The 117386-nt window shown below is 40.0% G+C and overlaps 1 protein-coding gene across 12 annotated transcripts, besides 4 other annotated features; it reads left to right on the forward strand.

The window, feature by feature from the left end:
* Positions 833 to 1132: a silencer, noted in NCBI's record as "silent region_14573". NCBI's record gives its function as "represses an Ori minimal core promoter by ATAC-STARR-seq in GM12878 lymphoblastoid cells {active_cell/tissue: GM12878}" and the evidence as "EXISTENCE:reporter gene assay evidence [ECO:0000049][PMID:35858748]".
* Positions 1115 to 85940, forward strand: TMEM45A (transmembrane protein 45A). Of its 12 annotated transcripts, none has more exons than XM_047448425.1 (8): positions 1115 to 1424; positions 27573 to 27812; positions 27958 to 28104; positions 63705 to 63897; positions 65256 to 65468; positions 66901 to 67085; positions 77318 to 77463; positions 85421 to 85940. In XM_047448425.1, exons 3-8 carry the CDS (start codon positions 28060 to 28062, stop codon positions 85512 to 85514), a joined length of 876 nt encoding a protein of 291 aa, XP_047304381.1. In that variant the 5' UTR covers positions 1115 to 1424; positions 27573 to 27812; positions 27958 to 28059; the 3' UTR covers positions 85515 to 85940. The 12 variants fall into 12 exon arrangements, with proteins under 12 accessions (XP_047304381.1, XP_047304383.1, XP_047304374.1 ...); XM_047448427.1 differs by having other exon boundaries at positions 28029 to 28104; XM_047448418.1 differs by lacking the exon at positions 85421 to 85940 and adding an exon at positions 79105 to 79416.
* Positions 70122 to 70986: an enhancer, noted in NCBI's record as "OCT4-NANOG hESC enhancer chr3:100280470-100281334 (GRCh37/hg19 assembly coordinates)". NCBI's record gives its function as "activates a minimal SCP1, AML or CMV promoter by ChIP-STARR-seq in naive H9 embryonic stem cells {active_cell/tissue: H9 hESC(naive)}" and the evidence as "EXISTENCE:reporter gene assay evidence [ECO:0000049][PMID:30033119]".
* Positions 99170 to 99329: a silencer, noted in NCBI's record as "silent region_14574". NCBI's record gives its function as "represses an Ori minimal core promoter by ATAC-STARR-seq in GM12878 lymphoblastoid cells {active_cell/tissue: GM12878}" and the evidence as "EXISTENCE:reporter gene assay evidence [ECO:0000049][PMID:35858748]".
* Positions 111615 to 111884: an enhancer, noted in NCBI's record as "active region_20161". NCBI's record gives its function as "activates an Ori minimal core promoter by ATAC-STARR-seq in GM12878 lymphoblastoid cells {active_cell/tissue: GM12878}" and the evidence as "EXISTENCE:reporter gene assay evidence [ECO:0000049][PMID:35858748]".

Below are 117386 nucleotides of genomic sequence, written 5' to 3' on the forward strand. Positions count from 1 at the left end.
ATGAGTTTATGTATCTATGATGGAGTGCTGCAAACATATGTTTGGAGACATCTGTGGTAGGCTGGGATAGGTGCTGGGTCTTGGAGATTATTTTAATATCTATTTTATAAGGTAGTTGTAAGAATTAAATGTGATAATGCAGGTAAAAACTGTTTAATGCGGGGTCTGGTGCCTTCCCTGGCGTGCAGCCCAGTGAGTGTGGCTCTTGCCCACTTAATATTTCAATGAGGGAACGGTTCTGTCAATATGCACAAATTATAATGGCAATTGATTTGCAGATCTCTTCTTTCCTCCTCTCCTTCTAACTCACTAATCAAAAAACTGGTTAACCCTCCAACTGCTTTCCCAAGTTCAAAGCAACGTTTGGCGCAGTCCTTTCTCAATTCTCACACAACAAAGCAGTATTTCTCGGTTCCCTACAACGACCATCACTCAATACAAAAAACCAAGCAGGTCTGCCAAACCACTCTCATACCCAGTCCTGGTCATCTCCGCAGGAACAACTTCAATTCTGGTTAATAAGGACTTCAACGAAGGGTTCATTAAGGTTTTCCCTCCACCGAAAGAAAGAATACCGTCCCCAGGGAGCAGGCTCTTGGGCCCTATTATTTGCTCCCTGGAGAAAGTGAAGAGAGAGGAATCCCAAGGCGTGGCCTGAACGCCCTTTGGGGGCGTGGGCAGCCCGGAGCCCCAGCCTCTTCCACTCCAAGCACCAGGCGCGTCTTATTTTCAGCCCCCAAACGGCTACAAATCATCCGCCTTATTTTCAGCCTCCAAACGGCTACAAATCATCCTGTTTAAACAAAGCGGTCTGTCTAAAAGGAGGGGCATAACAGGGCCGGGGCAGGGGCAAGACCTGGGAGTAGGCAACCTCCCTCTCTGCCCCGAGCCGTCCCGGCCGCGCAGCCGCCGAGTGCCACATCAGCGACGGCGCTGCACTTCCACATTCCCTTAGGATGCAGCCAGCGGGCCTGAGAGAGGGGCGGGCCCGAGGCCCTCCGGAGTGGCGGGCCGCCCGGCCAATCGGCAGCAAGTGAAGAGCTGCGGCCACCAATGAGCTGGGGCTTGTGCCAGCCGCGGCCGCCGAGGCCCGTGCCCCGCGGGGGGAACAGATGAAGCACATCTGGACAGCTGTGCGGCCTCCTCGCGGGCCGACGTCAGCCGAGCACGTCCCCCACGTCCTCTCCTTCTCGCCACTTATTATTTATTCGTTTTCCCAAAGAAGCGACTAGGGACCCAAGTTTAAAAATTCCTCCCCCCACCCAATGCGAGACGTGGCCAGATCCCATCCAACACACGGTTTAATTTTCATGGGGCTCTGGGATCAAAAGAACAGAAACAGCAACAACAAAAGCCCAGCCGCTGTCTGATTTTAAGCTGGCAAAGTGGGAAAAATAAAGTGTTGAGTAAACAGACCAAGTTGGGTAAGTTTTGGATACGTGCTGGATATCATATTTCTCTTGCCGTGATCTCTATCCTGTGTCTTTTTACTGTTCTCACCAGCTTTCTCTTCATCAAGGGGAGAAAAGTAACACTTGCTGCGACAAACTGGACCCTTCGCTCCCTTCTCTTCCGTTTCACTAACATTTTAATTTAATTTTTTTGGTTTGCTATTCTTTTTTTTTTTTTTTTTTTTTTGGTGAGCTAGTTTTAAATATCCTGGGAGCAGCAATGTGACTGATATTCTGTTGTAAACCTCTAACTCCAAAATTGAATCTATTGATAAATTTATTTCTCTATTTTCTTTCTGTGAAAATACTGTGGGTATTTGTAAAGCCAAAATCGTTTTTTATCCCCAACTCTGGGACTGTTTTGATGGGAGATTGAGAAAATTATCTGATCTTTTCAGAATTAACACGTTTGCTTCTGTTAATAGGATGTCTAATATAAATTACGTAAAACCTGGGTTATGCAGGTAGTTGCTGGATTTTTCACTTAAATCTGGAGGTAGTTGCAAGCCAAATATATATCTTTTCGGTATTCTCCTATCCATAGTGGGAGACCTGAATTCCTTTATAATTGTTAAAAACAAACAAACATGTGACAGACCACTTGTGTGTTCATAAACTTATAATTGTATATATATACTATATAGTATATATGCACTATATAGTATGGTATATATACTATATACATGCTATGTATACACTATGCTATATGGTGTATATGCTCTATGTATGCTATATAGTATACTCTATATACGCTATATATTTTGTTGTTGTTGTAGTTTGTTTGTTTGTTTTTGAGACAGAGTCTCACTCTTGTCGCCAAGGCTGGAGTGCAATGGCACGATCTCGGCTTACTGGAACCTCTGCCTCCCGGGTTCAAGTGATTCTCCTGACTCAGCCTCCCAAGTAGCTGGGATTACAGATGGCTGCCACCGTGCCCAGCTAATTTTTGTATTTTTAGTAAAGACGGGGTTTCGCCATGTTGGCCAGGCTGGTCTTGAACTCCTGACCTCAGGTTATGTGCCTCCCTTGGCCTCGCAAAGTGCTGGGATTACAGATGTGAACCACTGCACCCGACCTTATAATTGTATATTAAAACAATAATTCTATCAAAATAATATAAAATTGTTATATGTACATGCTTGCAGATAGTTCCGGTATACATTACAGGATTTAGAAACAGAATGATGAAAAATATTCAGTTAAGTGAGTGGCCTGAGACCCACTCCATCTGAAACATGTATAATCCCCTCTGTTTAACCAATGTTTTGGATTTGAGACTTTTGTCATATGTTATTTACTATCATGGGAGAGCTGGATAGAATGGATCTTTAATTTCCGGCTCAGAAAGCAGTAGATGGGAATTTAGTACAATAATTAAAAGTTGCAGCCTGGGCGCGGTGGCTCACGCCTGTAATCCCAGCACTTTGGGAGGCCAAGGCAGGTTGACCATGAGGTCAGGAGATCGAAACCATCCTGGCCAACATGGTGAATCCCTGTCTCTGCTAAAAATACAAAAATTAGCTGGGTGTGGTGGTGCGCACCTGTAATCCCAGCTACTTGGGAGGCTGAGGCAAGAGAAACTCTTGAACCCAAGAGACAGAGATTGCAGTGAGCCAAGATCACGCCACTGCACTCCAGCCATCTCCAGCTCTGGTGACAGAGTGAGACTCCGTCTAAAAAAAAAAAAAATTCTAAGTGTGTTTTTGATTCAGAAAGGTAATGCATACAAAGTGGATGGAGCAGCTGAAGTGATTTGCAGGGAAGCAGGCTTAGAAGGAACAGTATTGCAGAGAAGCGATGTAAAGAGCCAGCTGGCCTGGTTCAATTTACAGCCCTACAACAGTAACTTACCTAGGGCAAGTTACTCAGCCCCCCTGTGCCTCAGCTTCCTCCTCTGTAACATGGAGAGTTTCCTCCTCTGTGGTGAGTTTCCTTCTCAGTTCCCTCATCTGTAATGTGCTAATAATAATGGCACCTACATCATGGGGTTGTCTCGAGTACTGAGTTAGCATACATTGAACACTTGGAATAGTTCTGGCCTGTAGTCCCATAGCATGTCTTTGCTGTTGTACTCACTCTTTGTTATCTTCCTTCCCAGCCTGCACTGTTGCACATCAGTTTCCCCAGCTGCCATTTTGACTTCTGCTCTAGCAACTGGTATTAACTGAGTGCTGACCACTTGCTAGCCAGCATTGTATGAGGCTATAAGGAGAGAGAGTCTTGAATGAGGAGTGAGGTAGAATTGATCTTCTTAGGAAGATCTAGAAGGTTCTGAAATGCAGGGAATAGAAAAAGGCTATCTTTTGTAGGATGGCTTCACAGAAGGGCTTGCGTTTCTGGGAATGGGTTTTGTCAAACAGTTCTGGTTTGGGAATGGGAGGAAGGGAAGGGATTATAGAGGAGCAGGAACATTTTAGGAGGAAGGAGACCTTTTGCAGGGGCAAAGGCACTATGGCTGGAAAGTGAGGAGCTATCCTGTGGATGTTGGGACATTGGGATAATCTGTGGGAGGTTAGTTGGAGGAAAGTTTGGAAAGGTGGGAGAGGTGGGAAGGGACAGCATAAATTACCTGATAAGGAAAGAGAGGCTTGGGAGGTAGATTGGTGGGGAGATGGCAAGCCGAACTGTCAGCAGTTACACAGAAGAGGTGTTTCTGGAATAATCCATCTCTGGGGTCCTGTCTTCTCTCTTGCCCAGCATTCCCTTCCCATCTGCTCCACTGCTTCTATAACCTCCATCCAGGTCCTGCAGGTTGGGTGGGTAGGGATGGGCAGTGAGTCTGTGTTTTGGAGTCATTCCATGGTGGCTGTCTTGGAGCTCTGTTTAAGTGGTCTGGTGCTCAGGGCAGTTACCCAGGCTACTTTTTGTTAACAGGCCATGCCCTAAAATCTTTGACATGGATGTGATTGTTACAACCCTCCCCATCCGCATACACGCCCATAGTGTATGCCGAGTAGCTCTTTCTCATCCTGCTGATAGAATCATCTACTCACATTTTAACACATATAACTTCATAACTTACAATTATTGAAGTAGATAAGAACTGTAATATGCACTTAAGTGGAGAGTCACTTTGGAGTTCCCTTGCTTTCTCTTCCCTGAGAGCATTGTTCTGTGGTAGAGAGGTGTGCCTGATGCTGCTGTTGACCACCTGTGTGACTTCAGGCAAGACATTGAACCCTTGTGGTCCTCCTTGCCATCATCTGTGAAATGATCTCTAGAGGCCCTTTTTCTCTCAGATAATCATTTATTCTTCTCCCCGGATCCCTGGAACAGTCCATTATTCACAGATGCCTATTTGATACATCTGCGACTAATATTTTCTGATCACTTAATACATGGAGAACGTTCTGATGATGGTCATGTCCTCCTCACATCCTCCTGTGAGGGTTGGTACCTATTTGTGTCCTGTTTTTCTAGTTGAGGAGACAAGGGCAAAGGCAGTTTAAGAAATTTGCCCAAGATTACACAGTGAACAAGTGGCAGGTGTAGAACCAGTCTAACTTTGTAGCCCGAGCCTTACCCAATAGGCTATGCTACCTTAGGTATAATACAGCTACAGCTGCTCTTCGTGTTTGTGGTGGTGATAGTTGAGAAGTACATGGAAGGAAGATCATTGGAGAAAGGGCATATTTGGAGATATTGATTTGGTAAAATTTGCCTGGCGGGGGCCAGAATATCAATGTGAATCTTGTCTATGAAATGTGCTCCATATGGAGACAGGAGACATGTGGATCTCATTGCAGGCATGCACTCTGTCTTTTCACCTTGTTTGAACAAAACCCACATAGCACCTGGTTGTCTAGCAGACACTCAATACATGTCAATTGAATGACTGTCCCCTTTGAAAAAGGAAGTTGTGACCACACTATTTTTATTTAAAAAAATAAATAGAGAGACTATGAAATGTCCCAAGACTTGTGGGAAAATGGGTCAGATGCCAGGTAAACATTCTACTTCTGCTTTTGGGGCATCTCAGTTTCTCTTTTTATTTCTGGACATGCTGTGGTTTTGGGCTAAGAACTTCTCATGGTGAATATCAATGAAGGTCTATTTTAGGTATATAGTTATTAATCATACCCATTCTGGATTTGGCATCTATCTTTTTGGGAATTCATTCCTTAAATATTTTGTGTATTGAATCAACTTTAAAATATTTGAAAAATGTTTTAGGTTGCTCTTTATCTAATGTAGTTGCTCTTTTCAGTATGGCATAGTGACTAAGCACACAGGCTTTGAAGTCAGACTGTGAGGGTTTGAATTCCAGATCTGATTCTTACCAATGTGGCCTTGAGCAAGTCACTTTCCTCTAGAAGCTTTTATTATCTGTAAAATGGGGGTACTCATATGCATTACATGAGAAAAGCCATGGAGAGCATTCAGTATATTGTCTGGCTCACAGTAAAGCCTGTACATGTAAGCAATTCCTTTTTTATTGTGGTAAAATATATAACATAAAATTTACCATCTTAACCATTTTTAAGTATACAGTTCAATGGCATTAAGTACATTCACATTGTGTGTAACCATCACCACCATCCATCTCCAGACATTTTTCATCTTCCCAAACTGAAACTTAATACTCATTAAACAATAAATCCCTGTACCCCTTACTTTGTCAGCTTCTGGAACCAATATTCTACTTGCTATTTTTATGAATTTGACTATTCTAGGTACCTCATATAAGTGGAAGTATATAATATTTATTCTTTTATGTTTAGCTTATTTCATTTAGCAAAATGTCTTCAAGTATCATCCATGTTGTGGTATGTGCCAGAATATCCTTCCTTTTTAAGGCTGAATAATATTTCATTGTATGTATATACCATCTTTTGTTTTTCCATTCATTCATTGGTAGAGGGACTTAGGTTGTTTTCACCTGTGATGATTAGTTATGTGTCAACTTGTCTAGGCCACAGTACTGAGCTATTTGGCCAAACATTATCCTAAATGTTTCTTTGAAGATATTTTTTAGTTGATGATATGGTTTGGCTTTGTGTCCCCACCCAAACCTCATCTTAAATTGTAATCCCCATAATCCACACGTGGAGAGGGAGGGACCTGGTGGGAGGTGATTGGATCATGGGGACGGTTTCCCCCATGCTGTTCTCATGATACTGAGTGAGTTCTCATGAGACCTGATGGTTTTATAAGGGACTCTTTTCCCACTTGCTTTCTCTGTTTCCTGCCACCATGTGAAGAAGGTCCTTGCTTACCCTTTGCCTTCTGCCATGATTGTAAGTTTCCTAAGCCTCCCCAGCCATGTGGAACTGTGAGTCAATTAAACCTCTTTCTTGTATGAATTACCCAGTCTTGGGTATTTCTTCATAGCAGTGTGAAAATGGAATAATACAGATGAGGTTAACATTTAAATCAGTAGACTTTGAGTATGGCCTCCATAATGTTGGTAGGCTTCATCTAATCAATTGAAGGCCTCAATAGAAAAAGATTGAATTCCACTCAAGAAGAGAGAATTCTGCCTCCAGCCTGCCTTTGAACTTGAGACTACAGCAAGTCTTCCTTGCACCTTCAGCCTGCTAGCCTACCCTGTAGGTTTTGGACTTGCTAGCCTTCACAATTGTGTGAACCAATTCTCAAAATCAATCTGTCCATGTATGTGTGTGTGTGTTTGTGTGTGTGTCCCCTGTTGGTTTTGTTTCTCTGGAGAACCCGGGCCTCTAATTAATACACCATCTTTTGGCTACTGGGAATAATGCTGCGATAAACATTGGTGTACAAATATCTATTTAAGTTTATGCTTTCAATTATTTTGGGTGTATAACCAGAAGTGGAATTATTGGATTACCCCTTATTTTTAATATTTTGAGGAACCATCCTACTGTTTTTTCACAGCAGCTGCACCATTTTATTTTACATCCCTACAGCAGTACACAAGGGTCTCAATTTCTCCACATTCTTACCAACACTTGTTATTTTCTGTTTTTAATGTAAAAAATAATAGACATCCTAATGTGTGGGAAGCATCTTGTTGTGGTTTTGATTTGCATTTCCCTAATGTTTAGTGATGTTGAACACCATTTCATGTGCTTATTGGCCATTTGTAAATCTTTTGCCCATTTTAAAATTAGGGTTTTTTTTTCGTGTGTTGTAGAAGTTCTTTACATATTCTGGATATTAATTCCCTATCAGATATATTATTTGCAGATATTTTCTTCCATTCTTCGGGTTACCTTTCCACTGAGTTGGTAGTGTCTTTTGATGCATAACAGTTTAAAATGTTGATGGTCTAATTTCTTTATTTTTTTCTTTTTTGCCTGCACTTTTGGTGTCATATCTAAGATATGATTGCCAAATTCAATGTCCTGAAGCTTTTTCCATATGCCTTCTTCTGAGAATTTTATAGTTTTAGCTCATATGTATAAGTCTTTGTTCCATTTTGAGTTAATTTTGTAAATGGCATAAGGTAATAGGTGTTCACCTTCATTCTTTTGCATGTGGATAGTTAAGCAATTCATTAATAATTTTTATCAACGATTATAATGTTTGTCTCTATGTAGATATCATAAGCATAGACATAGCCATAGTTTAAAAATATTAATTCATTCTTGACATCATTTTTCTAATTATATCTAAAGTACTGATTTTTTCTTATAGAATTACTAAAAAATTCTGTACTTGGATCAGGTGCAGTGGCTCACGCTTTTAATCCCAGCACTTTGGGAGGCTGAGGTGGGTGGATCACTTGAGGCCAGGAGTTCGAGACCAGCCTAAGCAACATAGCGAAACCCCATCTCTAGTAAAAACACAAAAATTAGCTGGGTGTGGTGGCATGTGCCTGTAATCCCAGCTACTTAGGGTCTGAGGCAGGAGAATCATTTGAGCCTGGGAGGTGGAGGCTACCGTGAGCCGAGATTGTGCCACTGCACTCCAGCCTGGGCAACAGAACAAGACAAACAAACCAACCAACCCCTACACTTTATAGCTTTTAGTATTTCCAAGAAAGAAAAACTATTCTTGTGGTCAAATGGCATTGGTGGCTGATAGCTATTTTTTTTAAAACTATTTTTACCTTTTTGTGGTGTTTAGAATTAAAAAAGCAACATCCCCATGTTGCAAAAAATTGAAATAGATTGTAGAGTCAAAAGTAATGGTTCCCCTTCTATTTACATGGTTTCTTCCCTTCCACTACTCTCCCCACAATTAAACTTTGTTAATAGTCTGCTCTATATTTTTCTAGACCTTCTCCAAGAGTCCATTCACAGGTATAGATTTAAACATAAATATTATTTTAAAATATACATGGGACCATATTTTATGCATTGTTCAGACCTTGTTTTTTTAAAAAGTCTCAGCGGTATCAAATACACACATCTCAGTCTGTCCACTGAGACCCAGAGATCTCGTGAACATACTGTGTCCTGGAGAACAGACACTAGCACTCAAGTGAAAGAATGTTCTTTTTCTATAACACGTAACAGTGGTATTGGGTTACATTTGTTGAATGAATGTTCTTTTTCTATAACACGTAACAGTGGTATTGGGTTACATTTGTTGAACGAGGCCTGTTTGCCCTGTTCCCTCTCTCTGGACTCTTGGCTCCTCTCTGTGAGCCATCAGATTGACTGTTTCCAGTCTCGTCTGACTTTCAATGTCCCTGCCAAGGACTCTCACATTCGTCTGTCTCAGAGAAAGCTCGGAAGACAACAAATCCTTTCCCGCATCCACCCATCACCGCTTCTGAGCAGCCTGGGCCCCTCTGGTGCCATCAACAATCTTGAAGTGGCAACAGGTCCAGAGGCAAATGACTCCTTCCTTCCTGCTGTTTTATGCAAAGATTGCTATCTTCTGTGGCTTAGTTTATTTCTCCTTCAAGAGAAATTTAAAAAAAATGACCAGCAAGGTGGTGCTTTCCACAGCAAGGAAGTGGGTGGTATGCCTGCACCTTTCTCCAGAATTCCTGGAATTCCAAAGGCTTAAAAACATACACAATATTTTATTAAATTCTTTTTAGTAGATGAGAAAATTGATTTTTAAAAATTATGCTTATGGAAATTGATGTTTAGAAAGGTAAACTGTACTACTTGTAAAATTCCACAGGCTTAAAAACACCTACACAATATTTTATTAAATTCTTTTTAGTAGATGAGAAAATTGATTTTTAAAAAATACGATATGCTTAAGGAAATTGATGTTTAGAAAGGTAAACTGTACTACTTGTATAGTAAGCAAAGAATATGAAAATTTGTCTGATTTTAGTTCTCTTTTCATTCAACATTCCCGTTGCCTCCGAAAGATAGCACATTGCCCTTGAGAATTCTACAGACTAGTCCTGTGGTACCTAACCAATGTACAGCTGAATTGCCTGTGGAATATTTAAAAAATACACCCATGCTTGTCCTGCCCCTGGAGATTCTAATTCAGAAGGTGTGGAGTGAGGCCAAGGCATCTGTGAAAAGCTCCCCAGAGAGCTGATGGTTGGCCTGGGTTGAGAACCATGGATCTAGTGGGAGGAGTTTCCCAGCTAAAGTTCCAAACCCTCACAGGTGAGCTGGTGTCCTTCATTGCTGATGATGCTTAGAACTGGCCTCAAGCAGTCACAGTTGGAGGAAAGCTCTACCTAAGGTCCTAATTAAAAACACATAAATTGGATGGAAACTCCTTCTTCTTGGGATGTTTACAGAGGTTACCTTTTTATCCTGTTGCCTTATTCCCATGAAAACTCACTTGTCTAACTAAGCTGAAAGGTGGAATCTTTCTCACCAATATTTGTAGAGCTCCTATTAACTTCACTTTTTTGGGAGCCAAACTTCCCTCAGTGCCGCAGTTATTTCGTGGTAGTAACATAGGTGTTTAGGAGACATCTGAATTCCCTCTCAATGACCTAAAAGTATAATTAGTCCATTTTCTGACATGAGTCAACAACTAGGGTTGCCACATAGACCCAATTCTTAGTAGAGACTGTGTCTATCTCGGACTCAGAGTTGACCACTAATTACATTTCAGTAAAAAAATATTACTTTTAATTTATCTTAAATTTCACAGAGGAAAAAGAAACCAAGGTGAAATTTAAGGAATTTCTGAACTTCAGACAAATATCTCTTGAAACAAGACACGTTAGTTCCTTAAAGATTCCTCTAAAAAATATCAAACTGTTGGGATTATTAACTACTCTCATAAAATTCAGAATACATTCTTCATATCCAAATAGACCTACATTTTATATAACTACCCTCACACTTTAAATTAAAAAAAGAAAAAGTTCCAGATCTGACTTTGATATGTCTAGGTATGGATCTTTTTTTTTTTTTTAAACACCTTTTCTCCTGATATGTCCTTTCAATTTGAGGATCCATGTCTTTCTTCATCTCAGGGAGTTTTTCACCAATTATCTAATTTTTTCTTTCTCTCTCCTTACAAACCAGGCATAATTCAGACTAATGATCATGGCAGAATGTTAAAGGCAGATTAAAAGAAACCAAAATTGAGAGCTACATCATAATAAGAAATGCATTTAGAAAAGATTTGGGGATTCTATCTGTGTATCTATCGATCTATCAATTTTTTTTTTGAGACAGGGTCCCACTCTGTTGCCCAGGCTGGGGTGCAGTGGCATGACCATAGCTCACTGCAGCTTCAACCTCTTGGGCTCAAGCCATCTTCCTGCCTCAACCTCTCATGTAACTGGGATTACAGGTGTGTGCCACTGTGCCCAGCTAACTTAATTTTGTTTTCTTTGTAAAGATGGGATCTCCCTATGTTGTCCAGGCTAGTCTTGAACTCCTGGCCTCAAGTGATCCTCCTGCTTTGGCCTCCCAAAGTGCTGGGAAAACACATGTGAGCCACTGGACCTGGTCTAAATACTTTATATTAATGAAAATTAAGTAATATTAAAAATGTTAGCAAGGAAGAAAAAAATTATAGAAAATGCTCACAGCAAAATCATGCCATGGCTAAACCTTGGGGATAAAGACCAGAGGAAGACAGAGTGAAAAGGGAGTAAAAAAGGTTGTGTAGAGGAAGAATGGGGAGTTCTCCTTCTCCTTCTTCTCCTCCTTCTCCTTCTCCTCTTCCTCCTTCTCCTCCTCCTCCTTCTCCTCCTTCTCCATCTCCTCCTCCTCCTTCTTCTTCTCCTTCTTCCTCTCTTTCTTCTCCTCCTCCTCCTCCTTCTTCCTCTTCTTCCTCTTCCTCTTCCTCTTCTTCTTTTATTGAGACACAGTTTCACTCTGTCATCCAGGCTGGAGTACAGTGGCACAATCTTGGCTCACTGCAGCCTCCGCCTACTGGGTTCAAGCGATTCTCCTGCCTCAGCCTCCCTAGTAGCTGGGACTATAGGCACACACCACCACACCCAGCTAATTTTTGTATTTTTAGTAAAGATGAGGTTCACTATGTTGGCCAGACTGGTCTTGAACTCCTGACCTCAAGTGATCCGCCCACCTCAGCCTCCCAAAGTGCTGGGATTACAGGCCTGAGCCACTGCACCTGGCCTCTCCTTGCTGCTTCTATGACTTCTTGGACAGTTTGTTTCCAGTGGGGGAGCAGACAGATGAATCAATACCTCATCCACTTGGGGCAAGTTTGGGAACTTCTCTATATAAATTAAGCCTCATTTTCCTCAACAGAAAATTGGGCCTGTTTCTCCTTCCTTCTAAATGTCATTGCAGAGGTTTCATGAAGCAATGTGTGTGATGGGACTTTGTCCAATGTAAGATACTTTGCAGAAGTGAGTGATTCTGTGACCACAATCTTGCTATGAAGCTTTTTCTTCACAGGAAGATACATGAACAACTAATGACTGAGTGACTGTTGGTTAGGTTTCAACCTCTTCTCAGGCTTCTTCTTGTTTTACCCTCATGGACAACTTGTCGGGAAGAGGCTATTATTATTCCCATTTTATTGATAAGCCCAGAGAGGTTAAGTAACTCATGCAAGGTCACACCGTGGTGAAATCAGTATTTAAATACAGGGTAGCTTCACTCCAGTGTCTGAACTGTTAACATTTATGCCATGTGTAACATTATTTTCAGGAATGAAACAATGTTATTGGTTGCCACTTTTCAGAGAATTGGCAAGTGCTCAGGTTTAATGCAGGTGGGCAGAGGCAGAGGTGTCACTGGGTGCTCTAGCCTCTGTATCCTGAACTTCCAGCTTCCTCTTACTGTCCATTTGTGATCCTGGGAGAGAGAAACACTGTCTCCTCTGTGCCTGATCCACTCTTGTTCAAGTGTCCAGCACCCTTTCCCTGAATTACTGCAAAGACCTCTCAAATTATCTGTGGTAAAGGACCATTTCCCACCCCACCCCCTGAGTCCATTGTAGCCTTATATTTTTATAAAAAAAAAAAAAAGTCTTGCTTGGATATCGCCACAATGTTAAACTACTTCAAGATATTTAAAAGCCTCTAAACACTTCATCTCAGTTCCTGTCCTTGTAGATGGTAACAGCTTGCAGACTAGGACTGGTCCACAGGGTGTGGTTGAAATAGCACTGCTGCAAGGGTCTCCTGACTTTGATTCTTTCCCCGTATAACCTATGCACCACAGAGTGGCCAGAGTGGTTCTTGAAAAATACAACTAAAAGTCACATTGTTTCCCTGGTTACACCCTCCAGTAGCTTCCTATTGCATTTAAAATAAAATCCAGATATTTACCAACGGCCCAAAAGTCCCTGGGTCATCTGGCCCTGCCTGTATCCACCCGCTTTCATCTCCTCCCTTGCCCGCTGGATATCTCCAATGCTAATGAAACATAGGTAGGCTTGGGTAAAAGTTGTTTCAAACAGGGAACACATAATAATCTGGGATGTGAGATACACTCTGTTTTGTCCTTTCCTCTACTGGATCAAGCATGGACAAGTGCTTCTATCACTTTCTTTCCAGCAGCGAGAGCCATGCCACTAATTTCTGAATGAGCAAGATGACCAAAACCAAGTCTCAGAAAAGATTTGTGCAAAACTGTGCTTATGTAGTGTAGCCTGTTGCCTCTCTGGTGAACTCAGCCTGAAGATGCCTGTATTCTGTTGAAGTCTCATACCTGCTTTTTAGACTCTTTGTTTCCTCCCCCAGAAAATGGGTCTGTCGTGGGTCGAGATGATGGAGGGGTCATTCCAAATGTTCCTGAGATTGGAGAACAAAAGGTTGACCGTGTGGTTGTTGTCACAGACTCATTGCTGGGGAGTGTGGCTACCATTGCTGCATTGGTTATTTAATGACTGAGGGGGAAACACAAATTTTGGTTAAACAATTTCCTGGTGGGTTTAGTGCTTGCTGCCCAGAGAGCCTCTTGTGTGGAGGCACCCGGGAGAGACACCCATCTCACCACGTGCTCTACCATGGCAATGAATGAGAAAGAAGCAGCTACATGGAAAATGGTTCATTTAGCAACAGACAGCCATAGTTTCTAGGAAACTGACTTCCCACTGTTCTCCCTAACATCCCCCCAACCCATGACTTTTTAATCCATTGCCTATTCCAATGATTTTTGGACTTTCAGAAGAAGATTTCATTGTCTTTTGCTAATTAATTGCCATGGCAATGGCAACAATTCTCACATTTTAGTGGCAGGAAATTTATGTTTAATAGAATGGAGAATGTGATGTAGCAAAGTGCGTCTTTGCCAAGCATCCCAGGTGATTCTGGCATAGGTGGTCCAAGGACCTTACTTTGAAAAACACTGGTTTTAAGATTGTCTGTTCTGTGTAATGATACTGGTATTGAGTGCAAAGAGTTTTAAAGAAGTTCTGTTTCTGCCCAAGATGGAGTAACAGGGCCAGATTTACCCTTTTGCCTGACACAACCAAAAATGTCAGATAAAATACATGAAATAATGATTTTTGAAACACCAGTCATCAGGTGATGAACAGCAGTAATCTCTAAGAAATAGGAGACAAAAAGGCGTACACTCGGACTGCTCCAGCTTACTGCATGGAGAGAATTTCCAGGCTGAGACTCAGGGAAAGGAACTCAAGTGCAATTCAGACTCCCAATTTGAGGAGAAGGTGTGAAGAGGCTGGGGAAACCAAGGTGGTTAGAGTTCATGGAACAGAGTACCAGGAATGAGAGAGCTGCATGGAGAGAGAGGACCCCGATAACTGCAGAGGGGGCCCTCAAGGATTCAGCATCGTACTGACCAGCACCTGTATGTGGGGAAACTACTGGAGACCTGGGGGCCAAGCTTGTGGGGGGAAGAGAACAGAGCCTGGCTCTCACCAAAGGCTGGGAATATTGCCTGTTCCTTCCAGCCAGACTGGGAAACCCATAATCCACAGGGTATTGGTAGAACAGTCAGGAGGGCCTTGCCTCAGTAGTGGGGAATAATTAGCAGTCTAGAGCACTGCTCCATATTTGCCTAATAAATCATAAAAAAGCAATTTGCAAAAGTATTAAACTGCATCTAAGTTACTTAAGCTCATCCCAGAACAGAGTTCAAGAATATTTATGGGAATAAAAAAAAAATCCGGTGCCAAACAAGGTAAAATTCACAGTATCTGACACCCCAAAATAGTAATGTAGTTTAAAGTGGAAACACACCACTCTCCCTGACTGTCCTGGAGGTGAACTTCCATGCACATTTTTGTACCCTTAAAGAGTCCAACAGTTTAAACCTTCAGTGTAACATTTTATACATAACAATCTAGAGACTGCCAAACCATGGTCTGTGTTGATATTTATCTTGGCTTCTGAGATAGCACTTCCTCTTTCATGTCTATGAGTGTTTCAGAAAATATTTTTTCTGTGTTTGACACCTTCAACCTTGCCATTGCATTATGGTAAGGTAGATTCAGCTAAGATATTGGCTAATTACATTGTGCATCCTAAGAGGTTGGAGCTAAGAGTCGTAGGTAATGGTGATGGTTGGGTGAGATGGGACAAGTTTTCTGAGGTCAATGTATGACTCAGATTCAAAGGCTTGGAGAGCAGTAAGGACCAAACCAGGCAGGCCAAGATCTTGGACAGGTCTGAGGGGGCTAGCTAAGCCAAGTTCTAGAACCAGAAGCCCTTTGGAACCCAACAGGAACATACAGAGAGTGAAGTGAGTAAAGTCTTGTTAGGACTTGGTCAAGACTAAAGAGTCAGGGTTTGTTCATTGGCAGAAGTTGGAGGCTGGGTCAGAGAGGAGTGTTCTGGGATCATGCATGGACTTACTGCTCTAGAGGTTCATAACTGAGCTCCACAATATGAGCCTGGGATGTACATTCTTCCTCTGAGATTTGGAAGGTTTTAAATTTGGTTTCCAGGCCTATTTGTCCGATTCTCTCCCATGCCCCAAATTCAACCTGACACTCTGTCATTAGGATGTCCCTAGTTAGACACTTGACTGCCAGAACAAACATGTTTTCTTCAGATTGTCTGGCACCTGGGCATTCTTTCCCACTCTGCCTATACAGAAATGTGGCTTTTCTGCATACAATTTACAAATCTTTTGGCTGCTGGAAAACACTAAGTTTCTTAAAATATTGTAGCCCAGATGAATTTGTGGGAAAGTTCCTACTTGAAGATGATCACAAGATATTACTGTTATTTGATAGAAATTTTACCTGCTCCGGGAGATGAGAATGGGACTCAAGGATTAGTCTTTGGGAAAAGTGGAAATGAGTTGATCTTTTAAAGGAGGGGGTCTTAAAATCACTTTTTCACCTAGAAAGGTTTTCAATAAATGTTCTTGGAGCTCTTTATTTTCATTCCCAATGGCTATTGTACCATGGATTGAGTAACTAGAGTTGGGATGCAGGGATGAAGAATGGATGCTAGTCAGTGTTGTCATGACCACCATGATGGTCTGGATGGCGAGAACAATTCACTTACAGTTTTTAATAATGACAAAGACAATAACACTAGAAAGTAGATAGAGTAAGTTTATACTTTAATTTCTTTCAGATCAGTATGGACTAGAGGAGCTTCTGCCCTCTCTATGTTTTCCAAAGAGAGAAAAATAGATACAGAAGAGATTAAGAGAGCATAGGAGGGGGCTTCAAGATATTTGACTAGAGACATCTGTTATTCACCTTCTCCACAAAAGAGGACCAAAACAGCAACTAGATAAGCACGATGTCAAATAGAGTATTTAAGAGAGAACACAGGAACTCAGCAGGAAAGTGACAGAAAACCTCTCAGGCATGGAAGGAGAGGAAAGCAAAGCAGCTGGCCCAGCTGAGATCGGAGCCAGGAGAGACTCCTCAGTGCAGGAAAAGGGAAGGGAGAGAGCCCCATGTTCCACATTTCCACCATGGACTACTGCAATCCTAGCTACAGAGTGCCCTTTGGCTCTCACAGACCCTGAGACTAGTATAGGAAACTTCCTGGAGCCCACACGATGGCATTGTCTCAGAGAGGGATTTCACCATGGGTCACACACATAGCCCAAGACTGAAGCAACTGCAGCGTGGTGCCCTTTCGAGAGCCCAGGCCCGACAAGACTGCATCTTGCCGTGGAGTCCAACAGCCCATGCATCTCCATATCCCTGGAGCCCCACTGACATCCCCTTACATCTACTCAGATGGTTGCAAAATACCAATGACATTCTTCACAGAAATAGAAAACACAATGCTAAAAATTGTATGGAACCAAAAAAGGACCTAAATAGCCAAATCAATAGTAAGCAAAAAGAACAAAGCTGGAGGCATCTACTACCTGGCTTCAAAATATACCACAGACCTATAGTAAGCAAAACAACATGGCATTGGTATAAAAACAGACACATAGAGAAGTGGAACAGAATAGAGAATTCAGAAATAAATCCACATATTTACAGTCAACTGATTTTCAACAAAGGCATCAAAAACATATATTGGGGAAAGGAAACCCTGTTCAATAAGTGGTGCTGGGAAAACTGGATATTCATGTGCAGAAGAATGAAACTGTCTGAATGAATAGACCCCTGTCTCTCACTATATAAAAAAAAAAAACTCAAAATGGATTAAAAACTTTAAGACCTGAAACTATAAAACTACTAGAAGACAACATAGGGGAAACACTTCAGGGCATTGGTCTAGGCAATGGTATTATGATTAAGACCTCAAAAGCACACATAACAAAAACAAAAATAGACAAGTGGGGTTATATTAAACTAGAAAGCTTCTGTATAGCAAGGGAATAAACAGAATGAAGAGACAAACTTCGAATGGAAGAAAGTATTTTTTAACTATTCATTTGACAAGGGACTAATATCCAGAATATACAACGAACTCCATCAACTTAACAGAAAAAAAATCCCATCAGATATTTCCCAAAAGAAGACATACGAATGACTAACAGGCATATGAAAAACTGCTGAATATCACTAATCATTAAAGAACTGCAAATCAAAACCACAATGAGATATTATCTCACCCCAGTTGGAATGGCTGTTATGAAAATGACCAAAAGTAATAAATGCTGGCAAGGACATGGAGAAAAGAGAACTCTTACACATTGTTGGTGAGAATGTAAATTAGTATAGCCATTATGGAAAACAATATGGGGGTTTCTCAAAAAAATAAATGCAGAACTACCATAGAGTCCAGCAATTTCGCTACTGGATATTTATCCAAAGGAAAAGAAATCAGTATATCAAGGGGATACCTGTACTCCCATGTTTATTGCAGCACTATTCACAATAGCCAAGGTATGGAATCAACCTAAGTGTCTATCAATGAATGAATGAATGGGTAAAGAAAATGTGGTATATAGATATACGATGAAATATTGAGGGATGGAGGAGCCAAGATGGCCAAATAGGAACAGCTCCAGTCTACAGCTCCCAGCGTGAGTGATGCAGAAGACAGGTGATTTCTGCATTTCCATCTGAGGTACCGGGTTCATCTCACTAGGGAGTGCCAGACAGTGGGTGCAGGTCAGTGGGTGCGCGCACCGTGCATGAGCTGAAGCAGGCTGAGGCATTGCCTCACTCGGGAAGTGCAAGGGGTCAGGGACTTCCCTTTCCTAGTCAAAGAAAGGGGCGACAGACGGCACCTGGAAAATCAGGTCACTCCCACCCGAATACTGCGCTTTTCCAACGGGCTTAAAAAACGGCGCACCAGGAGATTATATCCCACGCATGGCTCGGAGGGTCCTACGCCCACGGAGTCTTGCTGATTGCTAGCACAGCAGTCTGAGATCAAACTGCAAGGTGGCAGCGAGGTTGGGGGAGGAGCGCCCGCCATTGTCCAGGCTTGCTTAGGTAAACAAAGCAGCTGAGAAGCTCGAACTGGGTGGAGCCCACCACAGCTCAAGGAGGCCTGCCTGCCTCTGTAGGCTCCACCTCTGGGGGCAGGGCACAGACAAACAAAAAGACAGCAGTAACCTTTGCAGACTTAAATGTCCCTGTCTGACAGCTTTGAAGAGAGCAGTGGTTCTCCCAGCATGCAGCTGGAGATCTGAGAATGGGCAGACTGCCTCCTCAAGTGGGTCCCTGACCCCTGACCCCCGAGCAGCCTAACTGGGAGGCACCCCCCAGCAGGGGCAGACTGACACCTCACATGGCTGGGTACTCCAACAGACCTGCAGCTGAGGGTCCTGTCTGTTAGAAGGAAAACTAACAAACAGAAAAGACATCCACACCAAAAACCCATCTGTACATCACCATCATCAAAGACCAAAAGTAGATAAAACCACAAAGATGGGGAAAAAACAGAGCAGAAAAACTGGAAACTCTAAAAATCAGAGCGCCTCTCCTCCTCCAAAGGAACGCACGCAGTTCCTCACCAGCAATGGAACAAAGCTGGATGGAGAATGACTTTGACGAGCTGAGAGAAGAAGGCTTCAGATGATCAAATTACTCTGAGCTACGGGAGGACATTCAAACCAAAGTCAAAGAAGTTGAAAACTTTGAAAAAAATTTAGAAGAATGTATAACTAGAATAACCAATACAGAGAAGTGCTTAAAGGAGCTGATGGAGCTGAAAACCAAGGCTCGAGAACTACGTGAAGAATGCAGAAGCCTCAGGAGCTGATGCGATCAACTGGAAGAAAGGTTATCAGCAGTGGAAGATGAAATGAATGAAATGAAGTGAGAAGGGAAGTTTAGAGAAAAAAGAATAAAAAGAAACGAGCAAAGCCTCCAAGAAATATGGGACTATGTGAAAAGACCAAATCTACGTCTGATTGGTGTACCTGAAAGTGACAGGGAGAATGGAACCAAGTTGGAAAACACTCTTCAGGATATTATCCAGGAGAACTTCCCCAATCTAGCAAGGCAGGCCAACATTCAGATTCAGGAAATACAGAGAATGCCACAAAGATACTCCTCGAGAAGAGCAACTCCAAGACACATAATTGTCAGATTCACCAAAGTTGAAATGAAGGAAAAAATGTTAAGGGCAGCCAGAGAGAAAGGTTGGGTTACCCTCAAAGGGAAGCCCATCAGACTAACAGCGGATGTCTCGGCAGAAACTCTACGAGCCAGAAGAGAGTGGGGGCCAATATTCAACATTCTTAAAGACAAGAATTTTCAACCCAGAATTTCATATCCAGCCAAACTAAGCTTCATAAGTGAAGGAGAAATAAAATCCTTTACAGACAAGCAAATGCTGAGAGATTTTGTCACCACCAGGCCTGCCCTAAAAGAGCTCCTGAAGGAAGCGCTAAACATGGAAAGGAACAACTGGTACCAGCCGCTGCAAAATCATGCCAAAATGTAAAGACCAACGAGACTAGGAAGAAACTGCATGAACTAATGAGCAAAATAACCAGCTAACATCATAATGACAGGATCAAATTCACACATAACAATATTAACTTTAAATGTAAATGGACTAAATGCTCCAATTAAAAGACACAGACTGGCAAATTGGATAAAGAGTCAAGACCCATCAGTGTGCTGTATTCAGGAAACCCATCTCATGTGCAGAGACACACATAGGCTCAAAATAAAAGGATGGAGGAAGATCTACCGAGCAAATGGAAAACAAAAAAAGGCAGGGGTTGCAATTCTCCTCTCTGATAAAACAGACTTTAAACCAACAAAGATCAAAAAAGACAAAGAAGGCCATTACATAATGGTAAAGGGATCAATTCAACAAGAAGAGCTAACTATCCTAAATATATATGCACCCAATACAGGAGCACCCAGATTCATAAAGCAAATCCTGAGTGACCTACAAAGAGACTTAGACTCCCACACATTAATAATGGGAGACTTTAACACCCCACTGTCAACATTAGACAGATCAATGAGACAGAAAGTCAACAAGGATACCCAGGAATTGAACCCAGCTCTGCACCAAGTGGACCTAATAGACATCTGCAGAACTCTCCACCCCAAATCAACAGAATATACATTTTTTTCAGCACCACACCACACCTATTTCAAAATTGACCACATAGTTGGAAGTAAAGCACTCCTCAGCAAATGTAAAAGAACAGAAATTATAACAAACTATCTCTCAGACCACAGTGCAATCAAACTAGAACTCAGGATTAAGAATCTCACTCAAAAACACTCAACTACATGGAAACTGAACAACCTGCTCCTGAATGACTACTGGGTACATAACGAAATGAAGGCAGAAATAAAGATGTTCTTTGAAACCAACCAGAACAAAGACACAACATACCAGAATCTCTGGGGCACATTCAAAGCAGTGTGTAGAGGGAAATTTATAGCACTAAATGCCCACAAGAGAAAGGAGGAAAGATCCAAAATTGACACCCTAACATCACAATTAAAGGAACTAGAAAAGCAAGAGCAAACACATTCAAAAGCTAGCAGAAGGCAAGAAATAACTAAAATCAGAGCAGAACTGAAGGAAATAGAGACACAAAAAACCCTTCAAAAAATTAATGAATCCAGGAGCTGGTTTTTTGAAAGGATCAACAAAATTGATAGACCACTAGCAAGACTAATAAAGAAAAAAAGAGAGAAGAATCAAATAGATGCAATAAAAAATGATAAAGGGGATATCACCACTGATCCCACAGAAATACAAACTACCATCAGAGAATACTACAAACACCTCTACACAAATAAACTAGAAAATCTAGAAGAAATGGATAAATTCTTGGACACATACACTCTCCCAAGACTAAACCAGGAAGAAGTTGAATCTCTGAATAGACCAATAACAGGATCTGAAATTGTGGCAATAATCAATAGCTTACCAACCAAAAAGAGTCCAGGACCAGATGGATTCACAGCCGAATTCTACCAGAGGTACAAGGAGGAACTGGTACCATTCCTTCTGAAACTATTCCAATCAATAGAAAAAGAGGGAATCCTCCCTAACTCATTTTATGAGGCCAGTATCATCCTGATACCAAAGCCTGGCAGAGACACAACAAAAAAAGAGAATTTTAGACCAATATCCTTGATGAACATCGATGCAAAAATCCTCAATAAAATACTGGCAAACCGAATCCAGCAGCACATCTAAAAGCTTATCCACCATGATCAAGTGGGCTTCATCCCTGGGATGCAAGGCTGGTTTGATATATGCAAATCAATAAATGTAATCCAGCATATAAACAGAACCAAAGACAAAAACCACATGATTATCTCAATAGATGCAGAAAAGGCCTTTGACAAAATTCAACAACCCTTCATGCTAAAAACTCTCAATAAATTAGGTATTGATGGGACGTATCTCAAAATAATAAGAGCTATCTATGACAAACCCACAGCCAATATCATACTGAATGGGCAAAAACTGGAAGCATTCCCTTTGAAAACAGGCACAAGACAGTGATGCCCTCTCTCACCACTCCTATTCAACATAGTGTTGGAAGTTCTGGCCAGGGCAATTAGGCAGGAGAAGGAAATAAAGGGTATTCAATTAGGAAAAGAGGAAGTCAAATTGTCCCTGTTTGCAGATGACATGATTGTATATCTAGAAAACCCCATCATCTCAGCCCAAAATCTCCATAAGCTGATAAGCAACTTCAGCAAAGTCTCAGGATACAAAATCAATGTGCAAAAATCACAAGCATTCTTATACACCAATAACAGACAAACAGAGAGCCAAATCATGAATTAACTCCCATTCACAATTGCTTCAAAGAGAATAAAATACCTAGGAATCCAACTTACAAGGGATGTGAAGGACCTCTTCAAGGAGAACTACAAACCACTGCTCAAGGAAATAAAAGAGGATACAAACAAATGGAAGAACATTCCATGTTCATGGGTAGGAAGAATCAATATCGTGAAAATGGCCATACTGCCCAAGGTAATTTATAGATTCAATGCCATCCCTATCAAGCTACCAATGACTTTCTTCACAGAATTGAAAAAACTACTTTAAAGTTCATATGGAACCAAAAAAGAGCCCGCATTGCCAAGTCAATCCTAAGCCAAAAGAACAAAGCTGGAGGCATCATGCTACCTGACTTCAAACTATACTACAAGGCTACAGTCACCAAAACAGCATGGTACCGGTACCAAAACAGAGATATAGATGAATGGAACAGAACAGAGCCCTCAGAAATAACGCCACATATCTACAACTATCTGATCTTTGACAAACCTGAGAAAAACAAGCAATGGGGAAAGGATTCCCTATTTAATATATGGTGCTGGGAAAACTGGCTAGCCATATGTAGAAAGCTGAAACTGGATCCCTTCCTTACACCTTATACAAAAATTAATTCAAGATGGATTAAAGACTTAAACATTAGACCTAAAACCATAAAAACCCTAGAAGAAAACCTAGGCATTACCATTCAGGACATAGGCATGGGCAAGGACTTCATGTCTAAAACACCAAAAGCAATGGCAACAAAAGCCAAAATTGACAAGTGGGATCTAATTAAACTAAAGAGCTTGTGCACAGCAAAACAAACTACCATCAGAGTGAACAGGCAACCTACAAAATGGGAGAAAATGTTCGCAACCTACTCATCTGACAAAGGGCAAATATCCAGAATCTACAATGAACTCTAACAAATTTACAAGAAAAAAACAAACAACCCCATCAAAAAGTGGGCGAAGGACATGAACAGACACTTCTCAAAAGAAGACATTTATGCAGCCAAAAAACACATGAAAAAATGCTCACCATCACTGGCCATCAGAGAAATGCAAATCAAAACCACAATGAGATACCATCTCACACCAGTTAGAATGGCAATCATTAAAAAGTCAGGAAACAACAGGTGCTGGAGAGGACGTGGAGAAATAGGAACACTTTTACACTGTTGGTGGGACTGTAAACTAGTTCAACCATTGTGGAAGTCAGTGTGGCGATTCCTCAGGGATCTAGAACTAGAAATACCATTTGACCCAGCCATCCCATTACTGGGTATATACCCAAAGGACTATAAATCATGCTGCTATAAAGACACATGCACACGTATGTTTATTGTGTCATTATTCTCCAATAGCAAAGACTTGGAACCAACCCAAATGTCCAACAATGATAGACTGGATTAAGAAAATGTGGCACATATACACCATGGAATACTATGCAGCCATAAAAAATGATGAGTTCACGTGCTTTGTAGGGACATGGATGAAATTGGAAATCATCATTCTCAGTAAACTATCACAAGAACAAAAAACCAAACACCGCATATTCTCACTCATAGGTGGGAATTGAACAATGAGAACACATGGACAGAGGAAGGGGAACATCACACTCTGGGGACTGTTATGGGGTGGGGGGAGGGGGGAGGGATAGCATTGGGAGATATACCTAATGCTAGATGACGAGTTAGTGGGTGCAGCGCACCAGCATGGCACATGTATTCATATGTAACTAACCTGCACATTGTGCACATGTACCCTAAAACTTAAAGTATAATAATAAAAAAAAAAAAAGAAAAGAACTATTGAGCCACAAAAAGAATGAAATCCTGTCATTTGTAGCAACATTGATGGAACTGCAGGTCATTATGTTAAGTGAAACAAGCCAGGCACAGAAAGACAAATATTACATGTTCTTACTAATACATGAGAGCTAAAAAAGTTGATCTCAGGAAAGTAGAGAGTAGAATGGTGGTTACCAGAGGCTGGGAAGGGTGTGGGAGGAGGATGAAGAGAGGTTGGTTAATGGGTACAAATATACATTCATATAGAAAAATAAGTTCTAGTGTTTGATAGCACAGTGAGGTGACTATCATGAACAACAATATATTATATATTTCAAAATAGCTAGAAGAGAAGGTTTGAAATGCTCCCAATACAAAGAAATGATAAATGTTTCAGGGGTGATAGATATCCCAGATACTCTAACTTGATCATTACACATTTTATGCATGTAGCCAAATAGCACATGTACTCTGTAAATATGTACAATGATTATGTATCAGTAAAAAATGTTAAAAAGAGAGAGCATAGGTGAGAGCTCTCTGCTTTTATCTAATGAGCTCCGGACTGCCATACTCCTGGACATGATAGTAGGAAGTCTCAATCAAGGGCAAGATTATGCTTTCTGGAGAGAAATACACTGGAAACTTGATATAATCTAATTGATGTTAATTGTGATAAGTGTTGCTGGTTTTACTTTTGGCTTCATACATAGTGACTTATGTTTTGTGGTGGTAATGAGTAAAAGAGGTGGGGTGAATTGATGAAACTGCTTCTGTGCCCTGATAAGTGGCTGTGTTCTGATTGGTTCTCAGATGGGAGTTGATTTTTCTACAGGAAGAGAATTAGCTTACCATTGTGAAACCACTGAAGGCAATGTCAAGAGAAGTTTACTTTACCTCCATCGCAGTCTTATTCCCACGTCCTCACTTTTTTCTCTTCCCTTTATTTCCTTCCTTTTCTCCCCAGACTCATGATTGCCTTTCTGTCAGCAACTCTCTCCAGGTTCTCATTGACACAGAAATTGTAAAGACTCAGAAAAGGCTATGATGGGATATTTTTCCTCCTTGTTTCTGTGAATCTTATATTTGGATTGGAAATAGAATTTATATACCACCTTACGGGATCCTTCTTCAATTTTTCTGAAATTAAGAGAGCCCATTTTTTTTTTCATAATGTGTTGAAGGAAATAGTTTTTGAAAAGTTGGGAATGGAAAGAGGTCAACTGAGAGGAGATTTTTTACTTTGAGATATCCTCTCCCTGGCATGAGATGAGTCCTTGTGAAGTGAAAAGATGGGGGCTATCTTTGGAAAAACACCCATCCCTGCTCCCAGAGAGCTCTGGGCCCGCATTTTATGGAGAACAGCATCTGCTCTCACATTGAGCCTGGTTAAGCCTTTGAATTTTCCTTTGCATGTGTTCTCAATCACTGATGGTGCTGAATCATGAGGCATATTGCCAGACGTGGGAATGAAATTTTTCTTTTCTTTTCTTTTTTTTTAAGACAGAGTCTCTCTCTGTCACCCAGGCTGGAGTGCAGTGGCACAATCTGGGATTATTGCAACCTCCGCCTTCTGGGTTGAAGCGATTCTCCTGCCTTAGCCTCCTAAGTAGCTGGGATTACAGGCATGTGCCACCACGCCCGATTAATTTTTTGTATTTTTAGTAGAGACAGGGTTTCGCCATTTTGGCCAGGCTGGTCTTGAACTCCCAAAGTGCTGGGATTATAGGCATAAGCCACCGCACCCGGCTGGGAATGGAATATTCCTAATGAGGAACTTGATACTTTCTGAAAAAGTAAATTTTCAGGAAAAGCCACAGGCTTGAAGTGTATCATCTTTCCTTCATGGTTTGGCACATCCACGTAAGGGTGTAAGTTCTGTAAGTTCCTTTTCCATGTGTTAGTTAACAAATGACGTTTAGAAATATCCTCTTTCTCACTGTCCCCATGCCAAAGATCAGCCTTTCATATTTTTCCTTAATTGTCAAAGAAATATTTGAGCATCTAAGGTGATATTCTTTATTACTGTGGATGTGATTTGGGAAACAATTCTTGGAGGGCAACTCTGAGTCTGTGGTGAATAAAAAAGTGAGGATAAATGTGAATGAATATTGTTTCTGGGGTTCTCTGTGCAGCTGGAAAAATGATGAGCAAGTTAGCTTAATTAGCTGAGCATCTTCCTCTTCTTGAAAGGGCTGTGATGCTTGTGATTGGAAAAAGCCGTTCTTACGTGGCATCCTTTTAGGAAAGACTGTGGTTTAAATGGGCTTGTTTACAGGCCTCACTTTTGGGCTTACCTCCACCTCCAAGCCATCCACCATCATTAGCCACGTTTCTAAAATTAACTTATTAGAGGAACTGTTTGATTCATTAGATAAGTGGGTTTTGATTGGGCGTGGTTATGGGGTTTAGGAGGGTCTGCTGGTTAGTTCCACTGAGACCCTGAACAGTATGAAGGGGAAGGCTAGTTAAGAAGCAGAAAGAAAAAAGGAAGCCATTCTTCTCAAACATTTTGTTGGAAGTCTGCTGAAAGATTCATTTTGCTTCTGGGCCCCACAGATTGCATAGCTGGTTCTGCCTCTATGCTTTCAGGTCGCTCAAGTGTTAACAGGAGTGAGAAATTAGAATCAAGGGCCCATTTCCTCACTTTCTTCCAAGTTTCTGTATCCACATGTGCACTGTATGAAACTGCTGTCCATACTCTTGTCTTAATTGATTTAATGTTTAATCTCCTTTAACAGAAGGTTTGCAGAGGTCTCTTTTCTTCTTCTAGTACAACTTGCATACTTATTTAGAGTCTGTAGTTAAAAGGGTGATTCAGGTCTTGGCAATATGTGAAACTTCTGTCCTTTGAAAAGAAGTCATTTTTAAAATCTTGGTTTACTTTGTTTTATGGTAACAAGACAATACATCTTCTTATTTATTTCATATGTGCACTCCACACTCATTCCAGCAGGCCTTATTTCTTAAGCAAGAGACAAGAAATGGCCTTATTGACTGGCAGGTACAAGTGCTGAAACTAGCACTAATGACTGTGAATATTCATTCCTGAGTCGTATTTGTGTTCAGACTCAGGTGAGGGGTGCAGACTGGAGTGTTCGTCTATTCCCCTTGTGTGGGTTAAGATAAGCATGAGATGGTCGGCTTAGGTTGGCCCAGGTGAGAGAAGCAAAGTGATGGGTGGCCCTGTTCCCTGTGGGAGGCTTTACTTTTCCATGCTTACACACTGAACACCTAAGCTGGCTGGTCAAATAATCAAGAGGCAGACTTGGTAAAAATGTGAATAAATGAGTGTAGTTACTATATAGCCATTAAAGAAAAATCTGCTAATGGTGACTCAGTAGTGCCTCCCTGATTGTAAAGGACAATGTCTTCTGGTGAGCTGTGAGCATGTTCCATGGGTTGACAATCAGATTTACATGTCTGATGACATTAATTGCAGGGTGCTATGGGCCAGGTTTCTGAAGTTGGGTGGAGGTGGAGGCCACCGGCAGTGAGTACAACGCCCAGGGGAAGCATGTGAGTGGGAGGAAGAAAAGAGAGTTTTCTGGAGCTGTTGCAATGTGTATGCTGGTGAAATCTACTTGAGCATTAAGCAGTATCTCCCAGCATTGTTAGCTACTGAGTGGCACATCTTCAGTACGCATGATTCGTGGGGGACTCAGGCAGAGGTAAAAGTGTGGTAAGTTTTAATACTGTGTTTGCTTACTAGTTGCTTTTGACATGCATACAGGTTGTGTGTGTGTGTGTGCATGTGTGTGTGTGTGTGTGTGTGTAAAACTGACTGTAAGATGTCAAGTTTCAGCCTATTGATTTTTTTATTCCAGAAACTTTTCAGCATTACCTAAGAAGCAAAGGCTCAATTTTGGCTGCTTCATTCTTATCTCTTCTGCCACAGTTCTAACGTGCCTGATCTACTGAGACCAAGGATGACCAATGACTCAGAAGGGAAAATGGGATTTAAACACCCAAAGGTTAGTTTGGCGTTTCTGCAGTAACCTTTGGTGTGATAATGTGAAAAGAGCAAGAACTTTTGATTCATAAAGACCTAGTTTGAACCTGACTGTACCGTGTATTTATGACATTGTGCAAGTAACTTATTGTGGGTTGTGGCTGATCAAGGCAAAGTTAATACTAGCCTAATGCTGATGATTCTGTAGAAATTTTATTTCATTTTATGTTGGGATCTAGCATTGTGGGTGGATAGGAAGAGTTGATGTTGAAGATATGTGCCTTAAATGCTTCTCTTGATTTCTGTAGCATTTTCTTCCTCTGGGGCCTTCAGGAATCTGGCAGCTGAAGCGTTAGGTCTACCAGGCACTCTTTTTATCCATCCTTCCCATCCATCCATTTATCCACTCAACACTTAGGTACTGAACCACTTACTGTATGCCAGACACAGTTCTAACAGCTAAGGATTAAGCAGTGAAGAAAATAGAAAAAAAAATCCTGTATACATGGAGCTTTCATTCTAGTGAGGGAGGAATGCAATAAACAAAATAAGTCAGTAATTATGGGTATATTAAAAGGGAATGTGTTACAGGGTAAATAAAGCAGGAAAAGAGGGTAGGGTATTGAGGCAATTTTAAATAAGGTGATGAGAGCAGGTCTCATTGAGAAAGAGCTCCCCTGCAGAGCTCTGAAAACAATTTGCAGACAGTGCCTTCTTGTTATTACCAACCAGCAGTGCTCGTTGCCTTGTCTTCCTCTTGTTTATTCACTGAGGCCTCACCATTTTTGGTCCATGAAAAAAATAATTGTTTGAGAGCATAGAATATGACTTTTGGGTTTTCCCTTAGGGCTATGTTAAGATGCTAGTAGATGCTAGTTAAAGGATACCTTGGTGAGGCCCTCTTTTCCGCCCTTGCTGGGTTCTGGAAATGATACCTTCTGCTCTGTTATCCATGTGGCCTTATACATTGGGTACCTACCTGCAGAGCTTTTTGTGCATAACCTCTCTAGCCCCTCTTGTACGCCCCACACAAACCTCTGACTATGCAGCTAAGTATAGTCCCTTGTAGGGCTAGGCCTCTGCTTCTAGTCTTTTCCCTGCTTTCTTGGAGGAGCAGGCAGGCACGGGTTGCCAACCTAACTTCATGCTTTTGGATAACAGCAACCTCTGCCTTCACCATTTCCTGACCCAACATAGTGAAAGGAGAGTGTCTCATCACCAAGAAAAGCCTCTCACTTTCTCCGTCTTGGTCCAGGAGGTAGGAGAACAAAGAGGAGCAAATAAGTCAATCACATCATGGTGTCACAGCCAGGCTGGGACCTGGAAGCAACCTTTGCAGTACGAGGATGGGATCCACATCAAGAAGACACCCAGTCTTCTTTGGCCCATGATGGATCATGAGTCAGTGAATGTTTCATTAGCTTTCATGAAGGGGGATATCTGCTTTCTGGTAATTTTCAAAATGTTAAAGAACCCCTTTCGGAGCTAGGAGCAAAGTTTAGCGCGTGAAGCTCTGTGAAGGCAATGGATGCCTTTTAATTTGGGATTTAGTAGAGCTTAAATTCCCTCTGATACATCCTAAGTTCCCCAAAGGCAATGTGAATGGATGGGGTCTGGGCAATGTCTGCACCTCCAGCTGAGATGGGATACGGTAGGGTTTAGCTTTCATTTCCCCTTTCTTTTTTTTTTGAGACCGAGTTTCCAGTTGCCCAGGCTGGAGTGCAATGGTGCAATCTTGGCTCACCGCAACCTCTGCCTCCTGGGTTCAAGTGATTCTCCTGCCTCAGCTCCCAAGTAGCTGGGATTACAGGCATGCACCACCATGCCCGGCTAATTTTGTATTTTTAGTAGAGATGGGGTTTCTCCGTGTTGGTCAGGCTGGTCTCGAGTTCCCGACCTCAGGTGATCTGCCCGCCTGGGCCTTCCAACGTGCTGGGATTACAGTGTGAGCCACCACGCCCAGCCTCATTTCCTCTTTCTGATATGGATCTCAGAGGTGGCTTCTCCTTGGCTAGGAATATGACATTGCCACACCAGCTGCAGCACGTACGCACACACCCTGGGGCTTTCCACCCCACATCATTCTGTGCCAGTTGTGTTGGCCTTTTTCTGCCCACTGAGGATCTAGAGAGACAATGATGTCAGCCAGAGCTGCTGTGGCAGGTGGGGCTGTTCTGATGTCTGATCAAGTGGCCAGAGCCTCCTTGCCACATTCAGCTCCTGCCCACGTCCTCTAGGCTGGCCCCAGTACGGCTCTGGGCCACTTTCCATGACTGTGAAGTATATTTCTGCCCAGCTTAGTAGTAATGAGGAGTATTTATTTTTATACGTTTGCTTGTTGTTTCAGGTGGTAAGAGTTCTGTAGAAGCCAGGCTTTCCTAACATCCCAAGTCCTTCTTAGGCAGCATTTTGGTGCTCCAGTTATATACCTGCCCAGTTCTGTCCAATATTGAGTTCCAATCTATACTTGAAAAGACAAAGATGAACAGTAACAGGAGAGTAACTGTTGGGGGTGGGGGTAGTGGGCCCAGCTGCACTGACAATAACAATCCCTTCCCCACCCCTCCTTGGTTGTCTGTGAAGCTACTCTAAGGAGTAATTCTTCCCTGGACCATACCCTGTTGGGAAGCGAGGTGTGGAGGTGCCAGGCAGTGGTTTGGGGGGCTGACTCTGGCCCTTGACCTGTGAGTCACAGCTGTGTGGGAGATGCAGTATCAGTCCCTTGATTTGTTTGTTTTTCTGGATTGCACCTTTGTTGACAGTCTGGCACTTACTCTTGTGCATTTTGTTATTTATTTTCAATGGTGCAAGGCCCCAGTGTTCCATCCTCCTTCTGAATTCACAGAAACATCCACGCAAATAGACTGGCCTTGGCTCGGACTCACATTTGAGAGACTTCAATCTCCTTGGCCTGTCAAAATGAAGTTCTTCTTAAAAGTCCTAACTCTCTGGTGCTGGCCTATAGTCTAATCAATGCTTCCCAACCTTTTTCATGTCACAGTATACATGGACATGACATGATTTATGTAGGTGGGAGGGCTCATTCCTAGGCAGTAGGCCATCGGGGTCTGGCTACTATAGTCCTTGCCCCCTCACCCTCACCTGGCTGTTCCTGGGGCTTAGGGAAATTTGTGTTTCCCTCTGGCACACCTGTTCCCACTGGGGGCACACAGGTATGCTACAGCTAAGGTTAGAAGTTCTGGCCCAAGACCTAGCATAGACCACAATCTCAAGGTGCAACAAAGTGTCTCGTCCATAAACATCTTTGAAGATGATCCTAGAGGGTGGATGTACTTTCCCAGGATGTTGTAAGTTTGGGAGAACCAAGTTCCTGTGGTTGCGCCCATTGCTTGGTGCAGTCTGCCACCACCTGTCCTTCTAGAAGGAAGGGTAGAAGGATGCCAACACTGCATGTCCCCTGTCCCCTCCAGGCCAGCATGACCAGGATCCTTGGCTCTGTGGCCAAACTCTAATGCTTAGCACTGCTTCTTTCCATCCTACCATATTCTGGGGTTATTTCACATGACTTCCACAGGTTCCTGACCTCCCAGCTTTGCTACATCTTCTGCATCGCTTAGAACATCACTTCTTATGCAATGGTTGCAGGTGTCATAGACGTTCTGCTGATGTTGTCTGTTTGTGTTGCCGTGAACCACACCTGGATAACTGGTCTGGGTGGAATTCAGCTACTGCAAGAGTACATACTAGTCCTCTTTTAGCCCTTATGACTGTGTGGTACCAGGTGGTGGTTCTTACATTTAAACAGAGCTATGGGCTCATCCATCCATTCATTCATTTATTTACTCGTTTAACAACCCTATTCAATAAATGCTGGGTACTGGGAATATAAAGATTAAAGTCATAGTCTCTGCCTTTCAGGAGCTCACAGTGCAGTGAGGGAGATCCAAGAAGTAAACAATTATGATATGCATGAGAAATTCCATTGGGTTCTGTGGGAACACAGAAGAAGGGGAAGATTCTTGCACTTGGAGAGTGGTCAGAGGAGGTTCCCTGGCTGAGATGAGATAACTTTTAGCTTGAATCTTTTCTCCTCTTCCTCCTCCTCCTCCTTCTCTTCTTCCTCCTCCCCCTCCTTTCTCCTCCTTCTCCTTCTCCTCCTCCTCCTTTCTCCTCCTTCTCCTCCTCCTTTCTCCTCCTTCTCCTCCTCCTTCTCCTCCTCCTCCTTTCTCTTCCTTCTCCTCCTTCTTCTCCTTCTCCTCCTCCTCCTCCTTCTTCTTTTTCTTTCTTCTCTTTCTCCTTCTTATTCCTTTTTGAACAGAGTTATCTGGGATGTGTGCTAATTGAATGAAGGAAGGAAGGGAACTGCATAGAGCTAGAGAGCGGAACTTCAAGTGCCACCATTTTGTTTGGTCATAGTAGAATTCTAATGGGCAACAGTAGCTAATGAAATAAGGATCACTTAAGGAGGGAGAGGAGACCTCTACATTAGCCTGCAATAGTCAGATCATACTTTTGGAAGGAGAATGTCTGTGGGATTCACTCATAGAAACCCTGGAAAGTTTCCACTGGAGGAGAAAGAAATCTAGATGGCAAGCTGGCTTGAAGAGACTTGTTATGTGTGGCTTCTGTGAGTGCGGGAGGATGGTGGGGGAGACTGCCTTCTCTATCCTGCTTCTTTCATTCAAAAGACAGCATGATCTTGGGCAAGTGCCATGACATCTCCAAACCAGTGTCCTCATTTATAAACGTGGTTCTCATAATACCTCTCTTACCAGGGTTGATATGATAATTAAATGACATAATTTATTGTTGTATGAAAGAATCTAACATAGTAACTACTCAACAGATGTTAATTTCTTTTTCCTTCCCATGTATCTTTTTTCTCTTCCTCTTTTCCTTCTCTTTTCCCTTTCCCCTGCCTTCATACATCAGCTCTTTATTAGGTAAGTAATATTTGTCAGGCATCCTGCAAGTTTTACATTGTCCAATATGGTAGCCACGAGCCACATGTGGCTATTGAACAACTGAAATGTAGCTAGTCCCAATTGAGATGTGTTGTAAGTGTGAAATACACACAGAAGTTGGGGTAGTTAACACTCCACCTTGTCCCCACACCATTTCCAGGGCATGCTTTCCTATGCGCAGGAGACTAGAGGCATTTTGAGTCTGTGGAGGCTTTTCCTATAAAAAGCCAGTCTTTGATGGGTTTCTGAGGTGGTCTTCAATTGCTGACCAGTAAGCTCACCTTCCTTCCTGCAATGACATTTTTATAAATGACAGTCTTGCTTTTAAATTCCTAGTATGTGGTCTTAATTTCCACACAAGTCTGGAAATGTTGACTTAGTACAAAAAGAAAAAAAGGCCAGGCATGGTGGCTCACACCTGTAATCCCAGCACTTTGGGAGGCAGAAGCAGGAGGATCGCTGTGGCCAGGAGTTGGAGACAAGTCTGGGCAACATAGTGAGACCTTGTCTTTAAAAAAATAAAAAAATTAGCCGGGTGTGGCAATGTGTGCCTGTAGTCCTAGCTATTTGGGAGACTGAGGCAGGAGGATAACTTGAGTCCAGGAGTTTGAGACTGCAGTGAGCTATGACTGAGCCACTGCACTCCAACCTGGGCAACAAAGCAAGACCTTGTCTCTGAAAAAAAAAGAAAAAGAGAAAAAAATGGAATGCCAACTATCTCATTAATAATTTTTTTCTATTGAGCACATATTTAAATGACAACATTTTGGCTATATTTGGTTAAATAAAATATATTATTAAGCTTAATTTCACTGGTTTCTTTTTACTTTTAAAAATGTGGCTACTGAAAAATTAAAATTACATATGTGTCTTGCACTGTGTTTCTGTTGGGCAGCACTTTGTGGAGCTTATGTCTGATGGGGGGAAGGTAGAAAAGCAACAACAGCAACAGAAAGATATTTTAAAAATAAATGTAAAAAACAACAAATACAAAATTACACATTGTGATGCATACTGTGAAGACAAGTTTCTATGGAAAGGAAAATGAGAAGACCTAACTTCATTCAGCTGGCCCATGGAAGGCCTCGCTGAGGAAGACACATTTGTGCTGTGCCTTGAGGGAGGCTCTTCCCACAGAGTTTCCAGCCAAAAGTGGAGACAGAGCATTCCAGGTAGAGGAAACAGCCTTCCGGGGAGTATTTCTTGAGATTCCCAAACACTTGTGGTCAGCAATGGGGAGAAACAGACCCATGAAGGGTCCCCTGACTTTTCAGAGCTTGTGGTACGGGGAGACAGGCAGGACAGGCATGTGCTCTAGGCTACAGGGATGCGACAAGTAGTACTGGCTCTGGAAGCACTTTTCCTTCCTTTCTTCTCTCTGCCTCTGAAGCGTCACTGACCACAGTCCTGCCCTTGGAGGTCCCTGGGCTGGTCTGTTCTTCCTTCATGGTGGGTAGTGAATAACACTCGCATTTGTCCCTTGATTCCTTGTTCTCTCCCGCGGCTCTGACTCAGACTCACCATCTGGGAAATGAGCGTCTGCAGCAGCCACTTAACCAGTTTCCTTGCCTCCAGCGTCTTTCTCCCTTTCATATACTCTGTGTGACGCTGCCAAATTAATCTTCCTGAAATACCATTTAGCCCGTGTAACTTCCCTGATAGCACCCTGCTGCTGGCAGAGGAGCTGTGTGCTGGGAGCTTCTGGACGTCTCTCACTTTTCACCTTTACCTTTTCCTTCTATGGGCAATGACACCGTTTGCAGAGAAGCATGTTCTACTGCCAGCCTCTTTAGCTTGAGGAACTCTTAAAGTCTCATCTTCAGCCATCTTCCCATATTTCTACTCTTGCCTTGCATTTTCTTCTGGGCCAGGCATACTTGAGTCATCATTCTTTAAATGCTAAGGGCCACTACCTCCCAGGGAAGAAAGAATATTAACAACAGCTCAGGTTCTGGCATCCATCAAACTAGCTTCAAATCCCAGCTCTGCCATTAAACTAGCTGTGGGAACCTTTTCAAGAAGTCATTTATCTTTTCTAAGCCTTAGTTTTCTCATCAGTTGACACCATGAGGCTAAAAGTAATTTGTATCCCTTGGGGTTGGGTTCTTTAGATAGTACTGCAGATAGACTTAAGGCAAGTTAGCCATAAAGAACTTTGTTATTTTAGATGGAAAAAAATTATCTGCCAAAAAAATTCTAGATTTTCTTTTCTCTTTCGAAATCCATTAGTTTTAGATTGCAACAGACTGGTCACAACTCCAACAAATTAAGCTACAAAGAACAGACTGTCTTAGAGTCCCCTAAGTAATTAAGCAAGATCCTTTGCAAATTAGGAAGCTTTAAGTAGAAGGAAGAATCTAGTTCAAGGTTGGCTTTTATATTTGCAGTCACAGGCACAAAGTGAGTCCATGTGGCTATAATCATGTTTCTGAATTTTTTGGATGAAGACGTAAAAATCTCATATCCTCTATTTATGTCCGTATTTTAAAATAGGTATTTAAAATACATAAATGTAATTTAAAATTATAATATATATGCTTTTTGGGACACCACCTACATCAGGAATGACTGAGCAAGAGACCGCCTTTCTTTCTATTGATCTCTTTGGAAGATGTAGTGTGTAGCAGTTAGTCAACAAGAGAGGACTATGACACCTGGTCCAGAGTTAGTGCACAATAGATATTTGTAAAGTGAGAATAAATGAGGGTCAATAAAAAAGTATTTCAAAAACTCCCTTATGGTGACTGAAATGTCTATAGATTACTGCAGTATTTGATGACAAGACAAGAAACAAAACTCCAACAAGAGTTCAAATGTCTTGTATACTATATTTTAAAAATCTGTTCAAAGGAACAAGGTGAATATAGTGCCATCATTCTCAGCTACCCTCATGATAGTCCTTCTTACTTTGGGCCCAAGACTTTGGCCTTTTTTTTCTATTTGCTCAGAACCAGTAAAAATCTAATGATTCAGTGACTGTGGTTACAGAATGCTGGGAATTGTGATGAGGTTGGGAGAAACATTGGAAACTGTCCTTGACCAAGGGTTCCAACCTTATGAAATATGAAATAGACCTATTTTTAACATCTGAAGATTTCCAGATCTCTCTCCATCCTGTCCTGCAATTTTATTGTGGGTGTTTTAGTATCTGTTGATTGAGAAGAAAGATATACCAGTTCATGATGACCTCTTGCAATGCAACTTTGGCCGAGGAATCTTCAGTTCACCTGATGGAACCACTAACATTTTAGACCAAATTTCTAATTGTATTAATGAGGCACAGGACCACTTTTGGTTTAGGAATAGCCCGGGTATAATTCAGAAAAGCATAGGATGTTCAAATAGAGATTTGAAAATATCCAGAAGTCACAACCAAGACAACTCAGGACACCAGATAAGACTGGTGTTGCTTGAGAAATCTTCACCCTGAGCTGTTGCAGTGTTCATTACTCAATGGAAATCCCTTCACGGATCACCACATAAAATGCAGAATGCTTAGTGAAATTTGAATTTTGAATAAACAACACGTGCACTATATGGAACATACTTGTGCTCAAAAACTACCTGTTGTTTATGTGAAATTTAAATTTCACTGGGTGTTCTACACTTCTGTTGTTGCTAAGTATGGTCACTCTACCTTCAGGTGTCCACAGTGGTGCCAAGGGTTGAAGGACAGGAACTAAAAACATGGGTTGTATTCCAGCATGACTGTCAACATAGATTACTGATGCATTTTCTGGGAACCTTTCGCATCTCTAAGTCTGTAAGGCTCTATATTTGGTTTTCCCAGGGATCCTTGTTCTCCCTCAGGGGTGTGCAACCCAACCTGGGCAGTGGCAGCCCAGAAGGAAGTTGTTGATTTATTCTCTTGGTTCATTTTCATTTACTTTGAGGTTTTGTCATGAATTTGTATACCTGACCTTCTGTGAAGTGAGGGCAGAATCGAAGGTGGGGATTTCTTGGGGCTGAAGTAATGACTTTAAGGGTGAAATCAAGGGACAGAGGAGGAGGCAGGATGGAAGGAGACTTCAGCTCACTTGGACCCCTTGTTTTTTTCTGTACAGGAGTCAGAACATTTTCCGAGAAGCATGGCAGACTAGAAACTCTCCACCTTTTCTTGTCTAAATTTGAATTTAAAGGAGATTGGAATTTAGCTGCTCAGCTCTCTTTTTTTTAAACACAGTTTCCTTCTCCCTCTATAAGCTAAGTTTAAAAGAAAAGCTGGCATTGTACTGTTTTTTAAATCATTTATTTAATTTATAAATGAAATATCCTAGGATTTTAAATTCTGATTGTAGAATCAATGAATTTATTCCAAAAGCATGCAGAACACTATGACAGAGCCAAAGAAATAGCTTATTTTAATGAACATTCACATTAAAAATTCTGTTTCCATAAAGGCAGAGCAATGTAAAAAAATGACTTTCATATGAGGCCTTAAGGGTCAGATAGTTTCTGTTTTATAGGAGATTGGAAAGAAAGCACTGCAAATGAAGCTCCTATTTGTTGGATGGGCTTTTCTCTCCTACCAAGGACAAGAATTTTGAAGGTTCATTTTATAAAGTTGTATGGTGGTGAATGCCATTGTTTCCACACAAACACTCCTTTCCCCCATAAGACCTCAAATGTTTGGTTGTGCAGGGGGATTTAAAATCAGAGAACATGAAGAAATTAAAAATGAAGCAATTAGTTGTAGGCTTTAACAATTAACAGAAAAAAACCAGGGGCTAGAAGGCAGTAGCATATGAGTTTGAGAAACACTGCTTTACCTCATTCTTTCTTTCACTGGGCATTAGCTAGTCCCACACTCAGCATAGCCTTGATTCAGTCATTTAACATTTTAAAGTGCAAGCTTGGTGCTTGAATAAATAAGCAGCTCCTGGGTAGCGGGAAGAGATGGAGACTCAAAGAGGTCATCTCAGCATAGTGTGGGAGGCCATGCTGCAGCGAGGGGATGTGCAAGCGCTGTGGGGGCATAGTGGGAACAGCCTAAATCAGACTGGAAGTTCAAGATCAAGAGAAGAATCACCTCCAAGACTAGACCTTTGGGTTGTAACTGCTCCCTTGTGAGTCTTGGAGTCAAAACCTCAGATTTCTCAGGCCAGCCTTTATTTTTACTTTTATTTTTGTGATAGGGTCTCATTCTGTCACCCAGGATGGAGTGCAGTGGAGTGATCTAGCTCATTGCAACCTTTGCCTCCCAGGCTCAAGAGATTCTCCCACCTCAGCCTCCTGAGTAGTTGGGACTACAGGCACGTGCCATTATGCCTAACTTTTGTATTTTTTTGTACATATGGGGTTTCATTATGTTGCCCAGGCTGGTCTCAAACTCCTGAGCTCAAGTGATCCACATGCCTCGGTCTCCCAAAGTGCTGGGGGTTATGGGTGTGAGCCACCATGCTAGGCCAACCTTGATTTCTGATATTTTGTTCTATCAGAACAACATGTTTACGTGTACAGACCCTGTACAGAAAGACCGTGTCTCTGCTCCTTGGCTCTTCCATCTCTTTTTATCCTTCCCAACTTTTTAAATGGAAAATTTCAAGTATATATAAAAATAGAATAGTATAACATACTGATTACCCCGTTTCAACAACAATTACTAACTCATGCCAACTTTGTTTTATCTATTCTTCCATCCATTTCTCCTGTCCCCCAGATAATATTTGTATAAGTTAGGGTTCTCTAGAGAGACATAACCAAAAGGTTGTGTGTGGGATGTGGAGAGGGAGATTTAGGAATTGGCTCACACAATTTTCAGGGGCTGGCAAGTCTGAAATCTGCTGGCCTGGAGCTGGGGACCCAGAGGGTAGTTGATGTTGCAATCGCAAAACCAAAGGCAGTTTTGAGGGAGAATTCATTCATCCTAGAGAAGACCTCAGTCTTTTAAGACCTTCAACTGATTGAATGACTCCTGCCCCTCCAGCCTCCATTCACCAGTATAGAGGGTAATCTGCTTTACTCAAAGTCTACTGATTTAAATGTTAATAATATCTAAAAATATATTCACTGTAACATCTAGACTGGTCTTTGACCAAAAGCTGAGTTATGTTTTAACCAAATTGACACATAAAATTAACCATCACAATTTTGAAGCTAATCCAACTTATCACATTATTTGATCCATAATACTTTAGTATATATCTTTATAAAATAAAGATTCTTTAAAAAATGTATATGGAATACTATTAGGACCCATATGAAATTAAACATCCTGAATTATTTTTGTTTGAATTAGGATCCAGATAAAGCCCATACATTGCAATTACAGATATGACTCAGAAGTCTCTTTTGATCTGTGGATTTGTTCTTTATCTCTTTTTTGTTTTTCTTTGAGTTCATCTGTTGCAGAAACTATTTTGTCCTGTAGAATTTTGCATCATCTGGATTTTACTGATTGCATTCCCATGATATAATTTAAATGTTCCTTTGTCCCTGTGTGTCCCATAAATTAGTAATTATATAAATAGCTTGCATCACACCCAGGCTTTTTTTTTCCTGCAAAAATACATTGGGTGTATCTTGTTGAGTTGTCTCTCTTTCAGATGTCAGCAGCCTTTGATTAACATTGTTTGACTCTATTAATTTATTAGGGTATGTAAAATTCTAAATTCGATCATTTCTTCTTGCATTTATGCATTGAAATATTTCTGTAAAGAGTAATTTGCCCTCATTAATTATTTCATTATAGTTTTTCCTAATTATTTATCTCAGCGTTTCCCAAATTGGGACTGATAAACTCCTGGAAATGTGCTGACATGTTCTTTTGTGTGTGTCTGCGTGAGTGTATGTGTGTGTGTGTGTACATGGTCTGCAAGCTTTCTATTATAATAATATAACTCAGCATTTTTATCTCAATAATGATTGAGAAACATTATAAGTATATCTGGATCACCTAGATGATCATCTATTGAAGTTAAATCAATGAACTCAGAGCTGGAGTTTGCATTTGTATTTAGGATCATGAGGATAGCAAGCAGCACTGCTTTAATTATCAAGGGTTAAGGAAGAAAGAAGATGGGCTTAATATGCCAAGTCACTTTTCAGTGGCTATTAGCTTGAATAGAGAATCAACTAGAGCAATTGAATTGCTATCATGATGGTAGTAAGCAGCACTGCTTTAATTATCAAGGGTTAAGGAAGAGAGAAGATGGGCTTAATATGCCAAATAACTTTTCAGTAGTTATTGGCTTGAATAGAGAATTGAATAGAGATTTATGCCCCAATTTGGGGCATACAGTAATTACATATTCTGTACCAAAAAGATGATACTTTGTAGCTGTCAGTACCATAATGATGCTGGCGATTTATTTTAGCAAAAATCATTTTTTGTTATATTTGAGATGCATTCGTTTATTTGATTTTTGCTGGGTTTGTAGTTTTGCTGAATTTGTAAATTTGTTTCATTTTTACAGTTGTCCATGTAAATACTTCTACTATTTAAGAAAGTTTATAATAGAAGTGATTTGGGCCAACATACTGACTCTGAAAGAATAATTTTTTCCTTTTTTGAAGATCTTCACATTACTCAAGTTTGAGAAGTGCTGCTTTATCCCATTCTTGCTTTCATAGGACTATTAGCAAGTCTCACATTCAGCATAATTTGTCCTGTTAAGGAGTGATCTCTGCTCAGAGTACTTGGAGTCAAATGGTGTGTGCCTACAGATCAACACCCTGGAACACTCAGAGAAAAAGAGCTGTATTTATGAAAAGGTATTTTGGTGCCTCCTGCTCTCCCCGACATCATGTTAAACCAGAGAACAGAAGCACTTGGCTCCTTCTGCATCTTTGGCTGGTTCCTTGTAAGGCCTGATAACTGGAGAGTCTTAGGCTGTACCTACACATTACTGTAACAACTTTTTGGAAAGATAAAAACCAGAACAAAAGTCATCTACAGCAGGCTTTTCCGGCTTTAATGTACTTAACAGATCATTTAAAAATGCAGATTCTGAGCTCTGACTCTCTCAGGTGATGCGGCCGGCCCATATGCCATTCGTTGAGTAACCTGAGTCTAAACAACCAACTGCTTTGTCTTTATGCCATGATCGTTTTATTTTCCTAGGATAATACATAGAAAGCTGTCAGTACAGTATTTGATACAGAGCCAGCATTTGATAATTGTTCATTGTTCTTGTTATGGTTGTTATAGTTGTTACGGTGAGTTTTTGAGGCATGGAGATGAGTGGAAATGATGAAAGAGAAGATGGGAGTTTAGAGATTGACAGGCCTGAATTAAGATCCCAGCTTTGCCATTTGTAAGCTGTTTGACCTGGGCAAGTTTTTCAGCCTTTCTAAGTCTCTCTCTTGTCAAATGTTAAATGGGGAGAAAAATAGTACCTCAAGGAATCAAGAGGATGCTATGCAGCTCCTAGAGAGATGGGTATTTGATAAATGCCATTTTTCTTCCTTTGTTCCTTTTTGGACATAGACTTGGGGCTCAGTCTTGGTTCTGTGACAACACTATTGTGAGTTGCATTATAATCCCTATGAAATGCAGCTCTTTCTCATTATCTTTAAAGTGGGGATAATAATTATGATGATTAAATTAATGGGTGCATGTAAAATGTCTTGGTACATAATAGGAGCCCAGTCATTACTGGCCTCTCTCTCCCCTCCCTTCCTTCACTTAGCGATGCAGTTGGCGAGGTCAACCAAGCTTAGGCACAGCTTTAAGATAGGGGACCCATGGTTTCAATTTCAGTTGACTAGAATAATCTGGAGATCTTACAAAAGAAAAAAAAAAGATTCCCAGGCCTTACCCCAAGAGACTCTGATTTAATAGGTTCTGGGTTGGGATCAGATACCGTGCATATTTTTTATGGTTCTCCCAGATGTTTTGTATAGGCATCCAGGCTGAGAATCACGGCTCTAGTAGACAGCTAAGCCTTGATCACTATCAGATGGCTCTTAGCATTCCTCACGTCTGCACAGCACAGCACACCACACCTTTTCCACCCCCAGCTCCAGCCTTTCTGATTGTTTCTTCCTACACACTCCTGTTTTTGTGCACTCCCATGAGAATGCTGCAACTTTGCCCTTCCCTTGGCACACTGGGGTGAGCACTTCTGGAACCCATCACAACCAGGCAGGGCAGGGGAGCCTGAGCTCAGCATGCCTCCCAGCCCCACCCTTCACACTGAGACACACAGAAATCCCTTTGGGTTCCTGCCTGAGGAAGAAGACACCCCTCTGGAGAGCTTTGAGGCATTTGAAGGAGAAACAAACCTATGACATGAGGCAGTGCCTACTGTGTGGCAAGAACTTTACTTGTATTATGTCTGCTTATCCTTTATGAGGTAGTTTTATTGATATTGTCATTCTCATTTTATAGAAGAAATTGAGGCAAAGTTAAATAACATGCCCAATGTCAAGCGCACAGTGGTCTTTGTATTAGAGTAGTCTGATTCTAGAATCTGGGGTCTTAAAAAAATGACGCCTGGGTCCACTCAGACTAATTGAAGGAGAGTCTCTAGAGATTGGGCCCTATATACTGGTATTTTTTATGAGCTGTTCAAGCCAAATGTGAGACCTAGACAACACTTTGCTCTTCTGTCTCCCAGGCTGACTTGGAACCTGAGTCTATAGAGATTCCTTTTATTCCTGTTCTCTTCTTCCCCTCTTCTGTTGGCGATTTAAAAATTTTTTTGTTTTCATGCTTGTTAGAGATCCTCGGTCTGACTGTCATTCCTAAGAGGGTTGTGATAAGCTGAATAATGGCCTTCAGAGATGTCCATATTTTATTTTCTGGAAACAGATAATATGTTACCTGATGCAGCCAAAAGGATTTTGCAGACATGATTAAAGTTCAGGATTTGGGGCTGGAGAGATTATCCTGGATTATTCAGGTAGGCCCAGTGGTTCTCATAAGGAGGGAGGCAGGAGGATCGGACTCAGAAGAAGGAGATGTGGCAAAAGGAGAAGGGGTCAGAGTCAGTGAGAGAGATTTGAAGATGCCATGCTGCTGGCTTTGAAGATGGAGGAAGAGGCCTGGAACCCAGGAACACAGGAGGTATCTAGAAGCTGGAAAAGGCAAGGAAAGGGATTCTCCCCTGCAGCCCCGAGAGGGAACGTGGCCCTGCCAGCACCTTGATTCTCCATCTGTGAGACCCATTTCAGACTTCTGACCTCTAGAACTGTAAGATAATAAACTTGAGTTGTAATTAGTGGTAATTTGTTAGACCAGCAGTGGGAAATTAAACCAGGGGTATTTGGTGCTGTAGAAAGTGCACTGTCCTCCAGCACCCCAGAGAACTGGATTCCATTTCTGCACTCTACCATTCACTGGCTGTGAATAATTCTGGCAAGCCACCAGATGTCTTTAAGATAAGCTGTTTCTTCTGGGAATTAGAGCCAAGAAACCAGATGTCCTTGAGGGCAGGACTGGGCTGATGACCTCACACACCTCACAGATGCACTCCCTGCCATAGCCTTGATTCTTCTGCTCAGCTCAGCTCTGCACTTCCCAATAGGAACCACTGTTCTCGCTCCCTCAAACTGAGCCTGAGCTCTCTATCATGTTGTCCTGGGTTATTTTACCACTGGCTGAAATTATTTTGTGTGTTAACTTGTCACAGGCACTTGCTAAAATCAGGAGGCACTATTTCCTTGGCTGGGCCTTTTTTTTTTTGAGATGGAGTCTCACTCTGTCACCCAGGCTGGAGTACAGTGGTGCAATCTCGGTTCACTACAACGTCCGCTTCCCGGGTTCAAAGGATTCTCCTGCCTCAGCCTTCCGAGTAGCTGGGATTACAGGTACCATGCCTGGCTAATTTTTGTATTTTTAGTAGAGATGGGGTTTCACCATGTTGGCCAGGCTGGTTTTGAATGGCTGGGCCTATTTTTTTAAGAAATTAATTAAAAATTAACAATGAACTATAAATTTCCCAACACCAAGAGACCGAGAGACCAGAGTTATTCTGTTGGCTTTTCCCCTCCACTCCAGTCAAAATTGCACAATGTTTTGATATCACCTCATTGGCTTCAGACTCTGCTTTTGTGATTTATTTGTTTTTCACAAACTTCTCCCTGCCCTACTTCCAGTATTTGAGGGTGGACATGGGGCATTATGTCTAATTGGCCAGCTCTTTCAAAAAGGGGAGATATTCTAGACCTTTGTATGACTGTACCTAGTGCAAATATAATTGGTAGTGATGACATCCAATCATAAGTCCTTGGCCTCATATATGCATATTTAATACTAAGTCTCTTTATCCTTAGTAGTAATATTAAACCGCAAACTTGAGTGACTTTTGTGTGAAAGTTTTCTCATGGGAATTGTGCAAACTTCATTTTTTCCAAATGATGTTCTGTTTGTTCTATTAGTTGCTGTACCTTATCTTTTGAAAAAAGTGAACATGATCTTGGTTGTACTTAGTTGGATAAAATAGTTAACAGCTAAGTTTGTTACATTCTTTTTTCCTAAGAGAAAAGGGGAAAAAAAGTCTTGACGTTAAGGGGATTTCACCAAGGTTCTCCTAGAACAATGTTTCTTAACTAGTGACAAGAGTGAGAATTTGCCCCCCAGGTGACATTTATCAATATCCATAGATATTTTTGGTTGTCACATCTAGGGGGAAGGTACTGCCAGCATCTCGTAGTTAGAAGCCAAGGAGGCTACTAAACATCCTACAATGCACAGAACCCCTCACCCTGCCCCTGCACCAAGGAAGTAAAGAATTATCTGATCTTAGATGTCAATAGTGCCATTGTTGAGAAATTCCATCCTGGATCAGTGTTGCTCAAACTTTAATGTGCATATGAGTCACTTGGGGATCTGGTTAAAAAAGATTCTGATTTGATAGGTCTAGGTGGCCCATGAGAGTCTGTATTTCCAACCAGCTCCCACTTGGTGTAGCCACTGCTGGTGTGAGTGCCACAATTTGAGTTTAAATGTCCTAGAATTCTTGTTTCTTATCTGTCTTCCTACACTAAAAGATAAGTTCCATGAGAACAAAGACCTTGTCTATGTCCTGTCCGCAATGGCTAGAACTATAACTGGCATATCATAGTTGTTTAATAAATATTTGTTGAAAGCATGAATGGATCCATGGAGGAATTAAGAAATGAATAAATAAGCAGACAGGCAGGAGCACTGCTTATTCTCACACGTACCTCTGAAGAACCTTAGAGGCACTTATTCTTAAAAAAACTGAATTTCCTCTCAACAAAGCCAGAAATTCACCAACAGCTTTGCTCAGGGCATGACAGTCTTCCTCAGGTTAAAAATGGTCTCCTTTCTCTGATGTCTCACATTGTCCCTTTCGATGCAGTTCCACTGGATAGATGGTTGGGCTGATAATAGAGGGAAAAACCAGAGGCCCAAACCCTGGCCCCACACCCCAGCCTGTCCCAAGGTGAAAGGCCTAGATTCAATCATATTTGTTTGTATTTTGGCAGTAGGGGGAAGGAGGAAGTGGGGATTTTTTTTGAGATGGAGTTTTGCTGTTGTCGCCCAGGCCGGAGTGCAATGGCACGATCTCGGCTCACTACAACTTCCGCCTCCCAGGTTCAAGTGATTCTACTGCCTCAGCCTCCTGAGTAGCTGGGATTACGGGCACCCCACAACCATGCCTGGCTAATTTTTGTATTTTTAGTAGAGACGGGGTTTCACCATGTTGGCTAGGTTGGTCTCAAACTCCTGACCTCCGGTGATCCGTCCAGCTTGGCCTCCCAAAGTGCTGGGATTACAGGCATGAGCCACCATGCCTGGCCAGAATAGGTTTTTAAAGGAAAATGAGGTTAGATTGAATTTCATGGTGTAACCTCTGGGGGAAAGACGTCTTCTAGTGGGCAACAGGGAGCTGAGGGGTGGGGAGAACCGGATGCTGGTATAGTTTGTACACCTGTGAGCTTTGGGAACTCAGAGATCTATTAGCCTCAGTTGGCAAATCATTTCCTTGTTTTTGCTCTCTGGGCCTCCATTGATTGCCCTTGTCTTCCACCTTCCGCACACAAGGAAATCCAAACAAAGCCATTTTGGAATCCTATCTAGGAGTGGCTTTCCTTCCCAAGGTGGTCCCTGTGCTCTTGTAGAGAATTTGCTCAGAACCCAAAATACGCTCCAGTGTCCTCCTGAGAATTGGTTGTGTTGGGCAGAAGACAGAAAGGAGAGAGAAGAGCAGGATGACAGGAAGAGGAGTAAAGAAGAGGCAAAGAAGGCGAGGCCATAAGAACAGGGCCACAGGGCATTCTCTGTAGATTGGCCCAGGAGATAGCCAAACGTTCACACAGGTGTCATTGTCACAGAGCTCTTGACAATAGCAACTCTCTCCTTTAGAAGCTGTGATGCAAGTGAATGTGTCAGCCCTGCTGATTCAGGTGTGGTCACTGCATTTTGACTGTACATTGTTTTGTAAACTTGTCAGGCCCACTGGGTGCCTGTGACTGCGCTGAACCAAAGAGAAACTGAGAAACAGCTTTCTCGTCTGGGTTGGGAGCCAGTAGAGTAATACCGGGTTTGGGAGTCCTGCCTTTGAAGCAGTTCATCAACACTGAAGAATGTTCTGCATCTTTCCTGGGACCTATAAGGGATTCAAGATTGCTATAAGGAAAGGTCAATAGAGAGTGAGATTTGTTTGTCATCAGAATGGGTTATTAAAGCACTTGGAGGAATTTACCTTTCTGGATGTCTTCAAATAGAAACTAGATTCTTGTATTATGGGATGGTTTAAGGGCTCTCAGAGGCAGAGAGATGTATATCCCTATCATATCCCATCTTTGCTCAAAAATATTCTATTGCTTCTTATTGTTCATAGGATAAAGTTTAAATTTCTAAAACTGGCATTCAGGGTCTTCTATTATTTGGCTCTAAACCTTTCCTAGGTCTTTCTTTTTTAAAAGATAAGTTAAACACAAAACAAAACAAACAGAAAGCAGCAAACTAGGAATAGAGAACTTTCTCAACTTGATACAGAATATCTACACAAAACCTACAGCCAACATCATACTTTAGTGGTGAGAAACTAGGTGTTTTCCCCTTAAGACTGGGAACAACACAAAATGTCCCGTGTCATCACTCCTATGCCACATCCTACTGGATGTCTTAGCTAATGCAGTAATATGATAAAAGGGAATAAAAAGTATACAGACTGGGAAGGAAGAAAGAAAACTCTCTTTGTTCACAGATGGCATAATTGTTCATGTAGAAAATCCCAAACAATCAACAATAGCAGCAAAACCCTTCCTGGAACTAAGTGATTTTTAGCAATGTTTTAGGTGACAAGATTAATATATAAAAGTTAACAAAAAGATATAAAATTAAAAAAATATAAAAGTCAAATGCTTTCCTATATACCAACAATGAACAACTGGAATTCAAAATTAAAAATACAACATCATTTACATTAGCACCGAAAAGGAAAAGATTTAGATATAAATTTAATAAAATATATATAAGATCTATATGAGGAAAACCATAAACCTCTTATGCAAAAAATCAAAGATCTAAATAAATGGAGAAATATTCTATTCTGTTTATGAACAGGAAGGCTCAATATTGTTAAGATGTCATTTCTTCCCAACTGATCTATAGATTCAATGCAATCCCAGTCAAAATCCCAGCAAGTTACTTTGTGGATATTAAACTGATTCTAAAGTTTATATGGACAGACAAAGGACCCAGAATACGCCAACATGATATTGAAAGAGAAGAACAGAATCGTAGTACTGATACTACCTGACTTCAAAACTTATTTTAAAGCTTCAGTGATCAAGAAAGTATGGTGTTGGTGAAAGAACAGACACATAGGTGAATAGAAGAGAATAGATAGCCCAGAAATTTACCCACATAATACAGTCAGCTGATCTTTGACAAAGGGGCAAAGGCAATTCAGTAGTGAAAAAATAAGTCTTTTTAACAGATGGAGCTGAACAACTGTATGCCCACAGTATTAGGGTTCTCCAGAGAAACAGAACCCAATAGGATATGTATATGTATATGTATATGTATATGTATATGTATATGTATATGTATATGTATATGTATACGTATACGTATACGTATACGTATATGTGGGGAACCATTATGGGAATGGACTCACACAATTATGGAGGCCTAAGTCTGAAGGCCTGATAACTGGAAGGCCTGCTGGTATAAGCCTCAGTGTCCAAAGCCCTGAGGACCAGGAGCTCCTATGTCCAAGGGCAGGAGAAGACGGATGCCTCAGCTCAAGAAGAGACAGTGAATTCACCCTTATTCTACCTTTTTGTTCTATTCACGCCCTCCATGGATTGAATGATGCCCACCCAGGCAATCTTCTTTACTTAGTCTACCAATTCAAATGCCAATCTCTTCTGGAAATGCCCTCTCAGACACACTCAGAAATCATGTTTTACCTGCTGCCTGTGCATTTCTTAGCCCAGTCAAATTGACACATAAAATTAACCACCAAATCTACATGCAGAAAAATGAATCCAGACATAGACCTTACCTTTTTCATAAACATTAACTCAAAATGGATTATATACCTAAATGTAAAATGCAAAAGTGTAAAACTTCTAAAAGATAACAGAGGAAAATCTAGTTGCTCTTGGGTGTGGAAAAGGGTTTTAAAATAATATATCAAGAGGACAATCCATGAAAGAAAAAATATAAAAGTTAGATTTCATTAAAATTTAAAACTTCTGTTTTTTCATTCTCTTAATGGTGTCTTTCACCATTTTGAGTTAATTTTTATGGAAAAAGAAAGGTCTATGTCTAGATTCATTGTTTGAATATTAATGGTGAAAGACACCATCAAGAGAATGAAAAGACAAACCACAGACTGGGGAAAATGTTTGCAAAACATAAATCTGATAAAAGACACATATCTAAACAATATAAATGGCTCTTGAAACCCAATGACATGAAAACAACTCAATTAAAAAGTGATCTGAACAGACTTCTTATCAAAGAAGGCATACAGATAGCAAATGAGCATATTAAAAGATGCCCATCATCATATGTCATCAGGGAATTGCAAATTAAAACAACAGTGAGATACTACTATACACCTATCAGGAACGCTAAAATCCAAAATACTGACACCACAAAATGTTGATGAGAATGCGGAGAAACAAGAACTCTCATTCATTGCTAGTCGGAATGCAACATGGTACAGCTAGTTTGGAAGACAGTTTGGCAGTGTCTTACAAAGATAACATACAATTATCTAGGAGCACCATACAATTCAGAATTGTGCTCCTAGTATTTATTCAAATGAATTGATAACTAATGTCCATACAAAAACCTGCACATAAATATGAATAGCAGCTTTATTCACAATTGTCAACGATGCACAAATATATCCTTCCATATGTCTTTTTGGAGAACAATTTATTTTCTTTTGGGTATATACCCAGTAATGGAATTGCTGGGTCAAATGTTAGTTCTAAGTTCTTTGGGAAATCTCCAAATGCTTTCCACAGGAACTGAACTAATTTACATTCCCACCAGCAGTGTACAAGTGTTCCCTTTTCTACAAAGCCTTGCCAGCATCTGTTGTTTATTTGACTTTAATAATAGTCCCTCTGACTGGTATGAGATGGTATCTCATTATGGTTTTGATTTGGATATCTCTGATGATTAGTGATGTGGAACATTTTTTCATATGTCTGTTGGCCACTTGTATGTCTTCTTTTGAGAAGTGTCTGTTCATGTCTTTTGCCCACTTTTTAATGGGGTTATTTGTTTTTTGCTCATTCGATTGTTTAAGTTCCTTGTAGATTCTGGGTGTTAGACCTTTGTTGACTGAATAGTTTGTGAAAATTCGCTCCCATTCTATAGGTTGCCTGTTTACTCTGTTGGTGGTTTATTTTGCTCTGCAGAAGATCTTTAGTTTAATTAGGTCCCACTTGTTGATTTTTGTTTTTGTCGCAATTGTTTTTGGGGACTTAGTCAAAAATCCTTTATGAAGGCCAATGTCCAGAATGGTGCTTCATAGGCTTTCTTCTAGGATTCTTATAGTTTAAGGTCTTACATTTAAATCTTTAATCCATCTTGAGTCAATTGTTTTCTTTTTCTTTTCTTTTCTTTCCTTTTTTTTTTTTTTTTTTTTCTGAGACAGGGTCTCACTCCTGTCACCCAGGCTGGAGTTTGATGGCACGATCATGACTCACTGCCGCCTCACCTTCCTGGGATGAGGTGATCCTCCCACTTCAGCTTCCTGTGTAGCTGGTACTATAGGCAAGTGCCACCATGCCCAGCTAACTTTTTATATTTTTAGTAGAGACAGGGTTTTGCCATGTTGCCTAGGCTGGTCTTGAACTCCTGGGCTCGAGCAGTCTGCCCACCTAGGCCTCCCAAAGTGGAGTTAATTTTTGTATGTAGTGAAAGCTAGGGGTCAAGGTTCATTCTTCTGCATATGGCTAGCCAGCTATCCCAGCACCTTTGTTGAATTGGGAGTCCTTTCCCCTTTTAAGTCCTTTCCCCTTAGCTTATTTTTGTTGACTTTGTCAAAGATTAGATGACTGTACATGCATGTTTTATTTCTGTGTTCTCTATTTTGTTCCATCGGTCTATGTGTCTGTTTTTATACTAGCATATGCTGTTTTGGTTACTGTAGTCTTATAGTAAAGTTTGAAGTTGGTCAGATAATGTGATGTCTCTGGCTTTGTTCTTTTTGCTTAGGATTGCTTTGGCTATTTGGGTTCTTTTTTGATTCCATATGAATTTCAGAATATTATTTGCTAATTCTGTAAAAAATGACCTTGGTAGCTTGATAGGAATAGCATTGAATCTGTAGATTGCTTTGGGAAGTATGGCCATTTTAATGATATTGATTCTTCCAATCTATGAACGTGGAATGTTTTTCCATTTGTTTATGTCATCTATGATTTCATAGACATATGAATACTAGAAGGATCGTAGAAGAAAACCTAGGAAACACCATTCTGGATGTTGGCTTTGGGAAAGGATTTATGACTAAGTACCCAAAAGAAATTGCAACAAAAACAAAAATCAATAAGTGGAACCTAATTAAACTAAAGATCTTCTGCAGAGCAAAATAAACTATCAGCAGAGTAAACAGGCAACCCACAGAATGGGAGCAAATTTTCACGAACTATTCAGTCAACAAACATCTCCAAAAAGACACATGCACTCACACATTCATCACAGCACCATTCACAATAGCAAAAACATGGAACCAAGTGAGGTGCTCACTGGATTGGATAAAGAATTTGTGGTACATTTACATCATGGAATACTATGCAACCATAAAAAGGAATGAAAATCATGTTCTTTGCAGCAACATGGTTGCAGCTGGACCCATTATCCTAGGTGAATTAACATAGGTACAATAAATCAAATACCACATGTTGTCACTTATAAGTGGGAGCTAAACATTGGTAATACATGGGCATACAGATGACAATAATAGGCATTGGGGACCACTAGAGGAGGAAGGGAGGGAGGGGACAAGAGTTGAAAAACTTACTGTTGGGTACTATGCTTAGTACATGGGTGATGGAATCATTCATACCCCAAACCTCAGCATGATGCACTATACCCAGGTAACAAAGCTCCACATGTATCCACTGAATCATATATCCACTAAAATAAAAATGGAAAAATAAAAACAGTACATAAATTGCATCAAAGTTTACCACTGTTTTGCAATTTGCATTTCTCACTGAACCTAATGGTTTCAAAATTCATTCCTGTTTGTAAATATAGATATACTTCTTTTATTCAAAAATCTTTTACTGGTAGTATTATATTCTGTTGTATATATATTACATCATATTATTTATTCATTTCTCTATTGATGGATGTTCAGATTATTTCCAACTTTATGTTACTACAACCAGTTGCAGTAATGAACTTTTTTTGACATATACAAGAGAGCATGTATAGGAATTTTGGGAGAGTACACACTACACATCGAATTGCTGGATTGTGTCATATGTGCATTTTCAACTGTCCTAGCTACTGCCAAATTCTTGGCAAAGTGTAATAGTAATGCCATTTTGCACTTTTAGTAGTGTATGAGTGTTCTTGTTTCCTCATGCCCTCACCAACACTTGATATAATAGATTTTTTAAATTTTGCAATAAAATAGATGAAAAATACCTGTTTTTAATTTGGTTTTCTTTGCTTTTAGTGAATCAAGGATCTTTTCATGTGATTATTGGACAATTAGTGTTTTGCCTTGTGTTGAATTGTCTATTCTTATTTTTTACCCTTGGGGGAGCAGTTTTTCTTTTTCAAATTGATTCCTAATTAAAAAATTACATTCCCTAGTACTCATCCTTTGTCATTTATGTTTATTTCAAATATTTTTTTCTGTCTGTCATGTATTTGAAAACTTTATTTATGGTACCATTGTGGGAGAGGCATAGGGCCAAGGATGGGTATGAATCCCGGTTCCGTTACTTATCACCAGCACAACCTTGGATATTTTAGTTAATCTCTAACTGTATTTCAGTTTCTTCATCTGTAAAATGGGGGCGATAGCATTACCTATTTCAGAGGTTTGTTTTGAAGATTAAAGGAGTTAAGATGAAGAGCACTTACATAAATGAAAAGTGGTACACAGAAAGCAGTCAATAACTATTAGCTAATATTTGGACATATAGAAGTTTTAAGTGGTTTTTTTTTTTGCTATTATACAAGGTAGATTTATTTTTTTTGCTTTTGTACATGATAAAAGTTTGATTCCATCTCACATAAAATAAGATATGCAGGGATGGAGTGGTGGATCCACAGTCTTCAGGAATAAGCCTCTTTTAGGTGCACTGCTCCTATCCCCTAGATGTGAGTCTTATCTGCATAATCTGGGATAATTGCCAAAGCATTAACCATCATAACCATGTTCCAGCCTTCCAGAGAAGGAAGGGCAGAAGTGATATTTCTTCCCTTCTTTTCAATCAGCTTTACTGAAGTGTAATTTACATGCAATAAAGTTCACATCTTTTAAGAGTATAATTTGATGAGTTTGGGCAAATGTATATGGTTGTCTAATTATTGTCACGATCAATATATAGAATATTTCCATCACCTTGAAAAGTTCCCTAATGCCCTTTGCAGTCAATTCTATTCCCTTTACCTGGAGGCAACCACTGATCTGCTTTCTATCACTACAGTTTTCTCTATATTAGAATTTCATATAAATGGAACTATGCAGTAAGTACCCTTTAGTGTCTGTTTTGTTTCATGTAACATAATGCTTTTGAGATTAATTCAGGTTTTTGCATGTATCAGTAATTTGTCCCTTTTTATTGTGGAGATGTATCATAGTTTGTTCATCCATTCACATGTCAATGGGTTATTTCCAGGTTTGGGTTATTATAAATAAAGCTACTATGAGGATCCATGTACAAGTCTTTGTGTGGACATCGTTTTCATTTCTCTTGGGTAAATACCTAGTGAGGATTGCTGGGTCAAATGGTAAGTGTATGTTTAATGTTATAAAAAGTGACAAGCTGCTTTCCCATGGGGCTGTTCTATTTGTGTTTCCACCTGCAGTGTATAAGAGTTCTAGCTGGTCCACATCCATACCAACACTTGGAATTGTCAGTCTTTTAAAATTTAGCCATTCTAGTGAGTGTGTATTGGTTTTTATTATTTTAATTAGCATATCCCAAATGACTAATGATCTCGAACATCTTTTCATGTTTGCCATTTGTATACAGAAGTTTTAAGTTTTGATGTGGTCAACTTCCTCAGTCTTTTTCTTCATTGTTTTGCTTTTTGTATCTTGTTAAAAATTTTTTTCTTATCCCAAGGACATAAGGATGTCTTCAAATATTTTCTTCTAAAAAGTTTTAAAGTTGGAATTTCATAACTAGGTCTTTAATACACTTAGAATTTATTTTTGAATCTGATGTGAGTAGGGAATCTAGTTAAATTTTTATCCATGAATAGAAACTCAGTTCTAAAAACATTAATAATTTTTCCATGGATTGGTAATTTATATTGTCATTTGTATCACTCACCAGCTTCTCATATGTGTATAGTTTCTAGCTGTATTTTTCATTATCTCCTACCCCAGTGACTACAATGTCTCCTGCATGTTCCTTCCAATGTGAGTTTATTTATGCTCTTCCTTATGTCTAGGGTGACTCCTTTTTGTTCTACCTTTCGAAATCCACTCATTGCTCAAGGTCTAGCTCAGATGACCTTTAAAGTTCTTCCCAAATCCAGTCATATGCCTCTGTCCCTCCCTTGAATTAAATGAAGGGGCTCAGCACACGTATAGCATTTTATTCCTCTACTATAAATCTTAGCCTATCTTTTTGGAATCACAGTCACTTCTGTGTCTGTCTTCTTTGTTCTGCCAGACTGTAAGCCCTTTCATGTTTTTGTGGTAACTGCCAGACTGTAAGCCCTTTAGTGTTTTTGTGGTAGGCAGAACAGTGTTCCTACCTGCCTATGTCCTAATTCCTGGAACTTGTGAATATATTACCTTACTTGGCAAAAGGGACTTTGCATATGTGATTAAATTAATGACATACAGTGAAGAGATTATCCTGGATTATTCTGGTGGACTCAGTCTAATCACATGAGTTCTCAAAATTAGAACCTTTACCAGATAAATTCAGAGTCACAGGAATCCATGGTTAGGAAGTGGTCAGAGATGGAACATTACTGGTTTTGAAAATGGAAGGAGGGGGGCTATGAGCCAAGGAATGGAGGTGGCTTCTAAGAGCTGGAAAAGGGAAAGACATGTATTCTCCCTTACAGCCTCTTCAATGGGACATAGCAGCAGCCTAGGTGGCACCTTGGTTTTAGGGATAGGCATGTAGGGGCAGCTTTGCTGACACCTTGATAGCCCAGTGAGATCTGTGTTGAATATCTGACCCATAGAACGGTAATATAATAAATGTGTGTTGTTTCAATGTACTAATTTTGTAGTAGTTTGTTACAGCAGCAATAGAAAACTGATATATTTGCTCACCATAGAGTCCCCTGTAACTTGAAGCAGATCCTTAGATACAAAGTGATAAATCATTGCTCACTGAGTTGAATTGTGAAGCAACATGTACCTTGGAACTACAGAATGAAAACTTTACGTTCTTACTACATCATTAATGATCAGTGTGATGCTTATCACTAGCATCTAGACCTTTGTCAATCCATGACAAATGAATGACAAAGACCAGTTTTCCTTATCGTTAGCAGTCCTATGCCCTCTGACTTTGACTACAGTGGTGGTAAGTAAATACTGTTGGCTCTGTGCAAAGCTTTACCTCCTTAACATGTGCTGGCAGCTCAGTGGTAGAAAGGAACAGAAGGAGATGCCTTTTTCCCTATGTTATTTAACCTACTCAAGGTACTTGACTGAGACCCTTTGATGGGGCCATTGAAAAGTGTTTTCTAGTCTTTGTTCTTAGGTAAGGGATTTGGAGTCAGACATACAAGGACTTTGAAATCCTGGCTCTGGTCTTCGTTAACTCTGTGACATAGAGTAGGTCACTAAATACCTTGGAGCTTTGGTTTTCTTATATCTATGGCAGAGATAATAATACAGTTGACCCTTGAACAATGCAGGGGTTAGGGGTCTGGCCACCCCTTGCAGTAAAAAATCCAAGTATAGATTTTTACTTCCCCCAAACTTGACTGGAAGCCTTTTATAAACAGCCAATTAACACATGTTTCATATGTTATGAAATGTAGCTTCATTATATACTGTATTTTTTTTCTTTTTTTTGAGTCAGAGTCTTGCTCTGTTGCCCAGGCTGGAGTGCAGTGGTACGATCTTGGCTCACTGCAACCTCCGCCTTCCAGGTTCAAGGGATTTTCCTGCCTCAGCCTCCTGAGTAGCTGGGATTACAGGTGTGTGTCATCACGCTGGGCTAATTTTTGTATTTTTAGTAGAGATGGGGTTTCAACATGTTGGTCAGGCTGGTCTCAAACTCCTGACCTCATGTTCTGCGTGCCTCAGCCTCCCAAAGTGCTGGGATTACAGGTGTAAGCCACTGCACCTGGCCTATGTACTGTATTCTTACAATAAAGTAAGCTAGAGAAAAGAAAATGTTATGAAGAAAATCATAAGGAAGATAAAATATATTTACTATTCATTAAGTGGAAGTGGATCATCATAAAGGTCTTCATCCTTATCATCTTTATGTTGAATAGGCTGAGGAGGAGGAGGAGGAGGAGGAAAAGGAGGGGTTGATCTTTCTTGCTGACTTGGGGGTGGCAGAGGCAGAAGAAAACCCATGTATAAGTGAACCAACCCAGTTCAAGCCCATATTGTTCATGGGTCAACTGTATTTCCTTGAGTTGTTTTAATGATAAACAGATGTATGTATGTAAAGTTATTAGTATACAATAGGTGTTCAATGAGTGCCTTCCTTCCCATCACAGGTGCATCACTACTGACAAACAATCCAGACTTCTATTTACTTTGAAGAGTTAGTTACAAGCAGGTGATGCCATATGACATTTGTTCTTAGTTTTTGTTTTTGTGTTTTATTTTTAAAGACATAAGTTTTTGGATTGCCTCATCCTTTCTTATATTTCCAAGTTTAGGGTTCTTGTCATTTTAGATGTTTGGTTAAGAATAGCTGATGTTCCGTGGATGGTTTTAGTTATTTAAACATTGAGAGGGGTTGGTAGTGGGAACAATAGGCAGAGGTACAGGAGAGATCAAAATAAGATAAAATAAATAAGGTAATAGCACTCTAGAGTGGTTATTTTCTTCTGACAGAGCTTTATTATCATTCTGGCTTTGGGAGCAGCTGCTGAGACACTCATCTCTGGTCACATGCTAAGCCTAATATGAATGAACACATCCGGGCTTATGACACTGACAAGAGACAAATGGCCTCTGGAGTACAGAGATGGGGAAGTTGGATTTAAATCTCAGTATCTTGATGCTACTCTGTTTGTCTCCACATGCTCATTCAAATAGCATTCCTGTGTCTTGGCACTATCATCTGCAAAAAGAAGAGACACTCATCCTCTTATTTGGAAGGCTGGGCTTGCTAAGCTGAGAGTGAACGAGAAGCTCTCTTGCAGACCAGAGCTCTCACTTCTTTCTTGATTTCACCTAACTGCTTTCCACTGTTGAGAAGCTTCCTTTCCACTGTCCCCTGGTCACTGCGGGCTCCTCCTCTACAGCACTACTTTAGAACGATCTCCTCCATCAGGCACCTTCTTAGACAAAGTCCTCTCCCCGTCTTACACATGCCAGTCATCTTAACACCTCCATAGAACTTGTAATTAGTTTGTTCCTTAGGGACATATTTTAGCATTTCTGTTTTTTGTGGTTTGTTCAGTCTATCATAAGCTTTCTGTTGTGAGCAGGGGCTGTGTCTATTCTGCAGTGGGTGCCTCAAGCGCCTGAAGTGTCCCTGTACAATGCAAGTGATGATTAGAAGAGCATCCCAAATGCTTTGCGCTGCACTGTTGACCTACAGCAGTTTTCTTTCATCATTTTTCTTATTCCTATAACTTCGGTTTTGGCCATGACTTCAACCCTGTGGCGATCTCTTTCTTGAGGCACTGTGTGTTAGAAAATGGGTTATCTTTGGCCGGGCATGCTGGCTCATGCCTGTAATCCCAGCACTTTGGGAGGCCAAGGTGGGCGGATCACCTGAGGTCAGGAGTTCGAGACCAGCCTGGCCAACATGGTAAAACCCCATGTCTACTAAAAATACAAAAATTAGCTGGTATGGTGGCATGCGCCTGTAATACCAGCTACTCAGGAGGCTGAGGCAGGAGAATCACTTCAACCCGGGAGGTGGAGGTTGCAGTGAGCTGAGATTGCCCCACTGCACTCCAGCCTGGGCAACAGAGTGAGATCCTGTCTCAAAAAAAAACAAAAAAACAAAAAAACAAACAAAAAAACCACCAAAACCAAACAAACAAAAACAACCAAAACGAAAATGGATTATCTTCTTATGCCTTACAGAACACGATCTATTATGTTACTGCTGCTCTAACCATTCCCTTTGTCTTCTGTCTGTCTCCATGGCCTGCAAGAGTGGCAATATCCTTCACTGGCCTTGGTTCTCAGAGCAGGTGGCACATGACTGAGGCTAGTGGCCTGGTAGGTGGGATGGCAAGGTGAGTCACATCCAGAACTGCCCTCTGGCACAATGTTTGGACAGGGAGGCTGGAGGTTCCAAAGGGTGTGTTCTCTGGGTTTAAATGCATTGGAACCTAGTCTGAAGGTTTACCTGCTCATGCTAGAAAGATAGGAGCACATTGGTTTAATCTCAAAGGAGGAAGAGTGGGCAGTTTTAGATTTAGGGCCACTCAGCATCTGCTTTTCCCTCTTGAGTCTAGAGCCATTATAAATCCTTAAGAGTGTGATATTCCCCTTCCTGTGTCCATGTGATCTCATTGTTCAATTCCCACCTATGAGTGAGAATATGCGGTGTTTGGTTTTTTGTTCTTGCGATAGTTTACTGAGAATGATGGTTTCCAGTTTCATCCATGTCCCTACAAAGGACATGAACTCATCATTTTTTATGGCTGCATAGTATTCCATGGTGTATATGTGCCACATTTTCTTAATCCAGTCTATCGTTGTTGGACATTTGGGTTGGTTCCAAGTCTTTGCTATTGTGAATAATGCCACAATAAACACACTCTGGGGACTGTGGTGGGGTGGGGGGAGGGGGGAGGGATAGCATTGGGAGATATACCTAATGCTAGATGACGAGTTAGTGGGTGCAGCGCACCAGCATGGCACATGTATACATATGTAACTAACCTGCACAATGTGCACATGTACCCTAAAACTTAAAGCATAATAAAAAAAAAAAAGAAAAAAAAATAAATCCTTAATAGAAGAGAATTGAGTTGGACTTGACATTGAGGAAAGTGTGAAGGTAAGGATACTTTAAGAAGACTCATTCAAAACCAATGAAATTTGCAGGAGAAAGTGCTGGTACAGAATGATGGAGAATGAAATTTTAAAGCTACATATTTTTGTATCCACATAGTATGTGGATACAATTTGAGTATTAAGACAAACAGAGCAAAGCTGTTCAGATTTGTTTAGTGTATTGGAATTTACAAATGTATTTTGAAGTATGAGTCACTAATGAAGACTTAGGAATACTTCATTTTGGTGGTGGCGCAAGATGAAATTTTAAGTTTTTTCTCATAATGGTATTCATTTTATATTGAATTTAGCTATTCGATTAGAATTCCACCAAGCAAACCATTGCATCTCTTTTTCTGGGTTATTGTGAGTTGTTTTCCCTTTCTGTGTATAGACCTAGTCTGTGGTTTGTGTGGCTGTTAACATCTGGGAATTAACACCTAGCACCTGAGTTAGATCTTGGGCTCTGCCCAATATTATCTCTTAAGGGATAGAGTTTTAAAATGTTTCCCTTCTGCATGGTGAGTGAGTCTGTGTTTACGCCGGGGGGTGTTCAGCAAAAAGTAGGGTAATGGGGATACCAGGAGGGGTTTCTGGTTTTCAGGCCAGAGGGTAATGCTTGGTATCATTAGAAGTGGAGGGCTTCTTTGGATGGGGGAGGAGGAAGAATTTTTAGGATGAATCACACTGGAAACCAATGATGAAATCTTTCAGTCCGTCTTTTTAGGCCTGGGTGAACTGCTTTTTTTTTTTTTTTTTTTTTGAGACGGAGTCTCCCTCTGTCGCCCAGGCTGGAGTGCAGTGGCGGGATCTCGGCTGACTGCAAGCTCCGCCTCCCGGGTTCACGCCATTCTCCTGCCTCAGCCTCCCTAGTAGCTGGGACTACAGGTGCCCACCACCACACCCAGAGACTTTTCTGTATTTTTAGTGGAGACGGGGTTTCGCCGTGTCAGCCAGGATGGTCTCGATCTCCTGACCTCGTGATCCGCCTGTGTTGGCCTCCCAAAGTGCTGGGATTACAGGCTTGAGCCACTGCGCCCGGCCGAACTGCTTTTCTTAGGAGGTTGTAAGTGGTAGGATCAGGTAGGAGGGTACGGAGGAAGGACCTTCATGTTTCCTGCCCTGGCATTTTCCCTGGGGTTGCTGCTGGCTGCTTGCATGTTCTCTTTGGTGGGCGAGGAAAGCCCCGTGGTCTCCTTCAAACGAGAATGTCTGCTTTTGTGTTTAAATCTGATCAAACTCTGTGCTACTTTACTTGGCTTTTACAAGGAGTAAGTTGCACCTGAAGGCAACAGTAAAGCAGGGAACAAGAGATTTACAGATAATTGTTTCTAGGAGATGAGAGTGAAGTAACGTTTGAGGATATGGACAATGTTTTCTTTCACAATGAAAATGAAATAAGATGAATGATGTTTTTATTGCCAGGAGTAACTGTATCTGTTGGGTTCCTTAGCCAGACAAATGTTAACAACCCTTATACTTTGACTTCATTTTGTTTGGATCTTTAAACAGAAAGATTGGAACCATCAGATTGTTTCAGATTAAAAGGCTGAAGACACAGGAGTTGTATAACTGAAGTAGGAAGGAGGACTCCTTTCTTTCCCCACTTTGATCAGCTCATATTCTTCTTCACAAACCCTCCACTATTCCCCATTGCCTCCTTATTACATCCTGATGGATGTGCTGAGATATACTGATCCTCTCAGCTTTGGGGGCAGCAGGAGCCTCTTAGCTTGTCATAGGGGTGGGTCAGGAGGGCTATTTGGCCTAGAGCTGTACATTCAGGGAAGGCCTGGATTTTAAAATTTCATCATATCTATGACATAGGCAATATGTTTGCTTGTATGTTTAAAGTATTTATTAGGTAATTCTAAATATTTAAAAGCAACCAAAATTTTTGTGACTCTGTTTTGGCATTTTCTTTCTTTTTTAATATACTAACAGCCTTAAAAAAAAAGTGGAGAAGGCCCAGGCATTTAACCTCTGAGGTGCCCCCATAGTCAGTTGCACAGGCTTTCATAATATGGTAATGGTCATAGAGGCTATTGAGGAGGACAGACCTTCAATAACTAATCATGCAAAGAAGTCACTAATGTGAGGACTGGGTGCCTTGAAAGGGTGTAATAGGGACCCTCCCCTATTTGGGCCATCAGGAAGGATTTCTCCAAGCAGGTGATCTCCTACCCCTAGAGGGGATCAATGTTAGACAACAGAGGTGATAAATCTCAATTACCAATTGTTTTTTAAGGAAAGAGCCAAACTCTAGGATGATGTTCATATTTTGGGTTTGGGCAAAGGGGTGAATTGGCAGTGTTGTTAACCAAACTAGGTAACCAGGGATTCTTTTAGGATAACTAAAATTATTTTCTGGCAGTAGGTGGGTTGATAAGATGATTAGTTCAGTTTTGGGGTATTTTGAGTGTGAGTGGCCTTTGAGACATCAGAGTAGAGATGTTTTGCAAATATATGATCTTGTGTTATGAGAAGAGCTTAGTAACTCCTTGTAAATTTAGAACCTCATAGTATGTAAGGCAGTGGATAGCCAGTGGGGAATAGAAAGAAGAATGGATATATGGCCTCTGCTTTCAAGGAGTTTATTCTCTAATTGCAGTCAAGGAGTTCAATAACCACAGATTATCCCAGTAACCCTCTAAGACAACAGCAAGAGAAGTGTCTTGGGCACTACATCAATGATTGCCAAATGAATTGTATCAATGTTTCTTGATTTTCTATATCCATCTTAGTATCTAAGTAAAATTGTTCATTTGGTTTTACTTTTGTTTTACTCTGGTAGTTAGAGGTAGGTTGAAGATAGCATGAGCTTATTTAACAGTACTGTGGGTTATTTGCTTTGGAGTAATTCATTTTAAATTTATGATGTAGGTACTGTTATTTGTCCCATTTTACAGAAGAGAAAACTGCGGCACTGAGGGGTTAAGTAACTTGCCCAAAGTTATGTAACTAACAAATTATAAAGTTGGTATTCGGACTTAGATAATCCAAATTCAAAGCCCCTTCCCCTAATTTTTAATCCTATTTTTTTAACTAAATATGTTCCCTATCATTTAAGTTATTTGAAAACCTTATTTTCAGTGGCTGCGTAATTTATTTGACATTCTCCTAGTGCTTGTATTTCCATTTATATTTGCAAGATAAATCCCTGCAAGTGGGCTTCCTGTACTAAGAAATATAAAATGTTTAAGACTTCTTAAACCAAATACAACCCATTTTCAGAAAAGTTCAAAAAATTTGCAGTCTGTATATACTTTTCAATCCCATATAGAAGTTTTCTCGATCCCATATGATTGCCTAAACCAAAACAGAACTCAGCAACACTGTGATAAAGGTGGTGGTTAAGATAATAAATCAAAGACTTTTAGGGCAGGAAAGAACTCCAGGTTTCATCTAGGCTTGCCTCCTTCTTTTATTAATTAAGATCCAAGGCTTAGAAAGGTTAAGAAACATGACGCAAACACACCATTACAGGTATAGTTAGGACAAGGACCTGCACATAGCACTATGTGATATATTGAGTCTGAGACTCTTGGATGGTTTGGACGATTCAATGGTGTCCTGAAATGACTGCCTGGGGTCACCACTGAGATATAAGAGACTTTTAGTGTTTGGGTCAGCTTCCAGGTTTCCCCCTGAGTTTCACAGTTGTATCAGAGGGATGGAAGTAACTCAAAAGGGTCTGTCCTGAACTGAGCAGCCCATTATCACCTAGAGATAAAATAAATCTGCTGGGCCAGGGGAAATCCTGAAATCTCCTTTCATGAGTTTCCTTGGACCTGGCCTAGTGTCAGATCCACAAGGGTGATTCTGGACTCTCTTTTCATTATTCTGTTGATGGTATGATATGTTTCAACAAAGGGCTACTCACGTAATTAAAAACTCACATAATTCTTTTTTTTTTTTTTAATAGCAGGGACCAAAAATGGAGGGTATTACTGTTTATTAACCAGAAGTGACTCCACTATGTGGCAATAATGTAAACAAAGTTTGCAATTTGATTTGGCTTGATATCTGGCTAGGTGGGGCTAAGGTGTTTTAACAGTAAATCTCAAAGTTTCATTGCCTTAGCACAATAAGGGATTGTTTCTTACAAAATCTGAAGCAGGCTGGTTGATCACCTTCTGGGTTGCAGATATGCCACACCAAGGTTGCCCAGGCAAGATAAGAGAGAGGTAAAGGAGTTGTGTAGACTGCTAACTGACCCTGCTTGGAAAGTGACATGTGCTAGTTCAACTTATAGTGTATTAGCCAGAACTAAAAACATGGGCCCAATCTAACTGGAGGGAGAGGCTGGGAAAGAGTGGGGAGCAGCACACAGATATTTGATGAACACTAATTGTTTCTTCCATACACTTGATGCTTGATATTTTGAAATTATCAACCTAAAAGAATGTGTAGGCAATTTCACATCATTTCAAGTTTTAAACATAAAGATAAAACTTTCATATCACTTTCCTTCAGATAGGCCTGAAGGGCCACTGTATGGCGAAGTATATACTGTGGATGTGAAGAAATCCTTTTCATTTCTGTGTTAAAAATAATGGAACTTTTGCTTAATATTTGTGAGATTTGGGCAAGTGGTCTAACCTCTCTAAATGAGGATCCCTAAAGAAAAAGGGGTAACAGTGCTTCATTCATGGGTATGTTGCATAAATTAGGTTGAAGACTGAACATAAAACACTTGACACAGTGCAGAGTACATGGTAAGTATTCAACAAATGTGAGTTTTTATTTTGTTTTTATTGGTATTATGATATTGTACTGGTATTTACTAGTATGCACAGTAATGTAGGATCCTCAGAATCATCCTCAGTGATGTATCCATAATAATCAGAAGACAGTGTACTTTATGGAAACAAGTGATGTTTTGTCCAGATTCTGGCAATGAAATGTCTTTTACTTTCTGTGTGTTCTTATATTTGTAGATCATGGGGAATTTCAGAGGTCATGCCCTCCCTGGAACCTTCTTTTTTATTATTGGTCTTTGGTGGTGTACAAAGAGTATTCTGAAGTATATCTGCAAAAAGCAAAAGCGAACCTGCTATCTTGGTTCCAAAACATTATTCTATCGATTGGAAATTTTGGAGGGAATTACAATAGTTGGCATGGCTTTAACTGGTGAGTGGACCATTCTGTGTTCTATTTTTACCTTTTAGGTGTTTTCATTCTTTTAAAGAATTGGTTGGAGCTTCTGAAATAATTTTATATCAATTGTTCTGATCTCTGAAAGAATAAACCCTATCAAAAACCATTTTGCAAATGATATGAAATTAATCAAGTTATTATGGAAAAGCTTCAGTAATAAATAATTTCTGATAGGCTGTAGAAGACTTTAGCCTTCTGCACTCATCTTTTTTTCTTGGTTCCTAAATTGGAGAAAGAGATTAGGCCAGATGACTTCTAAGGCCTTTCCACTGAATCTTCCATATGAAGATTCAATGAAAATGTTCTGTGTTCTTGAGAGTTCCACTCTAGCCTCTCCATTATAAAAGATAAAATTTCCAGTTTTCCCATTAGATTTCTTCATGCTTTATTCATGGCAACAGGTCTTTGCTATGGCATCAAATTACACAGTAACATTTCCAAAGAGGGAAATTTCCTTGCCAAATTCTATAGATTAACAAATAAGGCAGTATCTGTAGGAAAGTTTAACTGTTTGCATACCAGACTAGATCGTCTGCTGTATCTGTCTGGGCTTTCTTTTTTCCTTTTTTCTTTTGAGATGGAGTCTCGGTCTATTGGCCAGGCTGGAGTGCAGTGGCATTATCTTGGCTCACTGCAACCTCTGCCTCTGGGGTTCAAGCAGTTGTGCCTCAGCTCCCAAGTAGCTAGGATTACAAGCACCTACCACCACACCCGGCTAATTTTTGTATGTTTAGTAGAGATGGGGTTCCACCATGTTGGCCAGGCTGGTTGCGAACTCCTGACCTCCAGTGATCTGCCTGCCTCGGCCTCCCGAAGTGTTGGGATTATAGGTGTGAGCCACTGTGCCCAGTCCTGTCTGGGCTTTCTCAGTTATCATAATTGGAGAAAAGCTGAACTCTTTAGCATTTTTATCTGGTACCAAGCACAATCCCCTATTTTATGGCAGCTACCCAAAGATGTAGTATTTAAGAAGGAAGTAATCTATCTCCATAGGAGTTGTCTCCCAAATTCAAATCTCCAAATAATTCAGGATGTATCTCAGTCATTAGATTGGAATAGGCAGTGGAACTAAGATCATTGGCATTGAAGATCTGAAATAGCTGTTTGATTCAATTGGCTATCTTTGACTAAAACTATTTATTTGAACCAGCATCTGAACCTCCAAAAGAAGCCTAAAGTGCCAGTGCTCAGCTGTTAGGGAACAGCTCAGAGAGAAGAATTAATGTCAAAAGAGGACATTAGATTGGAATAAGCAATGGACTAGTCCTCCTGCATCTTCTTGAATTCTATGTAAAGCAGAGTTGCTAAAACTGTGATATGTTTCTTGGCAGGCATGGCTGGGGAGCAGTTTATTCCTGGAGGGCCCCATCTGATGTTATATGACTATAAACAAGGTCACTGGAATCAACTCCTGGGCTGGCATCATTTCACCATGTATTTCTTCTTTGGGCTGTTGGGTGTGGCAGATATCTTATGTTTCACCATCAGTTCACTTCCTGTGTCCTTAACCAAGTTAATGTTGTCAAATGCCTTATTTGTGGAGGGTAAGTGTTAGTGAGTATTTTCATGTACCTTTCTCTATTAGTGAGCATTTATGTAGCCCTTCATATTAATATACCTCTGGCATCTTGTTGCAGCCTTGATTGATAGGACCATATATCTGGGCCATAATGAAATATTTGGGTGTCCTAGGCAGGGCGCCAAAAATCTACATGCTGTACTGACTCATTTAGTAGAACTGGGTAAACACAATTGTTCAATTGCTATGTTCACATTTCACATCTGTCTCAAAGGACCACTTACAAAGGTTACTCATCTCTGGGTTGTTCTGAAGATTATCATTTTTTTTCACTTTTAACAAACGAAAACTGATCCCAGAATAATAAAGCATGAATACACTAAAATGAGGCAGCCACTCACAGTGGAACAGCTTCCACTATCTACTAACAGGCTTTTTCATATTGATACAGTAATACTCTGCCATTTGATGATAAGTAGGGTCCAAAAAATGCAGTCACATAAAAAATATGGGGTCCTAATTTTGGAAAGTTAATTAAAAACAATATTTTTTGTTCAGCTGGTCTCCCAGTTACTGTAGGGAGGAAAAAAGAAAACAAGCATTTAATGGTTTTTTTTTTTTCATGTATTACACACGTAAAAAATAGATTGATTATGGAAATAGATAACCACAAATTGATCAGGAGGCAGTCACTTCCTACTCACCTTGCCTCTGGCATCCAAAGATGAGAACTTTTGCCCATACCTCGGGAACAAGGGCTGGATAAAAGATGGATGTCAACAACTAATAGCCCGGTTCTCATTATCTCAGGGGGTTACCGTATTTTTGTATCAATCTTTTCTCTTTGTCTTCATGAAAAAGATGAAGCTGGAATCTGTCTACAGGATGAAGAAATGCAGTTATTTACTACTTCTTGGGAGCTTCCAGAGCATGTTGTTATATCTGTCAAAATCCACCCGTATGTGTTTGCTTCCTCCAGTGGACTGAATTCCTTAAGGCGATGCTTTGACTTATTCATCTGTGTGCTCATCTGAATTATTGCACTTGCCATGCTTACTGTTGTTTGTCCTGCTTAGAAGATGCTTTGAAATATTTTCATCTTATGGAGATTCCAACTTCGTCTTAATCCTTTTCATTTAGATAAAGAGGAAAAGATATTCATTCAAAAATACAGTTAACACCCTGAGATAATGAGAATCCATTCATTGAAAATGTCACAATGTGTTAGAGAGAGAATAAAGGTCAGGGAAAGCAAAAAGAGGGTTCAATTTCAAAGATCCTATTCTAATGAGGTGGTGATGTCTCCAAAAATGCAGTACTGTGGGAATCAGTGGGCGCCTGCTCTTTTGGACAAATGTGTGTATGTGTAAAATTCTGTCTACGGAGAGAGGGAGAGAGAGAAACAGTGGGTGGTCCTTGGTTCCACTGAAAAAGACAATCTGTTTTTTCCCCATCAGCCTTTATCTTCTACAACCACACTCATGGCCGGGAAATGCTGGACATCTTTGTGCACCAGCTGCTGGTTTTGGTCGTCTTTCTGACAGGCCTCGTTGCCTTCCTAGAGTTCCTTGTTCGGAACAATGTACTTCTGGAGCTATTGCGGTCAAGTCTCATTCTGCTTCAGGGGAGCTGGTTCTTTCAGGTGAGTTGGGGCCTCTAGTTAATGTACCTGGACTCTTTGCCTGTAACTTCTCTGTTTATTTGATGAGGCAGTTTGCTCCCGGAGACTTCCCTCCAACATACTGCCTGTAGTAAGATCATGGGCCTCTGAGAAGTGATGTTTCTTTGAGTGTCCCAATAGCCCTGATGGGAGAATTGTCAGAGCAGCTGGGAAGTGGTGCGTGCACATCTTCATCACACCTGGACATCCATTATGTAGGAACTCTGAGCCGATGCTTTTAGTTAGAAGCAGCTTCTGACACTAAAGCAGCTTATAGCATAATAAGCTTAAGAAATATATAGAAGGCAGAAAAGAGAGCAAACTGTTATTTATTGAGAAATAACTATGTGTTGGCTACTGTACCAAACTTTTATATATACATTGTTTTATTTTTTCCTTGCAACAGCCTGGAATTCAGGCATTATCATCATCAATTTACAGATAGGAAGACTCAGAGAGACCAAGTCTCATACAATAACAGAGCTAGGATCTAAATTTGGATTCATCTGACCCGAGGCCGCAGGCTTTTTCCATTTTAAGCTGTTAACTCTTTAACCTTGATGAATTGTTGAAAACATGAATTCCAATCAGTAAACACACACTTTATAGAGACTGATGAATCATAATCCAACATGCATACATATCTGTAAACAAAGTCTAGGATGGAAGGTGAATTTTGGTTTAATCAGGGAAGACTTCTTAGAAGAGATTTTTAGTCACCAGAGAACACAGATTTGGGATAATGAGGTTATTTTAGAGATTTGTATTGCACATGAGGAGTGATAAAAAGCATTGGTAGGTGAGGGGGAGAGAAACATCATGGTCAAATGGGATAGAAAAGATGCAATATTTAAGCATGTAAGAAAGCGGAAAGGCTGTTGGAGCAAAGGCTAGTAAAGAGGGGCTAGATCCAAGGGTTATTTTAATGGAAAAACTTCATAGAAAAAAGCTAACAAATACTCTATAATGTGATAAAGCTGATAATTGGTGAATTTAATTATATAAAATATTATATAAAATCTATATCTCTTGCTTGGAATGTTTTACTATATACACGTATTCCTATTCAAAAATAAAAATAGACGGAAAACATTTTAAAAGAGATGACTTCTGGTTAAGATGACTTCTGGTCAAGATGACACAGTTTATCTCCAGTGTATCTTGTGTGCTCCTGACACATAGCAATGACAGATAAAATAAAATAAAATAAAATAAAAACCTAGAAAATTGGAAATAAATTTTCAAAAATAAATTTAAACAATAAAGTAGAAAACACTAACTGCAATGAAGCAAAACAAACAAAAACAGGCCAAAGAAACTTGTGGGCTGGATGTAGAACAGAAATGTAGAGCAAGAGTCGAGCTGAGCCTGCAGGCCCAGAGCAGACGGTGATGGTTGGTTTTTTGGCTCCAGTGGAACTAAAAGAAAGTAAAAGGACTCCTTTCAAGGTGGAGGATGAAACCAGGCTTTTGGGACTCTTTGATTGTGTTTTTTTATATATTCTATATTCCTAATGGTTTTTCATCTGATTGATCTCTCACTTTCTAATAGAAGTCTGTTGAAGTTTTATATTACAGGTCTGGATTTGTCCATTTCTTCTTATGTTCATTTTTTGCTTTGTTGTAAGGCTGTTTTCTGCTTCTCTCTCTCTCTCTTTTTTTTTTTTTGAGTTAGATGCTGATCTCATTTATTTTCAGTCTTTCTTGTTTTAAAATAAATGCATTTAAACAAATACATTTGTCTGCACACTGCTAGAGCTGCCTTCTGTAAGATTTGATGTGTTAGTTTGTAGTTTTTTTGATGTGTTGATGTAGTTTTCACTGTTGGGTAATTTTGAATGTTATTTCCATGTGCTTCTCTCTTTAATTTATGAGTTATTTAGGAGTACACTTTTAAGTTTCCAAAAATATTCTTTTTTTCTTATTATTTATTTCTAATGTAATTGTTTTACGGTCAGGGAATGTATTCTCTTTGTAATGTGTTGAGACTTCCTTTGGAATACGGCCCAGTGTCAGTGGTTGTAAATGATCCATGTAGTCAAAGGAAAGTATATCCTCTGTTTGGTTTAGGAGTCCTCATATATTTACTAGATCAAGTTTGTTAAAAAGCGAAATATTCAAATAAAGAAAGGCAGGACAAGAGGGGAAACCCCAAGAGAGCGGAATTATAAACATAAGAGCAGAATTAATGAAATTAATTAGTGTTCAGTTAATAATGACTAATTAATGTCTAGGATCTGAAGGAGGAAGCTGTGGGTTATACCTCAACTGGGAATAGGTTGGCTTAGTGTTGCCCCTTTTGGCAGATAAATGTTTTCATATTTCCCCCAAAAGCTTTTCTAAGGAAGAGATTAATGTCTTTGGGCATAAATCCGTGATTATTTAGAAAATTTTTCATCTACCAATATGTCTAGACTAGACTGTTTCCTTCTTCCTGGTGGTCAGCCTAAATAATGTCCGCAGCTTTAAAGAAAAATGAACATTTAATACCAGCGCAAACACACACACTGGCAGGAAATGAAGGTTTAGCCATAGTGACATTCCCACTACTGCACCCCTCTGAAACAAAACTGTCTAGAAACTTAGGTGAATATATTATGCTTCCAGTCGGTAAGTGTGGCATATGAATGTTTACAGCAAAACGCTGTCTTAAGCTAACAATATTATGTCGTGACTTGCTTTTCACCATATTACCATATTTTTTTCTCACTACTTCTCCATAAATGGTTAATATGTTAATACTTGTGCATGAACTGTGTATAGAGGGATTAGATAAAACATCCACCTAGACTCTTGGAACCGTAAGTATGGAGATGTGAATTGAAGGAAACCAATACTCAGATTGGCCACTTTTTTATCACACACATATAAATGATTGGGTAATACGTAAATGGAGAGGGAATTTCCCTTCCAACTTATTAGCAATGCTTTCTTTCCTGAACCACATCACAGTCAAAAATGCTTTCTCAATAACCTAGCCACATCATGCAATTTAAAAAAGAAAAAAAAATCCTGCAAGCCCCTTTATACTATGAATCATGTTTTCCCTGTGTCTCTGTGTGGGAGAATATTTCAAAAGCTCCCTTTGCAACTTCTCATTCCCAAGCTCCCTCCAGTCATCCTCACCGCCCAGGTGCAGGGACAATCAGGGAATGAGGAAGGTGCTCCTGCTGTCTTTGCTTCTTGTTTTTTAGGACAGTTGCTTCCACTGCATCTCCCAGCTCCACTAGTCCCCCCAGAGATTCCTCCCATCACTGCACAGATCCTGAGCCCAAACGAAAGCTCAGCCTTTGTTTTGCCTTTATGAAGGACGAAAGTTCATTTTTAAATGACAAAAAGGCCCAACTAAGCAGTAATGGTTTGAGGTCTGATGCGGCAGCAGATCAAACATTTGCTTAGGCTTTTAGTGTTGAAATAAATGATTGGATAATCAGATAACAACAGGAAATTCAGACTTCGTTATAGGAAATTGGCCCCAGGCTTATTGCCTATTAGAGAAGATAATTATTTAAATTTGAAATGTGATACTAATGAAGCTTAAACTAGTCGAAACCAGATGTTCAGGAATGGCATACAAGTTACAGCAAGAAAAACTTTTTTTTTTTGCAGATTGAGGTTTTTTTTTGGAATTTTATATAAGGAAATAAATTAAGACGACAAATAAAAGTGTGGTTTCTGTATTTAAAGGAGGATTTAATGAGTTGTGGCAGTTTCTAGCCTTAGTTTGGGCTTTCAGCTTTCCTAATTTATTCGTGTTTGGCCTAGAATGACTATGGAATGTTTCTATGGCTTTCACTGTAGTCACATCAGTTAACTCTGTTCAGTGGCCTCAGTCAAATCTTTAGCTTTCAGCATTAGGCTCTGGGGCTGCTAAAGAGATTGGCGACGGGAGGGGCTCCAAGTTTCTCTTCTCCTGATGTAAACAGCAAAAAGTTTGGTAGAATTAATGATGCCTAATGGAGGTGACTTGAGATTTTATTTTGGAGGCTTCAAAAAGCAATTATGAATGTGGCATGCAGTGACAAGTCCCTGGGCCTGCAGTTTAGACCAACCTGAATCTGTATGCTAGCTTTACCACACTAACTATATGAATCACCATAGATAATATGTTCTGTGCCATTAGGCTTACTACCCCAACTGTAAAATAGAAATATTAATAATATCTCATGGGGTTATTGGGAAAAATATATGCTATAACTTGACAATGCATGCTGTCCTGGGGAGAGGGCTGCTAATTTCAGAGGAAGGGGAGCAGAGGAAGCTTCCAGAAGAAGGTGAAAGATGGAAGAGAGTCACCAATGTGTCTAGGCTTAAGGTTTAGGGCAAGTGATACCCTTTTGCTTATTTTGAACTCAACTGTTGTATTAGTTTCCTAGGGCTGTAGTAACAGATCCCTACAAATTGGGTGACTTACAAGAGAAATTTATTCTTTTACTCTTCTGGAGACCAGAAATCTGAAATCAAGGTGTTGGCAGGGTTGGTTTTTTCTTGGGGTCCAGAGGGAGAATCTGTCCCATGCTGATCTCCTAGCCAACTGCCAGCCATCCTTGGCATTCCTTGGCTTGTGGCAGCAAGACTTCATTCTCTGCCTTTATTATCACAAGATATTCTTCCTGTATTTCTTTGTTTTCCTATGTCTTCACATGGCCTTCTTATAAGGATGCCAGTCTTTGGGTTTAGAGCCAACTCTAATCCAGTATGACTTCACCTTAACTTGATTACCTCTGCAAATACTCTGTTTCCAAATACAATCACATTCAGAGATACTGGGAGTTAGGATTTCAGCATATTGGCAGACACAATTTAACCCACTACAAATGCTAACTCTTATCTCTGGGAGCTGAAGCAGATCACTTCCCAGATCGCAGGTCATGTGGATGGCATTGGAGGAATGTTGGCAGGACTGATGGATGGGATCTGGAGGGCTAGTCCACAGCTCTAAACACTCATCTTCCCTAAAATTCTCCTTTCTACACAGAATTTTTCTGTCAATTTCCATGAATTTGTTGTAAGAGGAAGGCATGAGACCCCAGCTTAGATAACTGGGCCTTTGAACTGGGAGTTGACTATGTGACTCAATTTTCTCTCTTGTTATTCCAAACAGTGAACATAGAGGACCTAGAAATTCTTGCCTTCTTCCGGGGGCTTCAGGGACCTGGGCTCTGGTCACTTTGGCTCCCACAGTGAGCTTTCCTAGCAGTATATAAAAGGGGTATTGCAAAACACTGATATCTCCAAAGCAACAGTCTAACCAGCAGGGTGGCATTTTCCACCTGCAGTTTCTGAGTATTGTGAGCTCATACCTCTAACTTAATGACTGATGTATCTTCTTCCACAGATGTTGACACATCTTGCCTTTAGAATATATCCATGTTCTAATGCAGAGGCCCCAGCCCTTGGTGGGTGAGGCACAGCGGCAGTGATGCAAATGTTTTTGCAGCTGTTTGGGGATGGAGAGGCAAGGGTGTGCATTACTTAATTTTCCTGTTTCTAAAATAGACAATAACTGTATTCTGTGTCCTAGGATATAAAGAAGGGAAAGAGGAAGTTATTGTAAAGTACCTTGCTAATTTCAACTAATAAGGTATTTTGGGAAAATGTATGACTCTGACATTGGTTGACAAATAAAATGCATTGGGCCAGGACAAAAATAGAAAACCTTGGTTGGATCACTCCACTTGGTCAGGAAGGTAAACTGAATGATGAATCAATGGAGACTGCATGCTTCCACTCATGTTTGCCATTTAGGAATACAGGCCTAATGTTGCCAGATAGTTCTATTTTTACAAAAAAGCTGAAAATGCAAACTTTTGTGTAATGTTTCCTAATTTTTTAAGTGTTGGCAACTAAAGCAAATTATTATTATTGTTTTTTTTTTTTTTCCTTTGAGACAGAGTCTCACTCTGTGGCCCAGGCTGTGGGCCAGGAGTGCAGTGGCACAATCTCAGCTCACTGCCACCTCCACCTCCCGGGTTCAAGCGATTCTCCTGCCTCAGTCTCCCAAGAGCTGGGATTATAGGCACATGCCACCAGGCCTAGCTAATTTTTTGTGTTCTTAGTAGAGATGGGGTTTCACCATGTTGCCCAGGCTGGTCTCAAACTCTTGACTTCAGCTGATCCACCTGCCTTGGCCTCCCAAAGTGCTGGGATTACAGGCGTGAGCCACCACACCTGGCCGCAAATTATTGTTTTAAATGTGCAGGCCAGACAAAGCATGTCTGGGAATTAGAGATGTGGCTCAAGGGCAACAGTCTGTCATCTGGTTTTAATGGTAATATAGTGCCATGTCCTCGTGGGACCACCTTCCATCTCAGTACTGATTATTCAAACCATATCAGAACTGCTGAGATGTCTCAAACTGATCTTGTTATCCAGGTCACTGTCCTTCGTATTGCCCCATATGGAAAGGCTGTATGGTGAAAAGAGTATGGGTGGGAGAAAGAACATGGAGTTTTTGGAGCCAGAAACTACTGGTCTGGATCCCTACCATAGTCGTTCAGCCATTTTGTAATACTAGGGGAAGTTGTTGAAGTCCTTGAGTTCCAATCTTTTCCTACGACATACGAGGATGACGATGTCTTCTTCTTGAGGTTGTTTCAAGGGCTAAGAATTATTGTGATGTTTATGTACATGAGTGAGGATTACCGTTTATGTACATGAGTGAGGATTACGTGACAAGCACGTGGTGGTACCGCCATCTGTCAGACAGTAGAAATGGAAGTTTTCTTTCCAATTAAAGGGAATCCTGAAATGGGAACAAGTGATTAAGGCACAAATCTTAGTTTTCCCCGACTTACTCTAATTATTTGAAATTTCAAACAGAAATGGAATTAATGTTTTATTCAATATTGCACATGAAGTGTTTTTTTTTCTTGTAACCTTTCATTTATTAGACGTGTAATCATGGGCAAATCACTAAATCACCCGATTTTATTATCGAGATAATAAGGATAATAATACATTAAAATGAGGGTAATAATACATCCTTGAAAAGGGCCATTGCAAGGAGACACCTAAACACTGTAACTGACACATAGCCAATACATGGTAGACATTTGTAGGATTATTCATTATATTATCCTGGTTTTGAATTTCATTTAGTTCCAGAAACCTGCAATACATTCATCCAGTTATCTATTATCTCTCTATCTACTTATTGTTTATTGGGATAAAACTTTCCTAACATAACATTAATATTTTTAAAGTGTACAATTTAGTGGCATTTAGTATATTCACAATGTTGTGCCCCCATCAGCTCTATCTGTTCCAAAACATTTTCATCACCCCGAAAGGAAACCTTGGGCCCATAAAATAGTCACTCTCCCGTCTCTCCTCCTAGCCCCCGGTACCACTGGTCTGCTTTCTGTCTCTATGAATATTTGTCTAGTCTAGATATTTTATGTAATCAGAATCATAATATATGTGAACTTTTGTGTCTGGCTTCTTTTACTTAGTATAAATGTTTTCAAGTTTCATCCATGTTGTTGCATGTACTTCATTCCTTTTATGGTCGATTGATAGTCCCTTGTATGAGTATACTGCATTTTGCTTATCCATATCAGTTTTTGAATATTTGGGTTGTTTTCATCTTTTGACTATTATTAATAGTTCTACTATGAACACTCATGTACAAGTTTTGTTTGAATACCTATTTTTAGTTCTTTTGGGTAGAAGTGAAATTGCCAGGTCATATGGAATTCTATATTTAACTTCCTGAGGAATTGCAAAACGGTTGCCACAGTAGCTGCAGAATTTTATCCCAATAAAAAATTAGATAGATAGATAAATGGATGAATGTATTTCAGGTTTCTAGAACTAAATGAAATTCAAAACCAAGATAATATCATGGATACTCCTACAAATGTCTACCATTTATTGGCTATGTGTCAGTTACAGTGCTTAGGCCTTTCCTTGCAATGGCCCTTTTTGAGGATATATTATTATCCTCATTTTCATGTATTATTATCTTCATTATCCAGATAATCAAGATTATCCATTTTACATTCCCATCAGCAATATATAAGGATTTCAATTTCTCCATATCCTCACCAATATTTGTTATTTTTATTGTTATTATTGCCAGCCTAATGAATAAAAAATGGTATCTCATTGTGGTTTTGATTTGCATTCCCCTGATGAACAATGATATCCATAATCTTTTCATGTGCTTATTGACCATTTGTATATTTGCTTTGGGGAAATGTTTCTTGAAGTCCTTTGCCCATTAAAATTTTTTGTTGTTGTTAAGTTTTAGGAATTCTTTTTATATTCTAGATATAATCTCATCGGATATATGATTTGCAAATATTTTCTCTCATGCTGTGAGTTGTCTTTTCATTTTCTTAATAGTGTCCTTTGAAGCACAAAAGTTAATTTTGATGAAGTCCAATTTATCTGTTTTCTTCTTTGGTTGATGGTGCTTTTGGTGTCGTAGCTTAAAAAAAATCAACAAATTTCAAGTGATGAAGATTTCTCCCTATTTTCTTTTAGGAATTTTGTGGTTTTAGCTCTCATATTTAGGTCTTTAATCCATTTTGAGTTCATTTTATATATATATAATTTTATACATGAGTTAATTTTATATATGAGGTAGGGGTCCAAATTCATTTTTTTTCATGTGAATACCCGGTTATCTCAGCACCATTTGTTGAAGACTGTTCTTTCCCCATTGAATGGCTTTGGCACCCTTGTCAAAAACCAATTGACCTCAGACATATGAGTTTATTTCTGGACTCTCAATTTTATTTCATTGATCTAAATGTTTATCATTATGCCAGTATCACACTGTTGTTTTGATTACTGTAGCTCTGTAGTATTGAAGTCCTCCAGCTTTCTTTTTTAAGGTTGTTTTGGTTATTCTGGATCCCTTGCAATTCCATATGAGTTACAGGATCAGCTTTTACCATTTCTGCAAAAAAAAAAAAAAAAAAAAAAAGAACATTGGAATTTTGATGGCAATTGCATTGAATCTGTAGATTGCTTTGGGTGGTATTGCCAGCTCAACAGTATTAAGCTTCCAGTCTATGACTATGAGATAGCTTTCCATTTATTTAGATCTTTGATTTCTTTCAACAATGTTATGCAGATTTTGGTGTACAAGTCTTAAACCTCCTTGATTAAATTTATTCTTAAAGTATTTTATTCTTTTTAATGCTATTGTAGATGGAACTGTCTTCTTTTTCTTTTTCTTTTTTTTGAGACGGAGACTTGCTCTGTCGCCCAGGCTGGAGAGCAGTGGCACAATCTCGGCTCACTGCAAGCTCCGCCTCCTGGGTTCACGCCATTCTCCTGCCTCAGCCTCCCGAGTAGCTGGGACTACAGGTGCCTGCCACCATGCCTGGCTAATTTTTTTGTATGTTTAGTAGAGATGGGGTTTCACCGTGTTAGCCAGGATGGTCTCGATCTCCTGACCTCATGATCCACCCACCTCGGCCTCCCAAAGTGCTGAGATTACAGGCGTGAGCCACCACGCCTGGCCAGAACTGTTTTCTTAATTTTATTTTTGAGTTCATTGCTTTTGTACAGAAATACAACTGTTTTGTATATTGATTTTGTATCCTGCTATTATGCTGAACTCATTTATTAGCCCTAATAGTTTTCTAATGGATTTTTAAAGGAATTTCTATATATAAGATCATGTCATCTGTGAATGTAGATATTTTTGCCTCTTTCTTTCCAGTATGGATGCCTTTTATTTTTCTTAACGGCTTAATTACTCTAGCTAAATCTTAACTTAATTGCTCTAGCTAAGATTTTCAGTACAACATTCAATAGAAGTGTGAAAGCAGACATCCATGTCTCGTTCCTGATATTAGGGGGAAAGATTTCAGTCTTTTACCATTAAATATAATGTTAACTGTGGGCATTTATTTATTTTAAAACCTTTTTGTACTCCAATTTTGAAATAACAGAGTGAAACTGCACAATGTAGAAACCCAAGACATTCTCTTAAAGTCCAGACATTCCTAGCAAGATGACTGTTTATATTTTGAAAACTGATCATTAAATGTCCTTTTAAAACTTTTATGAAAATATGACATATTAGAGACTCTCTATATTACTAAAACAGGCAGCAAAACCTGATGTTTTATCTGTTACATCTTAGATAATTGGAGTTAACTTAGTTATTTACCTCGGAAGCAAGTATTTTGAAATGTACCATTTTTGGGAATGTGATTGGTTATTTTAATATATGCTTTTTGTTCTAAATTACAGATTGGATTTGTCCTGTATCCCCCCAGTGGAGGTCCTGCATGGGATCTGATGGATCATGAAAATATTTTGTTTCTCACCATATGCTTTTGTTGGCATTATGCAGTAACCATTGTCATCGTTGGAATGAATTATGCTTTCATTACCTGGTAAGTTAGCGATTTCTGTTAATGGAAGTTCTGTTCCTTGGTATGTGATTATCAAGACTCAGTGGTATTGAATTTAAAATTCAAAAGGGTATTTCATTCCTTATCATCCCATAAGACAGGGTAGCATAGCAGAACATTATCTGCAAACACAAAAATTCCCAGTAAAAAGAATAAATGCTGGTTTAAAGTTAGTCACTCAACAGTGCCTCAGCTGTGCCTCTGATGCTCACATTTCCCTTCATCACACTCCTCTGTGCCTCCATGTCTCCACATATGCTATTTCCTCTTCTCTCTTCTGAATGGTTTCCCTCACCCTGCACTGCCTATAGTGAGTCCTCCATTTACCCATGTGTAGATACTTCAATTATAGCACTTCTTAAGCTTCGAGTCCTTTTTTGACCAACTTGTGTGTGTTCCATTAAATGTAGGTGTCTGCCTAATTTGACATTGACTAATATTTCTAAAAGTCAGATCCAGTTGAATACATTTTTTATAAGAACCCCAGTATAATGTTCCATAGGTGGGTAAGGAGCAGTAGAACAGAGTTATAAGAACACATATTTTTAGCTGCACTATTTATCAGCAGTATGACTTTGGGCCAATTACTTAACCACATTAAGTACTAGTTTTGTTGTTTGTAAAATGGGGAAATAATAAGACCTAAATGAGATCAAGTATTTAAGCTTAGGACATAATAAGAGCTCAATAAATATTATTGTCTTGTTGTTCTTCCTCTTGTTATTCTTTTCCTCCCTCTCCTCTTCCTTATTCCTCTTTGGCATAAAAAAAATGAATGTGATATGAATCCTACCCATGAGGAATTTTTAGTCTTATAATTAGGACTAAATTAGGGAGATGCACAATGAAAATACAGTGCAATATACAGAAATAGTAGAAGAACAAAGCACTCTTGGAGTTCAGGGGAGGCCTCTTTACAATTGAGAATGAAGCTGCAGCTTGAAGGATGAGCAGGAATAGAAAGGGGTGATCACAGTTCCTTTCTCTAAGGTGGTTAATGCTGAACCACAGTTGGCTTGGCTGATTTCAATGACCAGGCATGAAGACTCCAGCACCTAATCCTTCAGACTTCAGTGCTGATTGAAATGTTCTGTATCTACAATGTCTAATATGGTAGTCACTAGCTATTGAGCACTTAAAATGTGGCTCATGCCACACTAATTTTATTAATTTAAATATCCATATATGTGTGGATAGTGGCTACTGTATTGGACACTACACATCTAGCAGGTTCTCTGATTCCTAAATTGCAGTAGCTACTGCTAGGCCCAGTGAGGTCCCAGCTAGAACAAACTTTCCACCCTTCTCTTTAGACATGGACCCCAAGTCACCCCTCCTGCTCTGTGCTTCTTTGTGCCTCATTGCTGAAGCAGCTCTGGTGCTGAGGCACCGGGTGAAGAAATCATTCCTTTGTCTAGCTCTCAGCTATCTCTGTTCAGCTGCAGGTCAGCCCACTTTGATCTATAGTTGCTTCCTTCTAGAGTTCTAGGTGCTTTGGGTACTAGGAAATTCCACCTTCTCATTCTATTAGCCCCATTCACTTCCTCCAAAGCATGTGCATGTGCTCCTTGTCAAGACTGGCTCTGCCATTGAGTGAAACTTGGCTTCTCCCTGTTGTTCTAGGCTGACTTCTGGGCCTCATCTCCTTAGGGGCTGGAAAGCCTTCAAGATCAGTGCCAGCATCCAAGGAAATGCTCTTCCTCATGTCAGCTCCCCTCCAGAGCCAAAAGAAGACTACTGTCTCTTCCTGTTTCAAAACGCTTCATACCCCTAATGGGCCTCTTATCCACTTATAGTACTCTGGATACTGGACACTCCATTTTTTATTTTCCAACCTTCCCCTCTACCCCCAACACATAATATCCTAATCTTTGTGACCATGCAGTTCCCTCCACCTGGCATATTCACATTAAATGCACGTCTTTTCTATGAAAACTTCTGTGGTGACTCTAGCTCTTGCTCATCTCCCTTTAAGAGTTTTTGTTTTTTTTTTCAAATACACCACAAAAGATTTTATTATGAAAAACATATGGGTAAAATGTAGCAACTATGCGGTTTACAAAATGTTCTATTATTGCATAAAACTATCTTTGGTCTATCACCTTCTAAAACTTCTTACACTCTTTCTTGGTGTTAGGTCAAATCTGCAAATGCTTTATCTGTTCTCCATATCATTAGAGCTCCATCTTCCACAAATATTTTAAGATAGACCTTCCCTCCACAATCATTACTCCCACAGTCTTAATGTAACCAGTGAACATGGACAGCAGCCGTCCAATATACATTCACATTATCAAAACATGATGGAAGCTGTAGATATGCCTAAATGTCCACGTGAGTACATATTTTTTCTAGTAGAGTCCTTGATTCTTTTTTTTAATTTTTTTTGCCAACAAGTATTGTTTACTGCACATATATAAAGATGATTTAATATTGAAAAATTTATTAATTAAATGCACCCTAATGATAGGTCCAGTTTCTTATGATTAAGAAACACCATAAGGTGATCTTAATAGCTACTTAAGAAACATTCGATACAATTTAAACTGATTTGTTTACCTCTTAGAAAACAAGAATGAAGTTTTTGTATGATAAGCAATATTCTTTTTTTAAAAATTTTATTATTATTATACTTTAAGTTTTAGGGTACATGTGCACAACATGCAGGTTTGTTACATATGTATACATGTGCCATGTTGGTGTGCTGCACCCGTTAACTCATCATTTAGTGTTAGGTATATCTCCTAATGCTATCCCTCCCCCCTATCGACACCCCACAACAGTCCCCGGTGTGTGATGTTCCCCTTCTTGTGTCCATGTGTTCTCATTGTTCAATTCCCACCTATGAGTGAGAATATGCGGTGTTTGGTTTTTTGTTCTTGCGATAGTTTGCTGAGAATGATGGTTTCCAGTTTCATCCATGTCCCTACAAAGGACATGAACTCATCATTTTTTATGGCTGCATAGTATTCCATGGTGTATATGTGCCACATTTTCTTAATCCAATCTATCGTTGTTGGACATTTAGGTTGGTTCCAAGTCTTTGCTATTGTGAATAGTGCCACAGTAAACATACATGTGCATGTGTCTTTATAGCAGCATGATTTATAATCCTTTGGGTATATACCCAGTAATGGGATGGCTGGATCAAATGGTATTTCTAGTTCTAGATCCCTGAGGAATCGCCACACTGACTTCCACAATGGTTGAACTAGTTTACAGTCCCACCAACAGTGTAAAAGTGTTCCTATTTCTCCACAACCTCTCCAGCACCTGTTGTTTCCTGACTTTTTAATGATCGCCATTCTAACTGGTGTGAGATGGTATCTCATTGTGGTTTTGATTTGCATTTCTCTGATGGCCAGTGATGGTGAGCATTTTTTCATGTGTTTTTTGGCTACATAAATGTCTTCTTTTGAGAAGTGTCTGTTCATATCCTTCGCCCACTTTTTGATGGGGTTGTTTGTTTTTTTCTTGTAAATTTGTTTGAGTTCATTGTAGATTCTGGATACTAGCCCTTTGTCAGATGAGTAGGTTGTGAAAATTTTCTCCCATTCTGTAGGTTGCCTGTTCACTCTCATGGTAGTTTCTTTTGCTGTGCAGAAGCTCTTTAGTTTAATTAGATCCCATTTGTCAATTTTGTCTTTTGTTGCCATTGCTTTTGGTGTTTTCGACATGAAGTCCTTGCCCATGCCTATGTCCTGAATGGTATTGCCTAGGTTTTCTTCTAGGGTTTTTATGGTTTTAGGTCTAACATGTAAGTCTTTAATCCATCTTGAATTAATTTTTGTATAAGGTGTAAGGAAGGGATCCAGTTTCAGCTTTCTACATATGGCTAGCCAGTTTTCCCAGCACCATTTATTAAATAGGGAATCCTTTCCCCATTGCTTGTTTTTCTCAGGTTTGTCAAAGATCAGATAGTTGTAGATATGTGGCATTATTTCTGAGGGCTCTGTTCTGTTCCATTGGTCTATATCTCTGTTTTGGTACCAGTACCATGCTGTTTTGGTGACTGTAGCCTTGTAGTATAGTTTGAAGTCAGGTAGCATGATGCCTCCAGCTTTGTTCTTTTGGCTTAGGATTGACTTGGCGATGCGGGCTCTTTTTTGGTTCCATATGAACTTTAAAGCAGTTTTTTCCAATTCTGTGAAGAAAGTCATTGGTAGCTTGATGGGGATGGCATTGAATCTATAAATTACCTTGGGCAGTATGGCCATTTTCACGATATTGATTCTTCCTACCCATGAGCATGGAATGTTCTTCCATTTGTTTGTATCCTCTTTTATTTCCTTGAGCAGTGGTTTGTAGTTCTCCTTGAAGAGGTCCTTCACATCCCTTGTAAGTTGGATTCCTAGGTATTTTATTCTCTTTGAAGCAATTGTGAATGGGAGTTAATTCATGATTTGGCTCTCTGTTTGTCTGTTATTGGTGTATAAGAATGCTTGCGATTTTTGTACATTGATTTTGTATCCTGAGACTTTGCTGAAGTTGCTTATCAGCTTAAGGAGCTTTTGGGCTGAGCTGATGGGGTTTTCTAGATATACAATCACGTCATCTGCAAACAGGGACAATTTGACCTCCTGTTTTCCTAATTGAATACCCTTTATTTCCTTCTCCTGCCTGATTGCCCTGGCCAGAACTTCCAACACTATGTTGAATAGGAGTGGTGAGAGAGGGCATCCCTGTCTTGTGCCAGTTTTCAAAGGGAATGCTTCCAGTTTTTGCCCATTCAGTATGATATTGGCTATGGGTTTCATAGATAGCTTTTATTATTTTGAGATACGTCCCATCAATACCTAATTTATTGAGAGTTTTTAGCATGAAGGGTTGTTGAATTTTGTCAAAGGCCTTTTCTGCATCTATTGAGATAATCATGTGGTTTTTGTCGTTGGTTCTGTTATATGCTGGATTACATTTATTGATTTGTGTATGTTGAACCAGCCTTGCATCCCAGGGATGAAGCCCACTTGATCATGGTGGATAAGCTTTTTGATGTGCTGCTGGATTCGGTTTGCCAGTATTTTATTGAGGATTTTTGCATCCATGTTCATCAAGGATATTGGTCTAAAATTTTCTTTTTTGGTTATGTCTCTGCCAGCCTTTGGTATCAGGATGATGCTGGCCTCATGAAATGAGTTAGGGAGGATTCCCTCTTTTTCTATTGATTGGAATAGTTTCAGAAGGAATGGTACAAAAAACCTTTCAAAAAATTAATGAATCCAGGAGCTGGTTTTTTGAAAACATCAACAAAATTGATAGACTGCTAGCAAGACTAATAAAGAAGAAAAGAGAGAAGAATCAAATAGACGCAATAAAAAATGATAAAGGGGATGTCACCACCGATCCCACAGAAATACAAACTACCATCAGAGAGTACTATAAACACCTGTATGCAAATAAACTAGAAAATCCTGAAGAAATGGATAAATTCCTCGACACATACATCCTCCCAAGACTAAACCAGGAAGAAGTTGAATCTCTGAATAGACCAATAACAGGCTCTGAAATTGAGGCAATAATCAATAGCTTACCAACCAAAAAAAGTCCAGGACCAGATGGATTCACAGCCGAATTCTACCAGAGGTCCCTCCAAGAATTTTTACAGCCCGTCGTCTTCACCATGCATTTTAACAATTGGGATCTCTCCTGTGATGTTCACTATTAGGTCATGTGGGTTAGTGTTATCTACTGGCTAGATTGTGTCTCCTTGAGTATGAGACCCTTTCCATATTTCCCACACCTCTTGGCACACTGCCAAACATATAGTAGATTCTCAATAAACCCTTGTTTGCTGTTTTAATAGATAATAGATTTATGTTGCAGAGCTCTTTAAATATAGGCTTCATTTGTTTTGAAATCATGTTTTATATACTTTTCAATTTTACTGTCATATTGTTCTTGAAAAGATAAGACCAAGGGTTAAATTTTCTGATATATTTTGATATAAACTTAAGCAATAGCTTAAGTTAGTTCCACAGAAGTATTTCAAAAACCCCTCTCAGAGCACAAGTAAAGCCATTACATATTGATACAGGCAGGCCAGACTTTCATCAGAAAAAATATAGCAGAAAATAAGGGTAAAGATGCAGGTAGACTGGTGAAATTTTTCATTTGTGAAGAGTGATATTGGTGATTTGGCTTATCAAATTTGTTTGCATATTCCTATGTATTTCTGGGAGTTAACTATGCTTTGTTGATATGGTCACAGCACAATGCCTTTATAATAATGATGCACAGGAAAAGCTTTGCCTAGTTCTTATGACACTCTTTCTCACATCAGAGAAGTGGAGAGCCTGCTGAGCTTCAGCTGCTAATCAGTGTCACATCTTCTAGTGTCAAAAATTATAATCCGTGCTTCCCCCAGGCCTATGGATTCTCTTTTTTTTTTTTTTTTTTTTTTTTTTTGAGATGGAGACTTGCTCTGTCGCCCAGGCTGGAGTGCAGTGGCGTGATCTCAGCTCACTGCAACCTCCACCGCCTGGACTCAGGAGATTCTCTTGCCTCAGCCTCCTGAGTAGCTGGGATTACAGGCATGTGCCACCATGGCCAGCTAATTTTGTATTTTTAGTAGAGACGGAGTTTTGCCATGTTGGCCAGTCTGGTCTTGAACTCTTGACCACAGGCGATCTGCCCGCCTTGCCTCCCACAGTGCTGGGATTATAGGCATGAGCCACCATGCCCAGCCCAGATTCTCTTAAACTATGAAAACAGTCACCAGGATGGAGGGTACTTCTTTGAGCTTCTTAATTCATCATGGCAGAGGCATCACATGCAGTTGAACAGCTTGTTCCCTGCACAAAAGCTCCCCCTGGAAGGGGCTAGTAGCAGGAAGTAGGGGCTGAATTTAGCCCAGACTTGACGTGGGCCTTGACTTGGGCTGCCAACCCTAGAGGCGGGCTTCATGCACTTCCTTTATATGATATAGCACCTGTTTGCAATACACAGTTAGATGTGGCTTTTATGGAGAAACTCAACTGAGCTTGGTTTCATCTGGGCTTGCCACAGCCCAGCGATTCTCTTAATTGTTTTAGAAATGATCAAAGTTGGCTGGGCACGGTGGCTCATGCCTATAATCGGAGCACTTTGGGAGGCTGAGGCGGTCAGATCACTTGAGTTCAGGAGTTCGAGACCATCCTGACCAACATGGAGAAACCCCTTGTCTACTAAAAATATAAAAAAAATTGGCTGGGCACAGTGGCTCACGCCTGTAATCCCAGCACTTTGGGAGGCCGAGGCAGGTGGATCACGAGGTCAGGAGTTCAAGATCAGCCTGGCCAAGATGGTGAAACCCCATCTCTATTAAAAATACAAAAAAATTAGCTGGGCGTGGTGGTGGGCGTCTGTAATTCCAGCTACTCAGGAGGCTGAGGCAGAGAATTGCTTGAACCCGGGAAGCAGAGGTTGCAGTGAGCTGAGATTGTGCCACTGCACTCCAGCCTCCAGCCTGGATGACACAGCAAAACTCCGTTTAAAAAAAAATAATAATTAGCTGGGTGTGATGATACATGCCTCTAATTCCAGCTACTCAGGAGGCTGAGGCAGGAGGATTGCTTGAACCTGGGAGGTGGAGGTTGCAGTGAGCCAAGATTGCGCCACTGCACTCCAGCCTGGGTGACAGAGCAAGACTCTGTCTCATAAAAAAAAATAGAAAAGAAAAGAAAAAGAAAAAGAAAAAGAAATGAGCAAAGTTATCTTCTGAGGCCTAATTAAACAATGATGCAATACATTGGAAAACCACGTTGTATCTGTTTACTTATACCCTGCTTTAATCCACAAAAATTTTCAGGCAGCTCCAAAGCCAAATAAAAGTAATTTTCCTTTTTGGGTTGCCTTCCCCAGTTGCCCAAATAATCTAGACTTTGTGGTATAATGGGTGCATATTGCTCTGGGTTTCTATTTTAAAAACCGTCTAACTTGAGATGCTTTTCTTTCTCCTCAGGTTGGTTAAATCTAGACTTAAGAGGCTCTGCTCCTCAGAAGTTGGACTTCTGAAAAATGCTGAACGAGAACAAGAATCAGAAGAAGAAATGTGACTTTGATGAGCTTCCAGTTTTTCTAGATAAACCTTTTCTTTTTTACATTGTTCTTGGTTTTGTTTCTCGATCTTTTGTTTGGAGAACAGCTGGCTAAGGATGACTCTAAGTGTACTGTTTGCATTTCCAATTTGGTTAAAGTATTTGAATTTAAATATTTTCTTTTTAGCTTTGAAAATATTTTGGGTGATACTTTCATTTTGCACATCATGCACATCATGGTATTCAGGGGCTAGAGTGATTTTTTTCCAGATTATCTAAAGTTGGATGCCCACACTATGAAAGAAATATTTGTTTTATTTGCCTTATAGATATGCTCAAGGTTACTGGGCTTGCTACTATTTGTAACTCCTTGACCATGGAATTATACTTGTTTATCTTGTTGCTGCAATGAGAAATAAATGAATGTATGTATTTTGGTGCAGACACCTGAAATCTTTGTTTTTGTTATTTAGCTACACTCCTCCTTTTTATCATGCAGAAGAAGCTGCAGGACACAGAAATTCTTTTTTGTGAGACATCTCTATAGTACCTGAGTTCTCCACAGGGAATAGTAGGCCAGAAGTCTTCCTAGGGTGTGTGATCTTTCAGAGAAGATAAAAGGGATGATCCTTAGGACACATGGTTGCAAAGCCACGAGAGACTGGGAAAGGAGAACTGGGGTGTTGTCCATAAGAGTAAAAAGTCATCACACACCATAGCATGGCCACCACAGCATCCCCTCTGTTACAGTAAGTGAAAGGTTAAAACCAGGAAAAGCCTTTTATGGAATGCTTGGGTAAAAAGTCAGAACTCTTACCTAGTCTGTGCCCTAAGTAGCCCCCCAGTGGAGAGTCAAGAAATCTTGTTTCTGATTCTGGCTCTACCATTAACCAGCTTTAGGTCTCTGGCAATCACCATGTCCTTCTCTCTAAAGTAAGGAATTGAATTGAATGAACCATGGGGCTCTTCTGGTTGTCACATTTTAAGAATCTAGAAATGGAAGCATATGGAAAGCTATTAGGTTGGTGCAAAAGTAGTTGTGGTTATTGCCATTGCAAAGCAATGTCTTTTCTTCAATGTCAACCTAATAATTTAGTACAATGTTAGTCACAAAGACCAGTATTTTCTATGAGAGAAAAGGAAGGAGGATTGCACGAATCCTTGAGGGATGACCCAAACCTGGAGGAAAGGAGGCAGCCCTGTGCACAGCTAGAGCTGAAATGTGGTCAACTAAGTCCTGAAGGCTCCCTAGCTTTCCAGAAGCACTGGCAAGTCTAGAAGGCTGCCTAGTCTCATATGTGTCACAGTGACATTGAAGAGTCAGGTGAGTAGATTCTTCAGGCCCCAGAACTGGACACATTCATTTTGTCACATAAGTTTGAAAAGAGCAGGTGTGAGTGCCTAAAGGTTTATCTTGAATAATGCCATGAACCTTAGGACGTTTCTGGCATATGAAAATGCCCACATGCCACAGTCCTTGGGGGTCATGGCATTCTGTCCCATATATGTCTTATCTCTCGGGGCTGTTTGCTAGACCCACAAAATTCTATGATTTTGACAAGTTTGGGTTTCAAAGGAGTGAGTGAGTGAGCGATCAGCAGCAGTTACATGAAGCTGGCATCACTGGTATATAGGCCTGAGCAGAAACACTGGGAATAATTAGCATGAACCAGATTAAGCCTGGAATTTTGAAAACTGATAAGTGCAAATAGTCTACAGTCTTTGTGAGAGAGCAGAAATTTCCACTCCTCTAGTCTGCACACAGATTACAAGTAAAATCAACTCAGCAAGTTCTCAAAGGAGGAATATTTGGTTCAGGTCTAAGTCTAAACTCTAGGGCTATCTGCCTCTAGTTCCTGAAATGAGCAATACATTGGAACACTATCATGACAACTTTATGGTTACATTATTGGGTTTGTAATTTGTGACTAACATTTTTATGGAATGATGTGAAAAATTAACAAACTGTGAACTTGAGCCAAAAATGAGACAGTCATATTTTCTTGTGCTAGGAAATCTTAGATCAATAAGTACAATTTTTAAAGGTTTTGATTTATAAAAAAGTATGTTTCAGTAAATGTTCTGAAACCATGAAAAATATTTTATAATAAAAATATAAAAAGTTTTCAACTCTAGATCATGGGATGAGAAAAATTAGTTTCAGGCTATACTTAACCCGTGTGTACCAATGGAATCAATCATCCAATGAATGTTTATTAAGCAGTTACCATGTGCCAAGCAGTGTTCAATAAACTAGGAATACAGTGGTATTCTACAGCAGTACTTAAGCCAAAGTCCCAGTCTTCATCAAGCTTACATTCCCATGGAACATACAGTCAATAACAAAGTCAACAAATAAGTTCTACAGTTTGAGGCAATAATAAGTTATATGAAGAAAAATAAAGCTGGGAAGGAGTATAAAGAATGGTGGGGTGCTGCTATGGTTTACATACGATTTGTTTGTCCCCTTCAAGTCTCATGTTGAAATTTGGTCATCAATGTTTGAGGTGGGGCCTAGTGGGAGGGGTTTAGGTCATAAGGGTGGATCCCTCATGAACGGCATGGTGCCATCCTCATTAGTTTGCACTCTATCAGTTCCCCAGAGAGTTTTCCTGAAAGCTGGTGTTGAAAAGGGCCAGGCACCTCCCTTCCCTCTCTTGCTTCCTTTCTCACCATGTGATCTCTGCACACGCCAGCCCCCCTTCCCCTTCCGCTGTGAGTGGAAGCAGCTTGAGCCCCTCACCAGAAGCTGATGCTGGTGCCATGCTTCTTATACAGCCTGCTGAACAGTGAGCCAAATAAACCTCTTTTATTATAAATTACCCAGCCGCATGTATTCCTTTATTGCAACGCAACAGGCTAAGACAGGTGGGGGAAAGCACCACCTTCCTGAGAGTGGTCCTTTCCTAGAGGTGCTCCACTAACCACCCGAGGGAAAATAGCCCCTGAACTTCTGCCCATCCCTCTCTATCATTATCAGGCATTATAGTGTTTATATATTTCCAGAGCCTTTAGCTCTGAAAGGAAAACCTTATCAAAGAAGGGATGGGGATGGAGGTTTACTCCCTTACTTTATATTTGTATTTTGTCTCCATTCTTCCAAAAACCTAGGATCTCAATTCCTGAGCTTTTGCCAAACTTTGAGTATCCTATGCTTCATTTGTCATAACCAAAGTGGAGAAAACCTTTACATAAATCAATGTTTGATTTCTAGTGCAGGTGTTAATGTAGGAAAGACTCAAGGACATTTTATAAAGCAGACAGAACCCTGTGGATGGAAAGCCTCTGTGGCTGTATAATAGGAAAGTGAAGGGTGGGGACAGATTATTAAGCAATATCAACTTTGGCTGTTGATGTGATACCAACTCCTTAGTGATTTCTGTAATTCTCCAATCTCCTTTGCTTGGGAATCTGCAACCTCTGATTGCACTAACTTCCAGCTCATTGTTGAAATGGGAGGCTTGGTTATGGTACACTCCTCATCGTTTCGTTTCTAGAGAATCTCATTAATCAAGGTTGATTAATTGTATCTTGGTTGTGGATTGATAAGGTGCAGCAAGAGTCAATGGATGCTATGGGAACAATAAAAATAAAAGCTGAGAACTGGGAAATTCTCCCAAAATACAAGCAAATGATAGATTAAAAGTATGAAAGAAAAGTTAATACACCTGAAGAATATATCCAGAAATTCTATATTCTGTTTCATATGCATTCCAGGTAGAGAAAATTGAGAGAATAGAGGATAGGCATGAAATAATATAAGAGAATATCCCTTAATGGCAAGGAAGAGAGATTTTTGCTTTAAGCTTGGAAGGGTGTTTCGAGAGATTTGCAGTGGATAGTGTGGATTTCTGGTAATAAAAATTTAAAAGCTTAATTATGTCTTATACTTTTAAATTCAATTTGTGAATATTGTTATTCTAAGTCTAGCAAATTTTAACACTCATTTTTAAGGAGTCTTTAATGTTTGAATATAATCTTAAATAATTAGATTTCCCTTTAAGCATTTCATATTATTTTTTTTGTGGGAGACTGGAGTTTTATTATTACTCGTATCAGTCTCCCCGAGTATTCAGGGATCAGAGTTTTTAAGGACAACTTGGTGGGCGAGGAGAAGCCACCAAGGAGTGCTGATTGGTCAGGTCAGAGGTGAAATCATAGGGAGTTGAAGCTGTCTTCTTGCACTGAGTCAGTTCCCAGATTGGGATCAGATGAGCCAGTATATCAATGTGGGTGGTGCCAGCTGATCCATCAACTGCAGGGTCTGCAAAATATCTCAAGCACTGGTCTTAGGCTTTACAATAGTGATTTTTACCCCCAGGAGCAATTTGGGGAGGGTCAGAATTTTGTAGCCTCTAGCTACATGACTCCTAAAACATAATTTCTAATTTTGTGGCTAATTTCTTAGTCCTATAAAAGCAGTCTAGTCCCCAGGCAAGAAGGGGGTTTGTTTTGGGAAAGGGCTGTTATCATCTTTGTTTCAACCTATAAACTACAAGTTCCTCCCAAAGTTAGTCGGGCCTGCAGCCAGGAATGAACAGCTTGCAGGTTAGAAGCAACTTGGAGTTGGTTATGTCAGATCTCTTTCACTGTCTCAGTTATAATTTTGCAATGGCAATTTCAATCCCAAAAAACCCTTTGGGTTTTATAACACCTCATCTTAAGGTGTTGGCTAATGAAGATAGAAAAAGGGCAAAGACCATTGTAACTTCTTCCTGTTGACCAGGGGCGTGTGGGGGTAGGTGTTGACCCCAAGGTGAAAGGAGTGGAACCACTTTGCAACTGTCAAAGCATACTCATGCAGTCCTGGCTGAGATTCCAAGGCTTGCATGATAGAGGCATTAGTATTGTCAACTATAGTTTTAGTACCACATTTAAGGAAACAGCATACTATAAGGTAAATAATGAGTACCAGAACAAGGAATGCAATTCCCAGTTTTAAAAGTAAAGATTTGAAAGCATTAGTTTGGGAACTTGTAGCCTGCCAAGAATTTAGAATTTAGGCCAAACTGCTGGAAAAACTCAAGTACAGCTAACAACAGGTATACTATAATTTTTTGAAACATACTTTTTCTCTCTCCAGTCCCTGTTTTTATTAAAAACAAATCATGGGCAAGGCGGGGTGACTCATGCCTGTAATCCTAGCACTTTGGGAGGCCGAGGTGGGCAGATCACCTTAGGTCAGGAATTCGAGACCACCCTGGCCAACATGGCGAAACCTCATCTCTACTGAAAATACAAAAATTAGCCGGGCATGGCGGCACGCACCTGTAATCCCAGCTACTTGGCAGGCTGAGGCAGGAGAATCGCTTGAACCCGGGAGGTGGAGGTTGCAGTGAGCCGAGATCACGTGACTGCACTCTAGCCTGGGTGACAGAGTGAGACTCCATCTCAAATAAAACCAAAAACCAAAAAACACACAAAAACAAATCATGATAGGACAGATGTGTTTACAAAATAAACTTTAGTCTTATTATACTTGACCTGATTATTTGCATAAAGTGCAGCAAGAATACTTATTTTCCACATAGGCTTTTAAAGTTGGCTTTGATGGAACTCTGTTCCATAAGGACTCTCAGAGAAGACTTTTTTAAAGCTGAGCCTAGCCATGGGTTTGTACTCTCAAATACTTAGAAGTTGGGTAAATTCCTCTCCTCTTGAGATACCAAGATAACTCGGGGTTTTTGAGCCTGTTAGAAAGTGACATTCTTTACTTACCACAGGTCAGGAACCCTGTACAGGGACTGCACAGACAGGGTATGAGGCCAGTTTTCCCAAGGGGTAGGTATTGGCTCTACAAGTCAGATTTGATTCCTTAAAGGAAAGCATACCATTCCAGCCAAGCTTTGGTATACTAACCAGTTTCTCTGATGGTGCTCTGTTGCAAAAGAAAACATTCTTATTGCACTTATGCCAATAACTATATTGCCATAAGTTAAGAATACTCACAAATAGTTTCCAAATTCTAGAGAAAGCAGTTAGAGAGAAATACATACGCTCCAAATTTTGTTTATAGGAGTATACTTTACTCAATTGTTAAAAGCTGTAAATAGCTTAAAAGAAAAGTTTACTTGGCTCTGAAAAACAAAAAGGATCAGCAATGTTTTTAGCAAAAAGTCAAAAAGGATTACTTCAGTCTTATATTGGTTCAGTCCACGCAGTTAACTTCTGTTCTGCTTCATATTCATGAACATTTCAGCACTCCATGAGAGTTCTGAAAGTTTTGCTCTATCCTAATGTCACAATCTCCAAAGTTATCAGAAACCTGCATTTAAGAACACCTGTTAGAGTTGTATAGCTGATTATAAAATCACCATTTAAAGAGGAACAGACCAAAATAATAATTGTCTATAGATGACAAAAAGTGTTAGGGCAGCCACAGTCAAAGACACAATTGACAAGGAAATGTGTTACCTCTGTAGCACACAATAATTTCACATAACGCAACACTTATAATTATTACTGATACCATAGACTGAGTTATATCAGAATTATAGGAGTTTCACATAATTTTGGAACATATACCAATAACACATTTACATAAACATAGCCCAAAGAAAGCCAAACACCATTTCTTATTTGGCAATGCTTACTGTATTATTTTTATACCAAATAAGCCAAATATATCACTTTTGGACTTTAGAGGACATAATATCTAAAAGATTAATTATGTCAGAAAAAGATATATTTTATAATTTGGTTTTGGAAAGTTTGTCAAATATCAAAGGTTTGAAACACTGGATATGACAAAATAGAATCCCAGGTCACTGTAAGTCATTCATTAGCTAAAATGGTAACTCCAAAATTTTTAAAAATAAAAACCTTTACTCTGATAGGAGATTTAGCTTTCCAAACAACAAGATCCAATGAAGACAGGATGAAGCCAACTGAATCTGTTTGTCCTCTCTCCCCTCCCTTTTTTTTGGAGTTTACTCAAAAGGCAAACAAAAATCTTTCATTTCCTCTCAATACTACATAAAAATTTTTCAAAAGAGGAAACCAAATTTCATGTTTGCATTAGTGCATCTTTAATGCTTAAGCTAGGTTTTAATAAAATTTTATAAATCTATCCAGTTTTAATTAGTTTGACCATAAAGTAAGATTTGCATAAGCTTTTTAGAGCCCTTTATAATTTTCTGTTAAACAGCAGATTAATTTTCTAAACAAACTCTGCTATTTAGACACATGGGCCCAGCCCTGCATTAGTGTACTTCTACTTTAACATTCAATCTACAGAAAAAAGTTAAATAATCCCCTTCAAATCCTAGCCAACTTGCTCATGCCCACAGAACTTTCTGCAAAAGATCAAGCCTTCATAAACCCTTTTCAACTTGCTTAAACCTTCAGTTTTGTCCCATTACTCTTATAGTTTAAGACAATCTTTAAAACCCTCTGAACTAGACAAAATTACATTCCCTTTAACAAAAACCATATTCCCATGTCTTCTTTCATCTTTTACCAAAAACACATTCTACTTTCCTTACGTACCTTGTATATAAAACTGTTTCTCCAGTAGTCTCAACTATGTTAACTCTTAGGAACTTTTATTTTTTACGAGAAACCTGATAAGCAAGCGGTTTTAATTATGTACTAAATGTGGAGCCTAGGACATCAGACAGAAGTGCAGACAAGGCCTGACTCCTTCCAGCATAGCTAGGGGGGCATGGCTAATTTCACATGTCCCCAGGCCTTATCTAGAGTCTCTAATGGCTCCAAAGTAGGTAAGTCGAACAATTTTCAAAAGTCAAAGAAGCAGTTTATGAACTTAAAGCATTTAGCAAACCTGATATCTGACCTAATTTAGATCAAATGTCTAAATTTTGAAGACATGTTTATTTTACCAAAAATAATTAAAACTGTCTTTATTTCTGAAAGATTACCAAAGTCACATGAAGAAGAAGGCATTAAAAAGTTTCTATTTTTCTGACAAAATATTTGATTTAAGTGCTTATTTTTCTAAGCCAATTAGTCAGAACTCTTTTATCTAAACATCACACACCCTACACATATAAATACACAGACAGAAGATCCAGTAGTTGTAAGATTTTTCATTTGCCAGTTTCTTAGTTGGATTACTAGCTTCAGGGTGGAGCCCTTGGAGGAACAGGCCAGGAAAGCACACAGCTTTTAGGGCCTAATAAGTAGGCACAGATGGAAGGAAAAATATAACCCCCAAATTAAGGGTGCCATTTTTATGCTGCATCCTGGATCCCCCCAAAAGAGGGAAATACTACAGGAGAAGACAGTGCAATGCTTCTACTGTGCATTTCATTGCAAAGCAACCCAAAGCCAATCAGCCCATCCCCCATGGGAATCTTATCTCTTAGTGGAGGGTGGAGATATTTTCATACCTTCCAGGTAGCCAAGAGCATGCTTCTCTAATCCAAACATCAAAGAGTCAAGCATGCCTTCTAACTGCTATTAGCCATCCCTTTAAGTATATTTCCTACCTGGTTATTACACACCAAGGCTAAAAGCTGTCCCATAATGCAATGTAATTTTTGACACCCCCCCCCCCCCAAAAATAGAAAATGTTAGGCAACGTAGTGTAAAACAGAACAGAGCCTTAGATTTTTGAGAAGGGTTTATTCTCTTTCAATTCCTGGGGTTCCATGAGGAAAACAGAAGTTTTTCCTAGAATGGAGTCTGTGGCACCTCCTCTGTTTTTCCCCAAGAGTCCTAGGCTGTTAGAATTTATCTTAGGTTCTCTCATGTGGGCATCAAGAGTGGTAAGAAGACAAAATGGAGAAAAACAATTCAGTCAGCTGTGAAGAAAAATAAGATCCAAGAAGAGAAAAAATCATAAAGGTCTTTTAAATATATTTATAGCTTGGATATCCACTTTTAATGAGCTGATCTTAACCACAGAGCTCTGTATTAGTTCATTTTCCTGCTGCTGATAAAGACATACCAGAGATTGGGCAATTTACAAAAGAAAGAGGTTTAACGGACTTACAGTTCCATATGGTTGGGGAGGCCTCACAATCATGGCAGAAGGCAAGGAGGAGCAAGTCACGTCTTACATGGATGGCGGCAGGCAAAGAAAGAATGAGAGAGAAGCAAAAGCGGAAACCTCTTATAAAACCATCAGATCTCGTGAGACTTATTCACTACCACAAGTATGGAATTCAAGATGAGATTTGGGTGGGGACACAGCCAAACCATATCAAGCTCTTTAAAAAAATTTTTTAAAAAATCTCCTATGCAACCATAGGCAAAATCTTCTTACTTTTGCAAAATGCTGCCCAATGAGCTGCATGAGAAACTGAATTAACATTTTCCATCCCAGCTGAAGCAAAATACACATAGCAAAACAGACACTAATCACCTCGTTCAGCACTCAGTATCCACCTGGCAAGGCTGAAACTTTCTCCCATTGGTCCCTGTTGTCTTTGATTCATTCCAGGTGGAGAGGGCCTCTGACTGGTAATTCAATGGGTGGTCTCTGGGCAAGACAAAGAGCGGACAGTCTCCCCAAGTCAGGCCTGTTGAACTTTCTTCAGGGCTCACTAAATGTGACCAGACTTTCCAAGTTAGGCCTGCTGAACTTTCATCAGCAATTCCTTCAGAGATCCCATCCATACATACAAACACACACACAACAAAGACAAGACAGAGAGAAGGTCTTCCAAACCAAGATCCCTAACCAAGAATTCCAGGAGTATCCCTTTGAAACTATCCTCCTATTCTCCATCTGAGAAATCTCCCCGAAATCTTCCTGATTGAGAAGTCTCCTGAACCAAGACTCTTCCTAAGAATTAGGGAGAGCCAACTGAGACCCCTCAGAAGCTGAGAGAAGACAGACACCCCACAATGGGGCTACAGACAAACCAGGACCCCTGAAGGAGCGGAACCGAGACAGACACCCCACAAGGGTCCTAGAGACAGACACCCCACTATGGGGCTACAGAAAAACTGAAACCCCTGAAGGAGCCAAACCAACTGGGAGAAGGAAAGAGGTGTTGGCAGCACCTAGGATATTTACCAATCCAGACACCCTGTAATGGGGCTACAGCTATAGATACTCCATGACATGACTGAGCTACAGACAGACACCCTATAATAGGGCTACAGTTACACACACCCCACCATGGAGCTACAGGCAGACACCCTGTGATAGAGCTACAGTTATAGGATGTTTTCCCAGGACTCTTTCTCTATTGCAATTAAATCCACGCACATTGGGTCAGCAGCACCCCTCCAGTAGAGACAGTACCAGAGTCAGCCCCCAGTCCAAGAGAACTAGGAGGCCTCAGGATCCATTGCAGGAGGCAGACTACTGAACCATGGGTAAGTTGCCACAAGGGCAATGCTGGACTAGCCCCCAAATTTGTAACTACTCAATGGGTTCACCTTGCCTGCTGCCTAGACAGAGCTGATTTATCAAGACAGGGTAATTGTAATAGAGAAAGAGTAATTCACGCAGAGCCGGCTATGCAGGAGACCAGAGTTTTATTTCTCGTATCAGTCTCCCCTTTAAGCATTTTAAACTGTATTTACGAATTAAATATTCTAACATTCTTCTTAAGTACTTCAATTAACTCATGAATCCTCCCAAGTTCTTATGTAATTCTTAGAAATCTAATTTATTAAACTTATAAGTTAATTTATTAAACTTATAAATGTGATGAAACTTAAGTTTTCTTAAATATTCAAATACTGGGTATAAACTTAATGAGATTTCATAAAATCACAGGCCTAAGTTTGTTACTGAATTGCACATTGATAAATTGGGTTTATAAAACTAATCTGAATAGAAAAAAATCATTTTGAAAATTACAAATACCTAAAATGGTAAACATACAAAATTCCTTAACAGAAAATATCAGCATTGTGGTCTTGATTCTCTTAAACATTTCTGTATTTAATTCTAAGTCTTTCTCTGTTAAAACAGCCTTGCTTTAAGAAAGTGATTTGTGGCCGGGCGCGGTGGCTCACGCCTGTAATCCCAGCACTTTGGGAGGCCGAGGCGGGCGGATCACGAGGTCAGGAGATCGAGACCATCCTGGCTAACACGGTGAAACCCCGTCTCTACTAAAAATACAAAAAATTAGCCGGGCGTGGTGGTGGGCGCCTGTAATCCCAGCTACTCGGGAGGCTGAGGCAGGAGAATGGCATGAACCCAAGAGGCGGAGCTTGCAGTGAGCCGGGATAGCGCCACTGCAGTCCAGCTTGGGCGAAAGAGTGAGACTCCGTCTCAAAAAAAAAAAAAAAAAAAAAAAAAAGAAAGTGATTTGTTTATGGCAGGTAATGTTGGGGAGTACCTAGGCAGCTGGTGAGTTATTAGACCCAGGGGTACTGAATGGGATAGGATTCTTGACAGTGACCATAATGGCATATCTGAAACTCATTACAGTCACATATCAAACCCTTTGCATAGGTTGTGTTCCAGCCTTCTATGTACAGGGTGTGCACCTTCCTGAGTTGGAGTTATAATTAACCTGTCTTTGCTGCCTACTCATGAAAAATCTGCAACTCCCACCCAGGATGTCATGTCACTTGATGAGATATTTTTTAATTCTTTAGCTTTTAAGAAACTTAAACAGATTTTATTCTAAGTCTAAAGCCTTCTGAACGTGATGCAATCCTGAATTTTTTTCCAAATATGCTGCCTGTCTCATAGGACTACTTAATTTTTATAGCTATTAAGGATGATAACCTAATGAATTCTAGGTCGCCCTCTTTTATTTTAATTATTTATTCTTGATTCTTTTATATTTTTTACTTTTATTTGTGTTTGATTTATAAAATGTGTAAAATAATATATTATTTTATTTTTACGGCTCTAGAAATCTATAAGAATTTCTAACAATTATGTTTACATGTTTAAGTATTATTATCATAATACTAATTTAATCCTATGCTAAGAATTTTAAAACTTTTTAAATTTTTAATTATTATGAGTTCAGAATAGTTGTACATACTTATGGGGTGCATGTGATGTTTTGATACAGGCATATAATATGTAATGATCAAATCTGGGTAACTGGGGTATCCATCACCTCAAACTTTTATCATTTCTTTGTTTTGAGTATATTCCAATTCTACTCTTTTAGATATTTTAAAATATACAATAAATTATTGTTAACTATAGTTGCCCTATTGTGCTACCAAACACTAGATCTTATTCCTTCTACCTACTTGTATTTTTGTACTCATTAACCATCCCCACTTTATCCTACCCTGCAACCTCATTACCCTTCCCAGCCTCTGGTAACCATCATTCGGCTCTGTGCCTCAATTAGTTCTCTTTCAAAGGTAATTCAACCAACAGCTCTGAGATTGGACGTCAGTATTTCTTAATGCCTTTAACCTTTAATGCCTTAAAGTTGGGATGACATATATTTCTTGAGTGTGTATATGAGTTGTGGGAAGAATTATGATGGTTAAGGAAATGTTCAAATGGAGGTGAAACAGTGCTCCTTATCTGAGTCCTCTCATGATCTTGGGCTGTTCTGCCTATTTTCACATCTTCTAAAGGGAGGATTAAAGATTTCAAGTAAAAAGCTGAAAGTGTAGGCCAAATAACACCTGATTTGCTGATCTGTGCCTGAGGCCCAAATACATACAGCCTCTAAAACATACAGGAATAAGCTCACCCACGTAATTAAGGGGCTTAGCAGTTTAGGATGGAACAACCCTCTTTCATCGGCTCAGAAACTGACGCAGCTTCCTTTTGCCTCTGATACCAAGTCTAAATTAATTAACATTATTCTCAAAGCTTAGACTATTTGGGTATCAAATCAAATCAAATAATGTCAATTGCATGTGATTCAATGTATAGTTATGTGCTCATCTTATGTTCTTAACATAAGGCTTTTACCAATCAGGCTGACTTGTTCTCTGTTCTCCCAAAACATTTTATTTTAATTCCCATATCTATGTTGAATTAACCGCCCTCTCTTCCTTCAACCTATCAGCTTAATTCTGAAGATTCTTTATGGCCAAATTCCAAACCTTTCCCTCCTACTACTTCATACTGCTCTCTTCTGTCTATAAATTCCTAGAGCAGAGAGCCTGGGGAATTACTGGATCATATGCTGTTTAGTCCTCTAATTATCCCTATCCATAAATTCTTCTCACTGCATTATAATTCCCTAAAGAGAAACATATTTCTTTGGTCTCTATTATAGCACCTAAGGAATCTTTCTTAACATGTAGTATTGAATAGGGAGCTCTAGGTGCAGAAAGAAGAGAGAAAGTATAAGGAAGATATTATCAATATGTCCTAAGATGTTGTCTGTAGGTGAAGACCCTGAGACTGGAGAGTTAGTGACTTGTCCAAGAGCAAGCAGTTAGTGGCCAAGCCCATCATCAGAGGTAAGTCTCCAGGCACCGTAAGTGCGGGCTCTTTCCACTTCAGCGGTTAGACTATTGCATAGTGAATGGCTCAGTTCCTTCTCAGATGGACCTGCCTTATTCTGAGGACCATCTGTCTTCATACCCCCACCTCTCTTCCTGTGTCCCATTCAGAGGAAGAAATGCCAGCTTCTGTTCAAATATCTCTGGTATTTGATTCTAGTCAGAGATTCAGGAAAGGGAGGATCACCACCAGGACAGTGATGGCCAGGGCACACGAGACTCCCCAGAATAAGATACCTTCCCCACTTCTCACTTCTCAAGATATGTGTCTAAAATATATTCCGTCTCTATTGTGTGTATAGTACGGAGGATGACTGAGGACTGACGATATTGCGGAATAGGCTGAACAGTGAAAAAGACAAGAGCGATGATGCTGCCCTCTAGTGGCAGAGTGTAGAAACACAACTCATAAGCAAACACCAAGTTCACATCCTAAAAGAAGCGTCCTTCACCCCAAGAAGTCAGACCACAAAAATAGTTAGAGGTAGAGTTTGAGTTATTTTAAAAAATCTTAGGTTTTAATTTATTAGTACTTTAATCCATTGTTATGGGTAAAATTGTGTCTGTCCCCCACAAATTTCATATTTTGAAGTCCTAACCCCCAGTACCTTAGAAGGTGATCTTATATGGAAATATGATAATTCCAGATCAAATTAGTTAAGATGAGGCCATACTGAAGTAGGGTAGTTTCCAATTTAATATGCCTTATGTCTTTATAAAAAATAAAAATTTGGACACACACACACACACACGTGGAAAACACCATATGGACATAAAGGAAGAGATTGGAGTGATATGTCTACAAGTCAAGGAATGCCGAAGTTTGGCAGCATACTATCAGAAGCTAACTAAGAGGGAGGCATGGAACAGATTCTCTCTAACACCTTGAAAGGGAGCATGGCCCTGACAATACCTTGATCTGGAATTTCTAGCCTCCAGAACTGTGAGACAAATTTCTGTTGTTTAAGCTGCTCCGTTTGTGATACTTTCTTATAGCAACCTTAGCAAACTCAAACAACCCCATTACTTTACATTAGTTTTAAGCTTAATGTTTTTAGATTTCAGAATAAAGCATGGAAAATGGTACACTGAGGGCAATACGGCAAATGCCAGGGATGAAGATATTATCTACCCCAAGTTTTATTACCAGCCATAAAATGCATTATCTTTGTTGAGAAACTTACTGACAACTTGGCTTAGTTATACATTTATACTATTTTATGGGCTCACCAGGTTGGCAAGTGTCCTTAACCAGTATTTTTGTCATTCCAACATTCCTCTGGGAGGCAATGTTTATACTTGTAAATCATTTATTAACTAGTGACTTCTGCATTGTTGTCTTTGGTGTCTTCTAATGTTTTATACGCTTGCTAACTAGATCACAAACTCGTTGAGTATCCTTGAATATCATACATTATTATTAAGCTTTCTGGGGATTATGGGCCTTCATATCCTGTAAAATGCATGGTTCTTATTGCAGAATGGCCCCTGTATTAGTTCTCCAGAGAAACAGAACCAATATACAAATGTAGGCTTGAGGGGAGGATTTTAAGGAATTGGCACAAGTGGCTGTAGAGGCTGACAAGTCCCAAACCTGTGGTACTTTCTTAGAGCAGCCTTAGCAAACTAATACAATCTTATTACTTTAACATTAGTTTTAAGCTTCATGTTTTAGAATTCAAAATAAGGCATGTATTTGAGACAACAGGCTGGGAAGAGTTGATGTTACAGTTCAAGCCCAGAGGAATTCCTTCTTCTTTGGGAAAGGTTAGCCTTTTTTTATTAAGGCCTTCAACTGGGCTGGGCATGGTGGCTCATGTCTGTAATCCCAGCACTTTGGGAGGCCAAGACGGAAGGATTGCTTGAGCTCAGGAATTCGAGACCAGCCTGGCAATATAGGCAGCCTGTGTCAAAAAAAAAAAAAAAAAAAAAAATTAGCCAGTGCCAATAGTCTCAACTACTCGGGAAGCCTGGGCGATTGAAGCTGTGATGAGATGATTGTACCACTGCACTCCAGCCTGGGTGACTGAGTGAAAACTGTGGAAAAATAAAAAAATTAAAAAAAAGGCCTTCAACTGATTGTATAATGATATGGTTTAGATGTGTGACCCCTTCAAATCTCATGTTGAAATGTGATCCCCCATGTTGGAGGTGAGCCTATACGGAGGTATTGGATCAGGGGGCAGATCCCTCATGAATGGCTTAGCACAACCCCCTTGGTGATAGTGAGTTCTCTGAGTGCGTGAGATCTTGTTTCGGAGGGTATCACCTCTCCTGCTGTCACTCTAGCTCCTGCTAGCTCCATGTGACATGCTGGCTCCCTGTCGTCTTCTGTCATGATTGTGAGCTTCCTGAGGCTCTCACCGGAAGCTGAGCAGATGTTGGCACCGTGCTTCTTGTACAGCCTGCAGAACCATGAGTCAATTAAACCTCTTTTCTTTATCAGTTACCCAACCTCAGGTATTCCTTTATAGCAACACAAAAATGGCCCAATACAGATGAGGCCCACCCACATTACCAAGGGTAATTCACTTTACTCAAAGTCTACTGGCTTAAGGCTGGGCAAGAGTAGCTCACACCTGTAAACCCAACACTTTGAGAGGCCGAGGCAGGTGGATCACATGAGGCCAAGAGTTCGAAGCCAGCCTGGCCAACGTGGCAAAACCCTGTCTCTACTAAAAAATACAAAAATTGCTGGGCATGGTGGTGCATGCCTGTAGTCCCAGCTAATCAGATAGCTGAGGCATTAGAATCACTTGAGCTGGGGGCGGAGTTTGCGGTGAGCCGAGATCATGCCACTGCACTCCAGCCTGGGCAATAGAGCGAGAGTCTGTCAAAAAATAAAAAAAATCAAAATCCAAAAAGTCTACTCACTTAAATGTTAAGTGTTAATTCTCATCTATAAAATACTTTCATCTTCATCTCTGATCTAGGAGGACATTCAAGACCCAGGCTCCTTTTGTTTGATCGTTCTACCATTTTTTGAGATGTCCATGTCGGCATTCAAGACTATAGAAGGGGAAAATAGAGTGGCTGGAATTTCTAATGTGATGTGTAATTTCTACTGTGATCTGGAAATCTGGAAGGTGCAATCATCCTTTCTGCCTATTTTCCAATAGCCTAAACTTAGTCATATAACTACACTTTGCTTCAAGGGAGGCTGGAAATAATCGTGACTTGCTTGCAGGCCATTAGCTCCCCTGAAATTAAAGTTCTTTTTTTTTTTTTTAAAGAAGGAAAGGATAGATCGTAGGTTATTTGGTAGTCTCTTCCAAAACACTCAGGCAAATTAATAACATCCAAAATTTGAAAATCTTGAACAAATGAGATGATCAGGGGAATCATCAGTGGAAAATAAGGAATTTTATAAATGAGGTAAAGCTTCAGCTCAGCATTAGGATTTTAATTCAGTTTATTAGAACTTCTGTTACCAGGCTATTTGTAAATTAGAGAAAATGTAAGAGACAATGTTAACAAAATTAAATAAAAAATACCTTCACAAAAAATCTGAATAAATTTTGACCAAATATCTGAATACTATGGCCAAGCCAAGTTGACACATAAAATTAATCATCACAGCCTCCAGTGAATCCTGCCATCTTGAATTTGTGCTTTTTGTAGCATGAATCTGGACTGGTCTTGTGATCATTGGTTTTTAAAATTTTTTATGGATACATAATGGTTATGCATGTTTATGGAGTACATATGATATTTCGACACAAGCATGTAATGTGCAATGATCAAATCTAGGTAGTTGAAATATCCATCATCTCAAACATTTATCATCTGTTTGTGTTGGAAACATTCTAAGATGATTCTTCTAGTTATTTTAAAATACATGATAAATTATTGCTAACTATAGTTGCCCTATTGTGCTACTGAGCATTAGATTTTATTCATTCTATCTAATCATATTTTCGTACTCATTAATCAACTCCTCTTTATCTCCCCCTCCCCACTACCCTTCCCACTCTCTGGTAACCACCATTCTACTCTCTACGTCCATGAGATCAATTGTTTTAGCTTGCACATGAGTAAGAACTTGTCACATTTGTCTTTCTGTGCCTGACTTATTTTACTTAACGTAATGTCTGCCAGTCTCATCCATGTTGCTGCAAATGACAGGATTTTATTTATTTTTTTATCTTAAGGATGCTGAATGGCTTAAGAGTCACTGTTATTTTCTTTTATTGATTTATTGATTTCAATTGTGATATAGATCATTAGTTTTCTATTAGGTTTTTTATTATGGTCATATGGCTTTATAAAGCAATGCTATTCAACTGATGTTCTGCAACATAAAGGGGAATTGGTTTATTGTGGCTTTTGATGTTTCTAGAAATATTAATTTTGGTATAATGATTCACTTCCTTTTAAAATAATTTTTCCATAGGTTATTGGGGATACAGGTGGTATTTGGTTACATGAGTAGGTTCTTTAGTGGTGATTTGTGAGACTTTGGTGCACCCATCACCCAAGCAGTGGACACTGCACCCTATTTGTAGTCTTTTATCCCTTGCCCCCACTTCCACCCTTCCAAGTTCCCAAAGTCCATTGTGTCGTTCTTATGCCTTTGTGTCCTCATAGCTTAGCTCCCATATATCAGTGAGAACAAACAATGTTTGGCTTTTCATTCCTGAGTTATTTCACTTAGAATAATAGTCTCCAATCTCATCCAGGTTTCTGCAACTGCCATTAATTCATTCCTTTTTATGGCTGAGTAGTAGTCCGTCGTATATATCTACATCACAGTTTCTTCATCCGCTCGTTGATTGATGGGCATTTGGTTTGATTTCATGATTTTGCAATTGCAAATTGTACTGCTGTAAACATGCATGTGCTGCAAATTGTGCTGCCATAAACTTCTGTGTGTGAGTATCTTTTTCATATAATGACTTCTTTTCTTCTAGGTAGATACCCAGTAGTGGGATTGCTGGATCAAATGGTAGTTCTACTTTTAGTTCTTTAAGGAATCTCCATACTGTTTTCCATAGTGATTGTACTAGTTTACATTCCCACCAGCAGTGTAGAAGTGTTTCAGTTTCATTCTCCTACATGTGGCTAGCCAATTATCACAGCACCGTTTGTTGAAAAGGGTGTCCTTTCCCCACTTTATGTTTTTGTTTGCTTTGTCAAAGATCAATTGGCTGTAAGTATTTGGGTTTATTTCTGGGTTCTCTATTCTGTTCCATTGGTCTATGTGCCTATTTGTATACCAGTACCATACTGTTTTGGTGACTGCATCCATGCCAACATCTACTGTGTTTTCATTTTTAAATTATGGCCATTCTTGCAGGAGTAAAGTGGTATTACAGTGTGGTCTTGATTTGCATTTTCCTGACCATTAGTGATGTTGAACATTTTTTCATATGTTTGTTGGCCATTTGTATATCTCCTTTTGAGAATTGTCTATTCCTATCCATAGCCCACTTTTTGATGGGACTGTTTGTTTTTTTTCTTACTGATTTGTTTGAGTTTGTTGTAGATTCTGGATATTAGTCCTTTGTCAGATGTATAGATTGTGAAGATTTTCTCCCACTCTGTGGGTTGTCTGTTTACTCTGCTGACTGTTCCTTTTGCCGTGCAAAAGCTGTTTAGTTTAATTAAGTCCCAGCTATTTATCTTTGTTTTTATTGCATTTGCTTTTGGGTTCTTGGTCATGAAATTCTTGCCTAAGCCAACGTCTAGAAGGATTTTTCCAATGTTATCTTCTAGAATTTTTATAGTTTCAGGTTTTAGGTTTAAGTTCTTAATCCATCTTGAGTTGACTTTTGTATAATGTGAGAGATGAGGATCCAGTTTCATTTTCCTACATGTGTCTAGCCAATTATCCCAGCACCATTTGTTAAAAAGGGTGTCCTTTCCCCACTTTATGTTTTTGTTTGCTTTGTCAAAGATCAATTGGCTGTAAGTATTTGGGTTTATTTCTGGCTTCTCTATTCTGTTTCATTGGTCCGCGTGCCTAATTTTATACCAGTACCATACTGTTTTTGGTGACTATGGCCTTATAATATAGTTTGAAATCAGGTAGTGTGATGCCTCCAGATTTGTTCTATTTGCTTAGTCTTGCTTTGGCTATGCAGGCTCTTTTTTGGTTCCATATGAATTTTAGAATTGTTTTTTCTAATTCTGTGAAACATGATGGTGGTATTATGATGGGGATTGCGGTGAATTTGTAGATTGCTTTTGGCAGTATGGTCATTTTTATAATATTGATTCTACCCATCCATGACCATGGGATGTGTTTCCATTTGTTTGTGTTGTCTATGATTTCTTTCAGCAGTGCTTTGTAGTTTTCCTTGCAGATGTCTTTTGCCTCCTTGGTTAGGTATATTCCTAAGTATTTTATTTTATTTTATTTTATTTTATTTTATTTTATTTGCAGCTATTGTAAAAGGGGTTGAGTTCTTGATTTGATTCTCTGCTCAGTTGCTGCTGGTGTATAGAAGAGCTACTGATTTGTGTATGTTAATCTTGTATCTGGAAACATTGCTGAATCATTCCATCAAGTCTAGGAGCTTTCTGGAGGAGTCTTTAGGGTTTTCAAGGTAAACGATCATATGGTCAGCAAACAGGGAGAGTTTGACTTGCTCTCTACCAATTTGGATGTCCTTTATTTCTTTCTCTTGTTTGATTGCTCTGGTTAGGACTTCCAGTACTGTGTTGAAGAGGAGTGGTGAGAGTGGGCATCCTTGTGTCGTTCCAGTTTTCAGAGGGAATGCTTTCAACTTTTCTCCATTCAGTATTATGTTTGCTGTGGATTTGTCATAGATGGCTTTTATTATATTGAGGTATGTTTTTTGTATGCCGATTTTGCTGAGAGTTTTAATCATAAAGGGATGCTAGATTTTGTCAAATGCTTTTTATGCATCTATCGAGATGATCATGTGATTTTTGTTTTTAATTCTGTTTATGTAGTGTATCACATTTATTGACTTGTGTATGTTAAACAACCCCTGCATCCCTGGTATGAAATCCAGTTGATCATGGTGGATTATCTTTTTAATATGCTGTTGGATTTGGTTAGCTAGTATTTTGTTAAGGATTTTTGCATCTATGTTCATCAGGTATATTGGTCTGTAGTTTTATTTTTTCATTAAGTCCTTTCTTGGTTTTGGTATTAGGGTGATACTGGCTTAATAGAATGAATTAGGGAGGATTCCCTCTTCCTCTATTTTGTGGAATAGTGTCAAAAGTATTGGTACCAGTTCTTCTTTGAATGTCTGGTAGAATTCTGCTGTGAATCCGTCTGGTCCAGGACTTTTTTTGTTGGTAATTTTAAAATTACCATTTCAATCTCACCATTTGTTATTGGGCTTTCAGGGTATCTAATTCTTCCAAATTTAAGGTAGGACGGTTGTAATTTTCCAGGAATTTATCCATCTCTTTTAGGTTTTCTAGTTTATGTGCATAAAGGTATTCTTTGCAGCCTTGAATGATCTTTTGTATTTCAGTGGTGTTAGTTATAATATCTCCCATTTCATTTCTTAATGAGGTTATTTGGATTTTCTCTCTTCCTTTCTTGGTTAATATTGCTAATGGTCTATCAATTTTATTTATCTTTTCAAAGAACCAGCTTTTTCTTTCATTTCTCTTCTGCGGTCTTTTTTAAATTTCAATTTCATTTAGTTCTGCTCTGGTCTTGGTTATGTCCTTTCTTCTGCTGGGTTTGGGTTTTGTTTGTTCTTGTTTCTCTAGTTCCTAGAGGTGTGACCTTAGAATGTCAGTTTGTGCTGTTTCAGTCTTTTTGATGTAGGTGTTTAGGGCTATGAACTTTCCTCTTAGCATGGTCTTTGCTATATCCCAGAGGTTTTGATAGGTTGTGTCATTATTGTCGTTCAGTTGGAATAATTTTTAATTTCCATCTTGATTTTGTTTTTGACCCAATGATCATCAGGAGCAGCTTATTTAATTTCCATGTATTTGCATGGTTTTGAAGGTTCCTTTTGGAGTTGATTTCCAGTTTTATTGCACTGGGATCTGAGAGAGTGCTTGATTTAATTTCAATTTTCTTAAATTTATTGAGATTCATTTTGTGGCCTATCTTATGGTTTATCTTGGAGAAAGTTCCATGCACTGTTGAATAGAATGTGTATTCTGCAGTTGTTGGATGAAATGTTCTGTATATATCTGTGAAGTCCATTTGTTCCAAGGTATAGTTTAAATCCATTGTTTCTTTGTTGACTTTTTGTCTTGATGACCTGTCCAGTGCTGTCAGTGGAGTATTGAAGTCCTCCACTATTATTGTGTTGCTGTCTGTCTCATTTCCTAGGTCTATTAGTAGTTGTTTTATGAATTTGGGAGTTCCAGTGTTAGGTGCAAATATGTTTAGGATTGTGATATTTTCCTTTTGGACAAGGCCTTTTACCGTTATATAATGTCCCTCTTTGTCTGTTTTAACTGCTGTGCTTTAAAGTTTGTTTTGTCTGATATAATAGATACCCCTGCTCACTTTTGGTGTCCATTTGCATGAAATGCCCTTTCCCACCCCTTTACTTTAAGTTTATCTGAGTCCTTATATGTTAGGTGAGTTTTCTGAAGGCAGCAGGTGGTTGGTTGGTGAGTTCTTATCCATTCTGCAGTTCTGTATCTTTTAAGTGGAGCATTTAGGCCATTCACATTCAGTGTTAGTATTGAGGTGTGAGGTACCATTGCATTAATGATGCCATTGTTGCCTGTGTACCTTGGTTTTTTGTTTTTGCTTTTAAAATTGTGTTTTTGCTTTATACGTCCTGTGTGATTTATGCTTTAAAGAGGTTCTGTTTTGATGTGTTTCCAGGATTTGTTTCAAGATTTAGAGCTCCTTTTAGCAGTTCTTGTAGTGGTGGTTTGGTAGTGGCAAATTCTCTAGGCATTTGTTTATCTGAAAAAGGCTGTGTTTTTTCTTCATATATGATGCTTAGTTTTGCTGGATATGAAATTCTTGGCTGATAATTGTTTTGTTTGTGGAGGGTGAAGATAGGGCCCTTCTAGATTGTAGGGTTTCTACCGAGAAATCTGCTGTTAATCTGACAGGTTTTCCTTTATAGTTTACCTGGTGTTTCTGTCTCACAGCTCTTAAGATTCTTTCCTTCGTCTTAACTTTAGATAACCTGATGACAATGTGCCTAGGCGATGATCTTTTTGCAATGAATTTCCCATGTGTTCTTTGTACTTCTTATATTTGGATGTCTAGGTCTCCAGCAAGGTCAGGGAAGTTTTCCTCGATTATTCCCCCAAATATATTTTCCAAACTTTTAGATTTCTCTTCTTCCTCAGGAACACTGATTTTTCTTAGGTTTGGTCGTTTAACATAATCCCAGTCTTCTTGGAGTCTTTTTTTGTATTTTCTTATTCTTTTTTCTTTGTCTTTGTTAGACTGGGTAATTTGAAGACCTGAATTTCTTTCTTCTACTTGTTCAGTTGCATTGCTGAGACTTTCCAGAGCATTTTGCATTTCTCTAAGTGTGTCCAACGTTTCCTGAAGTTTTTCTTTATGCTATCTATTTCCTTGAATATTTCTCCCTTCACTTCTTGTACCTTGTTTTTGGATTTCCTTCATTGGGCTTTTCCTTTCTCTGGTACCTCCCTAATTAGCTTAATAACTAACCTCTTGAATTCTTTCTCAGATAAATCAGGGATTTCTTCTTGGTTTGGACCCATTGTTGGTGAGCTAGTGTGATTTTTGGGGGATATTAAAGAGATTTGTTTTGTCATATTACCAGAGTTAGTTTTCTGGTTCCTTCTCATTTGGGTAGGCTCTGTCAGGGGGAAGGTCTAGGGCTGAAGGCTGTTCAGATTCTTTTGTCCCATGGGGTGTTCCCTTGATGTAGTACTCTCCCCCTTTTCCTACGGATGTGGCTTCCTGTGAGCAGAGCTGTAGTGATTGTTATCTCTCTTCTGAGTCTAGCCACCCAGCAAGTCTACCCAGCTCCAGGTTGGTACTGGGGGTTGTCTGCACAGAGTCCTGTGATGTGAACCATCTATGGGTCACTCAGCCATGGATACCCGCCCCTGTTCTGGTGGAAGTGGCAGGGGAATGAAATGGACTCTGTCAGCGTTCTTGGCTTTGGTGGTTTAATGCTCTATTTTGTGGTGGTTGGCCTCCTGCCAGCACGTGGTGCTTTCCAGAGAGCATAAGCTATGGTAGTATGGAGAGGAACTGGTGGTGGGCGGGGCCTTGTAACTCCCCAGAGTATATGCCCTTTGTCTTCAGCTACCAGGGTGTGCAGGGAAGGCCCATCAGGTTGGGGCAGGGCCAGGCATGTCTGAGCTCAGACTCTCCTTGGGCATATCTTGCTTCAGCTGCTGTGGGGAATGGGGGTGAGCTTCCCAGGTCACTGGAGTTGCGTACCTAAGAGGATTATCACTACCTCTGTTGAGTCATGCAGGTTGTCAGGGAAGTGGGGAAAGCTGGCAATCACAGGCCTCACCCAGCTCCCACGCAATCTGAAGGGCGGTCTCACTTCCACCATGAACCCCCACAAACAGCCCCGAGTCTGTGTCCAGGCAGTGGGCAAGCAGGGCTTGAGAACTTGCCCCAGGCTACCTGCCTCCCAGCTTGGAAAGAAAAGGACTTTGGTTCTTCCCCTGCTTGTGGAGTCTGCATGCCGGATTCTTGTTCTGCCCCGAGTTCTGGCCAGGAGGCTTCTTGCCTGGTTCAAATTGTTACAAAGTTTAGCTAAAGATTTCCTTCTGTTTGTGGCATTTCCCCCCACACCTCTGGCTGCCCTCTTGAAGGATCCCTGTGGTGCCAGGCAAGAGTGGCCTACTTGGGGACCCGGGAAGCTCCCAGGGCCTTTCCCGCTGCTTGCTCTACCCCTGTATTTTGCTTGGCTCTCTAAATTGACTCAGCTTCAGGCAAGGTCAGAAACTTCTCCTGCAAACTAGACCCTTATTTTCCCCAGTGGGGGTATGTGTTCGGGAGCAGTGAATCTTCTTTTCCCACTTCGGCAGTTGGGGCACTCACAGCATTTGGGGGTCTCCTGGGTCCTGCAGGAGTAGTCTGCTTCCTTCAGAGGGTCTGTGGGTCCTCTTGGGATTCCTGGTTTGTTCTTGCAGTCGTTCTGCAGCTAAAATTCACAATACAAGCCTCTGCACACTGCTCTGTCTGTACAAGTCAGAGCTGTAAGCTAGTCCTGTCTCCTGTCCGCCATGATGATCAGAAACTCCCACCCTTTTACTTCTTAATAGTACTATGGCCTGTAAGATGCAGTGGAGGCGAGGTCTGCAGTTGCTTCTTAGCGACTGGATTATGCTCCTTTCTTGGGGGAGTGCATGTGGAGCCTGACTTCCTCTGCTGCCCCAGCTACAGCTGTTAATTGATTTCATTCTTTTTTTATGGCCCAATAGTATTCCATTGTGCATATCTACCACATTTTCTTCATCCATTCATCTGTTGATGGACAGTTAGGTTGATTCCATATCATGGCTATCATGAATAGTGCTGCAATAATCATGGGTGATTTCTCTGACCAAGAGAATATGGTAGAAGTGACACTGAACAAGTTCTGGTTGTAGAATGTAATGCCCAACCTTGTTTTTACTAACGCTGTTTTTAGACTCTCCCTTTCCTTTAATCACCTAGCCTTGTTTCCACCTGAATTGACTCTCCTTTAGCTAAGAGAGCCAGACAGACTCCATCTTGGCTCTTTCACTCGCAGCCCCTTCCTCAAGGACTTAACTTGTGCAAGCTGACTCCCAGCACATCCAAGAATGCAATTAACTGATAAGATACTGTGGCAAGCTATATCCGCAGTTCCCAGGAATTCGTCCGATTGATAATGCCCCAAGCCCCGCGTCTATCATCTTGTAATAGTCTTAAAGCTCCTGCACCTGGAACTGTTTACCTTCCTGTAACCATTTATCCTTTTAACTTTTTTGCCTACTTTACTTCTGTAAAATTGTTTTAACTAGACCGCTCCTCCCCTTTCTAAACCAAAGTATAAAAGAAAATCTAGCCCCTTCTTCGGGGCCAAGAGAACTTTGAGCATTAGCCGTCTCTTGGCCGCCGGCTAAATAAACGGACTCTTAATTCATCTCAAATTGTGGTGTTTTCTCTAACTCGCTCAGGTACAACAGACTGCCAGAGGTCTTATTTTCCACTGTTGCTGTCTTAGAATTCAACTGCTATGTGAAGAAGCAAGGTTATTCTGTTGAGGAGGCTTCAGGAAGAAAGAGGCCCTAGCGGAGAAAAGACTATGAGGTAAAGAAAGGTCCAGCTGACTTAGCCTTTCTAATCAACTAGCTAAGACCCAGACAGGTGAGAAAGGCCAACTTGGATTCTCCAGCTCCAGCTGAGCTTCCAGATGACTCAGCTAAATAAACATGAGGAACAAAGCTATCTCTGCAGAGTCCTGCCCAAATTGCATGGTCATAAGCAAATGAATGGTGATTGTATCTTAAATCCCTAAGTTTTGAGGTGACCTGTTGCGTAGCAATAAATAACTTACACTGATCATTTCATTAAATAATTATACTTTACTAAATGGAAAGAATTAGGATCCAGAATATTATCTTGTCAACATGTAAAGGATAGTGCTGTTTCACACAGGACATTGCAAATTTCAACCCATCTTGCTCAGATCAGCTTATGACTTCCTACTACTATTTTTAGGACTAGTGTTTATACGGGACTATTTCTCAGATGATTCTCTTGCTTAGTTACTACAAATTTGGGGTTTGCCTTTCACTTGAATTGGGCTTTCTAGAACGAAAAGAAGAAAATCAAACTATTTCCTACACTGTGCCTCTCAACTTAACCATGACTGTTTCTCTGCTCTTTTAATCTTTACTATACACCTCTGCCAACCAGCTCAGACTTTGGAGATGGAAAATGGAAGAAATAAAAGAGAAAGCGAAAAAGAAAGATAAAGGAAACGAATCTGCAGAGATAAACAGAGGAACTGATGTTCTCTAGAGCAAAATGAAGAAGTAAATTTGAAACTAAAAAAGACTTTCGGGAGTTCCTTTTCTTTCATCTTCTAGAGCACAGAGAGCTTCATTCAGGGTTACATGAATCAGAGTCCAGCATCTCCCATGGGCACATATTTTAGTTTCATGGACAATAAACTTCCACTAGTGTTAAATGAGTTACTTTCCACAAAATGATGCCTCCAGGAACCAATCAGCCCCGAAGATCCTATCTGGAACACCTGGCTCTGGGGAGAGTAGGAAGTTCCTAAGAACAAAGGGCTATAGAGAAAAGAAGATGCAAAGAAAGGTGCATGAGCCGGTGACTTCCTTTTGGCCTGGAAAAGCTTTTTGGATCCCTTTCTCCCTGCCCTCCCTTAACCACTAGGTGGAAACGGAGGGTGCTTTATTGTACAGATGTACTAAAGGATGAGTTTAAGGTTTCTCTGTTATTAGTAGCTCAGAGCTTCCAACAGTGAAGCAGCAGCAAAGGGCACTGGTGGTTTCCCAAGTGGAGACGCTCAGAGGCTCCGTCCTGAGATGGGGAAGTTGGGATTAGCCTTCATCAATGCTGCAGGAGGTATGATAAGCAGGTTTCTATGTTCTTAACTTTCCAGTGGGGTCACAGTGCAGGTTGTAGGGAAATAAAGGGGATTTCCGAGCCTCTTGACCCTTCCAGGTACAAGCTCATTAAAAACCTGCTAAAAAGAATAAGTGAATAAAATGAAACAAAAAAGAGTGGTTGTACAGACAACAGAAATATAGGCTCTTGATGAATTTTAGCAGGCTTTTCTGAAAATCTGGCTATCTTTAAGGCCATGAGTATTCCCATAAAGTAACAAATAAATGACCTATTAAACAAAATGCCATTTAATCTCTTACCATTTGCTACTTTGCTATAAACTTGATTCACTTCTTTTGGGAGAATTACCCCAGAGTAGTGGTTACCAAACTTCAGCAGACATCAACTCACTTGGAGGACTTGTTAAAACGCAGATTGCTGGGTGCCACCCCAGGATTTCAGATTCATTAGTTTTCTTATTTTGTTTAATGGATTATAATCTGTTATATGTATTATTTACTATTTTTAGGACTTACGTATAACATAATAAAATAATGTTATTTATTATAAACACTTATTATTTATAATAATGTTTATTTTTAAGCATTATTTATTTTGATGCTGAAATTGTCCACCATTTGATAATGGGGAGTCTTTTCAAGCTGGATTCTGTGTGTCCATTTGATATACACTCATTGTATCTTGCTTTCTGCACAAGATATTCCTGGCTCACCTATGACTTTCTCTGCTGCAGTCCTGGAATTAGCCATTTTCCAAGGAGCCATGTTACTCTTAGTGGAAACTTGTATTTACAAATCAAGTTCTGGGTTTTGGGTGTGCTCATTGTTAACAGGGTATCACTGCTTCCAGGCCAGAGCTAGAGAATAGGTGTATGTAAATATGTGATATATATAAAAAATATGTACAAATGTTCATGTGTGTTTATATAAACACACTTTTGTGTCTACATTTATTTATTGTTTATATATAATATATATTATTAGATATATTTAAAATATATAAAATATTCTCTTTCTCTTTGTATGTGTGTGTATATATATGTATATACATATACATATATGTATATGTATATACACGTGTATGTATATATGAGAATACATATATATATATTATGATTCATGTGGTACATTCAGTTCCAACGCAACACTATAGGTTTTTATGCTAAAGGCACAATAAAAATTATTTACTTCAAGTATTGGCAAAAGAAATAATATCACATCCCTTCCTTTGAAATACTTGAATTTGTTGTATTCGTCGTAACAGTTTTCCTCCTTTGCATGAGAAGTTCCTGACTTCATTCATGCATTTGTCTGACAGCCCTCTTTCCTGGAGGTATTGCTTCCTTCAGAATTAACGGCACGTAGCTTTTCTTTCTCTTTATTTCTGATGACCTGTTTTGAAATTCTCATGGAACTCCCATTATCTCCCCTTCCATGTTTGTAATGTCCTTCCCCTTCTCATCTATACAGGTGGGCAATGCAGCATGGGAAGTCAGAGCCAGAGCTCTGAAGGAGAAATTTGGCTCCCGGCATCCTCCTGTGCTTGCCTGTTTGATCCGTCATCCTCTTTGTAGCCAGTCTCTGAGCTCCACTAGCTCCACTACCACTGCCCATCCATGCGGGGACCCCCTTGGTTCTGTGTCTGGGCTCTGACTCCCTGTTTCAGGCGGCCACTCCGTGTGGACACCCTCCCCACTCAGCTCCGGCTCGGGCTTCCTGCACTGCATTGCTGGCCTGCCTAGATGCCCTCCTGACTGCTCTTGGTCCCTGAAGGCCACCCTCCTCTCCCTGCTCTGGCTTTGATTTTCTACCCAGGGTGCTCTCCTGCCCTGCTTGGTTGGGCTCTGTCTCTCCGTGACAGGTCACCCTCCCCTCCCCCCACCCTCATCCTATTGATGCCTTCTTTATCCTGCCTGGGCTCTGGCATCTCATGCTAGGTCTCCCTCTTATCAATGCTTGCCTGCCTGCCTGCCTGCCTGCCTGCCTGCCTTCCTTCCTTCCTTCTTTCCTTCCTTCCTTCCTTCCTTCCTTCCTTCCTTCCTTTCTTTCCTTCCTTCCTTCTTTCTCTCTCTCTCTCTCTCTCTCTCTTTCTTTCTTTCTTTCTTTCTTTCTTTCTTTCTTTCTTTCTTTCTTTCTTTCTTTCTTTCTTTCTTTCTTTTTTGAGACGGACTCTCTGTCTGTCGCCAGGCTGGAGTGTAATGGCGCCATCTCGGCTCACTGCAACCTCCGCCTCCTGGATTTAAGCAATTCTCCTGCCTCAGCCTCCCGAGTAGCTGGGATTACAGGCATGCGCCACCACACCCAGCTAATTTTTGTATTTTTAGTAGAGATGGGGTTTCGCCATGTTGGCCAGGGTGGTCTTGAACTCCTGACCTCAGGTGATCCGCCCACCTTGGCCTCCCAAAGTGCTGGGATTACAGGTGTGAGCCACTGGCCCTGGCCTATCAATGCTTTCTTTACCGCACTGGGGCTCTGACACCTACTCTGGGCCACTGCCCCACTCTACCCCTACCACAGACACCTGCCTTGTTCTTCCTCAGCTAATGACTTTAGAACTGAAATGTTCAGGAAGGGAAGGCCTCAACTGGATTGTTTAAAATATAAAGAAATGGAAGCCCCACGGTTTGCCCAGAGTCACACAGCAAATTAGTGGCAGCATCGGTACAAATCCAGTTCTCCCTGAGTGTAAGTTGGGTGAAGACACGGATCTTGTCTTTTGTTCACTACTTTATCCCCAGTGCCTAGCACAATGTCTGCATTGAGTAGAATGAAAGAATAAATGAATTATTTCCTGTTTAACTCTTTTCCTTTTCTTCTTTGTCATCTTGGTATGTGTGTATTGTATGTATGTGTAAATACTGGTGACCCTTTACACATTTGTCTCTTATCAGTAGTAATTAATGCCCTTACATAAATGTCAACATCTTAATTTCTGTGCCTAGGAATTTCTTCAATTCCATGAATTTCTGGAGTTTCTAGCTGGATAGATGGCAAGCCTTATAAACCTTGTCATGTGGCTAAGGACATGGAAGCCCTATAAAGCAGCAGTCATTACAGCATCCCAGGACTCCAGGACTTCCACCAACTGTGGAAGAGAGGATGTGTGATCACCATCAAAATTAGTTTTCTAGTCATTAGACTATAATCCCTTCAAAAGATTCAGAACCCTACAAGAGAAAAACACCATCACCAGATGGCAAACTTGAGACCCAGGATCCCTTCCTTCAGTCACACTGTTCAACTAAGACCATTCTGCAGATGACCACACAGGGCAGTGTTTCTAAAGCATGTGTTGAAGAACCCTGTCTCTGAGAGATCCTTCTTGAGAAGAGGATTCTGAGTTCAAATAACATTGAGAACATACTTGCATACATGTCTTCTCTAGCAGTTCACAATGGACATGAACATTGTGAATGCTCTAAGAAATGCTAGAGTGGAGAAAACTGTTTAACTTTGTGTTACCTGGCTTCATCCAAAGGTACTTAACCATAAAGCTCCTGTGTAGAATAATACCAGTTTCAGTCTCATTTCCTCATTCATGCAAAGGGCAAACACATTATGTTACCTGGGGCTTTTACACAGAGTGAATGAGATAAACATGTGTAAAGTATAAAGCACCATCCTTGGTATACACTACACATATGATAGGTGTTAATTCCTTTTCTTAGATTTATTTATTATTTATTGAAAACCATTGTTTTATTATTGAAAAAGTTATATATATTTATTTATAATAATAGAAAGAATACACAAGGCTAAAACTTCAAACTATAAAAGGGATATAAAATTTTAAAACTCTCTCCTACCTCAGATTCCTCAGATTCCCAAGAGGAACTTTTTCATGTACCTTTCCAGACATTTTCTGTGCATGTGTATGCAGACATATCAGAAACAGATTTTTAAAGATCTATTCCCAGTAAATGAGGTAATGGGTTTGCATTCATTTGTGTTGTACTTCTGCAGCAGTACTTCTAAGTTCTTCCATTTTGTGCTACCTCAATTTGTTTTTCTGAAATTCTTGGGAGGGGTAAAGTTAGGGCCTTATGTTTATAGCAAAACATTTATAAAGTGAATGTCACAGAGAATTGGAAACCCCCATAGTGTTTGGGGGTTAACTAAAGGTCAGTTTAAGTGTAAAGCCTTTTTTGGTAAAGCCTTGCTGAATACTTCCTGAAGGAATTAATGGGCTGGTATGTAGGTAGTAACGGGCTAGTACATAGGTTTCCAATTTATGATGGTTTTTTTCACTTCTGATTTTTCAACTTCACCATGGTGCAAAAGCAATATGCATTCAGTAGAAACCATGTTTGGGGTACCCATACAACCATTCTGTTTTTCACTTTCACTACAGTATTCAATATATCACATGGGATATTCGCCACTTTATTATAAAATAGGCTTTGTGATAGATGATTTTGCCCAATTTTATGCTATTGTATGTGTTTTGGGCACATTTAAGGTAGGCTAGCCTAAGCAAGGATGTTCAGCAGGTTAGGTGTATATTTAATGCGTTTTGACTTAAGATATTTTTTAACTTAAGGTGGATTTATTGGGATGTAATCTTATTGTAAGTCAAGGAGCACCTGCACTCCATAATAATTAAATATGATGATCTTTTATTTTAGCAGTTATGACTTGCCTTATAGGTGGCTATATCTAGGTATCTCACCCCTGAGAAATTATGAGTTCTTTGAGGACCCTGTTCATGTCTTGTACCAATTCAAACACATTAAAGGCATTTAATATGGATTTGATGAAGCAAGGGAGTGTCCAGAGAAGACCAGAGCATCTGTTCTCTCTACCAAAACAAAACTGTGATTGAGGAGGTGAATGTTCATGTATCTGTTCTTCCCTGTAAGGGTAGAGGGTAGGGAAGGAGAACATGGGAGCCTGGGCAGGAGAGGGTCAGAGCTGCATCTATAGAGAGACACCAGTTTGTAGTTACTCTGATGATGTATTAGTTTCCCAGGGCTGCTCTAATAAAGTACCACAAACTGGGTGGCTTAAACAACATAAATTTGTTGTCTTACAGTTTGGGTGGCTAGAAGTCAAGTC

The sequence above is a fragment of the Homo sapiens genome, chromosome 3, assembly GCF_000001405.40.
Source record: "Homo sapiens chromosome 3, GRCh38.p14 Primary Assembly".
NCBI classification, from domain to species: domain Eukaryota; kingdom Metazoa; phylum Chordata; class Mammalia; order Primates; family Hominidae; genus Homo; species Homo sapiens.

What these genes read in the sequence shown, in the direction of transcription:
- TMEM45A (XM_047448418.1), top strand. Translation starts at nt 28,060, where the DNA reads ATGACCAATGACTCAGAAGGGAAAATGGGATTTAAACACCCAAAG. An exon ending in AAATGCCTTATTTGTGGAGG is followed by an intron (nt 65,469 to 66,900) that starts GTAAGTGTTAGT and finishes TTTCCCCATCAG; the next exon opens with CCTTTATCTTCTACAACCAC. An exon ending in AATTATGCTTTCATTACCTG is followed by an intron (nt 77,464 to 79,104) that starts GTAAGTTAGCGA and finishes CTGTTGTTCTAG; the next exon opens with GCTGACTTCTGGGCCTCATC.